At 41.7% G+C, this 134,754-nt stretch overlaps 10 protein-coding genes across 17 annotated transcripts; 9 read left to right on the forward strand and 1 right to left on the reverse strand.

The window, feature by feature from the left end:
* Positions 1–1,305: 1,305 nt before the first annotated feature.
* LOC306938043 (sodium-dependent neutral amino acid transporter B(0)AT1-like) lies at positions 1,306–12,053 on the forward strand (the record flags this gene model as incomplete). The annotated part of the gene is made up of 12 exons (XM_079522066.1): positions 1,306–1,504; positions 4,134–4,274; positions 4,781–4,918; positions 5,285–5,466; positions 5,993–6,103; positions 7,970–8,082; positions 8,783–8,911; positions 9,265–9,427; positions 10,195–10,399; positions 10,501–10,660; positions 11,268–11,430; positions 11,862–12,053. 12 exons carry the CDS (start codon positions 1,306–1,308, stop codon positions 12,051–12,053), a joined length of 1,896 nt encoding a protein of 631 aa, XP_079378192.1.
* Positions 12,054–14,030: 1,977 nt separating this feature from the next.
* Positions 14,031–26,541, forward strand: LOC306938044 (sodium-dependent neutral amino acid transporter B(0)AT1-like; the record flags this gene model as incomplete). Its single annotated transcript, XM_079522067.1, has 12 exons — positions 14,031–14,229; positions 16,747–16,887; positions 17,838–17,975; positions 20,002–20,183; positions 20,376–20,486; positions 21,766–21,878; positions 22,940–23,068; positions 23,557–23,719; positions 24,260–24,464; positions 24,674–24,833; positions 25,752–25,914; positions 26,350–26,541. 12 exons carry the CDS (start codon positions 14,031–14,033, stop codon positions 26,539–26,541), a joined length of 1,896 nt encoding a protein of 631 aa, XP_079378193.1.
* Positions 26,542–30,059: 3,518 nt separating this feature from the next.
* Positions 30,060–38,617, forward strand: LOC306938045 (sodium-dependent neutral amino acid transporter B(0)AT1-like; the record flags this gene model as incomplete). The annotated part of the gene is made up of 12 exons (XM_079522068.1): positions 30,060–30,258; positions 31,879–32,019; positions 32,385–32,522; positions 33,129–33,310; positions 33,920–34,030; positions 35,120–35,232; positions 36,223–36,351; positions 36,795–36,951; positions 37,276–37,480; positions 37,582–37,741; positions 37,874–38,036; positions 38,411–38,617. 12 exons carry the CDS (start codon positions 30,060–30,062, stop codon positions 38,615–38,617), a joined length of 1,905 nt encoding a protein of 634 aa, XP_079378194.1.
* Positions 38,618–40,922: 2,305 nt separating this feature from the next.
* Positions 40,923–54,564, forward strand: LOC306938046 (sodium-dependent neutral amino acid transporter B(0)AT1-like; the record flags this gene model as incomplete). The annotated part of the gene is made up of 12 exons (XM_079522069.1): positions 40,923–41,118; positions 41,777–41,917; positions 42,074–42,211; positions 42,319–42,500; positions 42,589–42,699; positions 42,815–42,927; positions 43,079–43,207; positions 43,440–43,596; positions 43,899–44,103; positions 44,656–44,815; positions 45,137–45,299; positions 54,418–54,564. The coding sequence occupies 12 exons, from the start codon at positions 40,923–40,925 to the stop codon at positions 54,562–54,564; spliced, it is 1,842 nt and encodes a 613-aa protein (XP_079378195.1).
* LOC306938634 (sodium-dependent neutral amino acid transporter B(0)AT1-like) lies at positions 48,114–53,581 on the forward strand (the record flags this gene model as incomplete). The annotated part of the gene is made up of 11 exons (XM_079522896.1): positions 48,114–48,309; positions 49,824–49,964; positions 50,160–50,297; positions 50,396–50,595; positions 50,721–50,831; positions 50,944–51,056; positions 51,218–51,346; positions 51,563–51,719; positions 52,139–52,285; positions 52,574–52,686; positions 53,410–53,581. 11 exons carry the CDS (start codon positions 48,114–48,116, stop codon positions 53,579–53,581), a joined length of 1,617 nt encoding a protein of 538 aa, XP_079379022.1.
* A 3,739-nt stretch (positions 54,565–58,303) lies between the features above and the next one.
* Positions 58,304–68,377, forward strand: LOC306938047 (sodium-dependent neutral amino acid transporter B(0)AT3-like; the record flags this gene model as incomplete). Its single annotated transcript, XM_079522070.1, has 12 exons — positions 58,304–58,448; positions 58,797–58,937; positions 59,640–59,777; positions 60,764–60,945; positions 61,684–61,794; positions 63,506–63,618; positions 63,804–63,932; positions 64,098–64,254; positions 64,543–64,747; positions 65,759–65,918; positions 67,395–67,557; positions 68,183–68,377. The coding sequence occupies 12 exons, from the start codon at positions 58,304–58,306 to the stop codon at positions 68,375–68,377; spliced, it is 1,839 nt and encodes a 612-aa protein (XP_079378196.1).
* Positions 68,378–69,931: 1,554 nt separating this feature from the next.
* Positions 69,932–79,380, forward strand: LOC306938048 (sodium-dependent neutral amino acid transporter B(0)AT3-like; the record flags this gene model as incomplete). Its single annotated transcript, XM_079522071.1, has 13 exons — positions 69,932–69,973; positions 70,994–71,181; positions 72,394–72,534; positions 73,610–73,747; positions 74,171–74,352; positions 75,268–75,378; positions 75,567–75,679; positions 75,844–75,972; positions 76,112–76,268; positions 76,493–76,697; positions 77,070–77,229; positions 78,071–78,233; positions 79,186–79,380. The coding sequence occupies exons 2-13, from the start codon at positions 71,037–71,039 to the stop codon at positions 79,378–79,380; spliced, it is 1,839 nt and encodes a 612-aa protein (XP_079378197.1). The 5' UTR covers positions 69,932–69,973; positions 70,994–71,036.
* Positions 79,381–89,930: 10,550 nt separating this feature from the next.
* Positions 89,931–96,310, forward strand: LOC306938050 (sodium-dependent neutral amino acid transporter B(0)AT3-like; the record flags this gene model as incomplete). Its single annotated transcript, XM_079522073.1, has 12 exons — positions 89,931–90,066; positions 90,778–90,918; positions 91,257–91,394; positions 91,782–91,963; positions 92,578–92,688; positions 92,940–93,052; positions 93,186–93,314; positions 93,440–93,596; positions 94,285–94,489; positions 94,860–95,019; positions 95,110–95,272; positions 96,116–96,310. 12 exons carry the CDS (start codon positions 89,931–89,933, stop codon positions 96,308–96,310), a joined length of 1,830 nt encoding a protein of 609 aa, XP_079378199.1.
* On the reverse strand, positions 93,881–107,885 carry tert (telomerase reverse transcriptase). Of its 8 annotated transcripts, none has more exons than XR_013791804.1 (20): positions 107,856–107,885; positions 107,497–107,713; positions 106,383–106,696; positions 104,691–105,643; positions 104,020–104,209; positions 103,727–103,880; positions 103,310–103,477; positions 102,717–102,881; positions 102,216–102,323; positions 101,937–102,022; positions 101,260–101,376; positions 100,597–100,668; positions 99,641–99,817; positions 99,308–99,434; positions 98,677–98,738; positions 98,199–98,323; positions 97,648–97,785; positions 97,094–97,230; positions 94,903–95,004; positions 93,881–94,452 (listed from the first exon to the last, which is right to left on the reverse strand). XR_013791804.1 is itself a non-coding variant. In XM_079523316.1 (19 exons), coding segments are annotated over exons 1-18 (3,282 nt in total). In that variant the 5' UTR covers positions 107,858–107,885; the 3' UTR covers positions 93,881–95,004; positions 97,094–97,123. The 8 variants fall into 8 exon arrangements, 5 of the variants coding, with proteins under 5 accessions (XP_079379442.1, XP_079379445.1, XP_079379444.1 ...); XR_013791805.1 differs by having other exon boundaries at positions 93,881–94,479; XR_013791806.1 differs by lacking the exon at positions 107,856–107,885 and having other exon boundaries at positions 93,881–94,479; positions 107,497–107,815.
* Positions 107,886–115,326: 7,441 nt separating this feature from the next.
* On the forward strand, positions 115,327–121,389 carry LOC306938356 (coagulation factor XI-like). Its single transcript, XM_079522487.1, has 7 exons — positions 115,327–115,406; positions 115,980–116,142; positions 116,481–116,596; positions 116,781–116,934; positions 118,106–118,206; positions 119,050–119,209; positions 121,067–121,389. Exons 2-7 carry the CDS (start codon positions 116,009–116,011, stop codon positions 121,176–121,178), a joined length of 777 nt encoding a protein of 258 aa, XP_079378613.1. The 5' UTR covers positions 115,327–115,406; positions 115,980–116,008; the 3' UTR covers positions 121,179–121,389.
* The last annotated feature ends 13,365 nt before the right edge of the window (positions 121,390–134,754 follow it).

Here is a 134,754-nt window from a genome sequence, read left to right on the forward strand (position 1 = left end):
TCTAGATTTCCTTTTGCTTTAAGTAGCATGTGACATATCAAACTAGGGGGTTTTCATCATTCTGAATCCATTCCAAGCATTAGTTTTACATAAAAAACACTCATTGGGCTAAAATTGGCCATATCCACTGCTGACCTCGTCACATTTGTACAGCCCATCTGGCCGACTACACACTCAACTACACACTCAACTCCCTCGGATCACTGGCGATGCGCATGCCGAGTTTGAGATGCCAGGTTGGTTACCTTTATTTTAGGGTAGGCTATATAATTTGCCTCTGTATTAGAAAATGAATGCACAAAAACTAAATAAATACAAAATATTCATAGGTTTTATAGTTCAGCTGTTGCAATGATAACATTTGGTTGTAACAAAACCTCAAGGAACCACTGATATAATATCTATTATGCTATATATACTGTACTATCTTATCATGCATGCACTTACGATGGCCACGATGGTTGGCTCGTCTGAGGACGACCTAGAGATATACTGATTTATTATACTGATAAATGCAATTATTACCAGTAAGACGCCTGGGGGAGAGAAGCGACGAGGTCACATGCACTGGCCATATATGGAGCGTGTCTTGAGTGTACAGGGTTTGATGTTGTCAGATCAACATATGGAATGTCAGAACAGGTCAGCTCCATATACAGTATGGAGATCTAAGGGTGGCAGCGGTGGCATGCAGTGTCTTGAGTGTACAGGGTTTGATGAGGGCATAGGTAGGGCCGGGCCTTAATTTTCGGGCCTGTTGAGAACTCTAGTTTTCACCGGCTGCCGGCACGGCTGCACAAATAATTTTGGCGCAGGTATCAGTCAAAAGGGAGACATTGAAGAGGATGGATGGATGGGGAAGGATCAACGTAATGGAATGTCAGAATATCTTCTGACATATACTAATATTGACATCAGGGATCTCCAATCCATATATGGGCTTAATTGCGACAGCAGGTCACATTTACTATGATATGATCCCTGATTTACTATGATCCCTGATGATGTCATAGTGATGTCACGAGACCTGGGCACAATATATGATTGTGATGTGACAAATTGAGTGAAAAAAGTAGTGACAAAAATGTATGGGGATTGTGAGTGACATGACATGATGTGACAAAAAACGCAAGGTTTCACAGATAAATTGCGACCTTCGGTCGCAGTTACTCACCCTCCCATTCCTACACACCCACAGGACTGGGGTCTTTACAACATGAGAGCAAAAACCAGACCTGCATTGCTGCTAAACGGAATAGTAAGCACTAAGCAGGAGTGAAGCTTCATTGTTTGCAGCCAGCCACCATGAGACTGGTCCTCCCAAACCCTGGACTTGAGGAAAGAATCCCTTCCCATGAGGAGCTAGAGGAGCTGGAGAAGACAGAGGCAGGGGACAGACCAAAATGGGACAGCAAGGCCCAGTATCTGCTCACCTGTGTGGGATTCTGTGTGGGACTGGGCAACGTCTGGAGATTCCCTTACCTGTGTCAAAGTCATGGAGGAGGTATGTGTCACATGGTTTATGGACAAACTAACAAATACATGGACATTATTATTGTTAGAAAACTATAAACTACAAACTTGCAATGATTGGACATTAAAATGTAAGAAATGAATCATTGGTTATGATCTTGGTTTGTTTAAAAGAAATGGCTCAGGGGTACAGCCGGATCGGAACCGCAACGTTCCCAGTTCGATTCCGGGCTCCTCCAGAGTTATAGTATCGAAGTGTCCTTGAGCAAGATGCCGAACCGGTGAGACAAGACAGGTAGCAACAATGAGAGCAGACAGGAAACACTATGAACATAACTACACAATAAAAGTACACGGTTCATGACAGAGAGATATATAGGGCTGAAGTTGTTTGCGTGTTTTGTAATAATAATCAAAGTTGTCATATAATTGTAGTGGAGTAAAAGTACAATATTTTCCTCTGAGATGTAGTATAATATAATAATATATAATATAATAATATAATAATAATGTACTTACTTAGTCACTTTACACTATTGGTAGTAAACAACGGCGTGTTATCACACTCCCCCTTGGCTTGCACATCATCAACATGCGCACGTCATATTTCAACGATCTTTCGACTATGAAAGGTAACCCAGAAAATTCCATGATCCGAACCTTCCCAGAACCAGTGAAGTTCTGTGATGTTTTTTTTTTGTTTTTTTTATGTTTCTATTATAATCAGAACCACCCTGCCCTGAGGGGGAAGGAAAATCTGTTTAAACAAGGGAAAATAACAGACTTTTTCGGTTTGGATGTGCATATGTCAAAATGTATATGTTGGCACAAAACAAGTCTATATTATTGGCACGTGTTTAAAGTGAAATATTAACAGTGACCACTGGCCAATTTCTGGTGTAACTTTAAGTGTCCTTTTCCGTTATATACAGCAATAATGAGCTGGTGACAACCATAATATAAATTACAATTACGTAGTCTGCCAAAGTCTATTAAGTAGTTAAGGAGTTATACCCATAGTAAAGAAGCAATAAAATGTGAGTTGCCCATAAAGTCAAAGGTAATAGAGCATGCACCTCCACTCTAGCCCAGGTGCTGGACAAATGGCAGTACAAGAGGAAGAAATAGAGTCCGCAACACTGGTATGAAAAACTCAGCTCCACTGGTTTATTGATTGTATAAACCAGTGGAGCTGAGTTTTTCATACCAGAACAAGGCAACACCGTTTGAGTTCACACTTTATCAACAGCTTTAAATCTGTGCTATCTTACAGTAACCTTTAACAGTTAACCTTCAACTGTATGCTGTCCCCCACCCACTAGTGTCATACAGAGAAATAAGCTCCTTAGTTACTAACACTAGAGAAGTGTAGTTTGAGCTTTATTCCATACAGCAGTGCCACTTAATTAGACTAGTATAGACCAAATCAGAATGTTTGAATGTCAGTAAACAAACAGGTATTTCCAGGTAGAATGTCTATGACTATGGATATCTACACAATATAAAATACAGTGTCCAGAACATTAACTATGTCTAGTTTGTCAACCTGTGGATATTTAGAACAAAATAATATAATTTCTAATAGTCAATGACTAATAGAAATTATTACAAGTATACTGCTCTTCCAGAAATAAGGTTAATGAATAACTCTTGTTCCAATGCGACGTACTTATCTTACCTTATCTACCCGGAAATATACACTTTTGGTCGTGGTGATGTCATTGTGATGTATGTGTATGTATTTACCACATCTGTTTCTGCAATGGAGTTTATGGCTCATAAGACTCTGATCAGAAGCATTGCATTATTTGTGCTGAACTACTGAATGTGTGTTATATAAATTAATACAAAGACAAAGTGTGTATAAGTAAAGTTGTACCCAGCTCATTATGTGAGCAACAGGCAGTGGTGGAAAAAGTACTCAAATGTTTTACTTAAGTAAAAGTATAAATACTGCAATGTAGAAATACTCTGTTACAAATAAAACTCTGGAATTCAAAATGTACTTGAGTAAAAGTGCAAAAGTATTGGCATCAACATGTACCAAAAGTAAAATTACTGCAGAATGTCAATGTATAAGAATCATTTCAAAAGCTCACAATGCGTCGCATAGATTGTCTATTTTCACATGGCTGAAAATTATATAGCGCTGAAGTAGTTACTGTATATTTTGTAATAATAATAATCAAAATCTACAAAGTAACTAATAACTAATGTTCTCAAACAATGTAGTGGAGTAAAAGTACAATATTTGGATCCGAGTATGGTGAAGCAATGCAGAGCCATGCAGTTGGAACTATATGGGAAGCATATATGAGTGGCAGGTTCAGGAGTCACATAATAAAAGACCCAGTAGAACCACAAGACAAATGAGCAATAATATCCTGAGAGATACTGTAGCACAGACTTTGTTTACTGTCAATGACGTGACGGATGCAATCTGTTAACCTGCAAAACTACAGTACGTCTATGTCTTATGTCATTGAGTTTGCAGTGCTACAACATATTCTAATTATTTGCCACGCATTAGCCTATTTCCTGTGTGTGTGTGTGTGTGTGTGTGTGTGTGTGTGTGTGTGTGTGTGTGTGTGTGTGTGTGTGCGTGCGTGCGTGCGTGCGTGCGTGCGTGTAACTTATCGTTACTACTCTTGTCATTGCAGGAGCGTTCATGATCCCCTTCCTAATCCTGCTGGTCCTAGAGGGCATCCCACTGCTCCACCTGGAGTTTGCTATCGGCCAGCGCCTGAGGAAGGGCAGTGTGGGAGTATGGGGGTCCATTAGCCCATACCTGACTGGTGTTGGTGTGTGCAAATCATATAAATTCCCATCATTTATATCAGTGGTTCTCAAACCTTTTCATGTCTAGGACCCCCAAACACAAATGTATTTGGCCGCGGACCTCCTCCGGAAAATACCTTGTGCCTGGGACCCCCCCCTGCCCCATAAGACTGGGAGCTTGAAACAGGGTTAACGTGGTTAAAACTGATGCTCATTTGGCTGGGGACCCGCTGGAAACCCCTCGAGGCCCCTGGGGTCGCCGGAATCCCACTTTGAGAACCACTGCTGTATATAACATATTTCTGATCATCAGTTTTGTTTATAAAAACGATGCAGAAGGAACTTTAGGAAAGTAATTTGTTCACTTTTACATTTGTTATACCTTGATTGGTTCCTTCATGGTTGGTAATTAATATTACACTCTTATATACTGATTAATTAAAGACCTGTAAGAACATGTGAACCGACCTGTTTCTGGTTCCTCAGACCAATGGTATTATGGTTAATTCATTGTCTCTGCACCCAACAGGAATTTCTGCTATGTCTGTGTCGTTTCTGATTGGCGTGTACTACAACAACATCATTGTCTGGGTGCTGTGGTATCTCTACAACTCCTTCCAGAGCCCACTGCCATGGAGTCAGTGCCCACTCAATGACAATCTCACAGGCAGGTGTTTATTTCACTGAGCTGGTTAAGTTTATTTTCCATTAGCAGCCATACAATGGATCTCTTTCCTATATTATTATGTCTCTGAAATTATGTCTGAAAATATTCCTTGACCACAGAATATATACGCATCAGGTTGATTTATTGGAGGCCGTAGACTGTAATAAACTGTATGGGGTGCCAAGCTGATGCTTGACCACAAAATGCATCATGGGAATTGTAGGACACTGTGAAAGGAGAATTTTCTCCGTTATGTGGATTGTGTCATAATTGTGATAATCTTGATTATTAAGAATTAGCTGAAAGCCACAGCAACTGTGTGAGATGAAGTGCCCCTGATAAATGTTTGTTTTGTACACCCTGCAGGTGCTGTGTCGGAATGCGAACGGAGCTCTCCAGTGGATTACTTCTGGTATAGAGAAACGTTAAACATCTCGGCAAGCATAGAGGACTCTGGGGGTCTACAGTGGTGGATGGTGCTTTGCTTAGCCTCTGCTTGGACCATACTCTATATTTGCTGCATAAGAGGGATTGAGACCACAGGCAAAGTAGGATTGCTGCTACACACCCTACAAAAAAAGTACATATTTTACATTAAGGCTGCTAAATACATTTGGCCAGTCCTGTATGTAATGTATGTAACTGATATGTGAAGCAGTATTTCCAAGCATGCATGCGTCGACACACTTACATACAGTTGGAGGCCATCGATATTGTCCTTTTCTTTTTGCTGAGGTTTGCGTGATCTGCGCAAAAGGACAGTTAACCCATTTTGGGCGGGAACCCCTTTTGGTGTTTTAAACATTATAATTTAGCTATTGAAAAATAGCAGATCTACAAGCTCATAGCGCGCCACCGAGTGGCGCGCTACGAGCTTTGTAGGTCTGCTATGTTTTTTAAATCGTGAAAATATTTATTTCAGAAAACTGGAGGATTTAGAAGGATTTTTTTTTAATTTTGAGGTCAGGCCTAAATGGGACAATATCGGTGGCACCCAACTGTACATACAGAGCATCTGATATGAACTATCTCTCTCTCTCTCTCTCTCTCTCTCTCTCTCTCTCTCTAATACAGGCTGTATACGTCACGTCCACTCTTCCATATCTGGTGCTCACCATCTTCTTCATCAGAGGTCTGACCCTCAAAGGCTCTTTGGAGGGCATCAAGTTCCTCTTCATTCCAGATGTTAGTACAGCAAGCTCTCTTGAAAGTATATGCACCACCTCATTGTAGGTTTGATTCCTGCTAGAGCCAGACGGATATATCGGACAGGTCGTCGATACTCAATATATCGGTCATTGTTTGACTTTTCTGATGACATAGGTATCGGGAAAATAAGTATAATTAAGCCTTATTAAAAAAAAAATCAGCCAATCTTGTAGATCGGCTATGAAACGGAAAGGTTTTGAACCTTTTAGACCGCGGTCGAGATCGTGGATTTCACAATGCCACGCCAGACTTTCCGGTCCTTCATTGCCATCCCCAGTTCCTGCTTACTGATGCATGTGTCCCTAGCGATGACATCAGGGAACGACAGTTTTCTACCTCTGGTCTGCTTTGAGGCAGGACTCCAGAGAAGAAGGGAATATATAACCTCATTGTCAGCTCTGTAGCAGTGGCCGGAAAACTGTGTTCTTCTGGATCGGACTAGTGAAGAAATACAGGGAAGGTTGCCGTATATTAGATTAGTCGATGGGTGGCTCTTCCAAGACAGACTTTGCGCTCTCATTAGAAGGCGGGTGTAAGTGCCATCCAACCGTTTCTCTCTCGTTTATTTGAAAGTGTCCATGTCTCGGCGCCATAGAGTAGTATCGGCTCAACGGTCGTCCTAAATATTTTTACTTTTAACAAAAAATATTTTTACTAAGCTGGGATGACCAGATCTTATGCAGGCTGACCAGGCCATACCCTTCCTAGTTTGAAAGTCCTTTTGGGAAGAAGATATATATGAACCCAAATACTTGTAGTCATCAACCTGTTTCAGAGGAGTGTTGTTAAGTGTTTTTATAATGTGGTTATTGTTGGATTTGCATATATTTACGTATTCAGATTCCGTCTCGTTGAGATAAAGACCAACACAGTTGGAGGCCTGCTCAAGAGACTGAAGGAGAGCCTGAGCGTATTCCAATGATTGACTGATAAGCGCGATGTCATCAGCGAAGTCAGTGTCGGTTAGGTATTTAGCAGGATGACCAGAGCTTCTCCTAGGGTTTAGTTGGTAGCCCTTATCATTGATAGTATCAACTGACATACGAAGAACATAATCAACAACAATAATAAATAGAAACGGGGAAGTGTGTCTCCTTGGAGAATGCCAGCAAGGATGGGGAATGATGGTGTTTCTCTGTAAGGAGTAAGGATGATCGCTGAGGTATTTGTATATAGAACTTTTATGGCATTGATAATTTTGTCGGGGATACCATATAATTTAAGAATTTAAAACATTTTGGCTCTGTCCACTGAATCAAAAGCCTTTGAGAAATCAACTAGAAAATTGTGAAGATTAGCAAATTGATTCGAAAATATTGAATTTTTTGACAAGACATCAGTCAAAACATCAGCAACCTAGCCCAGGTCTAGGGCTCTGCAAAATCTGGATCGGCAATGGACCCAAACATCTGGCATCAGTCGGAGTCTAATTCCTGCCTTAACTGTCTGGCAGGCCACACCTCCTGACTGCCTTTATGTGTGTCAATATAGCAGAAAACGGAGCCCCTGAGTGGCCGGACGAGATATTTTCTTATAGAGATAATATCTCGTCCAGACAAGAAATGATAATGATAATTTGTTTTTCTTACCATGGCCACACAGGGGCTACATAGTAAAGCAAAGTAACATCAGTCTGTTGATAATTATTATTGTTTTACCTCTAGCTAGATGAGTTGTGAAAGTATAACGCTGTTATGAGATAAGCTTCAAGAATTCAAGAAGAGAAGGCATGTAATCATGCTATGTCACACCAGTGTTAAAACAACTAAGTAACTATTTAAATATCTGTGAGTCTAACTCTGCATTGTCTTCTATGTGTGTTAATTGTCCTTTCTCTGTTAGGTAAATGAGTTGATGAACCCTACGACATGGTTGGATGCAGGTGCCCAGGTGTTTTATTCCTTTTCATTGGCCACTGGAGGCCTAATCTCCTTCTCTAGTTACAACCCTATTCAGTAAGTATACAATAGCTACTGTCCCGCCCTGCATATTGAGGCCATATTATTAGGAGAGATGAAACAAGAGGGTGTCTAATAACATCATGGTTTCATGTGGATCTCGGACTTAATGTGCCCAGTCTGTGACATCAGTTAGAGAGCTATGGTTACCAACCGCCTTTGACTTCCATTTGTAAAATGAAAGGAGACATTTTGCGCTGATCTGTGCAGCAGTTTGCAAGATTAGCCCTGGATCGACCGACTCAAACACAGACCCTCTTCCAGACTGCTCACGCCCCCTAGGAGCCATAGCACAAAATAAAATCTAGGTATTTATGTCATGGTTCCTATGGGCTGAGCCGTCAAGAAGAGGGTCTGTGAGTTTGTGAGGCAGATTCCTTGTGTATGCTCTGCTAGTAGGCCATGGAAGTAACTCCATGTTTGCACTTTTTCAAACATAATTTTGGAAGTCAGTGGAGGTCGGATTTGGATGAAATTCACGGTGACTGAAAACTACTGACATCATACAATACTTGATTTCATAGAATGGCCATAATATCTGAGATCCACATGGAAGCCACAGCGTTTTTAGATTCTGTCTTGTTTATATTCTGCTTGAAACATTTGCAATATATGTAATTTATGCGACAACTGTACAACTACACAATCTAAAAGTTATAAAGTTTGCAATTGTTGTTTTCTCACCTTTTTTGCACAGCAACAACTGTGAGCAGGATGCTGTCATCATCGCCGCCGTTAATGCTTTCACTTCGGTCTTTGCTGCCTCTGTTATCTACACTATTATTGGCTTCAGGGCCACTGCACAGTTTGATGACTGCCTTAATGAGTATGTGCCTTCAATCTGACATTCACACATTTTAAACATCTTTGAGTTCAGACAAGAGAGATGCTCAACACAAATGTTAAGCCTGATTTGAGGTCTGTAGTGATTTCATGTGATTAATTCACCCGAAGATATACTTTTCCAAAGTCGAAATGGTTTCGATCATGTGAAATGACCACAGTGTGTAGAAGCACTATATTGTCATGCTGTCACATACCGGATATAGATAATCTACATACAAGGACGAGGATAAACTAAGCATAAATGTAGCTAACGTAAGCAATTACTGTACATACCCAGGGCATTGTGGGTCACTGGACATTTCCCAGTTCATGATTTTGAATTGACCCTTTCAGAAACATTGTAATGCTGCTCAATGCATTTGAGCTACCAGACGGGACCATCACAGACAGCAACTATGATACCATGCTGGGAAACCTCAACAGCACTGCCTCAGGGTCAGAGGTCATACAGGGTCTGGACCTCAATATCTGCAACTTGCAAAGACTGCTCAGTGAGGTATGATCCTACTGTATGTAAACACACAAAATCCCATTGTAATTGTTCATTTTACATGACTTATAAATCAGTGGTTTCCAACCCTTTTCATATCAAGACCCATTATCTATTTGTCATTTGAGCCACAGACCACCATTTGATGCCTCTCAGACTCAAAACTAAAGTATATTTTGTTGCCGTTGGATAAGATTTTGTCCACAATTCCATGGCGTATTGATGTTGGTACCATAGGAGAGATAACAGGCAAACGTTGATGAAAATAACAATTCTTCTACATTCTATAATTGTTTAGAGTCTAAACAATGCTGATGTTAGATTTTTTTTATGGCTTGTTTCTGCCTTTATTTGATAGGATGAAAGTAGTCTGACTGGAAATGGGGAGAGAGATGCACGCGGGGAGGACACACGGCAAAGGCCGTCGGGATCGGGAGTCAAACCCATGGCACGCCGTCAGGCTGGCTCAGCAGCCTAGGTGCCCAGGCGGTTGAGCTAACTGTCTGGGCCGTAATGCTGATGTTTAACAGGTAAAATGAAATTAAATGGACCCTTCATTTGGTTTCATTTTACACTCTCAAGAGTTAAAGTTCTATAAGGGTCCATTTGGTTACCACCTCACCATCATTGAGCTGGGGACCACCAGCTCAAGGACCACTGGTGGTCCCCGGACCACTGGTTGAAAACCTACTGTTATAAATGTATGTATTAATCACAGTGAATGAGTCCATTACATGATTCTGCTGGTGTATGTTGTGTTCTGTGCTTTGCAGGGTGTGGAGGGAACAGGTCTGGCATTCATCGTGTTCACAGAGGCCATCACCAAGATGCCCTTCGCTCCTCTGTGGTCTGTGCTCTTCTTCTGCATGCTCTTCTGTCTGGGGCTGTCCAGCCTGTTTGGGGCTATAGAGGGAACAGTGGTTCCTTTGCAGGATCTCAAGGTCTTTCCTGAGAAGTGGCCCAAGGAAGTGCTGACAGGTACAGTAAATGACACATGTGACATATAGTATATTTGTTGACAATACACTACAGTTTGTCCACTAACTTAAAACACTAATTGTTGTTGTTTTGTGTTTCAGGCATTGTTTGCCTCATATCCTTCTCGATTGCACTCATCTTTTCCCAGCAGTCTGGTAACTACTGGTTAGCTCTGTTTGACAGATTTGCTGGATCCGTCCCTCTGCTATTAATCGGCTTGTGTGAGATGGTTGCTGTAGCCTACGTATATGGATCCGATAGGTAGGCTACATCAGTTAAACACTAACTTCTGTTGCATTGTTCCTTGAGGAAAGAATTCCTACATGTTTGGCACATTGACATTTCTGGGTAAATAATGGGCAAAGGCTCCATGTCCACCTGCAGGGGGCTCCTCAATGGCAGCTGAGCCAGTAGGGCACAACAGCAGTGACAAGAGACACAAAAATGTGTGTGTGTGTGTGTGTGTGTGTGTGTGTGTGTGTGTGTGTGTGTGTGTGTGTGTGTGTGTGTGTGTGTGTGTGTGTGTGTGTGTGTGTGTGTGTGTGTGTGTGTGTGTGTGTGTGTGTGTGTGTGTGTGTGTATGTATGTATGTATGTATGTATGTATGTATGTATGTATGTATGTATGTGTATGTATGTAACGTACGTACGTACAGTCCTCTGAGGGTAGGCTGTTGATTCTAATTTAAGCAGCTGTACATAGAAGATGTGAATCCTTTTTGAAGTTAGGGTCTTGAAACCCAACCGTTTTAGACCATAAACACAGTATAAAATGAAAATGACAACAATATATCGCCAAAGGCAATATTCCATAGCTGGATGGATATACTGAGAAACTCATGAGTGTGTCATGTGTTTTTTTCTCACAGGTTTAATGAAGACTTTGTATTCATGATTGGACACAAACCCAATTTATTCTGGCAGGTGACATGGAGATTCGTCAGCCCTCTGATTGTCTTGGTTATATTTATCTTTTACTTTGTGACCCAAGTCAGTGAGGTACTGACATACACCGTCTGGGACCCCAGCTCAGTAAGTTCAGCATAACAGCCACAGTTCAGCTATTTGGATAATCAAAACACACATAACATTCAAATGTATTTCAGATGTATCAAATTAAAGTTGTGTTTTATGCCACACCTTCACCACATAGGCTACATCACATGGTCAAAGAAGTGGCTTCGATTTTGAAATACAATAATTATACGCACACCAGGAAATATGAGCAAACATTAAATACATCCACCTCCAATCATCTTTTGTGCAACACCATAAACAGATGTAATACCATGACCCACCACTCTGGGTCGCCACATTATACAAAATTATAGTCCAAATGATTTATATTTTAGGAATATTTTATATGCTGTTGTTTTTTGCCACTTAACATTTTTTGTGTTTGCCAGTTACATATATTCCACACTATATTTAATTTTGTGATCTCTTCCATGTCATGTCTTCAGGCAAACTTCCCAGTGTTGGAGACATTGGCCTATCCAAGCTGGATCTACTTTATCGTCTTCCTCCTGGCTGGAGTCACCAGCCTTTTTATCCCAGCAGTTGCCATTTACGAATTACTCAAAAACTGTTTCTGTAGGAAGAAAAATGATGAACCTGAGGTCAGTACGGTGTCTGCCACGGTCAAAATGAACTGAATCCCCACAGTCACGGAATTACCACAATACTCAACTCAACTCAACTTAGTGTCACAACTGGTGTCACATAACATTTTACAGGTGTAAAAAAAAGTGTACAAAAGTATTTTTCGAACAAGGTGCATCATTGTAGTTGTAAGAGAGCAGTGTGAAGTGAGGGGCGCTCTTATCATCATACATCATCACATTACGGCCAATCACAATTGGCGTTCTCACTTATCTGTCGTCACTTTTTTGCTCAGCCAATCAAATCATCGCTATGGGGTACACACGCATACACAAAGCTGGGCATAGGAGGGAGGGGCTATCTATCGCCCATTAAAAAACAGGTCAGATATCAATGAGCAATGATGGTGCGTGGTTGAAATATTGTGTGGTTATATCAATATTTATTTTTCTGTATGCATGTCATGGAGCAATGTGCAATTGTGCATTATGTTGACAAGATGTATACATTCATACATTCATTCCCTGAAGAAGACCTTACAGGTCGAAACGTTGGCTTCTTTTTGAGGGGCATAAGCCCATCTTCAGCTATAGTGTCGATTTTTGTCCTAACACAAACATTAAATGCCATTGACAATGAATGGAGAATGTGGACGAGCAAATCGACATGTTACGTCATGATGATGATGTACGATGATAAGAGCGTCCCTCACTTCACACAGGTGTGATTTTTAATACATTTCCAGAGTCGTGGCTATGAGTGTGCAGCCTTTTTCTTCTTTTTCTATGTTTACCACCTTAGGCCTTTAGCACCTCACCAATAAGGCCTTTAGCACCTCACCAATACTTGTGTGCTCCCTTCTCCTGTTTGTCAAAAAGATGTATACAGCCTGGAGCTCTTCTATCAACATTGGCATTGTCTTTCATGTTTATTGTTGCTTGAAATTCTGTGCTATAAATTCCCACTTAAACAAGATGAGTGCATTCATTTGTTGATGCTGATTTGATCATGTCATTTCTCAGTAGCCTATAGTGCTGACTGCTGAGTGGGAAAATGTTTATTGAAAGCATCCGTAGAGTGCATGTTTCAAAGTTTCTGTACTGTGACACACTGTAGGTAGATTATGTACTGTACCTAGTGTACAGTACTGATATGACTGATATGTCCACATGAAAGCCAATCTGGTGGGCAAAGAGGGTGACAATGTCCTTGGCCATATACAGTAAGGAGATCCCAATGCAGCTACTACGCCCAACTATGGAGTCTGTTGTCTAACCTCATGTGTTGTCATGGCATCAACTGCAAACAAGGACATTTCAAGGACTGTACTGGTGCCTACTCGGGAACGATGCAAGTTATGAATGGATGCCCCACCTCATTTGGTGATAACCGTTGTACCCGTTGTCAGAGTACCTGTTGTACCCGGCTGTCTGTCTGTGTCCCTTTTATGCCCATAATTATATGGAGATCTCTGTATGTCCTTATGGCATATCAGATCAGCGGTTCTGGACAACTGGTCTCCACATATGCCTATATATGGGCATATCGTTCGGATCAGCAGTTCTAGACAACCGCCTATCTAACCGACTCTACGCCGTGCACTCAATCACTCGGGTTACTGGTGATGTGCATGCCGAGTTTGAGATGCAAGGTTGGTTACCTTTTTTTTAGGGTATATCAAAAATGATATATATAGTTATAATAGTTCCGCTGTTGCAATAACATTTGGTTGTAACAAAACCTCAAGGAACAGGAACCACTGATATAGCCTAATATAATTCTATACTATGCTATATATACTATCTTATCATGCATGTACTCTTACGATGGCCACGATGGGTGGCTCGTCTGACGTCCTAGAGAGATACTGATTTATTATACTGATAAAAAGTCCCATGACTACACACCCACGGGACAGGGGTCTTTCACAAGCAAAAACCAGACCTGCACCACTATTCCGTTTAGCAGCAACTAAACGGAATAGTAAGCACTAAGCAGGAGTGAAGCTTCATTGTTTGCAGCCAGCCACCATGAGACTGGTCCTCCCCAACCCTGGACTTGAGGAAAGAATCCCTTCCCATGAGGAGCTAGAGGAGCTGGAGAAGACAGAGGCAGGGGACAGACCAAAATGGGACAGCAAGGCCCAGTATCTGCTCACCTGTGTGGGATTCTGTGTGGGACTGGGCAACGTCTGGAGATTCCCTTACCTGTGTCAAAGTCATGGAGGAGGTATGTGTCACATGGTTTATGGACCAACTAACAAATATATGGAAATTATTATTGTTAGAAAACTATAAAGTACACACTTGCAATGATTGGGCATTAAAATGTAAGAAATGCATCATTGGTCATGATATTGGAGAGACAATGTGTTTAAAAAAAAATGATTACAGTAATATTTTCTGTATGTGTAACTGATATTACACATCACTGACATATGTGTGGCGGTGGTTAAACTCCCCCAGAGTTAGTATCAAGGTGTCCTTGAGCAAGATGTTGAACTCATTGCTCCTGATGTGCAGGTTGGTTCCTTGCATGCTTTCCTTTGCCATCGGTGTATGAATAGGTGAATGTAATGCATAATCTATTTAAATATATAAATGCACCATTTACCATATTCAAGACTGCAATTCTATTCATTCAGGTCAGTTGAAAAGTATGAAGAAATTTTAGATTTTCATTATCGTGAGAACGATGGCTTCCATTTTTGCATTGCAACTTTTCAGGACTAGTAAGCCTGTCGTTTCTATTAGCTTGTATTCCCCATCGATGATGTCACTGGAAGACGGTTTCTGAACTGCCCACAGCCCTCCTATGAGACTCAGACTGAGTAGAACAAAATTGCGCCATTTTTTCATGATTATTTGTGAGGACCTACTATATGAAGATAGGTTGAAAAGTGGTCCTTTAAGGTAATAATAATGGCACACTATGGTCTTTCAGATTTTTCAAACTAAGATGGGTTCCAAAGTTTGCAGGACTGCTCAGTTTTTAACAAAATGCCGCAAATCATGAACACATTGTGTGATTTCTGTGAAATTGTGCACACACATTCCCACTAGTTCAAAATGTACTTACTTGAGTAAAAGTAAAAACGTATCTGCATCAAAATACACTTAAAGTATCCTTGAGTTAGCCTAAGAGAAATACATCTATAAAGAGTTTAAATCTTAGGCTACCCTTGAGTAAAGGTACAAAGGTATCGGCTTCAAAATATACTTAAAGTACCACAAGTAAAAGTAGGTATATGTTTTTTATGTTTCTATAAACCAGAACCACCCTGCCCTGAACGAAAAATGTATGAAACAAGGACAAATCTTTTTGGATGTGCATAACTTCCCATGTCAAAATGTATATGTTGGCACAAAACGAGACTATATTATTAGCACGTGTTTAAAGTTAAATATTAACAGTGACCACTGGCACTGTGACCACTCTGGAAAAGGACTTGCCTGGTGTAACAACTTTAATGTAATTTCCCGTTACAGCAGTAATGAGCTGGTGACAACCATAATATAAATGACAATTGCATGCACATTTTTATAACAGCACAGTTGGAATAATTCTTGTTTAAATTGATATTGTAAGTCTGCCAAAGTCTATCAAGTAGTTAAGGAGTTATACCCATAGTAAAGAAGCAATAAAATGTGAGTTGCCCATAAAGTCAGACATGCAAGTTGTAATATTTACCTTTATAAAACCATTATTTACGGCTAGATCATAGCTGCTTCAAAATATATGAAGGCTAAAGTGCAGACAGTATGCTTTATTATGCCCTTGGGGAGATTTGCCCCTCTGTAGGGCATTAAGCAGCCACAGTACAGCACCAACTTACCAAGGGACCAACCGGTTTTATATTAGAGTACATTGTTCAAGGGCAAGGGAAGAGTACACAGAGGAAACCCACACATACATAAACTCGCGCAGCCCCCTGATGGTGTCCGATGCCTGGACAGTTACCAAGACACACAAAGACACTTTTGGTCACACTATGATGTCATTCCCATAATGTCCACACAGATCCATTAATCTTAGCTGCTTTATCATTGGTTCACCTGACAATAATTGTACAATGCCAATAACGCACTCCTACACTAGCACATTAGGTTCAGGAGTCACATAATAAAAGACCCAGTAGAACCACAAGACAAATGAGCAATATGATCCTGAGAGGTACTGTAGGATGCAATCTGTTTACCTGCAAAACTACAGTATGTCTTGGCCTGGGCCGAGGCTGAAATGAAATGATTACTATATTTACCCAGGGTATCTGGGCTAAGCTCAAGAACTTGTTTCCAGCCAGGCCCTGCTCATAGAACACATTTCATCGTAGTGGTTCAATGCCTTGTTCAAGGGCACTTCAGCGGTGGTCATTTTAACGTGTCGGACCGCTGATTCGAACTGGCGACCTTCCGGTATCAAGACCGCTCCGCAATCCGTTCGGCCACCGCGGCTCAGCGGTCCAGGCACCTTGGCTGGTAATCCAGTCTGGCAGTGTGCCGCAAGTTTGACTCCCGATCTCGACAGCCCTCCCCCATCTCTCTCCCCATTTCCTGTCAGCCTAAAATATAAAATAAAGGCAAAAAAAACCAGTATGTCTTAATAATGTCATTGAGTTTACAGTGCATTACAGTTTCCACGCATTACCCAATTTCCTGTGTGCGCGTGCATGTGGGTGTGCGTGCGTGTAACTTATTGTTACTACTCTTGTCTTTCTACCTGAAAAGAATGTTATTGTCATTGCAGGAGCGTTTATGATCCCCTTCCTAATCCTGCTGGTTCTAGAGGGCATCCCGATGCTCCACCTGGAGTTTGCTATCGGCCAGCGCCTGAGGAAGGGCAGTGTGGGAGTATGGGGGTCCATTAGCCCATACCTGACTGGTGTTGGTGTGTGCAAATCATATAAATTCCCATCATTTATATCAGTGGTTCTCAAACCTTTTCATGTCTAGGACCCCCAAACACATATGTATTTGGCTGCGGACCTCCTTCGGAAAATACCTTGTGCCTGGGACCCCCCCCCCCCCCCCCCCCATAAGACTGGGAACTTGAAACAGGGTTGGTTAAACTGATGCTCATTTGGCTGGGGACCCACTGGAAACCCCGGGCCTCGAGGCCCCTGGGGTCGCCGGAATCCCACTTTGAGAACCACTGCTGTATAAAATTACAACATGTTTGTTTCAATTCTGTTTATAAAAACGATGCAGAAGGAACTTTAGGAAAGTAATTTGTTTACTTTTACATTTGTTATACCTTGATTGGTTCCTTCATGGTTGGTTGTTAATATTACACTCCTGATTAAATAGAGCACCGAAGTCTGACGTCAATATCGGTAGAGGGCGCAAATCCATGGGTTCATGTACTTTTTATTTGCATTGTAATCTCCATAGGGGGATTTTAGATCGCCTCATATAAGAACTGTGTTTGAAAAATAAACAAATCATCCAGGCCGCTTCACTCATATGGATATGAAGAATGAACTGACTGAGAGAAAACGCTAATGTTACTGCTGCTGAATTAGTTACATTTTCGCTCATAATATATGAGTGTCGTGACTGTCGCAAACGATACAGAGACACCTCCCTGACAATAACGCAGAGACAGCTTGTTTATTTTTGGACCACAATGCTTATAGTAGACGATATTAAGATCACCCCATGTTATTCTCCATAGAGAAATTACTTCCGTGAACCAGGGGAATCGAGGGGATGAGCGATTGACGTCATCAGGACTTGGGCGCTCTATAAAGACCTGTAAGAACATGTGAACCAACCTGTTTCTGGTTCCTCAGACCAATGGTATTATGGTTCATTCATTATTGTCTCTGCACCCGACAGGAATTGCTTCTATGACTGTGTCGTTTCTGATTGGCGTGTACTACAACAACATCATTGTCTGGGTGCTGTGGTATCTCTACAACTCCTTCCAGAGCCCACTGCCATGGAGTCAGTGCCCACTCAATGACAATCTCACAGGTAGGTGTTCATACATGCATGTATACTCCATAGTGTTGTTGAATGATGTAGTAATATGTCCAGGGTCCACATTGTGGATTCCTGTACACTTACTTTGAATAGCATATGAGATTTTAATATGTTTCGCATTTGTGAAGGCAAAGGGACGCGATTTTCAACAATATATTTGTTGTACAGTATGTTCCATTAAGTAAGCCTTGCCGAGCCATGAGACCCATAGGGCAGGAGTCATTACGACGGCACCAAGAACCGCCAAAACACATTTCAGTCGACTAAATCAACTGTAGATTTAGTCGACTAAAATCCTAAACACTAAGACATTCCAGGTGACTAAAATGTGACTAAAATATGACTAAATGAAAACTAATCAAGATACTATGACTAAAACTAAAATCAAAAATTGATGCTGAGTGCCAAGCGGGGAGGCTATGGGCACCATTTTTCAGAGTCTTTGTCATGATTGATACAGGCAGGTATCAAACCCCAACCTCCCAGTCTCAGGGCAGGCAGTCTAACCACAAAGCCACTGAGCTGGTTAAGCTTATGTTCCATTAGCAGCCACAACATTGAGCTGTCTTTCCTGTGGCACTGAAACGATGTCTAAAACTAGAAAAAGTGCCCTTCTGGGCACAGGTCTCCACCAGGAGGATAGGATTGTGTGTGATGTTTGGCAAAATGTTTAGGAGTAATATAAAGTGTGTATGTGTGTGTGTGTGTGTGTGTGTGTGTGTGTGTGTGTGTGTGTGTGTGAGACGCGGCCTGTTGTAGCGCCACCATGAGGCTGATTTGAAAACTGTCAAGTGGCATTTCTTCCTCAACCTAGTAGTGTCTAGTAGTGGGAATAGGCATGCACAGTTTCACCGCAATCGGACGCTGCGTTGAGGAGTTGTGGCGATTTGTACCAAACGGGCTACTCCTGAAAACTTTAGAAACCAATCGTAGCCAATCAGGATGGATAATTATGAGAAATCAAACAAATCACATGATCACATAACTATGGAGAGCATGTGTACCGATTTGCGTGAAATTTGGATAAAATCTGAAGGAGTAATATTAGAAAATGTGTTTTACATATGTCGGCCTCCTGGTGGCGCTATAAAGAGCAGATGTGAAAAATTCCAGGCAAAGGTTTTTCCTTGGCCTCTAGGGAGTGTGCATACATGGTTTTACACAGATCGGTGCAGTTATAGGTAAAACACAAATCGACCAGTTATAGCGCCACCATGAGGCTGAGTTGAAAATATTCAAGTGGCATTTCTTCCTCGACCTAGTGGGAATGTGCGTGCCAAATTTCATGGAAATCACACCATGTGTTCATGATTTGCAGCATTTTGTTTGAAACGGAGTACTCCTGCGAACTTTGGAAGCCAATTTTAGCCAATCAGGATGGAGTGTGAAAAATCTGAAAGACCGGTTTCGTTGAATGGCTCTAGAGAGACTGTGTACCAATTTGCGTAATGTTTGGACAAAATCTGTAGGTGTACTGTCAAAACATTTGTTTTGCACAAAGCGGCCTCCTGGTGGCGCTATAACAGGCCAATGTGAAAACTTTGGGGCAGAGGTTCAGCTCTGGCATTCAGGGAGTGTGTGTGCAGAGTATGGCTGCGATCAAGCCAACGGTGCCAGAGATTAGCTGTTCACAGACGGACACACGGACGGACACACGGACGGACACACGGACGGACGGACGGACGGACGGACACACGGACGGACGGACGGAGTGCAAAACATACTCTCTCCCCATGCCTTCGGCCTGGTGGAGACAATTATACCTTGACCACAGAATATACACGCATCAGGTTGATGTATTGGCGGCTTGGCGCCCATAGACTATAATAAACTGTATGAGGTGCCTAGCTGATGCTTGACCACAAAATGCATCATGGGAATTGTAGGAGGAGAATCTTCTCCATCAATGTGGATTGTGTCATAATTATCATTGTGATAATCTTCAAGAATTAGCTGAAAGCCACAGCAACTGTGTGAGAAGTGCCCCTGATAAATGTTTGTTTTGTACCCCCTGCAGGTGTTGTGTCGGAATGTGAACGGAGCTCTCCAGTGGATTACTTCTGGTATAGAGAAACGTTAAACATCTCGGCAAGCATAGAGGACGCTGGGGGTCTACAGTGGTGGATGGTGCTTTGTTTAGTCTCTGCTTGGACCATACTCTATATTTGCTGCATAAGAGGGATTGAGACCACAGGCAAAGTAGGATTGCTGCTACACTCAACAAAAAAGTACATATTTTACATTAAGAAGTCTGCTAAATATACATCTGGCCAGTCCTGTATGTAACTGATACTTGTGAAGCAGTGAAACCAGTGAATCTCAATCTCTCTCTCTCTCTCTCTCTCTCTCTCTCTCTCTCTCTCTCTCTCTCTCTCTCTCTCTCTAATCCAGGCTGTATACGTCACGTCCACCCTTCCATATCTGGTGCTCACCATCTTCCTCATCAGAGGTCTGACTCTCAAAGGCTCTTTGGAGGGCATCAAGTTCCTCTTCATTCCAGATGTTAGTACAGCAAGCACATGTACTCTCTTGAAAGTATATACACCACCTCATTGTAGGTTTGATTCCTGCTAGAGCCAGACGGATATATCGGTCATTGTTTGACTTATCTGATGACATCGGTATCGGGAAAATAAGTATAGGCCTAATTATTTATTTTTTTAAGAAAAAAAAGATCAGCCAATCTTGTAGATCCGCTATTTCGGAAAGTTTTGAACATTTTCAAAACTCTTAATAGAAACTAGAAAATCGTGAAGTAGCACATTTTTTAGAAAATTTTGCACTTTTTGACAATACATCAGTCAAAACATCAGTAACCTACTGTATAGCCCAGGTCTAGGACTCAGCAAAATCTGTATCGGCAATGGACCTAAAAATCTGGCATCAGTCGGAGTCTAATTCCTGCCTTAAAGGACCACTTCACCACTTTTCAACATCTCTTCATATAATTGGTCCTCACTAATGTTCATAATAAAACACCACCATTTATTCCTACTCAGTCTGTGTGTCATAGGAGGGCTTTGGGCAGTCCGGACACCCGTCCACCAGTGACATCATCATTAGGCAGATTTTTTTTAAACAAGATTTGTTTTAAAATATATTTAGATTTTTATTATCGTGAGAACGATGGCTTCAACTTTTGCATTGCAACTTTTCAGGAAAAGAAAGCCTGCCGTTTCTATTAGCTTGGATTCACCATCGATGATGTCACTGGTGGACGGGTGTCCGAACTGCCCACAGCCCTCCTATGAGACACAGACTGAGTAGGAAAGAATGGTGGTATTTTATCATGAACATTAGTGAGGACCAATTATAGGAAGAGAAGTTGAAAAGTGGTGAAGTGGTCCTTTAACTGTCTGGCAGGCCACACCTCCTGACTGCCTTATGTCTGTCAATATAGCAGAAAACGGAGCCCCTGAGTGGCCGGACGAGATATTTTCTTGTCCGGACAAGATATTGTCCAGACAAGATAATATTTGGTCCAGACAAGAAATGATCTCGTCCGGATGAGATAATTTGTTATTCTTACCATGGCCACACAGGGGCTACGTAGTAAAGCAAAGTAACATCAGTCTGTTGATAATTATTATCTTTTACCTCTAGCTAGATGAGTTGTGAAAGTATAATGCTGTTATGAGATAAGTTTCAAGAATTCAAGAAGAGAAGGCATGTAATCATGCTATGTCACACCAGTGTTAAAACAACTAAGTAACTATTTAAATATCTGTGAGTCTAACTCTGCATTGTCTTCTATGTGTGTTAATTGTCCTTTCTCTGTTAGGTAAATGAGTTGATGAACCCTACAACATGGATGGATGCAGGTGCCCAGGTGTTTTATTCCTGTTCATTGGCCCAAGGAGGCCTCATCTCCTTCTCTAGTTACAACTCTATTCAGTAAGTATACAATAGCTACTGTTCCGCATATTGAGGCCATATTATCAGGAGAGATGAAACAAGAGGGTGTCTAATAACATCGTGGTTTCATGTGGATCTCGGACTTAAGTGTGGCCAGTCTGTAAGTGACATCAGTCATCTATGGTTACCAACCGCCTTTGACTTCCATTTGTAAAATTAAATTAAAGGAGACATTTTGCGCTGATCTGTGCAGCAGTTTACAAGATTAGCCCTGGGCTCAAACACAGACCCTCTTCCAGACTGCTCGCCCCCCTATAGAGTGTCGCAGTCCCGCCCCCTCGAGAGACCCGGAAAAGAATTCCCTGTTCATTTTCCTCATAGACTTTTCAAAAAGTATTTATTTAAAGACGTTACGCCGCGGACAAAGCCAACTCTTGTCGTGACAAATCAGGTTACAACACTTTTTGTGTTGTTTTTCTTCTTTGTAATTATTTGCTTGGTCTAAAATATTGTGTTTGTTGTCATGCTTTGTCACGACTCGAGTTGGCTTCCTACAACGCTTAAAAGGTCTTTAAATAAATACTTTGTGAAATGTCTATGGGGAAAATGCATTGGGAATTATTTCCTGGGCCTGGCGTCGTCATGAAAGGGGGCGGGACTGCGACGCTCTATAGCCATGGCACAAAAGAAAATCTATGTATTTATGGGCTGAGCTGTCAAGATGAGGGTCTGTGAGTTTGAGTCTGTGTTAAAACACAGCACCAGATTCCTTGTGCATGCTAGTAGGCCAAGGAACTAACTCCCTGCTTTTCCATGTTTGCACTTTTTCAAACTTAATTTTGGAAGTCAGTGGAGGTCGGATTGGGATGAAATTTACGGTGACTGAAAATACTGACATCATACAATACTTGATTTCATAGAATGGCCATAATATCTGAGATCAACATGGAAGCCACAGCGTTTTTAGATTCTGTCTTGTTTATATTCTGCCTGAAACATTTGCAATATGTAATTTATGCGACAACTGTACAACTACACAATCTAAAAGTTTGAAACTTAAAAATTGTTGCAATTGTTGTTTTCTCACCTTTTTTACACAGCAACAACTGTGAGCAGGATGCTGTCATCATCTCCGCCGTTAATGCTTTCACTTCGATCTTTGCTGCCTCTGTTATCTACACTATTATTGGCTTCAGGGCCACTGCACAGTTTGATGACTGCCTTAATGAGTATGTGCCTTCAATCTGACATTCACACATTTTAAACATTGAGTTCAGACAAGAGAGATGCTCAACACAAATTTTAAGCCTGATTTGAGGTCCGTACACACAGGGTTGATTTTCTTTTTAGATATACTGAAGATATACTTTCCCAATCTGTAGTTTGTGTCATCATGAATACCTTCACACAGAACGCAAATATTGAGCATCAACCTGTATGAATTAGGCACAGATATACGGTATAAATAGTTTTGATGTGAAATGCTCACTGGGGATTTTGTATCGTTTAATCGTCAAGCCCACAATGTGTAAGAAGTACTATACTTTGTCATATGATACCGGATATACTGTAGATAATCTACATACAACCTCACAGATATTTTTGCAGGATAAACTAAGCATAAGTGTAGCTAACGTAAGCAATTACTGTACATACCCAGGGCATTGTGGGTCACTGAGACATTTCTCAGTTCATGATTTTGAATTGACCCTTTCAGAAACATTGTAATGCTGCTCAATGCATTTGAGCTACCAGAGGGGACCATCACAGACAGCAACTATGATACCATGCTGGGAAACCTCAACAGCACTGCCTCAGGGTCAGAGGTCATACAGGGTCTGGACCTCAATATCTGCAACTTGCAAAGACTGCTCAGCGAGGTATGATCCTACATGTAAACACACAACATCCTATTGTAATTGTTAATTTTACATGGCATGCTGTTATAAATCATAAACCTTTTCATATCAAGAGTAAGACCCATTATTTATTTGACATTTGAGCCACAGACCACCATTTGATGCCTCTCAGACTCAAAACGAATGAATATGTTGTTGCCGTTGGATAAGATTTTGTCTACAATTCCATTGTGTATTGATATTGGTACCATAGGAGAGATAACAGGCAAACGTTGATGAAAATTCTTCTACATTTTATGATTATGTAGACTTATAAGTAATGCTAATGTTTAACAGGTAAAATGAAACCAAATGGACCCTCACAGGTCCATTTAGTTTAATTTTACACTCTCAAGAGTTAAAGATTTATAAGGGTCCATTTGGTTACCACCTCACCATCATTGAGCTGGGGACCACCTGCTCACTGGTTGAAAACCCACTGTTAAAATGCATGTATTATCACAGTGAATGAGTCCATTACATTCTGCTGGTGTATGTTCTGGTCTGTTCTGTGCTTTGCAGGGCGTGGAGGGAACAGGTCTGGCATTCATCGTGTTCACAGAGGCCATCACCAAGATGCCCTTCGCTCCTCTGTGGTCTGTGCTCTTCTTCTGCATGCTCTTCTGTCTGGGGCTGTCCAGCCTGTTTGGGTGTATAGAGGGAACAGTGGTTCCTTTGCAGGATCTCAAGGTCTTTCCTGAGAAGTGGCCCAAGGACGTGCTGACAGGTACAGTAAATGACACATGTGACATAATTCAGCCCTGATGAAGACCGTATAGGTCGAAACATGTCGGTTCAATAAAGTTTTCCTCCTTTTAACATTAAGTGTGCCCGGATCTCCTCTTTGCTCTATGACATAATTAGTATATTTGTTGACAATATACTACAGTTTGTCCACTAACTTAAAACACTAATTGTTGTTGTTTTGTGTTTCAGGCATTGTTTGCCTCATATCATTCTCGATTGCACTCATCTTTTCCCAGCAGTCTGGTAACTACTGGTTAGCTCTGTTTGACAGATTTGCTGGATCCGTCCCTCTGCTAGTAGTCGGCTTTTGTGAGATGATGGCTGTAGCCTACGTATATGGATCCGATAGGTAGGCTACATCAGTTAAACACTAACTTCTGTTGCATTGTTCCTTGAGGAAAGAATTCATGTTTGGCACAGTGACATTTCTGGGTAAAAAATATTCCTCTGGGTGCTCGGGTGGCATAGTACGTGGTAAAGTCCATGCCCACCATCACAGAGGTCATAGTATGTGGTAAAGTCCGATACCCTTTTCCCGAATCCGATCCCGATACCACAATTTCTTTGTTAGCCGATACCGATATACCGAATACCGATACCAGAGAATAATATTTATAATCCAAAGCAAACTATATATTTACCTGCCATAGTGTCAACCCCTTACTCCTGTGTCAGATCTGTGGTTAGACTGGCATATTCACCGACACCGATATGACCCGATATGAACAAAAAGGGCCGATACCGATACTTTTCCGATACCGCTACAGTATCGGGATATGTCCACCATGGTGCAACCAGCTTTTTCGGGCGTCTACACGAACACAATTGGCCCGTGTTCAGGGGAGGGAAGCTGGGCGGGGACGGTGATATTTGTCACTGCATGTATTCCTACGGGCTGGGGTGGCACCTGTCAGCGGGGAGCGTTGGGCAGGAGGAGTAGGGCTAAGGCTCCATGTCCTCCCGGTGGGAGCTCCTCAATGGCAGCTGAGTCAGTAGGGTACAACAGCTGTGACAACACAGAAATGTGTGTGGGGAGGCATTAAGATTGGAATAATGACAAAATTGGGCAGAAAACGGCATAGAAAATGATTGGCTACTCTAAATGATATCCTCTGATGCTAGGCTGTTGATTCTAATTAAAGCAGTTGTACCTTAAGTATAGCTAAATAGAAGATGTGAATCCTTTATATCGCCAAAGGCAATATTCCATAGCTGGATGGATATACTGAGAAACTCATGAGTGTGTCATGTGTTTTTTTTTTCACAGGTTTAATGAAGACTTTGTATTTATGATTGGACACAAACCCAATTTCTTCTGGCAGGTGACATGGAGATTCGTCAGCCCTCTGATTGTCTTTGTTATCTTTATCTTTTACTTTGTGACCCAAGTCAGTGAGGTACTGACATACAACGCCTGGGACCCCAGCTCAGTAAGTTCAGCATAACAGCAGCTATTTGGATAATCAAAACACACATAACATTCAAATGTATTTCAGATGTGTCAAATTAAAGTTGTGTTTTAGGCCAATCCTGCACCACATAGGCTACATCACATGGTCAAAGAGGTGGCTTCCATTTTGAAATACAATAATTATACGCACACCAGGAAATATGAGCAAACATTAAATACAAAATTCCACCTCCAATAATCCTTTGTGCAACAACAGCACCATAAAAGGATGTAATACCCTGACCCACCCCTCTGGGTCGCCACATTATACAAAATTATAGTCAAAATAATTTATATTTTAGGAATATTTTATGTTATGTTGTTTTTTGCCACTTAACATATTTTGTGTTTGCCAGTTACATATATTCTACACTTTATTTATTTTTATAAAATCTCTTCTATGTCATGTCTTCAGGCAAACTTCCCAGTGTTGGAGACATTGGCCTATCCCAGCTGGATCTACTTTATCATCTTCCTCCTGGCTGGAGTCACCAGCCTTTTTGTCCCAGCAGTTGCCATTTACGAATTACTCAAAAACTGTTTCTGTAGGAAGAACAATTATGAACCTGAGGTCAGTACGGTGTCTGCCACGGTCAAAATGAACTGAATCCCCACAGTCACGGAATTACCGCAATACTCAACTCATCTCAACTTAGTGTCACATAACATTTTACAGGTGTAAAAAAAAATCAGACCAGTCTGAAGCGAGTGCGAGTGCTACCAATAGGGGGTGCAACAGCACCCCCTATTGGTACTCTAAACATCGGGACATACAGTAGGGAGTCGGTTAGGACATAGGGACATTGCTGTTCCTTGGAGTGGTTGCACCACTCAAAAATAAAAATTAAAAAAGGTGTACGAAAGTATTTTTCGAACAAGGTCCATCATTGCAGTTGCAAGACAGGAGGAAAGAAATAGAAAAATCACACCCGTGTGAACTGTGAAGTGAGGGGCACTCTTATAATTTTATCAAAATTGTATATATGTATAATAATCATGAAGAACTTAATAGATTTAACATTTGTAAAACATATTCAAATATTGGTAAGGTATAGGGTACTACTGGACAATCTGGACTGGAGGGTTTGTGTCCAATCGGGTTGGCATTGCCCCCCAATGCCCCCCTGTAGAGCCGCCACTGGTCAGATATCAATGAGCAATGATGGTGCATGGTTGAAATATTGTGTGGTTTACTGGTTATATCAATATTTATTTTTCTGTATATGCATAGTCATGGAGCAATGTGCATTACTGTATGTTAACAAGATGTATACAGCCTGGAGCTGTTCTATCAACATTGGCACTGTCTTTCACATTTATTGTTGCTTCATTAAGTGAAATTCAGTGCTATATATTCCCACTTAAACAAGATGATTGCATGACTTGGATGGTCTGATTTGTTGATGCAGTTTTTATCATGTCATTTCTCAGCAGCCTATAGTGCTGAGTGGAAAAATGTTTATTGAAAGGATGTTTCAAAGTGTCTGTACTGTGACACACTGTACTAGGTAGATCATGTACTGTACACTAGTGACTCACATCATAAATTCTAATCATTACTAAACATTATTGGCTACGACTTCTTCAGTAAGAGCAATTGTGCTTGTGTGCACACACTTAACCTTGTGTGCACACAGTACTAAACACGCACAGAGTCCATTAGCCCCCACACACACACACACACACACACACGCGCGCGCGCGCACACACATGCACGCACATACACACACACACATGCACACACTCACGCACACACGCACACACAGACGCACAAACGCACGCACAAACACACACACACACACACACACACACACTCTCTGTCTTAAGTCTTAATAACCTTGAAAATACCTGGAAATTGTCTCTGTAAATTGCTAGTCAATAAAATAGTCCATATACTGTACAGCGGAGGCTTTCTTTGGTTAATTATTGTATTACAAAGGAACACTGATAGGCACTCTGGAAATGTTGACTTCACAGTGACATACCAGACTTTTTGCTACGCTTACTACCCAAATGTGAAAGTAGTACACTGACATCTTAATTGACATACTGATGAAATACACAGTTATGTTTGACAGTATGAATTGTTTTATTTCAGATCTAGAACTGTGTGCAGGTAACGACGCATCGCATGCTATTATGAAATCATTGAAGGTTCCAATGAGATAACATATATATTTATGACATATATGTCAATGAATGGGAAAGGCTTGGTCTAATATTCAAGATAGTGTCTTCCTGGTGGGAAACACATCTGTGAGTTTTTCTTTCTGTTTATGATAAACTGTATGTAGTTGTGGATGTACTATGCATTTCACATTCTGCTTGCTATTAGTCATCAACAAATTATGAGACAAGTAAAATGAGCAGGGAGTGCAGTATTTTAATATTGTTTTGATCCATTTCACAGGGTGTACAAGTGTAACCCTGCATTATATTATGGTGTTTATTAATTGTATTCAATCTCTAAACTAGAAAAGCAGTTCCTGCAGAAACTGCATGGGCTCGCTGAAATAATGTACAGTGCACAGATGTAGAGTAGAAAATGTATTAAAGTAGAAGAAAAAGTAAATAAAAAAAAATACAACATCAATGGAACATAAATATAAATTAATAAGCTTAACAGAAATTGTTGCTTGGTAGCATGCTGAGAACTGGAGTTATGGCCAGCCAATAGGAAGACAGTGGGGGCGGGGTTTAATATGTTACAGCCTGTCCTGTAAGACCACCCACCAAGTTTGAGACCTGTGTAGCATGCTAGAATGGCTGTTTAAAAGGCAGCCAATAGGAAGACAGCGGGGCTTAATATGTTATAGCCTATCCTGTAAGACCACCCACCAAGTTTGAGACCTGTAGCATAAAGGAAATTGGAGTTATGACTGTTAAAGGCCAGCCAATAGGAAGACAGTGGGGCAGGGCGTAATATCATATAGCCTATCCTGTAAGGCAACACACCAAGTTTGAGACCTGTAGCATAAAGGGAATTGGAGTTACTGTTTAAAGCCCAGCCAATAGGAAGACACCTTGGTAACCAGTGGGATGTCTGGCCAATGAAAGGAGAGATGGAATAGTCGATCTACAAGCTCACAAGGTTTCACAGAGCAACTCATTGTGAGCTTGTAGAACGGCCACTTGTTGATACAGGCCGGGAGGAGAAGAAGAGAGGAAGAGAAGTTTAAACAGAGCCTAATGGCACAAATTACTGATCTACAAGCTCACAAGGTTTCACAGAGAAACTCATTGTGAGCTTGTAACTCAAATGTCAGCACTGTAATTAATTTCTGAGGGAGAAATGTCCGTGTCTGCACTCTACTCAATGAGGCGACGGTCTATGAGGGGGCTCTAATTAGGCCAAATGGCCTGCGATCAAACTGCGATTTCGGAAAAAACGTGTAACCACGTCTTGTGAGCTTTTAAATCACGTTTCTACGACAAAGTATGCTAGAGTAATGAGGCTGCAAAGGTGAGGTGGGTTTGAAGATGAAATTCCCGTAGATTCTCTATGGGAGGAAAGAAATATAAATAAAATAAAATATTCAAAAATGTATAAACCTTATAAGAGCACAAAAAAGTGATCCGGGAAAAATGGGCTCATAAACTGTAGAGAAGTGTGTGCTGCTCGCTGGAGCGAGCCCACAATTAACACATTTGACCATAATATACTGCTACTGTTTATTTTCCAGCCATCTATACACATTACCATCACATGGGAGTCTCCTTTCATTTCTCAATCACGCCCACCCACCCACACCCATCTCTCAGTAAGATTTGGCTGTAGCGTCACATGATGTATTAACCATTATCAAGAAGGCCATAGCTTTTTCCACCTAACCATGCTGACAATACATAATGTTTCACAGGGTGTGACAGCGTAACAGATAACTACAGTTAAGGTGCTAAAGGTCACCATAAATACCTTTTCAGTCCCCCTTTAAACAACACACGCTCAGGGAGCAGCAGTAGCACACAGAGATAGGGAGATAAACTATCTCCCGGGGATTTAAGGTGAAGGACATTCACCATTTTTGCACATCTATTTTGGCCAGAGAGATAGAGATCTAACAGAAGAAAGTCTGGATTACTAAAACATCACAGAGTAGAGTGCATCTCACCATCAGCCACACAATGAAGCTGAAGATTCCTAACCCAGGACTGGATGATCGGATACCATCCCATCAGGAGCTGGAGAGGATGGAGAAAGAGGAAGCCGGGGACAGACCCAAATGGGACAACAAGGCCCAGTATCTGCTCACCTGTGTGGGATTTTGTGTGGGACTGGGCAATGTCTGGAGATTCCCTTACCTGTGTCAAAGTCATGGAGGAGGTAGGGTGGGATGACCTTCACCTGCATCTCAAAGATTCTGTATAGACTATAACTGTACAAATAAATGCAATATACATCCAAATAAATCTGAACTTTAAATGGAATTAAAGAACTGAAAAAACAAACAAAAAAAGAACGTATGGAGGTGAAGACTATTCTAAGTGCATGTGTGTGTGCAGATGTGTGTCTAGATCAGAGGTCCTCAAAGTGGGTTCTTGAGAGGGTTCCAGGGTCTCCCCATGAGCAAAATGAGTTAATTTAACATCCAATTCAATTAAACCACGTTTAACCTGTATTTATTTTACAGCTATTCTAAAATAGAGAAAAATCACAAACAGTTTAGAAAAATTTGGAACAATCCTGAAAAAACTTTAAGAACACAAAAAATAGGTCCCTGGCACTAAATATTTTGAAGGTCTGCAGCTGAATACAGTTCAATGTGGGGTCATTAACATGAAAATGTCTCAGAGCCACTGGCCTAGAGTCTAGACCACATACAGTCTACAATATTTGTTTCAATAGATAAATAGAAAATTGCGTTTGTCTCTTATACAAATGCCAGTTGAGGGTAATAAATATATGCTACGATGAAATATGATTGTACTTTATTGTCCATTTACATGGAAATGTGTTTTCAGCATCAGAATAATATACATTTCACATGAAATAAAAAGTTTAAAAAGGATAATAACATTACAAAACTATAACATGTTGTCCATCCAAATAATACAACATTAATCTTCCACAAAACATCTACTAGCCTTATAGTAAATGGGCCTGATTGTTCAGGATTCAGCAGTCATGAAATGAAATGAAATGAAATGAAATCTATATTTACCCAGGGTATCTGGGCTAAGCTCAAGAACTTGTTTCCAGCCAGGCCCTGCTCATAGAACACATTTCATCGTAGTGGTTCAATGCCTTGTTCAAGGGCATTTCAGCGGTGGTAATTTTAACGTGTCGGACGGCTGATTCGAACTGGGAACCTTCCGGTATCTAGACCGCGCCGCTATCCGTTCGGCCACCGCTGCGCTTACAGTATAGTAGGTATAAAAAAAAAGTACAAATGGAAAGATGCTATCACAGCTATATTCAAAAGGGCCTTTCTTGCCTTTAACCACTTATATTAAACTCTACTCTGTTGACCGGAGCCCCCCAGGGGTCTAAACTAGGCCCTTCGGCAAAAATAGCCGCCCTAATCTACAAACTCACGTTTCGCAAAGCTTGCAGATCTGCTATTGTCAGATGGATGTTTGTCTGTTTTTGCAGAATGTTGGCCTATTATGACATGCACAGAACAGGAACTAGTCAGTGGTTCTAGTGGTTAAGGCACGTTTTTGCCAGGTAGGGGAAAAGCGCCTGGACTACATGTTCACCTACCCCTACTAAGTAGACACCTTTTCATGATTAGCTACCTCTAGGCTGCCTCTAAGCCAATGTGAGACCTACCCATAAAACCCTGCATACTCTGAACTCCGCAACGTGAAGCCGTGAACTGAGGCAGAGGCTGCGGCACACGGGCACACAAACTGATTCAACTGTAGATGTTCAGAAACAAGAGCTTTCTGCACCTGTCCTGGCAGTTATGACTGAGTCATTCTTGTTTTTTGGTCATTGCAGGAGCGTTCATGATCCCCTTCCTAATCCTGCTGGTCCTAGAGGGCATCCCACTGCTCCACCTGGAGTTTGCCATCGGCCAGCGCATGAGGAAGGGCGCTGTGGGAGTATGGAGCTCAATTAACCCATACCTGGCTGGTGTGGGTATGTATAGACCAAACCGGCCTCATTACATTTCATGAGTTCTATTATTTTTCTTTTCCCCGGTTTTTACGGTTGGTGGTTTTGGTGGAAACATTTGAATTGTTTAAATTAATTTGCAATAATCGTAATGCTGTCCATGATGTAAAAGCAGGTGTAAAGTAACTTACATTTACAGTACATTTACTCAAGTATTACTTACTACTATAAGTACAATTTTGAGGTATTTGTACTTTACCGGAGTATTTCCAATTTTCTGTACTTCTACTACATCTCAGAGGCAAATATTGTACTTTTACTCCATTCTTTTTAATTTTTAATTTGTTTTACTTACTTTTTTTAAACTTTTTTCCACCACTGTGTACAAGGTATCGCATCCATGATAGTGTCGTTCCTGGTGGGGGTGTACTACAACACCATCATGGGCTGGATCATCTGGTATCTGTTCAACTCCTTCCAGGACCCGCTGCCTTGGAGTCACTGCCCTCTCAATGTCAACAAGACAGGTATACAGCAATGAGAGATTACAGCAAGAATCTACTGTGACAAAAGGTGCATGGAGGATAACCCACATCTCTAAATTCGAAAGAAAGAAAGAAAGAAAGAAAGAAAGAAAGAAAGAAAGAAAGAGGTCTCTTAATGAAAATCTATCGTGTTTGTTGCTGTTTTTATCAGACAATATTTTTAAGGAATGTCTGCTTTATTACATTATACGCTATAAAGCCTAATTTGTACACTAGTTGCAATGAAGTATAATAATAGGCTTGAGATGTGCTAAAAGAAGATTCTACAGGTTATGATCTGACTTCAAAACTGTGATATTGTGACTGAGTTTGTGCCAGTGTGTGGCATGCATATGAATGCCACCGCCTGCAGTGCACATAGAAAAAAAAGCAAGGCCCTTAAGAAGTAGGGAAAATAGCAGATCTACAAGATCGCAACACGGCTCAAAATGACTCTTTGTGACTGTGAGCTTGTATATCTGCTATATTTACTAGTTTGGGGAAACGTCAAATCTTTGAGCTGACTACGTTTGGGAACCATTGCTGTATAGATGGAGCACAGCTACAAGTCTTGACATTGTGTGTCTGACTCTGCGGCCGCCCTGACAGGTGTGGTAGCAGAATGTGCCCAGAGCAGCACCGTAGACTACTTCTGGTACAGAGAGACTCTGAACACCTCGACAGCCATCGATGAATCAGGAGGTCTGCAGTGGTGGATGGTGATGGTTCTGGTGGCTGCCTGGACTCTGCTCTACGTCTGCTGTATCAGAGGGATCGAAACCTCAGGAAAGGTCTGAGAGGGAGTCAAATTCCACTCTATTATCTAATAATCTGATAGGCTGGCAGCTTGCCTATCTCACTCTGCCTGTGTGTGTGTGTGTGTGTGTGTGTGTGTGTGTGTGTGTGTGTGTGTGCGTGCGTGCGTGCGTGCGTGCGTGCGTGCGTGCGTGCGTACGTCACGTGCATGCTTGCATGTGAGAGAGAGAGTGCACTTGCGTTCATGTGTGTAAGAAGTTCTCTGATCTTTAGTTCGGTAAAAGTTGCAATACCACAATATAATACCATACCAGATTGTGGAACACAGGCTTAACCTGTAATACACACAATAATTTGTTTTGTATTATATGCAATGTAAATAGTAACTAATGCTGTCAAATAATTGTAGTGGGTGCACTGCGTGCAGTGTGCCTCTGAGATGCAGCGCAGTAGAATTATTACGTTGACAAAAATGGAAATACTCAAGTAAAGCAATAGTTTCTCAAAATTGTACAGTATACTTAAGGAAATGTACTTAGTTACTTTCCACCACTGCCAGAGCATGCGATTTGATTCTCTCTCTCTCTCTCTCTCTCTCTCTCTCTCTCTCTCTCTCTCTCTCTCTCTCTCTCTCTTCTCTCTAGGCTGTATACGTCACGTCCACTCTTCCATATGTGGTGCTCACCATCTTCCTCGTAAGAGGTCTGACTCTCAAAGGCTCTTGGGCGGGCGTCCAGTTTCTCTTCACTCCAGATGTAAGAATGTTAGCCAGCCAATCAAATAACTATTGATTAACCCCTTTAAAAGACTCAAGAATCATGTCTTCTCTAGGTCGTCCTCAGACAAGCCTTCCATCGTCGCCTCCAGTCATCCCGGTTCTCCATACATCCGGCCAGCTCGTTGGTGCTTTGCGCTCCTGCATCTTTCTTGAGTACATCCACATGTGTTAGTATGGGACGTCCGCGTGACCGGTGCCTATGTGTTGGTTCCCACAGCACCAGTTTGCTGGCTGGGAGCTCTTGGTGTCTTTGGCAGTGTCCTGCGAGTCTCATTCTCCTGGCTGCTATTTTGTCGCTCACCCTGAATATTCGGGCATACAGATTCTCGTTGGTAACATGTGTACTCTTGCTGATGTTGAGCACTACACATAACATTCTGGTGTAGCACCCGTCTAGAGCCTTCTGCAGAGTTGGCTTCAGGGTCCAGCATTCACTGCCATAATAGAACAGATTCTACCGTCGCGTAGAAGAAACTGAGTTTGATTTGTCGGGGGAGGTTGGAGTTCCATACACTGGCCATGCCATTCAGGGCCCTCCATGCAAGTGCCTTCCTCACTTTTAGATCTTGCTCTGTTGAGTTGACCCATGAGCCCAAGTACTTGAAGTCATTGACTTCCTTCAGAGCAGTGCCTCCTGTTGTTGTGAGAGGTGGATGTTCCGTTTGGATGTTCAGCCGAAGGCCAACCTTGGCACACTCATACTCCACTCTGCTCAAGAGCTCCTGTGCTTGCTCCATGATGTTGGAGAGCAGGCTTATGTCATCCGCTTAGTCTAGGTCTGTCAGGACTACTACAGGGTGTCTTCTTGACCTCCTTGGCGTAAGAGTGAGGCCAACTTGGCCAAGATCCTCGTGTCTCTTTGCACACTTCTATTGAAACGTAAAGAAAAGTAAAAAAGAGCAATCTAATTGTGAAAGTATAATGCTGTTATGAGATAAGTTTCAAGAATTCAAGAAGAGAAGGCATGTAATCATGCTGTCACACCAGTGTTAAAACAACTACTTATAAAGAGTCTAACTCTGCATCAGTTGTCTTCTATGTGTGTTAATTGTCCTTTCTCTGTTAGGTAAATGAGTTGATGAACCCTGCAACATGGTTGGATGCAGGTGCCCAGGTGTTTTATTCCTTCTCATTGGCCTTTGGAGGCCTCATCTCCTTCTCTAGCTACAACTCTGTTCAGTAAGTACCATCAATGTAGACCGGGTCTATGCCCTTAGTAATCTTATCAAAAAAAGCGCTCATGAGAGCTCTACCTAGCAAGCCAAATGACGTCATGATGACGTTATGACGACGTCCTCCAGTGACTCCGGTGACGTTCAGGACTGCAGATGTGAGGACTAGGCCAGATCACAGCCATATGGGGATGATCTTTACGTCATTTCCAGGACGTCTTCACCAGTCAAAATAATATAGCTTATTCTGGGTTAGAGCGGACTAGTTATGATATGACTTAGGTTGATCTGGCCTCTATTGGACTCTCTGATTGATCCAGGGACGTCTGTCTTAGTTGGCAGAATTTATGTTTGTTGAAATCAGGTGATATTCTGGGCCAGATCTGACTAGTCTTGGTTTGACTTGATTTGGCCCCAATAGAGACGTCACTAATTTGTCCAGGTCCTGACTGTGCTTACTGGGTATAGTCGTTTCCCGCACTTTCTCACTCCCATTGCGTCAAACGGGCAACGAGTTGGGGCAGGGTTTGTCCATGCGACACCCATTTGATGTGAAGTGACTCATGTTGCTTCTGGGGACTGCGGAAGGTCCCGTGGGCAGCTGCTTTGCCTAATGGCACTTCTGCAGTCCCCAGTGGACGGGTGTACCGGAAACAATGAAAAGTGACATTACTGGGGAGTCACGTTGTGTCGAACAGGTATGCCCCAACTCGTCACTATGAGAGTGATATGTTGCTTTGTACATATACAAATACCGGTACATCGATCATGTACACACATATGCACGTGCACAAGCGCTCGCACACACACACACACACACACACACACACACACACACACACACACACACACACACACACACACACACACACACACACATACACGCACGCGCACGCATGGACGCTAGCATTCATGAACAACTCTCTGCTAACTAGGGTTAGCAGGATCAACCAGGAGCTTTGGATTATTGATTCCTCTCATGGTCACTGTTTTCCAGCAACAACTGTGAGCAGGATGCGGTTATCATCTCCATCATCAACGGCTGCACTTCTGTGTACTCTGCAACTGTCATCTATTCCATCATTGGCTTTAGGGCCACAGAGAAATTTGACGACTGCGTGGATCTGTGAGTCTTAGTATTTTTTTGTTAGACGATGTTAGACACCTTTTCTTTTTCAATTCCATTTAAAACTATTGATGAACACAGGTTCACTTGTCCCTTTTGTTGAAGTGCGTCGTATATTTGCTATAGAGGACCACATTTTCACCCACACAGAACACAGGCAACAGAATATAGACCAAATACGAGATACAGTACAGTATATAATTCCTTTAGAATTCAAACAAGCACCATACATTTCTGGTGCCATTAATGTTTCTTCTATGGATACACACAAACATAACACAATATGTTACATAGTACAATAGTGTGTGCGTGTCAGTAAAATATCATCATCAACATTTAAGCCCATCATCACTACAGAGACTTGATCACAAATGTAGCTGATGCCACGAGATTTATCTTTAAATCAGTGGCTGATCTAAATTCCATGTATTTCTTTTCCACAGCAACATTTTAAAGTTGACGAATGCTTTCAATTATCCCGAAAACAACATCACAGTGGACAACTACAGTGATACGTTGACCTACCTCAATCAGACAAATCCAGGCATCATTGAAGGGCTGGATCTCAGAGAGTGTAGTTTGAAGTTTTTCCTCAGTCAGGTCTGTCATATAAAACAATAACAAGAAAACTGTTTTATGGTTTACATCTGTTCAAATGTAGGCTATTAACTGTTTAAATCCTCAACATCTTATTCACTATCTGCTCAGAACAGGTGTAGGGTTTTGACAGAAACAAAAGTCATATATGTGTTTATGGAGATTTTCCAGTAATAGTAGTGATTATGTGTTTGCATTGATACGGTAACATACAGTACACACTATGTGACAGGAATATTTCATTGCAGAAACTCTGAAGTATACATGTATGCACAAATCACAATACTGTTTTTGCATCTGTTCTGCCTCTATTTTGTCTTTGGCCAGGGTGTGGAAGGGACAGGTCTGGCATTCATTGTATTCACAGAAGCTATCATAAAGATGCCTGTCTCTCCTATCTGGGCCATCCTCTTCTTCGTCATGCTCTTCTGTCTGGGGCTGTCCACCATGTTTGGCAATATTGAGGGATGCGTGGTCCCCTTACAAGACCTAAATATTTTACCTAAAAGATGGCCCAAAGAGATTTGTACCGGTAATTTACTTGAAGTCTTAACATGAATCATTGACTTTACTTCATTGACAGCTTTTGATGAGTAAAACTGCTAACCCAGAAATAATATGATTTAATCTCAGGTGTCACATGTGCAGTCTCCTTCGTTCTTGCCCTCATATTCGCCCAGCGATCTGGGAACTACTGGTTAGCTCTGTTCGATGGATTTGCCGGGTCTATACCTCTCCTGGTCATCGCTTTCTGTGAGATGTTTTCAGTCATCTATATCTACGGTGTGGACAGGTGAGCCAACATCCACCGGTGCAATCTTTAGTGCCGGTGCTTCAATCAAACAATAAAAGTACTCGGATGTTTTAGACAGTTATAAGCTATCGGTGGTGTGCTGCGTTCAGCTAATGCTTCTTCCTCAACTAGGTTTAACGAGGACATAGAGTTTATGATTGGCCACAAGCCCAACATCTTCTGGCAGGTGACGTGGAGGTTCGTCAGTCCAGTCATTATGGCAGTGATTTTGGTTTTCTACCTCGTAACCCAAGTCAGCAAGCCTCTCGACTACCTGGTCTGGGACCCAGATGCGGTAAGTGGTGCTGGATCTGATTTATTACTAGGCTATTTATTAGTAAAAGTAACAATACCACAAAGTAGAAATACTCTGTTACAGATAAAGTGGAGTATAAGTATAACGTTTTTTTTTTTCAAATAAATGAAAATACTTGAGTAAAGTAAAGGTTCCTCTGAATCGTACTTATGTACAGTATTAATAGTACAGTTAATTTCCATCACTGGTGGTAAGTATTCACAATAGTACATGTAAATTATATATAATTTACAGGAATTCAGTAAAGTGAGTGTAAGAAAATTAATTAATTCATTTATTTTATTGTTGAAATGTTAATGGTCTTACTGAAATTTTGCTTTTAATACTGATATCCCCCTTCATTCCGTCCACAGCCGGAGTTCCCCGCCCTGGTAGACCGTCCATTTCCTCCCTGGATCTATGTTATTATTTTCATCTTGGCTGGAATCCCCAGTCTGTCAATTCCAGGATACGCTATCTTCAAGTTGATAAGCAACAAATGCTGCAATAAGGAGAGCAGGGAAGACACCATCAGCACCGTTTCTGCCAAAATACAAATGAGTGAAAAACTTAAAGTGTAAATATCAGATACTAGTGAAACCTATAGTTAATTTAATCTAAATAAAAAGTTTCTGATACCGTACTTGATTTACTTTTCCGCACCGAAATTGCTGATCTAAAAAGCTCACGTTGCATAGCTTGTAGATCTGCTATTTTTGTCACGGGACACCGTTGCTCAACGGCATGAGAGTGTACTGTAATGTCAAAATAGATCCCATTTGGGACCATTATTCTCAGGGTTAAATTAACAGTGAGGATTTGTCAGTGTACTGTTTAAACGAATGTTTGTTCGAAACATGGGCGCACAAGTTCTTGGTGTTATTGCTACTGTATTTGTATTGCCATGGTTATGTTCTGGACTTTAAAACCATGTGGACATTGACCTGTGAGTGAAGTCACAGCAATTATCATTTAATTTTAGTAGTAAATGTCAACTTGACTCTTTATTAGCATCAATGTTTTTTTTAATAATTAATTCAAATGTAGATGCCAATGCTTTTCAATGGGTTTGTTGTGACTGCGCCCTTACACAATAAAACCTGACCTCTAGGAATGTAATGCTTCCTGTGTGATAGCCTTTCACATTTCAAGTACAATTGTACATCACTAAATGACATGGTTTATTTAATGTGCATGTGCTAAATACAACATAAAAGAAATGTATAGCAATTTAATCTCTGTTTGATAAAATTTATGAAAGTAAGGCTCTGGGAGTTGTTTTACAACAGAATATTATATTCCTAAGAAAACGGGTTTAAACCCGACTTTAAGAGTGGGGCATTTGTTTTTGTTGAAAGAACTGTTTAGTTTGTTTGTAGTCCTGTGTGTGTGTGTGTGTGTGTGTGTGTGTGTGTGTGTGTGTGTGTGCGTGCGTGCGTGCGTGCGTGCGTGCGTGCGTGCGTGCGTGCGTGCGTGCGTGCGTGCGTGTGTAAAGTTTGTAGATGTTGAATACACTTATTGTAAGTCGCTTTGGATAAAAGCGTCTGCTAAATGACTGTAATGTAATGTAATGTAATGTAATGTAGATGTTTGTAGATGTTTGTCATATAGGAATACTGTGTTGCGTACTGTATATTTCCTGTACAGTTCTATAGTGCCAAACACATTGCTGTTGCACTTAATAAGCAAGCAAGCACTGATGTCTTAATGATTGTTATGTCTCTCACAAGTTTAAAATGAAAGTAATAAAAAGATATGTTCAGAAATGATTGGCTAAATGTAAACACTTCTTGAGATTAGTACATGTTTTTCATCCATTAGTCTATGAATAGCATCCGCCTGTCCCTGGCCCAATGTGGCCCATGGCTCTGAATGTAACACAACCTTAATAACTTAGTGTATAGCCCTACTTTTTCCTGTCAATAATGGCTGCCGTGAAAAATATCTAATGCTGCATCTGCAGAACTAGTCATTGTTACATTCTAGAAATACAGTCATATTTACTCTATAGTCTATACTGTATGCTGTAGTAATTTGCATGACCACAGCCAGAAAGAAACATCTTTCAAAACCAAAATATTTTGTCCAGATAATCTAGTGATTGATCACTCACTGAAAAGTAAATGTTCATTTGGCACAATTTTATGCCCAGTTAGGTTGATCATGAAAAAAAGCTCATATACTGTATGTTCCCATTCTATAATCTTCATGGAATAACATTGCCAAAAGTAATGAAGAGCTTTAGCTATAGCTATAGTTTGTTAGCACCTCCTTGATGTTGCTGGAGGTTCCTCTATAATGGACACAGCTGGTAGATGCATGCGTGTTTATTGTGTCGAGCAACATGGTACAAAGTACAAACCAGAGCAGATGGAACTATGCTGTCATCATGAGGGTCTTTCTGTTGAGTGTGTGGGGGGATGGATGGCTGATTTACAGAATGAGTCCCTCGACTATACCATTCTTTCCTGTTTGCGTAAAGTTGCTCATATGAGCTCAAAAAGCTATTAAAAACTATTCTATAAAAGTAGCACCAATCTCTTTTTCACAATCATTAAGTAAGCTATATTAATTATTATCAAGTGTGTATCTGTTACACACTGGACTTAGAACCTGTAAAGAGCTGCTGAATGGCCAGTGAAGTAAGGAAATAGGGGGTTAAGGTGCAAAGTTGCAGGAAGAGAAAAGATATAACTTCTACTGTATGGGCCTGAATTGCTAACAAATCACACTCACACAGAAGCTAACTTTGCATAACTCTAATCTAGTCCTTCAGTCATGCAGTAAAAGTGTGAGAGAGACTCTGTTTCAGACACTGCACTACACAGTATAGGCTATCACAGTATCAACTGCATTGTCTCACTGACTGAGGTGGAACGCTGCACAATGAGACTGGTGTTTCCAAATCCGGGTCTAGATGACCGAATCCCCTCTCACCAGGAGCTGGAGGAGCTGGAAAAGGGAGAAACCGACAGGCTCAAATGGGACAACAAAGCACAGTACATCCTCACCTGCGTGGGCTTCTGCGTAGGGCTGGGCAACGTGTGGCGCTTCCCTTACCTGTGCCAATCCCATGGAGGAGGTAAGATGGCATGGGGGGAGGGGGGTGGGGGGTGGTCTGTTAAGCTGACAAAGCACTGTCAGTGTCATAAAAAAATCATTTAAATTGTGTAAGTTACTAGCAATGTAAATAATCATTCAGTCTTTACAGTTTTCAAACATGCAAAGCTAAAGCATCTTACAATGCCTCCAATGGTTATAAAAACAAATTATATATTTCCTTCTAAACACTCAATCATGTTTCCAAATCCAATGACGGATGTTGTAAACCTTTTTTAACAATCAACTTTCAAGTCAACACAATCTAGAAGACATATTACTCTTTTGTGCCAGGGGCAGGAGGATGAGTGACTTATTCAATGACACACAGGACTGTCCTACAGGTGGTATTAATGATTCATAGAGAGTTGAGGAACAGAGACCCTATGGGCTAACCATGTTGCAGCTGAAAGCTGCATGGACAAACATTTCCTTTTCCCTTTTATTTTTTTGTTCATTTTACATTTCAATATACTAGACTAATTTAAAGTTATAATAGGCTAAATGGGTGCTGAGGATTGGAGTGTACACGGCTTGATGAGGTCAGCATGAGTGTGCAGGGTTTGATGAGGGCCCAGGTAGGGCCTACTAAAAAGGCCTACTAAAATTGTAGGATAATCCAGGATGTCTCCACTTTTCAGGAGCTTTTATCATTCCCTACCTAATCCTGTTGGTTCTGGAGGGAACACCTCTCCTACTGTTAGAGTTTGCCATTGGACAGCGCCTCAGAAAGGGCAGTGTGGGAGTGTGGCGGGCCATCCATCCTTGCTTGACTGGTGTTGGTAAGTATAGCTAAACGTCAATCATATAATGCATTAATCATAAGAGCTAAGCAATGGCCTTACGACTTGCAACAACAATACAAAGACTTTGTAACTTATACTGTAAATCAGGCATTAGGTTATGATTTTGCAGTCAAAGGTACACCCATCACTCAGGTATAGCCTCGATGATGGTATCCTTCCTGGTTGCCCTATACTACAACACCATCATCGCCTGGACCATCTGGTATCTTTTCAACTCTTTTCAGGGCTCCCTTCCTTGGTCCCAGTGTCCATTCAATGACAACGGCACAGGTAATTGAATATACAGTACATATATACCTATTCTTAACAAAGATGGATATAGAGATGCTGTCTACTTTGTCCACTGCAGCCAGACAGTATTTTGTCACCACCTACAGGCCTTTTGCCAGAGTGTGAGCAGAGCTCCCCGACAGATTACTTTTGGTACAGATCGACTTTGAACAGTTCAGCGTCTATATCAGATTCTGGAGGCTTGCAGTGGTGGATAGTACTGTGTCTCGCGTGCGCCTGGATGGTCCTCTATGTCTGTTGCATCAGAGGGATTGCCTCAACAGGCAAGGTCAGTTAAGGTCTTAGTCATGTACATGAATGTTAAGTTGATATGTACACATATAACTGTTATATTTCTTCCCCCCTAATGACCTCAGGCCGTTTACATCACATCCACCCTGCCTTATGTCGTACTGACCATCTTCCTGATCCGAGGGCTAACTCTAAAAGGCGCCTTTAGTGGAATCACATTTCTCTTCACCCCAGATGTAGGTGGTTTGATTGTCACTCCAAAAAGCTATTGAAAGTATTGTCTGCCATACATCTTCAATCTCCGATTTCCAAGTTAATGCAGACTCAGAGCAACGTTTTGTATGCCTTCAGATAGATGAACTGATTAATCCAACGACTTGGCTGGACGCAGGCGCGCAGGTTTTCTATTCATTCGGTTTGGCATGGGGTGGTCTCATCTCCTTCTCCAGCTACAATCCTATTCAGTAAGAGATGTGCATCTTTGTACTGTTTTACAACCATAGCGGTTTGAAGTCTGAAGGATTAAAAATATATGATAGCCACACTTTATCATCATACCTAAAATGTATGTTGTTTTGCCATGTTCTTCTATCGTTACTTATATTCTTACTATAGCAACAACTGCAAGCAAGACGCCTTGATCCTGTCTGTGGTCACCGGATGCACCTCTATCTATGCCGCCACGGTCATCTACTCTGTCATTGGATTTAGAGCCACAGAGAATTATGATGCCTGTATGGAAGGGTGAGTTTAGAACAAAATCACATACAGCTTCCCACTGTCACGACATGTGCAGCTGAAAGTCTTTCAAATATTTCAAGGTTTTTAAGTATTCTTCTGCCCCAGGCTGGCAGAGGAAGCGTAGCGCCCAGGATTACATTAGATAATTGACACTGGGTGAAAAAATGGGTTGTAAATGGGATAAAAATGATAGAATAGACAATGTAATCCTTTGGTGTAATTTATTTCTCTCCAGGAACATAATAGCGCTGTTAAATGGATTTGATCTTGCTGAGAGCAGCATCACTTCAGACAATTACGAGACTGTTTTGAACCAACTGAACAGCTCCGATCCAGAAGTTGTTCACAGACTAAACATTAAAACCTGTGACTTGCAGAAGCTACTGAGTGAGGTAACCACTGTTATACTACATTATTACAACCTTGTAATTCTTCTTTTAAGAACCTACCTTTATTGCAAATTACCATAATACAAGGTAATTGAAATATAAAGACAGTTCCCTATGTACAGTAAGTACGGAAAAACTAGCCTACCTCCATCCATCACCTTAAAGCTATCCTGTCAGTGCCGGGAATCAAACCAGCAACCTTTGAGTCACTGGTCAACCAGCCATATGTATGTTCAAGGATAACCTGCAATGACATAATTTGTATTTTCTTATCCGGTTCGTAACCATGAAATGTGTTTCTCCAGGGTGTGGAGGGAACAGGTCTGGCATTCATTGTATTCACAGAGGCCATCACCAAGATGCCCATCTCGCCTCTCTGGTCCGTTCTGTTTTTCATCATGCTCTTCTGTCTGGGTCTGTCCAGCCTGTTTGGTAACATCGAGGGAGTCGTGGTTCCCTTACTGGACCTAAACATATTTCCCCGAAAGTGGCCCAGAGAAGTTTTAACTGGTGAGTGCTTTGAGCTCAGCCCATGCAGTATCTAAGATCAACTATCCATAAACAAGAATTGATCAATTATCAGCCTTATTATATCTGCAGAATTGTGCTATGAAATGTAAATCTGTGTCTATATGTATTTGTGTGTGTGTATGTGGAAACAAATTAAAGCACTGCACAAAGTCAAAGGTCCTACTAAAAGCATAGTAAACCTGACCAAAATTAATATAATCTGTCTCTGCCGTGGCGCGCTGTGATGTTTTGTGCTCACTCATCCATGTAGCCCTGTCCAGTTGAAACTATACATCTCTTTTGTAATCTTTACACACACACACACACACACACACACACACACACACACACACACACACACACACACACACACACACACACACACACACACACACACACACACACACACACACACACACACACACACACACACACACACACACACACACACACACACACACACACACACACACACACACACACACACACACTAAAATCCAGACTATGAATAGGCCTTAAATTGCCACTACCAATTGCCACTTTGTTTGTCAGGTCTAACATGCATTGTGGCCTTCATCATTGCCCTCCTGTTTGCTCAGCGGTCAGGGAATTACTGGCTTGCTCTCTTCGACAAATTTGCTGGCTCCATCCCCCTTCTGATCATCGCCTTCTTTGAGATGATAGCGGTTGTCTACATCTATGGCATAGACAGGTTAGTGGCATAGCATCTTCATTGTATGCAATCCACTTCAAAAATAAGAAAATATATTTTTGAACATTGTGTCCACACGTTTTTTTAAATGAACTGCATGGCAATTTATTGACATTGTTGTTTTTTACATGTAGGTCTTCAATAGCAATAGGCTACTACTATACTACTACTACTAGTAATAATAATAATAATAATAATAATAATAATAATAATAATAATAATAATAATAATAATAGATGTAATAATTACAATAATAATAATAATAATAGTAATAATAATAATAATAATAATAATAATTAATAAATATATATTGGTTCTCAGATTCAATAACGACATGGTGTTCATGATTGGCGAAAAGCCTGGCATCTACTGGCAGGCCACATGGAGAGTCATCAGTCCTCTCATAATCATTGTCATCTTCCTGTTCTACCTGGTAACCGAATTTCAAGAGGAGCTCACCTACCTGGTCTGGGACCCCAACTCTGTAAGCGAATGAAAATATTTTATAGTTTTCTTATCCTGTTTTTGTGTTTTTCCTCCTTTCCTTTTCAACCTTCTTGTCAGCTGCTTTGTTTTGCTCTTATAATTCTCTTCATGTTGCCACCCGAGGATGTTATTCCTCTACAATTCAATATCTTATCACATACCAGTTGCGCTTGGTGAGGGGAATGATACAAGAACAGTAAGGATGATAAGTCATATCAGCTGTGCGGGGCCGATTACTGTTACCGGCGGTGTGATATGATAGAATTCCCAGCTTAGCAGACAAATAGTGGAGTAAAAGTATATTTGGAGTAGTATTCAAAAATGTAAATACTCAAGTAAAGTAAAAGTACTGCAGAATTGCAGGCCCTTCCACCATGTAGCTACTGTATAATTAATCACAATATTTGTATACAATGTGATTTCATTTACAGTGATGTTTTGCATTCATACAATTCCTTTATTGTTGAAATGATATTGGTCTTCATAATTATTATTAATGTTATTACTGTAATTTACTTTTAATCCTGATATTCTCCACAGCCGGAGTTCCCCGCCCTGGCAGAGCGTCAATTTCCTGCCTGGATATATGTTATTATTTTCATCTTGGCTGGATTCCCCAGTCTGTCAATTCCAGGATACGCTATCTTCAAGTTGATAAGCAACAAATGCTGCAAAAAGGAGAGCAGGGAAGACTCCATCAGCACTATTTCTGCCAAAATACCAATGAAATGAGTGTAACGGTGAAAGTGTAGATAGGCCTATATATTTTCCCTTCAAAATCCTCAGTTAATTTCATTCTGAAGCCTCATTTATACTATAATACATGAATACTATAATATTAAATAAATATGCCTACTGTTTCGTTTCTGACTCAGAGAGTGTAGGCCTACTATATGAACGGTCCTTTCTGTTTGACGATAATAGCCCACATAATGTCCTAATTTCAAGTAAAACACAGACTTTGCTTATCCAATGCTAATGGGTCTCTTGCGAATATAGGGCTTTTGTCTGTGATGTACAGTAAAGATGACGGGGAGTAGGCCGTTTTTGGAGTGCACTGAGCATGCACTGAGCAAAACAAACACGGAAATGTTGCTGCATGTATCCCTTTTAAATTATACCAGAACCTGGAGTCAGAAAGGCAGAACCCCCTCTATGAGGATTTCCTGTTTTTGGCTATAGGCCTATAGAAGTGTATATTGGTACGTCTCTAAATGTTATGATGATGAATTGAAAACGGTGGACCCTCTTGTAAACAAGTGTAATGCTTTATTATGGTGTCGTCCACTCACAGTTAACAGTTTTGTATTGAGTTGTGCTTGAAATGTACTGTAATTCTGCAAACTGTTAATAAATACTTACGATCAATCAACAGATTAGGAACATTTACAGGCACCCATATCGTCTTATGGATATTTGATGAGGTCAGTGTCGTCATCTTCATATACTGTATGGAGATGGCCATGCCATATATGGTGGCGTGATGTGTCACGAGGCGTGACCATATATGGAGGTGTGATGTCACGAGGCGTGACCATATATGGAGGTGTGATGTCATGATGCGTGACTATATATGGAGGTGTGATGTCTTGAGGCATGACCATGTATGGAGGCGTGATGTCACGAGGCGTGACCATATATGGAGGTGTGATGTCACGAGGCGTGACCATATATGGAGGTGTGATGTCATGAGGCGTGACCATATGGAGGTGTGATGTCTACTTCCGGTTGACTGGAGATGTGGCTTTTCAAAATAAGAGCTCGACTGGAAAAAATGCTGGCGTGAATTAGATCCTAATTTTTCATTAAATGCTAGCGCTGTAAGGGTTAATAGCGGAGGGGTGGGGCTAACGCTCCGGTTCGGCCTCTATCCTTTTATTACTCTATAGTGCACTGCAGTGCTGACTGAGTGGAAAACAAGTTGGACCAATGGTTTGCGGCAGCGTGTACAATGCCCATACATCATCAACATGACGTCAGCAGTTTGCTGACGATATCAGGGATCCCCTTACCTCCACATTTAGTCACTTGGTTGTTAGTGGGTGGTACATTTCCCCAATATTACATAAAACTTAAATTGAGGGAGCAGAATTTGCAACTGAGGGTGCATGCCAGGCCACCTCTGGCACCCCATCGCCACACCTGGAACCCTGCATGGCACCGGGTGACCGGGTCTGGAACCCTGCATGGCACCGGGTGACCGGGTCTGGAACCCTGCATGGCACCGGGTGACCGGGTCTGAGTTTTAATAAATCCAGTTGGTCAAGTGAGCTCAAAAGGCCACTAAAAGTCTAAATTAAACTATGTGATGTAAGTACAGTTGGGTGCCACCGATATTGTCCCTTATCATTTGACCCATTTAGGCCTGACCTCAAAACTTTTAAAAATCCTTCTAAATCCTGAAAAAATCCTTCTAAATTTTCACGATTTTTCAAAAATAGCAGACCTACAAGCTCGTAGCGCGCCACTCGGTGGCGCGCTATGAGCTTGTAGATCTGCTATTTTTCAATAGCTAAATTATAACATAATGTTTAAAACACCAAAAGGGGTTCCCGCCCAAAATGGGTTAACTGTCCTTTTGCGCAGGTGTACTCATTATAATTAAGTGTGTATCTGTTTTTCACTCTGGACTTAGAAAGAACTGTTGAATGGCAAGTGGGGTAAGTGAAGGAAGGGGTTAATGTGTGAGGTTGCAGGAAGATAAAAGATAAAAAACGGTTTTATCTACTGTGAGAACTGGTTTTCAGATACTAGGTACTGTACCTACAGTATCAACTGCATTGTCTCACTGACTGAGGTGGAACGCTGCACAATGAGACTGGTGTTTCCAAATGCGGGTCTAGATGACCGAATCCCCTCTCACCAGGAGCTGGAGGAGCTGGAAAAGGGAGAAACTGACAGGCTCAAATGGGACAACAAAGCTCAGTACATCCTCACCTGCGTGGGCTTCTGCGTAGGGCTGGGCAACGTGTGGCGCTTCCCTTACCTGTGCCAATCCCATGGAGGAGGTAAGATGGCATTGGTAGGGTAGTGATGGGGGATACAGTATTTTAAGCTGTCAAAGCATAGTGTCGTACAAATAATTAAAATTGTAATATCTTAAGTTACCAGCTATTAAAATATTCAGCCTTTTCTGCTTTTCATCACATGCAAGGCTAGAGCAGATTTACATATTACTCTTTAGCCCAAGTGGGACATAACGGCTTCTAATTTAGCAATGTCGATTATGATGTGAAAAATGAATGTCCAAGAATTGGTTTACATGTCTGCAGAGATCTTGCAGAGCCTCCAATGGCTAATCATTGGAGGCTAACATTTCCCAATAATACTTTTTTGTTACATTCAACTTTCAACATAACCTAGAAGACATTATTTTATGCCAATGGCATTGTGAATCTTTGACATAAATGACACAGGATTAGAAATACCAAGTGGTCTGATTCAGAGTGTTAAGGAACATTTCCCTTTTCTTTTGTTTTTGCATGTTCACATTCCAATATAGGCTAATGTAAAATTATGATAAGTGGGTGCATGTACAGTAGACCCAAACATTCCAGTGTTAACAAGACAAACATTTTCAACGATAGCCTGTATTGGTGACTTCAGTTTATAGAGCTGTCAGGAAATAATGCTACTGCGTATTCCAGATCATGAGTACAAATAAAACAGTGATATTGGGTTCAAATATATGTGATATTGTAATTGGTAATTTCAATAAGTTATTCATGCATGGCTTCCATGTCTCCTCCCAAGTGACAAATGGGGAACTAGACAGGTACTGTATCACACCATGCACCTTATCAGCTAATGGTGGTAAAAGACCCTGAAGTTTATCTTCCATCTGAAATAGTTAAACCACGTGCAAAAACTCCACACTGTGTGTAGGGAATGTGAAGCATGTGGTCACAATGCATTGATAAAAAAGAAGGGGGGGGTCCAACACCATTGTTAAGTTTGCCAACGGCAAAGTGTTAATGGGCCTGATATCAAACAACGAGGAATAAGGGCCTAGGAGGTGGAACATCTGTCGTGGCAAGTAAACTGCACCTTCCTGAATTTAAAGGAAACTAAGGCAATAATTGTGGACTTCTAGAAGAAAAAGCAGAGGTCATACATGTACATGCCACTCTCGAGTGATGGGACACCAGTGGAGAGAGTAAGCAAGCCGCTTCACTTCAAGGAGCTGTCCTGGAGTATGCACACAGAGTATGTGGCAAAAAGGCGAAGCATCTCCGACAAGGAAATCCAAGGTGTCACAGAAAATCTTGAAGTCCTGACAAGAGCTTATAGTAATCAAATCCTTATGAAGGTGGTGCGTTGGGCTGAATGTAACACAGGGAGCCCCGGCCCCCTGACTCCATTGTTGGATTCATACAACGACAGATGCCTGAGGATAATACTATATACCTGTAAATAACTAATGATTTCAGATTAACAGAATTCAGCTATTAAAAGACACATTTAATGTCGGAATTTCGGCCTACTGCACTGTAAAATAATCCAGGATGTCTCCACTTTTCAGGGGCTTTCGTCATTCCCTACCTCATCTTGTTGGTTCTCCTGGGAACACCTCTCCTACTGTTAGAGTTTGCCATTGGACAGCGCCTCAGAAAGGGCAGTGTGGGAGTGTGGCGGGCCATCCATCCTTGCTTGACTGGTGTTGGTAAGTATAGTTAAACGTCAATCATATAATGCATTAATCATAAGAGCAAAACAATGGCCTTACTGTATGTTACAGACATACCATCTCAACATATTGTAATTTATGCTTATTCTCCAATCTCCACCATATGACAAAGTGGCTATAAATCAGGCTTTAGGTTATGATTTTAAAGTCAAAGGTACACCTATCACTCAGGTATAGCCTCGATGATGGCATCCTTCCTGGTTGGTATATACTACAACACCATCATGGCCTGGACCATCTGGTATCTTTTCAACTCTTTTCAGGACTCTGTTCCTTGGTCCCAGTGTCCATCGAATGACAACGGCACAGGTAATTGAATACACAGTATATACTGTAATTATAAACATCTATACCTTTCTTTCTCTGTTGTGTACGTAGAAATCAAACTATGCCACCATAGCAGACAGTATTTTGTCACCACGCAGGTCTTTTGCCAGAGTGTGAGCAGAGCTCCCCAACAGATTACTTTTGGTACAGAGTGACTTTGAACAGTTCAGCGTCTATATCAGATTCTGGAGGCTTGCAGTGGTGGATAGTACTGTGTCTCGTGTGCGCCTGGATGGTCCTCTATGTCTGTTGCATCAGAGGGATCAGCACAACAGGCAAGGTCAGTTAAGGTCTCAGTCATCTACATGAATGTTAAGTTGATATGTACACATATAACTGTTATATTATTATACCCCTCTGATGGTCCCCTTCCCCCCCCCCCCCCCCCCCCCCTAATGACCTCAGGCCGTTTACATCACATCCACCCTGCCTTATGTCGTACTGACCATCTTCCTGATCCGAGGGCTAACTCTAAAAGGCGCCTTTAGTGGAATCAAGTTTCTCTTCACCCCAGATGTATGGTTTGATTGTCACTCAAAAGCTGTTCAAAGTACAGTGCATTGCCTGCCATACATATTCAATCTCTAATTTCCACATTAATCCAGAGCAACGTTTTGTATGCCTTCAGATAGATGAACTGATTAATCCAATGACTTGGATGGACGCAGGCGCGCAGGTTTTCTATTCATTCAGTTTGGCATGGGGTGGTCTCATCTCCTTCTCCAGCTACAATCCTATTCAGTAAGAGATGTGCATCTTTGTACTGTTTTATTATGACCATAGTGATTTTGAAATCTGAAGGATTTCAAAAGACTGATGATGATGATAGTCACATTTTATCATCATACCTAAAATTAATGTTGTTTTGTTTTGTCTTATTCATTTATCCTTATTCTTACTAGCAACAACTGCAAGCAAGACGCTTTGATCCTGTCTGCCGTCACCGGATTCACCTCTATCTATGCCGCCACGGTCATCTACTCTGTCATTGGATTTAGAGCCACAGAGAATTATGATGCCTGTATGGAAGGGTGAGTTCAAATCTCATACAGCCTCACACTGCAGCTGCAGTCTTTTACATACTTACTGTAGATCATTCAAGAGGTCCCCAATAGCAGAAACCATGGGCTATGGTTCCCAGTGTTCTAGTCAGTGAACGCTAGAATAGAACCAAAGGCATCATGCACTACATCTTTGATGCAATGGCTACAAAACAATAGACAATACTCTTGTTGGTATCCCCCCAGGAACATAATGGCGCTGTTGAATACATTTGATCTTGCTGAGGGCAGCATCACCCCAGACAATTATGAGACTGTTTTGAACCAACTGAACAGCTCCGATCCAGAGGTTGTTCACAGACTGAACATTAAAACCTGTGACTTGCAGAAGCTACTCGGTGAGGTAACCACTGTTATCCTACATTATTCCAGTCTTGTAATTCTTATTTTAAGAAGAATCACTTTGTTGTAAAGCAGCCTATGGTAATTGAAATGTGTAATTTTTTGCATATCCTTTAGTTCCTAGCTACACATAAACACAATTCCCTACAAAGATATTTCACTAGTTCTCACCACAGGGTTAACTGCAGTGCAGCACCACTGGAGAACTTTGGTGTTGGTGTTTTTCTCAAGAGCACTTTTGCTTGAGTTGGTAGGCACTGTTTATACCGTATAACAAGCCCCTCTCCATTCACACCCTGTCAGTGCCAGGGAGTGAGCCATGCAGCAACCTGTGTCAATGAATATCAAGACCAAGCTGCAGCCTAGCTCCCTAATTCTTATTTTATTTTACTGTATGAATTGTAACTGTATTTTTTCCAGGGTGTGGAGGGAACAGGTCTGGCATTCATTGTATTCACAGAGGCCATCGCCAAGATGCCCATCTCTCCACTCTGGTCCGTTCTGTTTTTCACCATGCTCTTCTGTCTGGGGCTGTCCACCATGTTTGGTAACATCGAGGGAGTCGTGGTTCCCTTACGGGACCTAAACATATTTCCCCAAAAGTGGCCCAGAGAAGTTTTAACTGGTGAGTGTTTTGAGCTCGATCAGCCTAGTATCTAAGAACAAATATCCATCAAATACACTGGAGTCAAAGTGTGTGTGTGTGTGTGTGTGTGTGTGTGTGTGTGTGTGTGTGTGTGTGTGTGTGTGTGTGTGTGTGTGTGTGTGTGTGTGTGTGTGTGTGTGTGTGTGTGTGTGTGTGTGTCAGGTATAACATGCATCGTGAGCTTCATCATTGCCCTCCTGTTTGCTCAGCAGTCAGGGAATTACTGGCTTGCTTTCTTCGACAAATTTGCTGGCTCCATCCCCCTTCTGACCATCGCCTTCTTTGAGTTGATATCTGTTGTTTACGTATATGGAATAGACAGGTTAGTGGTTACAATTGGTCCTACTGTATGTCACAAATACTTCCTCTTATTGTCTTCATTTTGTGCTATCCCCTGCAAAAGGGTGAATTTATTTTGTAGTGTCAGGGTAGCTCAGTCGGTAGAGCACTCACCTTTCGACCGCAAGGTCATGGGTTCGATCCCGGGCACCACCAAGTTAAGGTGGCCTTACACTAGCCGATAATCGAGCATTTGAAATCTGACAGCACCACACACTACAGGATAATCGGAGCGGGGCCGAGCAAATATCAAACATGCTTGATGTTGATCGGGCCGATCGCGCGCGGGGGGTTCCCGATTGAGTCGGGCACCCCCCGAGCATCAAAATGCCCGATTATCGGCTAGTGTAAGGCCACCTTTAGCGTATGAGGAGCACGACTTGAAGATGAGCGGTAAGTACTGGGAGCTGATGGTAGGTGTTGCGCTCCACCTCAGCATTCCATCTCCCAGAGGTCTAGCACATTGAAACAGGGATAGACTCCCGCACCCTGGCTGCTACCGACAATAAGCCTCTCTGACTTATTTATTTGACTTACTTTTTTGTAGATTAACATCAAACAACTAGCTCCTACAGTACCATAGACTGTATTAGAGCAAAAGAGTGTTTAAGAACCTTAAATCATCTGCATGGCAATGATTCAGGTTTTTCATGCATTTGTTAATTATAATTACAATATCCATTAATACATAAATATTGGTTCTCAGATTCAATAGCGACATGGTGTTCATGATTGGACAAAAGCCCGGCATCTACTGGCAGGCCACATGGAGAGTCATCAGTCCTCTCATAATCCTTGTCATCTTCCTGTTCTACCTGGTAAACGAATTTCAGGCGGAGCTCACCTACCTGGTCTGGGACCCCAACTCTGTAAGCTAATTTCCTTTTCAACCTTGTCAGCTTTGTTTTGCTCTTATAATTTTCTTCAAGTTGCCTTCTGAGGATGTTATTCCTCTACAATTCAATATCTTATCACATACCCAGCCTTTAGTTGCCCTTGGTGAGGGGAATGATACATGAACAGAGAGGATATTAAAGGTCATATCAGCTCTGGTGCCGATAACTATTAACGGCGGTGGGATAGAGTTCACAGCTGAGGAGATAATGGACTTGATTTATGATGTGAAGGAACCTAAACAGAGCAGGGAACAGCTACTGTAGCGACCTTCGGCGGTTCAACAAAATGCCATTAGGATCTGTCACGTTCTCATCTGAGGTTAGTTAATTATAATGTATGTTATGTTATGTTATGTTATGTTATGTTATGTTATGTTATTACTGTATATGAAATGACAGTGTAGATCATAATCTATTTTATCATTATGGTCTTTGTAAACAAATACAGTAAGGCTATGGGTATGTGATAAGAAAATGTTCAACCCTGAATTAATTTTGCTATTTTCACACTAAGGATCTGTGGAACCGAGTCAAATGTAATGCTTTTGCAATTCCAAGTGCTTGTCCCCAGGGGACAGGGGACCCCAGTTCAAATATTATTATTTTGGGGGGTCTGAAAAGTTTGGGAACTCGTGATCATGACCAACTCGTGATCATGCCAACCACCTATTTTACATAATTCTTCAAAAAGCTTACAAAATTTCCCCCACAATTTTCTTCTTTCTTATGTGCCAAAAATTGGGATGCCAGGGTTAAACACCATTGTCAATAGTGCTGACATGCTCAATGCGCTCATTTTATTTCTGGATGGATTTTAGGAGGAATTCCCCTCTCTGGCGTCAGTACCGTACCCACCATGGATAGCTGTGATCATCTTTATTTTGGCGGGGATCCCAAGTCTTGCAGTCCCTGGATATGCCATATGTCACTTCCTCTATGTCTATTTTCACAACAGACAGAAATGATCATGTTTGATATTTAAACATTATTATTGAAGTTGTCAAGCATGCAAGCATCATTGTTAAATGTTGCTTCCCAAGACATACAAACTTGGTGAAGCACATAGCTGAACTGTGTGTGTGTGTGTGTGTGTGTGTGTGTGTGTGTGTGTGTGTGTGTGTGTGTGTGTGTGTGTGTGTGTGTGTGTGTGTGTGTGTGTGTGTGTGTGTGTGTGTGTGTGTGTGTGTGTGTGTGTGTGCACTCATATGTACTGTATTGTCAGTATAACTGCTAAAAAACATTCATTCTTTTGTGCCTCTGGCAAAAAAAAGGATGACTTCAAATATATCAGTCATTCATTGACACACTGGAGAGGAATGAAAGCACCTCCAAGTTGTATTAATGATTTACAGAGAAATGTGTATAATGTCTAAGCCACCGTATCGTATCATACAATATGTGTTAGAAACAGAGGCAACCTTCGTTTAATCTGACCTCATTATGGGTTGTTTGAAGCTGGGTGTCAAGGTTTTCTTTCAAACGGCATGTTTTGCATCAATACATTTCACCCAGGCTGTGCTGTGCTGGTATTGAGAAAAGAACATAATACTAAAATGAATCTTGAATTGTAATCTGAGCACCTAATCCATTTAAACCCATAGTTGAACGGAGTCCTGCAGGGGTCTATATTTCCCCCTCCCTTTTCCCTCTTACACCTCTTTGCCGATAATAACTGATCTGCAGGTGTTGGGATTTTATAGATTTTCACTGTTTGTAAATAATTCAGATGTAAGACATTTGTCTGTGCATAGCTCCCTGAGTCGGTTTTAAAGGTACATGGTGGTGCATGGTACAGAAAATAAGAAAGAAAGAGGACACTTCCTATACAATAGAAAAAATAAGTAAACTAAATATGAAGAAAGAAAGAAAGAAAGAAAGAAAATACATACATACATTACATTGCACATTTTGGCCAATGTTTAGCTATTATTATCATGGAGCCCATGGACACTTTGAAATACTGAAATATCTAAAAACACAAATTCCCCACATAAAAACCCCAGGAAAGTGTTTCTTGTCTCCCAAACATCATTAAAATAAGATCTGGTTGCAAAAGGGGTGAAGTGGCCCTTTAATGGTTACACCTTTTACTGACATACAGTATGATGTCATGAGCTGTGTTTTGAACTGGATTCCTGGATTCCTACAAACACAGAAGTCATTTAATAAAATGCAATGTTCTCACAGGTGTCTGAACTCTGAGGGCAGGTTCCACAATGTCTATTTTGCACTAAACATATGTGTACTTATTCAGGATAAGTACCTGCATAAATTACGTTTTGCGCTTCATGTTGGGTTGTCACATATAGCCTATGCCGACGCACATCTATATATTACCTGTACTTGAAAATAAATAAAGTGTTTTCCTATCTGATTGAATCTGACTGTTGTGTGTAATATTTGTAATATTGCAATTTGCAAACATTCACATGATTGTATAAAAGTAAACCTATACCAAACCAGACCATTGTGTATAGCATTTTGATAGACAACATAATGCTGCCCCCTGCGGGCCCTTTGGCAGAGAGCTGCACATTACTGAAAAAACAATGCATGCATCAAACACACATTTTTCACACTCAAAAGTTCTTTCAGAGATGGTTGTCTTCCAGGTTCAACAGATTGGAATAAGTTCACCTGGCCTCCACATACTGGCAGCTCACGAGGTCAATGGTCCCCTCATGCTATCTTTCTCTTCTATCTATTGAGCAAAGTCCAAGCGGAGCTCACCTGCAATACCTGGTCTAGGACCCCGACTCTGTAAGGCATAGTTATTATTAGTAATGTATTAAAATTATTGTTAAAAAAAAACATTAAAACATCCAAACTAAATTTTAAAGTAACAGCTTCAACAAGCTCACAACTCATTGTGATGCGTTGAAAGCTTGTAGATATTTTCACTATTGTTGAATTATATAGGGCTTACGTGATTCTTTTATAATGAAGTTTTGTACGTTTGGGTCCCGGAGAGACACCAAATTTCTCTTTTGCGTCTCAAGCTAAAACGCTTGGGAACCATTGCTGTCAGTCCTTGTCCATGTCCTTTGTTCTGACAGCTTGTTGAATAGATTCTGTGTAAGCACCTTCATTTTTTTGTCAGTCATGTGTGCCAAATTTGTACACAATAATAAGGTTTTGTATTACTAAAGATTCAATATTGGGGAGTTCATTATTTACCCCCTTTTTTCTTTTTCCCGTTATACCAATTGATTCCTCAATACACACATGTATGTGTTGTCACTGCTGTTGTATCCTACTGGCTCACCTGACAGTGAGGAGCTTCCACTTCCAACACTTCCACTTCCAACACTCCCCACTGACAAGTACCGCCCCAGCCCGTAGGAGTATGTGTAGTGACAATTATCACCCTCCCCTTCTGGTCCTCTGGATTCCCTCTCCCGAATACGCTGACAAAGCCGGATGCACATAAAAAAAATCCCTTTGCTGTGTTTATCAATGCTACTGTGTAGATTAATGTCGATGTGAATTCCAATTTTATTATCATTCTCAACTACACTGTACAACATCACAGCATGTTGGAAGGTTAATGATACACGGGCACGGTGGCACAGTCGGTAGTGCTGTCGCCTCACAGCTAGAAGGTCCTGGGTTAAATTCCCGCTGGGGACACTGTGGGTGCTGGGGGCGTGTTCCCTCTTCCGCGTCATCAGTGCCCATACCTGAGGTGGGGTTGGCGAAAGGGCCTTTCTGTGTGGAGTTTGCATGTTCTCCCCGTGTCCCCTAGGGTAGGTACCCTCACAGAAACATGCAGTAATCCTGTTCTCTAAAACTACCTCCCCCTGGCCAGCCGGGGCGCCTGATGGAGGAGAAAGGAACCACGCGCTACGTCCGGCCGGGGAAATTCCCCCCTGTCAGGTGAAAAGAAGCAGCTTGGACTCCTCATGCATAGAATGAGGCATGAGGTCAGTCCGCTGCCCCCCCAGGTTGGCAGAGGAAGTGTAGCGCTCAGGATTACATTAGATAATTGGCACTGTGTGAAAAAACTGGGTTGCAAAATCGTGGGATAAAAATTAAGAAGAGGAAGGTTAATGATACTTTATCTCATTCGTGAATATCTGCCAAAGTGAATATAGATATACAGTACATCTGGAGTTACAGAGGAATTCCTTCCTCTGGTTCCATGTATCACATGTGAGGATACCCCACTGCCCCAGTCTCACTTCCCCATGAATATGCCTTGTATTTGTTATCCACAGTTATACGAAAACGGACCACTATAAGTTTGTGAGGTACTGTATACTGTACACACTACTGTACACAGAGGACTACATGAACTAGTTCATTAGTTATCTACTGATGCTTGACTGACGTGTTCTACTGGCGTGTTCAGTATAGACAAATCCACAGAGCCTTGCCCTGTAGGCCAGCTGTGGGCAATCAAGGGGTAGCCGTAGGTGAGGTGTACCATTAAGCTTGTACACGTGACCTGAGCTGCACCCAGGGCACCCCTCCATGGATTTGCAATGAATTTTTCTAAATGTTATACGATAACACAGCACTTTACAATGTCTCTTATGCCAATGATGACAATTCATGACAACTCCCAGGCTTCTGTCCGGTTATCCATTAAACTTAGCTGATTCTCAGTAGATTTCCACTGTGTTGACACTGAGACAATCTCTCTTCTATACTTATCCGCTTCCAGACCCCAGGTCACACAATAACAGCAGTTCAGCAGAAGGCATGGAGGATCTGGCAGTCTCCAAGGAGGTAAAGGAGAGACCTAAGTGGGCCAACAAGACCCAGTACCTGTTGTCCTGCATTGGCTTTGCTGTGGGAGTGGGCAATGTGTGGCGTTTTCCTTACTTTTGCCAGATCCATGGAGGAGGTGAGATGCTTTCTATTGTTGACACACAGCTATTATTATACTGTATCATCTAGTAGCATCTTGGTGGCTGGCATTTGATGTGCTTTGAGAACTATTTAAATGCTTTGGAAATTTGGCAAACTGTCTTCTACAGTATACAGTAGTATAAAATAAAATACATTGGCTCTGGAAAAGGGCACATATTTAATTTGTTATCTCAGTGATTGCTGTATATTCTATTCTGTTATTCTGTGAAAAGACAATAAATAGTCAATTGTGTCATTACAGAATAGTGACAACAAATGTATTCATTAAGCCACAGACCCCATTCATGTTTATCTCAGACCCCAGTTCACTGTTCTGTCTCAGGTGCTTTCCTCATCCCCTATCTGCTAGCGTTGGTATTTGAGGGTCTTCCTCTGCTTTACCTGGAGCTGGCAATAGGACAGAAGCTGAGAAAGGGCAGCATCGGCGCCTGGCACACCATCTCACCATTTCTGGGTGGAGTCGGTACGTCAACATGTTTGCACAACTTTGTGTGTACAGTATGTGTCAAAGGATGCTGTGGAATGAACTTTCGTGAATGAAACTGTAGGTAGACAATTAGACAATTACAAGTGTAGATGTAACATTATGTTTGCCAATCAGAGTTAAATTAACACTCAAGATGTTTGCAGTATTTGTTGCTGACTGTATTAAACGGGGCGGCAGTGGCTCAGGAGGTAGAGCGGCTGTCTTGGAATCAGAAGGTTTCTGGTTTGATTTAAAGTGTCCTTGTGCAAGACACTGAACCCATAATTGCATAATTGCTTCGCATGCATGGTTCCCTCCAACGTTAATGTGTAAATGGTACACTATAGCACTTGGGAGAAAGGCACTATAGAAATGCTCCATTTACATGTGTAGCTGAGTGAGAGGTTCTCTCGGAATTAGAAGACCAGATAGACCCATGGCTCACAAGACAGTGTAGTCATCTAAAAATAGTAAAATAGAGTGGAAAAGGCGCTTTAATATCCCTGAGCAAGACAATTAACCACTAACTTTCCCTGGGCTCTATTTTAATGGTATCCATCCACTGCTCCTAATAGTTAGGATAATGTAAAATTGTAAAATGCAGAGGAAGAATACATACTTTATGTGCGAATGCACTTGACACAGGCTACCAACAACAATAGCTAACAACAAACAATAACAACAAGTTTCTTTGTTTAGGTGTTTCCTCCCTGGTGGTCTCCTTTCTGGTGTGTTTGTTCTATAATGCTATCGTGGGGTGGGTCCTCTGGTACTTCTTCAACTCCTTCCAGGACCCCTTGCCTTGGAGCCAGTGTCCCCTCAATGACAATCACACAGGTGGGCAGGAATATACTATATACCTACAGCATATCGATAGTGTATATTCAGCCATTTTTTTTTTTTTCTTTATGGTACTGTATGTCCACTTTTCAACATTCAAATTCCTCCCGATATTATCCTTTCCTGTTTCACATGGAAATATGTAAATACAGAAGTCAGATATTTTCAAAATGCTGTTTCATCTGGACTTTAATATTATGAAAATATTCATGAGTGGAAATGTTTGCTCAACTTATCACTTTTGTCATCTGAAGATTGGTGCATACAGATAGTTACCTACTCAGAATTATGAAAACCAAACCAATTGCATAGTTTAAAATGACAAAAAAGGGGTTTTTGGTACAAGCCTTCATGTAATGTTCCTGAAAGGTTTTTGTTGTATTATGACTGAGAGACAGGAACAATTGAACACAACACGTCTCCAGTCAGAATCGAACCAGGTTTGCATTGACATTATGTGGCCAATGACTGTCCGGTTACCTACTGGCACATGGCGTCTACTGTATGTTATGACTATGAGTAATTCAACAATAATAGGTAACGTGTTAGAATAACTATCTCTTAAACTGTTAATACGTTATTAATTACTTTTTAAATGTTTGTTAATAGTTAATAGACTTAAAACTATGCCTTACAAATAGATAGTGAAGCTATTGCTAAAATACCCGCCCCCCCCTGTCCACATGTCGAAGTGTCCTTGGGCAAGACACTGAACCCCACCTTGCCTCCAGTGGTTGCCACCATTGGTGTGTGAATGTGGGAAGTGAGGACGCTGGCGTTGACTGTTCGCCGCTTCACCTCCCAATGTATGAATGAATGGACCATTCTAAAGCGCTTTGAGTAAGCACGTAGTGCATAGAAAAGCGCTATAAAAATGCAATCCATTATTCATTAAAACACAAAAAGAAGTAAAAGACACACATAGACTCACGCATACACACAAACGACCATTGTTTATCTTATCTGTTCACTGTTACGATCAGCCTACGTAAAGGAATGTGTGGACAGCACGTCAGTGAACTACTTCTGGTACCGAGAGACCCTGAACATCACTCCTAACGTGGAGACCAGCGGCTCACTGCAGTGGTGGATGGTGGCGAGCCTGGGCTCCGCCTGGTGTCTGGTCTACATCTGCTTCATAAAGGGCATCGAGACCATTGGCAAGGTGTGTGTAATGAAATTAAATGAAATGATTACTATATTTACCCAGGGTATCTGGGCTAAGCTCAAGAACTTGTTTCCAGCCAGGCCCTGCTCATAGAACATTTCATTGTAGTGGTTCAATGCCTTGTTCAAGGGCACTTCAGCGGTGGTAATTTTAACGTGTCGGACCGCTGATTTGAACTGGCGACCTTCCGGTATCAAGACCGCTCTGCAATCCGTACGGCCACCGCTGCCACTAACAGATCAATGTCCCGGCTTAAATAATAACTTTATTTAATTTATCCATTTGCAACTCTAAGAGGGTACAAATTTGTTAAGTTATATCACTCAGGTTTTTACAGTGTATTTATTAAATGCCTTTATGCTACCTGCATGGCACTAACTGAATTGTTCTGTTGTTAAAATTAGGTCAACCAAGTGTGCAAAGTGGAGCTGCGTAGCTCTTCTTTGACCTTGACCTTGACCCTTGGCAACATAATACATTCTACAGTACTACAGTTTACTGTGTCTTTGTGGCTCAAATGGTAAACCCTAAGACTACTGTCTGACTTCTAGATGGATTCAACATAATGTTGAATTAGCTATGTACCATTCTCTCCCACCCTTACTCAAAATGAAAGCGGAAATGCTGAAGGAATAATCAACAAATAAACATAAGCAAACTGAAGCAATGTCTGAATTGATTTCACATAAACATACTGGAAACAGAGCCTTGGACTCATTCATAATATTTCTCCAGGCTGTATATGTGACAGTGACATTCCCATACCTGGTACTGACTATCTTCCTGGTGCGTGCCCTCACTCTGCCAGGAGCTACTGATGGACTCGCCTACCTCTTCACACCTGAGGCAAGTCCGTGCAATCAGCGCCGGGAAACCCTAGACTGATTTTGTAGTTCGTTTTCCAGTGCAGGTTAGATTAAGTGACCCTGTGACATCCAAAATAGGGGGGTAAATCTGGCTAATATTTTGATGATGTCACATTGGGAAATGGGAATGCAAATGTAAACCAAATGAGTACTTTTTCCACCACTGCACATAATAGCGTTCGCTTTGATATTTAGATTTTCGGGCGTGTCATAGGACCTATAGCCTGGAACTCACCTATGCTTTTTATGGCATAGGCAGCTCCCGGCAGGATCCGCCGGGAGAAACTATGCGCAGCTGCGCGACATGAGACTAATTACTGAGGGGCCATCCAGATGAGGACGATTTCGGTGTTTCTCGGGCAAGTAATTAGCCGATCTGCCCTTTTTGTCACACGGAGACGGCGTTTTGGGGGACTTTAACGGCTAATTTTGAAACTACCTTCCAGAGTGGGAAAGTTTGGAGACGCGACTTTCACGTCTCCGTGTGTACAGCGAATGCCGCCTAATTTGCTGAAACGGTGATGTCATAGTCCCCTCGCCCCCTCCAAACTAACCAGTGTTAATGGTTTATTTCACCATAACCACTTACATATAAGTATCACAGCTATTTTATATTTGCACATAATGTCTATAAATCTCTTCTCCAAAAATAGCCGATCTGCAGCCCGCACGCACGCAAACAATTGAGCAGGCATGCACGAGAGAGGAGTTGTGTGTGAGGAGCTGATCACAGATAGAGGGAAAGTGTTATATTTGGCCTATTATTTATGCTATATATTATTGACCGCGTCTGTGTCAGTCTCACAGTCACAAAGAGAGAGAGAGAGAGAGAGAGAGAGAGAGAGGTGCTGCGTGTTAAAAAATAGGCAATGATTAGCACTGTGCTGCCAGCAGGTGGAAGGAATCAAGCAATTATCTGACATTCAGAGGTGTTGCGCACCAGCGAATATATATATTTCAATCTCCAAAGTCAAACTCATAAATTCACAATGTACCATGCCGCTCCTCGTTGTGAGCTGTGTATGATGATCTGACCGAGAGAAGGGGCGCGCACGCTCTCTCTCTCTCTCTCTCTCTCTCTCTCTCTCTCACACACTCTCTCTCTCCCTCTCTCTCTCACACTTACTTTGTGCTTGCTGCTGTTTTCAGAAGAATTAATCCAAGGTTTGTCATATATTATGGTTTAGTAGGCATACACTTTAGCTGGTCAGTCAGTGTGTGCAGACTCAGAGAGAGAAGCAGCACTGCTCTGCTCATTAAATTGATATGACCTAGATATGTCATATGCGCATCTGATCAAGATAATTAGTTATTTGGCAACACCTGTGTGAAATACCAACGCTTTCATATAGCCTACTTTTAGAAGCTTTTTCTTTTTTTTGATGGCCATCTACAGGCCAGCCATGTGTACTGCATCTTTATCTTGAAAACGGAGCAGTTTACCGGTCTCGAGTGGACGTCGTACATAATTAACATAACCGCAATGTAGACGCAGTAAAGTTTTATATCGTTCACAAAACTTAGGCGGGGAACAGCCCGCGACGTCCTCGTGAAGGCAGCCCCTTAAGCAACAGAGAGAGAGAGGAGTGTGTGGCTTGGGGCTTTTAGTGTAAAGACTATTTACATTTACCTCTCCTCTGTTCATTGTTTCTCTCTCTCTCTCTCTCTCTCTCTCTCTCTCTCTCCTTTAGTGGGAGACTCTGAAGAACCCCCAAGTGTGGCTCGATGCTTTCACTCAGATCTTCTTCTCTCTCTCAATTGCCTATGGTGGTCTAATAGTGTTCTCCAGCTACAATCCTCCAGAGTAGGTATCCAATGGAGCTGGCAATAGGACAGAAGGGGAAGACCCCAAATTGTGCACTTAACAATGGGAATGGGATTGTACTCACTTCCTGTAGAAATACTGGCTGACACCTTTAGTTGGTGCACGAATTACACCCTATTCTGTTTTTGAATTAATTTTTGTTCTTTTCACATTTCCTCTGCCAGTAATAATTGTGAGAGGGATACAATTGTGGTTGGTCTGGTAAACAGTGGTACATCTCTCTATGCATCCATCTCTGTGTTCGCCATCCTGGGATTTAAAGCCAACAATAACTACAACTCCTGTATGAATGGGTATGTACTACATGTGCGTACGTGCCTTTGTGCAAGCATGCATGGGTGTGTGTGTGCATTTGACCAATTGCATTTAGACATACTTTTACGTTTTTCCTCAATCATCATTGAAAATGTGATAATTTAATTATATTAAGACAAATCTGAAGTCTTTCTCATCTGCAGGAACATATTGGCTCTAACCAATGAGTTTGATATTGAGGAGCAAACCATAAAATTCGACAACTATGTTGAATGGCATAAACATCTGAATGGCACATTTCATACCCGGGTGTCCAGTTTGAACTTGAAGCCCTGCAATCTGCAAACATTCCTTGACCAGGTATCGTTGCCACGGTGTACTTTGAAAGGTTGTAACGAGTTCATTTGAACTCTAACTTTTACTGTGTTGAAATGTTTTTTTTTCCACTCCATGATGTTTTAGAATGAATGTGGTGAGGATGGCACTGTATAAAAAAGGAAAACAGAATCAGACTAAGCCTTGATAAGAACCATACAGTATTAAATCAGTCAACAAGATCCTCGTACCTCGAAGTGCATCAAATACTGGTTCAAAATGTACCATTATGTTCAGTCTTCATGCTGCTCATCTCTTATTGTTCTCCCCTAGAGTGCATCAGGTACTGGCCTTGCATTCATTGTGTTCACTGAGGCTATGACGGCGATGCCAGGCTCTCAGGTCTGGGCTGTGCTGTTCTTCGTCATGCTCTTCAGTTTGGGTCTCTCCACCATGTTTGGCACCCTTGAGGGCGTCCTCAATCCCCTCGTTGAACTACACATGGTACCCAAGTGGATTCCTAAAGAGCTCTTCACAGGTGCCTATCAGAATTTGGCCTCATGATACACACTGTCCCACTGTGTACAATATAAAGATCCAGCATCCATATGTTTGGAATCAATTTCCAGTCCCCATGTCAGACTTTGCCCCGATACGTTCCCTCAGTCCCTACGCCATTCTGTAGCTCCGAGATGAGGTCAGGCGGAGATCCGTTTCAGAAACGGCGCATGGTTTCCACAAGTAACGCTGCTTTCCCTTTTCTGCACATCCTATCCAAAAAGTGAAGATCCGATAATTAGCTAAACTAATTTTCATTGGGGCACCCACTGGCCAAGTGGTCCAGGCGCATGCCACATAGCCTATAGGCTTCAGCCTGACAGCATGGTCGAGTCCCGTTCATGACGACCTTTGCTGCATGTCTCTCCCCTTATCTCTCTCCCTCGTTCATGTCAGTCTTCACTTGATACTATCAATTAAGGCAGAAAAGCCAAAAACAAATCTTTAAAAAAACAAAACAAATTTTCATTTAGAAGCGGCCAAAAAAATCCAAGTTACGGCTTGAAACGAGCTTGTTTAGTCAGCCGCTTCCATGTTTTTCAAGGACGTTGTGCATGTCAAAATCTCCACATTCGACCAGGGGAGGCGCCGGGGAGGCGCTAAAGCTTTTCAACTTCCTTGAAAAACATGGAAGCAGCTGACTAAACAAGCGATTTAAACGCTCGTTTCAACGTCAGACATCCTAACATCCTTAGCCAAATGGCTGTGGAATCACTGTGGAACTGCTGTGGAGGTGGAGGGCATAATTATGGCACAAATAATTTTAATTAATCGTTACCATCATGTTTTTAAAAAAAGTTTGTAAATGACTAAATAACTTTCTAACCAATAATAATGAATTAGCAATGAACAAACAAAAAAATCAATTAAATCCCCATTACCACATGAAGCTAAACCAAATCCCTGTAGATTATGTAGATGTAGATATAGATACAGTATCATGTAACTTGTGTATGTTGCAGTCACAATCCTTCTTCTCTCTGTGTTGCAGCATTAATATGTCTGCTGTGCTTCCTGCTGTCTCTGATCTTCACCACTGGTTCAGGGAACTACTGGCTGGAGATCTTTAATAACTATGTGGGCTCTGTTCCCTTCCTTGTCATTGCTTTCTGTGAAGTCACTGGAGTGGTCTACATCTATGGACTCAGCCGGTAACTCATTTTATATCTCAGTGGTTCCCAGTGGCGTGCACAGACATTTAGAGGGGCAGGTGCTCAAGTGGAAAAAAGGGCACTTTGTGCAGCGCGTGGAACCGGCCGGTTGCCTTAATAGTGTGAGATTTATAAATTGTGGGGCCTAAATAATATATTAGAAGCTTTTTATCAAGAATTGATCAATGTTACCATGGTCCACATACTGTACAGTGTAACTGTCAAGTTTTTCGAAAGGGCACATTGCCAAAAGGGCAGGGGGTGCTCTAGCACCCCCTAGTGTCTATCTGTGCACGCCACTGGTGGTTCCCAAATGCTGTTCCCAGGTGTGCATTGGCATGCTTGTGTGCATTTGTGACAACCGTTATTGCAACAGCTATTCCAAATGTTTTCCCCAAACTAAATTATTTAATTTATATATCAATGCTTTTGTGCATGCTCATTCCAAAATACAGAAGGAAATTCTATACCCTTTCACCATGTCTTTATAAGTGAAAATGTAAATTGTTATTTATTCTTTATTATTTCAAAGACATGTCGTAGGTTTGAAGATGAGCTATTTTCTATATGGAAAAACAGGTGTTCCTTGACATTTTGACATGCCTAGCATTGGTGTGCCGGCACAAAACGTTTGATTGATTGATGTATTGAAGTATTTATGAAGAGTTTGCAGAATGAGTACATTTCACATGAAAGCACAACTCAATACAAAGAGTATTACTGTGGACGACACACTGATAAAGCATTACACTTGTTTACAACAGGATCCACTTGCCCACTAGCCCACTGGTATTATAAACAATAAGGGCTATAGAGCGTCGCAGTCCCGCCCCTTACCATGGACCAGGAAATGATTCTCCGTTCATTTTCCTCATAGACATTTCAGAAAGTATTTATTTAAAGACGTTTACGCCGCGGACAAAGCCAACTCGAGTCGTGACCGTCTTTAAATAAATACTTTAAGAAATGTCTATGGGAATAATGCATTGGGATTCATTTCCTGGTCCATGGTAGGGGGCGGGACTGCGACGCTCTATATACACACAGAATAACTCTTTATCTGTAGCTACTTCCGGGCCGCTTCCCTACTTCCTTCACAGGTGTTACTGATCATACAAATTAAGGCTCTGTTGCATTTAGTGTGCAGTGGTTCTCAAACCTTTTAATTTCAAGGACCCCCATAACTCTCAGACCTGTACAGGGCCATTTGGAACACACTCAATTACACTTTGAGACCCACTGGTGTAGCAAAGTGTTTCCAGTGAAAGTACATGAACCCGCGGATTTGCGCCCTCTACCGATATTGACGCCAGACTTCGGTGCTCTATAGCAGCACCCTGACTCTGTTTGACCAGAATGGAACAGAGCCTTCATCATCGGTAACACCTGTGAAGGAGGTGCATACGCCATTCTTTCCAAAATGGCGTATGCATATAGCCCATTGACTGCTGCTGTGTGTTTGCTTGTGCTTTCTAGCTTCAGTGATGACCTCCAGGTCATGACAGGGAAGAGGCCCAGCATCTTCTGGAGGGTTTGCTGGGCGTTCATCAGTCCTGTGATGCTCCTAGTGGTATTTGTTGCCTATGTTGCTGTTCAATCACAGAAGCGTCCCACCTACTCTGCATGGGACCCTAGCAAGGTAAGTAGTCTATATCGTCACTGTCCAACACTGTCTCTGCTCCTGTGTTCCAACGCATCCAATGCACCACACAGTCATTATTTAGTCACAAGCTCTGGTTAATACTTTTCCTTGGTTAAATATTTATAAACCCACAGACATGATTAACCTCTTTCAACATGGTGTCCCTATTTTGGGCATGTCATTATGACACGGTCATATGACAAAGTATAAAATATGCGTACATATGTAGATTAATGTTTCAGTCTAATATATTTGACCTGTGTGCAATTTAGTCTGTTAATTTCTCTCTCTCTCTCTCTCTGTGCGCGCGCGTGCGTGTGTGTTTGTGTGTGTGTGTGTGTGTGTGTGTGTGTGTGTGTGTGTGTGTGTAATATTATAAGTTTCATTGTGCGGTCACATGATGGTCAAATTGGTCATACAGTATTTTGAGCATCGTGGAAAAAGCAACATAATACAGTACTACGTTAATTATAAGTCTGTGGCTCAAATGATAAACTAAGAAGAAATACTGATTATGGGTCATAATCATAATCATAAATAGTACAGTATCTTGTATGATTGGCAACGTGTCCCTCAAATACAGAAATATATGTCCCTCACGCTGACTTCTCTTTCCCCACAGGAGGATTTCCCCCATACAAATGTTACACTTTACCCAGACTGGGTGTTTGCCATTATTGTCCTCCTCTCTGCCGTTCCTGTGCTTCCCATACCCCTGGTAGCTCTCTATCATCTCATCAAGAGGAGGACGTCGTCAAATGGCCGCCACAACGGCGCCACACCTCATGCCAACGATGGCTACGTTTTGGACACATAGCTTAAGACCAAAAGACTTTCTTTGACTTTCCGTGGCAAGGATACATCCTGTCAGTATCTCTGCGACTGAGGAATCCTTCGCGAGGCGTCCACATTATATTACACTCTCAATCGCCCCTTGGAATTCTGGAAACAAAATATATACAGAGCTGATGGGCAGAAAAAGTAGATAAATGATCATCATCATAATCATCACCATTAAAAAAAACGTATATAACGTTTTTTATTTCAATAAGATTATTGGTGTCCCTATTTTGGGCATGTCATTATTGTCAACATTTTTCAAAAAATATATATTTAGAAGGAGAAAGTCTTATGCACACCTACGAGGGACAGGTGCGTCGGATAAATTAACTGGAAGAGTAGGAAAAAAGCTATCATGGCAGCATCTACAATGGTAGTGTAAGTTGTTACAGTAGATTTATGCTCTACGATGTATTTACATTGAATTAATTATATTATTCCAATTTAATTGTTATGTTTTTCACTAAGAAAGTGGCATGAAGTTATATTTTCTATCTTGTCACAATTGTTCAATTTGGAACTTAAATCTTGTTGACCTTGAGGCTTTTCCAGTCAATTAAATACCTGATGAGAAATAATTGGCACAGTCATTGAAGGAGGATCTGATTCCGAGATACAGTAAAGAGGCATAACCTGGAGACCTTCCAGAAACCGTCTTCAGGTACTGTACTCTCCCCAACATTATTGGGCTTTGGAAGGGATACGGATTCACAGAAACAGAAACCTCTAACACTGGCAAAGATGAGCAACTACAACTTATGTGTAGGCAACATGTTTTACACAAGTAAATATTCTTCCACAATTCTCTTGTTTATGATGATGAGATCAAAGATTTATAACTACATGTGTACTACAGTAATACTATTACCATTGGAGTACACAGTGGAGAGTTCTACAAGCCCCATAATAGGAATTTCCTATAGGAACGATTGAGCTCGTATAGGTACAGTTTGATCCAGTGATGAAAAAAGAAGAATTTCCCACAAGGAATTAAAGGACCAAAATACGAGCAAGAGTGGTCAAAATGAGGTGTAGTAGCTAGTTCGAAAGAACACTTGATGCAATCATTCATCTCGTTAGACACCTATACACCGCAGGTGAGTTCACTCTAGGCCATCAGAGTCCAAAGAGGATAGGGGAGGGGCTGGGCAGCTCAGGAGGAAGTATCCTGGCATGGTCAGACTAATATCACTGCTGCGTAGATTAATCTCTACCCAGCAGTGATATTATCTTCCACACAGGAACTTCGGCGTGTAAGAATTATTCCCAAGGGGACGTTACAAACAGATTCCAAAGTCACAGCAAAAAGGTCTCACTTTGAATAGTGGGCTCTAATTGGTCACCCGCAACTCTGGGGTGAGCGAAATATAATTCAAACTGAGGAGTGCCAGGGCTTTTTTATTTTTATTTTTTTCCTCAGATTCATTCGTCTGGTTTCCAGGCTAAGGAGGAAGACACACTGCAGTGGGCAAAGTCACCTCAGGGCAAGGGCACAGCACAGCTGCAGTCTGTCAGGGGCAGAGGCAGGTAGCACAGAGGAAGATTGTGACACCTCCGTTTTGCTATTCTTATGGTATTGTATGTTTCATATTTGCATGTTCGTTTCGTGTGTATTTTTAAAGCTAAAATACTTAAGTCCATGTACAGAAGTCAAAAGAATAAAGAGCCTTTTCTATTTATTTCCATGCCCCATTCTTGGTTAAAGGTAGAGTAAGTGATAAAAAAGTGTTAAATAGGCTAAATAAAATATATATTGTGATAGTAATCATTGCTGGAGTATAGAGTTTGGTCAGTAACGGGTGCCTTCCAGCACTTTAATAAATAGAAAATGCATTTTCAGGTCGGGATACCAGTTTTATCCAGTCAGGAGAGATAACTCTCACATACAGGATAAACAAGTGAAATCAGAAGTGATGACACAAAGAAATGAGAAGACAAAATTGGAACTGGAACAATATAAAACTGAAGATGATAAATGGGTACTCCTCTCTCCTGATTGGTTGAAAATGTGCAACTCACCTGAAAATGTATTTTCTGTTTATTAAAGAGCTGGAGAGAAGATGGGACCCTTAACACTCTATCGTCTATAGCAATGAATACTATCAGAATATAGTGTTTTAACATTTTAACAAAAAAACGTTTTGTCTTGACCAAAAAACATCACGTACCCTATCTTTTCACCCATTAAACCTGGGAAAGCATCTGTTGTCATTACTTTTCAGAATTCAAATACTTATTGATGCTTTTGTGTAATGCCGTAGTATATGATCAAGTAGCAGGGCATTACTTTACGAGAAGAAACAAAACGTTAATATGGAGATAAGCGGTTTATGCCCAACAGTAACGAGGCTTACAGCAATCGGCCTCAGGTCTTAATGGGTTAAATTGACCTGTGCATTGTTAGAGGAGCGTCCCTCTTTGATTTTACAATCAAAAGATAAGTGCTCTTACTATGCCAAGGATAACAATTCATGGGCGCTTCTGGGCGCATTGCAAAGCTTCTGTCTGGTTATCCATTAAGCTGATCGGTGGTATCGTTTTCTTAGTAGATTTCCACAAATCTCAAATCGCTCTTCTACTTATTCGCTTCCAGACACCACGTCACATAATAACAGCAGTTCAGCAGAAGGCATAAAATGGAGGATCTGGGAGTCTCCGAGGAGGTAAAGGAGAGACCTAAGTGGGCCAACAAGACCGAGTACCTGTTGTCCTGCATTGGCTTTGCTGTGGGAGTGGGCAATGTGTGGCGCTTTCCTTACTTTTGCCAGATCCATGGAGGAGGTGAGATGCTTTTTATTGTTGACACACAGCTATTAGTGACATCTCGTGACATCACGTGACATCATGGAGACCCTTAGATCTCCATATGCCAGCAACTCTACATCTGACCTCAAACCTCAAACCCTTAGATCTCCATAAGGAACTGACCTGTTCTGACGTGTGTAGTGTCAACTGTCAAGTTTGTCAACACACGCAGAGATGACAGATCAGAATCACACACACACATGACACACACACACACACACACACACACACACACACACACACACACTCACGCGCGTAATATAATAATTAGGCCTGCATCGCTTTGCCTAAAACACTAAATTGTGAAAAGGACCACAATTGGAAATAAATTATCGCTTTGGCTAAAACGCTGAATCCCTCTGATAAAGTAGGCTATGTATATAACTACAGGCATTCATAACTACAGACATTAATATAGCCTACCGCATAGGATTGTATAGTTCTACAATTATATAGCCTATATTTAACAAAGAAGCTTGATTGACATTTGTAAATAGGTCAATACAAAATCTGCTACGAGGATAAAACCAGAAAAAGCACTAAGACTTGTTTACATCAGGTATAAAGTAAAAGGAAAACGTGACAACCGTATGGAAAAAGGGGCAGAAGAACTGGGAGGCGGAGGCACGGGGGGTGTGCTGCCCGGAGCAGTGTGGTAACCAGGTCTTCGCTTCTGACATTCCATATGTTGATCCTTCCCCACCCGTCCTTCCTGTTCTGACATTCCATGTTGATTTGACCTCATCAAACCCTGTACACTCAAGACACACTCCATATATGGCCAGTACAGAATTCATTCCATGCATATGTTGATCTGACCACGGGCCCCCAAATGCCAAAGCGCCAGCGCTCGCCCAGCAGTCTGCCGTCTGCCGCCACCCAGGCGGATGTGTGCACGTGCACACGACCTCGCCCTTTAGGGTCATTACAGAATAGTGACAACAAATGTGTATCATTAGAAAACAGACCCCATTCTACATACATGGTAGTAAAATCCTTGCCCCAGTGTACAAATAGAACAAAATCGGTCCAATTGGTCATTTAGCTGGTCAACTCTCTGGAACCCCCTCAAGTGCCCCTGGTGGTCCTCAGACCCCAGAAGCAGTACAGTAGTCCAGATTATGTTGAAATATGTCCAACAACTTGCTGCAACATCTTGATCATCATCACTTCACTGTTCTGTCTCAGGTGCTTTCCTCATCCCCTATCTGCTAGCGCTGGTATTTGCGGGTCTTCCTCTCCTCTACATGGAGCTGGCAATGGGACAGAAGATGAGAAAAGGCAGCATCGGCGTCTGGCACACCATCTCACCATTTCTGGGTGGAGTCGGTATGTCAAAATGTTAGCCTTGCATGAATCGCATTGGCCAGATCCGAATCTGCCGGTGCAAAAATGATTTGCCTCCACGCAGTGTGACATTATTATGGCCAAGCCAGGCTACTGTGTAACGAACTTATGTGTGAATGAGACTGTAGACAAATAGACGTACAGCATTAATTTGTGTATGTAATCATTGTAATGTAACATTATGTCAATCAAGTCAAGATGTTTGCAGTATTTGTTGCTGAATATATTAAACACAATAAAACACGAAACATGATGGCAGTGGCTCAGGAGGTAGAGCGGCTGTCATGGACGTTTTCCGGTTTGCACAAGTGTTCTTGTGCAAGACACTGAACCCGATGAGCAGGTTGGTGCCTTGCTTGCGTGCATGGTTCCCTGCATTAGAAGAAAGGCACTATAGAAATGCACCATTTACATAATGTACAGTAGCTGAGTGAGAGGTCGTCTGTGAATCAAAAGGTTTATGGTTTGATTTAAAGTGTCCTTGTGCAAGACAATTTTTCAGTTCAATTCAAAGGGCTTCATTGGCATGAGAAAACATACGTTTATATTGCCAAAGTTAAAAAGTGGAACAATACGATCAAAACAAAATGTACAGTATGTACAATTGAAAGTCAGAATCTCCAATAAATCAATTTCTATGTACCGAGATCACTCGATGCAGATGGTGCATATACACTGTAGTCTTCAGGGTGGTTGTGTTCCATTTGAAGACACTGAACCTATAATTGCATTGCCTTGCATGCATGGTTCCCTCCAACAGTGATGTGTAAATGGTTGAATGTAGTGCACTATAGTGCTTGGGAGAAAGGCTACTATCTGTAGCTGAGTGAGAGGTCGTCTGACATCTGTGAATCAGAAGCATCTGTGAATCCCTGAGCAAGATAATTAACCACTAACTGTTCCCTGCATGGGCTCCATTTTGAATGGCATCCATCCAGTGCTCCTAATAGTTAGGCACATGCAGAGGAAGAATCTCACATACTGTACTGTATGTGCAAATGTAATTGACACATTGGCTACCCCAACAACAACAACAATAACAAGTTTCTTTGTTTAGGTGTTTCCTCCCTGGTGGTCTCCTTTCTGGTGTGTTTGTTCTATAATGCTATCGTGGGCTGGGTCCTCTGGTACTTCTTCAACTCCTTCCAGGACCCCTTGCCTTGGAGCCAGTGTCCCCTCAATGACAATCACACAGGTGGGCAGCCAGGGCAGGAATATACTACAGTATATATACAGTGTATTCAAACAAAACTCAAAATTTGTGTTATGACATGCCCACTTTTCAACATTCAAATAAAATTCCTCACAATATTATCCATTTCTGTTTCAATTGGCAATTATTGTATCTAACTATGTCAGAATCGAACCAGGATTGCATTGACTATACTGGCAGTCTGGCACACTGTCTATGTTCTGAGTAATTAAACAATAAATTAGGTAACGTGTTAGAATAACTATCCCTTAAATAGTTAATGAGTTATTAATTACTTTTTGTTTGTTTGTTAATTGTTAATAGACTTACTGTAAAACCATGCCTTACAAATAGATAGTGAAGCTATTGCTATTGTATAGCTACACACAAATGACCATTATCTTATCTGTTCACTGTTACGATCAGCCTATGTAAAGGAATGTGTGGACAGCACGTCAGTGAACTACTTCTGGTACCGAGAGACCCTGAACATCACTCCTAACGTGGAGACCAGCGGCTCACTGCAGTGGTGGATGGTGGCGAGCCTGGGCTCCGCCTGGTGTCTGGTCTACATCTGCTTCATAAAGGGCATCGAGACCATTGGCAAGGTGTGTGTAACAGATCAATGTCCAGGCTTAAATAATAACCAGTCGATTACCACTGAATCTGCCAATGTTTAATACATAATTTACCACTTCACCTAAAGGTCTACACAGCGTTAATTCATGAATTAACGCTGTGTAGACAGTAGACACACAGCGTTAATTCATCCATTTGCAACTCTGAGAGCCCTTTGAGGCTGGTTGAACTTGACACGTACAGTACTTGCCGATACTCTGCACCTTTTTTAATCTTCATGCACTGATACTCCTCTTGCACTAATGTCTAGGAACAGATACCAGCTGCTACGCTCATACGCTCATACCTTAAAATCTCATGTACATAAAATGTTTGGATACAGTGTATTTATTAAATGCCATCATGCTGTCTGGCAATACACCTGCATTGTTCTGTTGTTAAAATGAGGTCAACCAAGAAGTGTGCATATGTAGTTGTGTTGTGTAGCTCTTCTCTGACCTTAACTGTGACCCTTGACTGCCATCTTGTGTCATATGACAGATATTTCATTTCATTTCATTTTATTTCGCACATAGTGCGAAATAAAAGATAGATATTGAGTTAGAGATAGAATATGAAGTTTCATTGTGCTGTAACATGAGGATCAGTATTGAGTCATTGTGGAAAAAGCAACATAATACAGTAGCCTACTACATTAGGTTTACTGTCTTTTTGTGGCTCAAATGATAAACCCTATATAAGACATACGGTCTGACCTGAATAGATAGATTCAACATTATGTTCTTAAATTAGTTACCCCTTATTCTCTCCCACCCTGTCTCAAAATTAAAGCAGAAAAGCTGAAGGAGTAATCAACAAATAAACATAAGCAAACTGAAGCAATGTCTGAATTGATTTCACATCACTGGAAACATGCCTTGGACTCATTCATAATATTTCTCCAGGCTGTATATGTGACAGTGACATTCCCATACCTGGTACTGACTATCTTCCTGGTGCGTGCCCTCACTCTGCCAGGAGCTACTGATGGACTCGCCTACCTCTTCACACCTGAGGCAAGTCTCGTGCAATCAGCGCGGGGAAACCCTAGACTGATTTTGTTTTTCCGGTGCAGGTTAGGTTAAGTGGTCAAATTGGTTATGTTTACTGAGATTTTTTGGTTTAGGGTTTATAGGGTGAAGACAATTTACATTTACCTCTCCTTTGCTCATTGCTTTTTTCTCTCTCTCTTTCTCTCCTTTAGTGGGAGACTCTGAAGAACCCCCAAGTGTGGCTCGATGCTTGCACTCAGATCTTCTTCTCTCTCTCAATTGCCTTTGGTGGTCTAATAGTGTTCGCCAGCTACAATCCTCCAGAGTAGGTATCCAATGGGAACTATCTCCAAATTGTGCACTTACAGTAACAATGGGATTGTACTGATTTCCTGTAGAAATACCGGCTGACACCTTTAGTTAGGGCACGAATTACACCCTATTCTGTTTTTGAATCATTTTTTGTTCTTTTCACATTTCCTCTGCCAGTAATAATTGTGAGAGGGATACAATTGTGGTTGGTCTGGTAAACAGTGGTACATCTCTCTATGCATCCATCTCTGTGTTCGCCATCCTGGGATTTAAAGCCAACAATAACTACAACTCCTGTATGAATGGGTATGTACTGTGCGTGTGTGCGTGTGAATGTGCCCTTTGTGCGTGTGTGCATGGGTATGTGTGCATTATTGACAAAATACGTTTAGCCAATCTGTTCTGAACTCTTGGACAACTCTTCAGAAGTTTTTCTCATCTGCAGGAACATCTTGGCTCTAACCAATGAGTTTGATATTGAGGAGCAAAACATAACATTTGACAACTATGATGAATGGCATGAACATCTGGATGGGACATTTCATGACCGGGTGTCCAGTTTGAACTTGAAGCCCTGCAATCTGCGAACATTCCTTGACCAGGTATCGTAGAGAAGGAACGGCCTGCTTCTTGCAAGGAAGCATGAGCTCAGCTCAGGTTGGCAGAGTGAGAGTAGCGCCCAAGATTACAGTTTAGGCAATTGGCACCGGGTGAAAAAATGGGTTACAAAATCGTGGGATGAAAATGTATTGGGGGGGGGGGGGGGGGGGTGTTGAAAATGTACCTTGTGTTCAGTCTCTTCTCATCTCTTATTGTTCTCCCCTAGAGTGCATCAGGTACTGGCCTTGCATTCATTGTTTTCACTGAGGCTATGATGGCGATGCCAGGCTCTCAGGTCTGGGCTGTGCTGTTCTTCCTCATGCTCTTCAGTTTGGGTCTCTCCACCATGTTTGGCACCCTTGAGGGCGTCCTCAATCCCCTCGTTGAACTACACATGGTACCCAAGTGGATTCCTAAAGAGCTCTTCACAGGTGCCTATCAGAATTTGGCCTCTTGAACTGTCCCACTGTGGGAGGTGTACAATATAATGATCCACCATAGCACAGTGCCATGTTTGGAAGTTTAGTTTGCCAAGAATCTGGAAACTATCTCCAGTCCCCACACACTGAATTTAATCATATGTTATAAAAAATGCACAAGACTAATAACCACCAAATCCAAGTGTTTTTTTAACCAATAATTAGAAATGAACTAACAAAAATCAATTCAAATGTCACTTCTCCTCATCAAAATCCCCATTACCACATGAATCTAAACCAAACCTCTGTATAGATCATCTGATGTGTAGTTGTGTACCGTATGTTGCTGTCAGATTCACAATCCTTCTTCTCTCTGTGTTGCAGGATTAATATGTCTGCTGTGCTTCCTGCTGTCTCTGATCTTCACCACTGGTTCAGGGAACTACTGGCTGGAGATCTTTAATAACTATGTGGGATCTGTTCCCTTCCTTCTCATTGCTTTCTGTGAAGTCACTGGAGTGGTCTACATCTATGGACTCAGCCGGTAACTCATTTTATACAGTATCTCCGTGTTCCCTCAGCACACCATTGTGTGCCATGACATGAGACAAGACCAGGTGTGGTGCATGGCATGTGAAGTAAATAACTATAGAGAGATGTGTTCTCCCTATACAAGTACAACACCCCAACAGACTCAAAAGTACTTTGGCTAAAACTGAGAAGAAGTTCTGAAGCAGGCAGACGACGGATGAAGAGGCGCAGGCAGGCAGGCAATGTTGTTTCGGAGTTTGGTTTTATTTCAGAGTAGGCTACATAGTAGCATCATGGCATATAGCCATTCCTTCAGCCTGACGGCCTCAGAGTGGCAACACACACTACAGTAGGCCTACATTGCATTGGGTCTTTATAGAAACAGTACATAAGTTGGGGGTAGGCAGGAAGAGACACGACTATCTTGGGACCACCCCATATAATCTTAATCAAACTAGCCAGGCGGGGACTTGCTTTAAGGCATCTGTTCTCCTATCAATAGATCAACAGTTTATTTATGTGGAATGTCCCTGCAGTCAAGACTCCTGGGCTGCCAAAACTAGGCGTTAGTGGAGCTTGCACTTGATTTTAGACTGTCCCATGAATGTAAAATAGCAGCAAAGGTGGTTCATTTATGAAACACATGCTTGTGTGCATTTGTGACAACCAGACGTTATTATTGCAACAGCTATACAAAAGGTTTTCCCCATAGAAAATTCTACACCCTTAAAAAAATCAACCTGGCATCCCTATTTTCAACATGTCTTTATACGTGAACATTTTTAATGTAAATGTATTTGTTTTTGTATTCTTACAATTGACTGCTGCTGTGTGCTTGCTTGTGTGCTTTCTAGCTTCGGTGATGACCTCCAGGTCATGACAGGGAAGAGGCCCAACATCTTCTGGAGGGTTTGCTGGGCGTTCGTCTGTCCTGTGATGCTCCTAGTGGTATTTGTTGCCTATGTTGTTGTTCAATCACAGAAGCGTCCCACCTACTCTGCATGGGACCCTAGCAAGGTAAGTAGTCTATATCGTCACTGTCACAGGCAGAAACCTTATATACCTGCATGTCCAAAAGCTTCTCTGTTCTTGTGTTCCAATTAGGGCTGTCAATTAGCGATTAATTCATTATTTGATAAATGATAATTTTTCTGATACACAGAAAGAGTACAAAAGGCATATTATATTCCTTAATCAAATATTTATTTGACCATCTGAGATACAGGGCCAGGAAATGGCATCTTTGTATGATGAATAAAATTAAATGAAAAGTGCACTGTCTTGTCTGTGCAAAAGCAGAGACGTTGTGGATACCAAGGTGGGGGGGACTTTTTTTAACCGGACCACATGTGCGTTCCTCGGCCACGCGCGCAGACAGCATTATGTTCACAGAAAACCCAATGATAGAACCGCAGAATTTTCAATTAATTGAAACTATTAACATCCCTGTTCCTATGCATCCAATGCATCACACAAATTGTAACACTTCTTGTTAATACTTTTCCTTGGTTAAAAAAATATAAACCCACAGACAAACTTAACCTGTTTCAACATGGTGTCTCTATTTTGGCCATGTCATTATGACAAAGTATAAAATATAAATATATTTTTTGCCTGATGAAGACCTACAGTAAAATGTCAATGTTGTGCCATTAAAGAAAATACGTTTTGAGTTTAAACCAGTGTGCTGATGTTATAGCTTCTTCTCAAAGTATAAAATATGCCATTGATGTGTGATATATGCAGATGAATGTTTCAGTCTAATTTGTTTGACTCGTGTGCTACCTATTCTATTCATTTCTCACTATCGTGTGTGTGCGCGTGCGCGTGTAGTTTTTGAATCTCTTAAACATTAAAACAAAGGCGATTGAATTGGATCATAAATACAGTATCTTGTATGATTGGCACAGTGTTCCTCAAATACAGAAATACTGTAATGTCCCTCACGTTGACTTCTCTTTCCCCACAGGAGGATTTCCCCCATACAAATGTTACACTTTACCCAGACTGGGTGTTTGCCATTATTGTCCTCCTCTCTGCCGTTCCTGTGCTTCCCATACCCCTGGTAGCTCTCTATCATCTCATCAAGAGGAGGACGTCGTCAAATGGCCGCCACAACAGCGCCACACCTCACGCCAACGATGGCTACGTTTTGGACACATAGTTCAAAACCTAAACTAGTTTAAGTCACCTAAACTTTAGGTGACCAAAATACATTCTGTGGCAAAGATACTGTACATCCTCTCAGTATCTCTTCGACTGGAGAATCCTTTATGAGGCGTCCACAGTACATTCTCTGTCGCCCCTTGGAATGACAACAAAATATATATACTGTATATACAGCTAGGACTCATCTCATCTTTAATCTTGCCAATGATGTTGTGCATTTCACTAGATCATGTGAAGCTGGTAAACATCATTCCAGAACGAATTATGTTGTGGATAGTTTTTTTTCTGGGATTTTCATTATTATAATTTTTTTATGTATTTATTATTTTATTGATTTGTTGTTACTTTTTTGCTGGACATGTGGCTAATGCACTAGCCTATTCAACAGGTTGTCAAAGTCGGGATAAAAAAAAATTAAATTTGTTTTTTTCTGGGATTAAATATTACAATTTCTGGGATAAAACTTGTTGACCTTCCTATAGGAACGATTGAGCTCATGAGTCATATGGCACAGTTTGATCCATTGATGAGAAGAAAATAATTTGTGTCAATATGAGGTGTAGTAGCTAGTTGGAAATAACACTTCGCATCATTCAGAATGGGAAAGAGACCTGTAGGCTACACCACTAATACCAGTGCTCGTGAGCTCGGAGCTGTCTGTGGGGTGGGGCGCACCATTTGGTAGTCATGATGTGGCAGAAGCAGAGGTGGCAAAAAACAAGTGCTTGAGTTTACTAAAAAAGTAGTTTGTGTGTTCCCAGCAGCAGAGCCGGATTTACCTTGCTGAGGGCCCCCGGGCTGGAGCAAATTTGAGGGCCCCCCTTGGGGCGTGCGGCAGAGTCGCGCGTCCCGCGTTTTGGCCGAGCGGCGTAGCCGCGAGGCGAAAAAAAAATTGGGCTATTTTGTTTTCATTTTGGGGTACCCAGGCAGTGACGTAGAGTCTGTGGGGGCCGGGGGGCCAGGGCCCCCATGAGGAATTGGACCAGGGATCTCGGCCCCCATGAGGAATTGGACCTGAATATATATTCGCCTCGGTTCGTCCCGTTTGTGCCACATCAGGTCGCGCCCGTTCGCGCAATTCTCGCTTGCATTGACTTTGTATGTAATCGAGCTGCTCTAACCATCCAAGTCTGACACCTTAACACGTCTGTTTTCCTCACTGTCCGGGGCGGGAGGTGGTGGGGGGTGGACCGCGTTGCCTGTCCCCTTGTACACATGCAGAGCAGGCATTGAAATGCTAATCTGGGTGCTTAACCTGCCAGGTAGGTAAGAGTATGCATGCATATATGCTTCTTAGTAGATTAGTATATAGGCTATACAAGTTAGGCAGCACAGCCACCGTTCCTCTTTTTATACTTTTGTATAGCCTATGTGCAATGATTAGCGCTGTGCTGAAGCAGGTGGAATCAATCTAAACGAGCAATTATCTGACATTCAGAGGTGTTGCGCACCAGCGAATATATATTCAAGCTCCAAAGTCAAACTCATAAGTTCACAATGATCATGCCGCTCTTGTGAGCTTTAAGATGATGAGAGAGAGAGAGAGAGCTACACATAATAATATGCCCGCCTGAATGTGTGAATCACTTACCTTGTGCTGCTCGTTTTCAGAAGAATTAATCCAAGGTTTGTCATATTATGGTTTAAAGTAGGTATAAACAGCTGGTCAGGCAGTATGTGCACTGTGCAGAGAGAACCAGCCTCTGCTGATTAAATTGATATGACCTAGATATGTCATATGCGCATCTGACTGGCAAGATAATTAGTTATTTGGCAACACCTGTGTGAAATACCAATAGTATAATTTATAAAATGCTTTCATATATCGTACCACTGTGTTTATTACCAATCTGAAAGTACCGGCGAAAACAACAACTTATTGTTGTTTTCGGGCCCCCATGAGGATTATGAAAAGAATTCGTCCCTGTTAACACAGGCCCCTAAAAAGAGAGGCAGGCAGGCAGAAGCTCTCAATGGTTTAACCATAATACAACTAAATACAATAACAATACACAAATTTCACTTGAATTGGATTTCACTTTACAATTTTAAAGTGAAATCCCCCGGGCTTCAGCCCACCCTAGCCCAACGGTAAGTCCGGCTCTGCCCAGCAGCCACACCTTCAAACATTCAGCAATATTAGCAGATCTACAAGCTCACAACGTGGGAGCTTGAGATTTGGTGTAGAGGGAAATACTACAGGATCTAGTATAGAACCCGGACTGGGCCTGGTGGACACCGGTCAACTATCAGGTTTAAGTGGTTAAATCAAAGAGATTCTATAACTAGAGACGACAGTCCTTATATTTTTGGAATCACCACTAGATGGCGCATCACTCCAAGATGGCAACAGTGCACATATAGATATTCTAAGTTAATGTTAATGTAACATCTCAAACACACATAAACATGCACGGTCACGCACGTGCATGTGCATAGTTGCATACATGCATGCGCACACATGCACCCTGAAATTCTGAATGAATAAATAATTTGATCCATTCATAAATATGATAAATAAATTAGTAAATAATTATAGTAGTATGCATATTTATAATACTTTTTCACTGTTAAACAGACCAGTTCTGTAGAAGCGTTAAATATATGATGGTAGAAAATAATAAAAACATGTATTTGTTTGTACAGAACACTTTGCAATGTATTTTAAAGCAACCGGAAGTTGCGTCATCACTCTAATATGGCGAAGGCACTGGGCTCTGGTTGTTACCCAAGAGGAGAATTAGCAAGAGAGGCCAACTTTGCTTACTTCCTGTATCTGCGTGAGGTGGGCGGTAACATTATTAGGAGACAGGAAGAATGTTGGAGTCTATTCATTTCCAATGGGAGAGTGAACGTGAACACAGCTTCTGAACCATTCCTTAACTCCATGGTCACTGAACTAAATACTGGACCAAATCATCACAAGGCACACAATATTTACAAGATATTCATAGTAAAATGGCTTCTTTTAGCGAGACAAACCAGGAGAAAATCTACTTTGTTAATGACATTTCTTTATCCCAGCAACAAACTCTCGCGAGATTTGAGATGAGTCCGGAAGCCTCTCTCTGTCCATCTGCAATTTCACGGACAACACATAGGGGGCTCTGACCCCATATTTAAGATGATAATATGTGAATATTATAATGTGAAATGAATGGACATATTTAAAACGATTAGAAATGATCCTTATGTGCCCAAATTAGAGCTGGCATACTTGGTCTGCATATTGAGACAGGCAGATATGTAGGCACGGTTGAGGAGGATAGATTATGTAGTCTGTGTGATCTAAAGGAAATTGAAAATGAAAAGCATTTAGTTTTTTATTGTCCATTCTACAACTCTATTAGGGAGAGACTTTTTAATGAGATAGATCCAAATCATGAATTTATATTGTTGGAGGACTTCGAGAAACTAAAACGACTATTTCAAAAGTACACCTTGTCAGTTGTTTTCAATGTACTTTGTTAAATGACTTGTCAGTGTTGTTGTCTTCTTCTTCTATCAGGTTTCATGGCGGTTGGCAAACCTAAATGGTGCATTACCGCCACCTACTAGACTGAGTGTGGAAACAGTGTTGTTGTCAGGGGGGGAGGGTGGAGGTCGGGGAGAAGCAAACCACGCCTACTATATTTAGGAGACCATTTGTAGGCTTTGTGTACCATTTCGCCTCTATTGGCTCCAATGAAGTTGGCCCATCTTCATACATAAACCATCTTTGTTGTTACTATAGCCAAATTCCAATACCGCAACTTTCACACTCGCTCACTCCCCTCGCGTCCTCCACTCGCTCCTCGGCTCCGCCCCCAGCGAGGAGGAGTGGAGGAGGAGAGGATTCAATGCGAGGACAGAGTGGTGCCCCCTTTCTGAAACCAGCTCCTCGCCACTCGCTCTACACACTTGCTCTCGATATGCGCGTTCACGCGAGGCTGCGCCATATTAAGTGTCGTCCGAAACCAAGCAGCCTTGAGTGGAAGTGGCTTATAAAGCCCTCAAGAGCGAGTCTGTGCCGATCTAGACTCAATTGCCTTGTGCAGCCCTGCTCTGTGTCCGCATGGAAACCGCGACCTACAAATGTAAGAACCACCACAAATACATGCTAAATAAACTCCTCCTAAACAATCTTCATCTGATGCAGAATAGACAATGCTCCAACTGATGTTCACAAGGGCTCTTTATTTACCCCACCGTGAAAAAACTATAAATGAAACCACACAAACAAAACAACTTTTAACACAATGATTTATAAACACCATGGATGTATATGACATGTCATTTTTGACAGTCACGCTGTATTTCCTTTTTCCATATTAATGAAATCCACATGTCACACAAACATACACGATGCAATGCAATATAACTGTACAAACAAAATAACAGGTAACACAATTGCATGATGGTAACCATGGCAACGAATGGTGTCTGTTTCCTGTTTCTGCACAAGGAGGGCGAGTGTCTTTCCAAACAGTTTTTTTATACCCAGCACCCTAATCAAGGGAACTTGATTCAGCTGGAGGGGCACTTTCTGACGAGGGAACTTCCCGAGAGCACTTCAAGTCAAGGGACTGGTTTCAGAAAGGGCCGTGGAGTGGATTTGCCTCTAGAATCGGAATGTACTCCGCTGTCATTTCAAAGCGACGGCACATTCCGCGATCACTTATGACGTGAATCAATTCAATTCAATTCAAAGGGCTTTATTGGCATGAGAAAACATACGTTTACATTGCCAAAGCAGAAAGCACAATACAACAATACAGCAATACAATCAAAACAAAAAATATGTACATTTGAACGTCAGAATCTTCAATAGATCAATGTCTATATTGTACCAAGGTCACTGGATGCAGGTATAGTGCAGGAATATACACAACTAGAAAAAGTGCCCTTCTGGGCACAGGTCTCCACCAGGAGGATAGGAGTGTGTGTGTGTGTGTGTGATGTTTGGCAAAATGTTTAGGAGCAATATAAGTGTGTGTGTGTGTGTGTGTGTGTGTGTGTGTGTGTGTGTGCTTGGCCTGTTGTAGCGCCACCATGAGGCTGATTTGAAAACTGTGGCATTTCTTCCAAAGCCTAGTGGGAATATGCATGCACAGTTTCACCACAATCGCTGTGTTGAGTAGTTGTGGCGATTTGTACAAAACGGGTACAAAGCGGGCTACTCCTGAAAAGTTTAGAATTTTATTGTAGCCAATGAGGGTGGATTATGAGAAATCAAACAAACCCGTCTTGATCACATGAATATGGAGAGCATGCGTACCGATTTGCGTAAAATTTGGATATAATCTGAAGGAGTAATAATATAAAATGTGTTTTACATATGTCGGCCTCCTGGTGGCGCTATAAAGAGCAGATGTGAAAAATTCCAGGCAAAGGTTTTTCCTTGGCCTCTAGGGAGTTGGCATACAAAGTTATCCACAGATCCGTGCAGTTCGAGGTAAAAACCCTTTTCGGCCAGTTATAGCGCCACCATGAGGCTGAGTTGAAAATGTTCATGTGGCATTTCTTCCTCGGCCTAGTGGGAATGTGCGTGCACAATTTCACGGAAATCACATGATGTGTTCATGATTTGCAGCATTTTGTTTGAAACTCAAGCACTCCTGCGAACTTTGGAAGCCAATCTTAGCCAATCAGGATGGAGTCTGAGAAATCTGAAAGACCCGTTTTGTTGAATGGCTATAGTAAGACTGTGTATCAATTTGCGTGATGTTTGGACCAAATCTGTAGGTGTACTGTCCAAAAACCTGTTTTGCACAAAGCGGCCTCCTGGTGGCGCTATAACAGGCCATTCTGGAAATTTTGGGGCAGAGGTTCATCGTTGGCATCCAGGGAGTGTGTGTGCAAAATTTGGCATCGACCGGGTTAACGGTGCCGGAGATTAGCTGTTCACAGACGGAAGGACGGACACACACACACACGGACACACGGACGGACGGACGGACGGACGGACGGACGGAGTGCAAAACATACTCTCTCCCCATGCCTTCGGCCTGGTGGAGACAATGATTAGTCTTTAGGGTGGTTGTGTTCCGTTTGATATCCTTTTCCTATCACAGCAACTCACGAATCTTGCTGCTGTGTTTGCACATTGTTGTACTTCGCCCAGCAGATATGGGAGTTTTTTGTCATTGTCTCCACCAGGCCGAAGGCCTGGGGAGAGACTATGTTTTGCACTCCGTCCATCCGTCCGTGTGTCCGTCCGTCCGTCCGTGTGTCCGTCCGTCCGTCCGTGTGTCCGTCCGTCCGTCCGTGTGTCCTTCCGTAATTCCGTGTGTCCGTCCGTCCGTCTGTGAACAGCTAATCTCTGGCACCGTTGGCTTGATCGCAGCCATACTCTGCACACACACTCCCTGAATGCCAGAGCTGAACCTCTGCCCCAAAGTTTTCACATTGGCCTGTTATAGCGCCACCAGGAGGCCGCTTTGTGCAAAACAAATGTTTTGACAGTACACCTACAGATTTTGTCCAAACATTACGCAAATTGGTACACAGTCTCTCTAGAGCCATTCAACGAAACGGGTCTTTCAGATTTTTCAGACTCCATCCTGATTGGCTAAGATTGGCTTCCAAAGTTCGCAGGAGTGCTCCGTTTCAAACAAAATGCTGCAAATCATGAACACATGGTGTGATTTCCGTGACATTTTGCACGCACATTCCCACTAGGTCGAGGAAGAAATGCCACTAGAATATTTTCAACTCAGCCTCATGGTGGCGCTATAACTGGCCGATTTGTGTTTTACCTATAACTGCACCGATCTGTGTAAAACCATGTATGCACACTCCCTAGAGGCCAAGGAAAAACCTTTGCCTGGAATTTTTCACATCTGCTCTTTATAGCGCCACCAGGAGGCTGACATATGTAAAACACATTTTCTAATATTACTCCTTCAGATTTTATCCATTTCACGCAAATCGGTACACATGCTCTCCATAGTCATGTGATCATGTGATTTGTTTGATTTCTCATAATTATCCATCCTGATTGCCTACGATTGGCTTCTAAAGTTTTCAGGAGTAGCCCGTTTTGTACCCGTTTTGTACAAATTGCCACAACTCCGCAACGCAGCGTCCGATTGCGGTGAAACTGTGCATGCCTATTCCCACTACTAGGCTGAGGAAGAAATGCCACTTGACAGTTTTCAAATCAGCCTCATGGTGGCGCTACAACAGGCCAAGTCGCGTCACACACACACACACACACACAAACATGTTTATATTACTCCTAAACATTTTGCCAAAATCACACACAATCCTATCCTGGTGGAGACCTGTGCCCAGAAGGGCACTTTTTCTAGTTGGTCATGTTTTCAAAATCTCCGTATGTGGTTGTAATCTGTGGGAAGTATGTGTCTCTGATGTCTTGGTACAATGGACAGATGGTTAGGAAGTGTAGCTCGGTTTCCACTTCATTTTGTGTGCAGTGGGTGCATAGTCTGTCTTCTCTCGGGATACAGGTCTGCCTATGACGGCCTTTCTCGATCGCAAGACTGTGCTCACTGAGTCTGTACCTAGTTAGGATTTTTCTTTGTTTTGGGTCGGTCACGGTGCTCAGGTATTCTGCCACTGCGTATTCTCTGTTTAGGGCCAGATAGCATTCTAGTTTACTCTGCTTTTGTGTTGCTTCTTTCCAATGTGTCAGGTAGTTTTCCTTTTGCTGTTTTATAATTTGGTTTAGTCCAATGGGTTTTCTATCTCGTGGCTCTGTTTGTGTTTGTGCCCGGAGTTCCAGGGCCAGCTGGCTGAGGGGGCATCTCTCTAGAGTTTCGCTGTGTGTGAGTGTCTTGTTATGGAGTGCGTCTAGGTCGCTTTCTTTTAGGTGGTTGTAGAACTTAAGTGCTCTCTTTTTTATTTTGATTATGAGTGGGTATCGTCCTAATTCTGCCCTGCATGCATTATTTGGTGTTTTTCGCTGGGTACGGAGAATGGATTTGCAGAATTCTGTGTGTAGGGTCTCGGTTTGGTGTTTATCCCATTTTTCAAGGTCATGGTTTGCTAATGGTCCCCAGATCTCACAACCATAGAGGGAAATTGGTTCTATCACAGAGTCCAGTATTTTAAGCCAGGTTTTTATTGGGATGTCTATTTTGATGTTTCTTTTGATAGCATAGAATGCCCTTCTTGCCTTGTCTCTCAGGTCCTTTACAGCTTGGTTGTAGTTCCCTGTGCTGCTGATGTTTAGGCCAAGGTAGGTATAGTTTTTTGTTTGTTCTAGTGGGATTGTATTTAGGAAAAATTTATGGTTTTGGCGGCTGGATCTATTTTGAAATATCATGATTTTAGTCTTAGTTAGGTTCACTGTCAGGGCCCATGTCTGGGAGAATTTGTGTAGGAGATCAAGTTGCTGCTGTAGTCCTTCCTTGGTTGGAGACAGCAGCAGCAGGTCAGCAGCAGGTCTGCGAAAAGTAAGCATTTGATTTCTGTGTTTGCCAAGGGGATGCCTGGAGCTGTAGACTGTTCTAACGTTTTTGCTAATTCGTTGATATATGTTGAAGAGTGTTGGACTCAGGCTGCTTCCCTGTCTATCTCCTCGGCTTTGGGGGAAAAAGTCTGTGTGCTTTTCGCCTATTTTAAATGCGCATTTGTTGTTAGTGTACATTGATTTTATGATGTCATAGGTTTTCCCCCCAATGCCACTTTCCAACAGTTTGTACATCAGACCCTCATGCCAAATTGAATCGAATGCTTTTTTGAAGTCGACAAAGCATGAGAATAATTTGCTTTTGTTTTTGTTTATTTGGTTGTCAATTAGGGTGTTTAGAGTGTAAATGTGGTCTGTTGTGCGATATTTTGGTAGAAAGCCAATTTGTGATTTGCTCAGGACATTGCTTTCTGTGAGGAAGTTTAGAATTCTGTGGTTGAGGATCATGCAGAGGATCTTTCCGAGGTTGCTGTTTACACATAATCTCTTTGGTTAAATGCCTATCCACCTGTTTCCCAACGAGCTTACTGTGTGCTTCACTTCCTCCACCTTCCTATTCAGTTGTCACAGCCAGTGTCGCCATGTCTCTGGCTCTGGTGGCAAAGGTGGATCCACAACTTCGGACCCTGACGTCTAACCACACAACGCCCAGAGCCTTCAGGCTCTGACGGCAAGGTGGATTTGGTAAGGCGAACCCGCTCCACAAGTTCTCTGATGATCCCGTCTTGCGGCTGTCAAGCATTCACTGTCCATACTCTCCCGGCTGCCCTTCTCATGCTCCGGGGGCCGTTCGTACAAGCTTATTCCTTCCTTGGAGAGCTGTCCTACTACCATCCCTGGAAGATTTCGACATCCTGTTGCTGCAGTACGCCTGTATCCGTGCTCGAAGGGACAATATAAAATATACTACTCAATTAGGGCTGGTTGTCCGAGTTAGGGCCCGCCCTAGTGGTCTCCGGTGAGAACGTAACCGGGACGTCAAAATGAAAGACGAAAGCCTTCGTTACAAGTTACAACTAGGATCCCCTCTCCTAAAGTTCCCCCGCTACAAAGACCTATTGATAGGTTTGCTGATGTTGTTTTCCAGCATCATTGAACTTTGCCTCATTATTTCAGTAACTGACGCAACATTCACAATAAAACAAAACTTTTATTATTTAAAGAATAAAATATATATGGCAATGTGCCAATGGTACAAATGACCTTGACAATCTGACCTTTTTTATTGACTGGTCTTGCTTTGGAGCAGCATCTCTGAGTTATCCATTAATCTGTACCACAGTAAAGCCCCATTCCAAACAGGATGTATAACCACTAAACCATCATTCCCAGTGGTGGAAGGTAACTAAGTACATTTACTTAAGTACTGTACTCAAGTAGTATTTGTACTTTACTTGAGTATTTCCAATTTCCAATACTTTTACTTCTACTTCACTACATCTCAGAGGCAAATATTGTACTTTTACACCACTACAATTATTTGAAAACTTTAGTTACTAGTCACTTTGATTGTTATTACAAAACAGCCCTATATACATTCCGGCTATTTCAAAATATTTGTATATATTTGAAAACTTGAAATGGGACATTCCACATAGTGAGAATACTTTTATACTGTTGGTACTTTAAGTAGCTACATTTTACCAATACCAGTTTGTACTTTAATTTACTAAATTTTGCATTCCGGAACTTTTGCTTGTAACGGAGTAGTTCTACATTGCAGTATTGATACTTTAAGTAAAACAATTGATATATTTTTCCACCACTGCTGATTTCATGCCAAACCTATATAGCAAGCTGTATCCATGACGCTGGAGCTTAAGGCGGAGACTAAGAGGACAGCAGAGGATAAAAACCCACACATGATGAGGGTCAAAGAGAGGAGATAGAGGAAAGCAGGGCAAACTTGACATGGAGTAGATGCTAATCGGCTTTTATTGAATACAGAGGAGACTAAACTTGATGAAAAGCATCAGAACAAAGCAACTAAATTAGAGAAATATCAGACTATAATGTTGTCTACCCGTCATTTGGAGTGAGGGGTAGAATTTGAAATACTTGTATCTTTGGACGTCTGCTTCACTGAATGTGCTTGTGCTGCTATACCTACTAACTAGAGGATGGTGAAAATGGAGACATCCAGTTTGGACAAGGAGGGACCCAAGTGGGACAACAAAGTCCAATACCTGCTTACCTGTATTGGCTTTGCAGTAGGACTGGGAAATGTGTGGCGCTTTCCCTATCTTTGCCAAATCTATGGAGGAGGTGAGATCATGTACTTCCATTTGTGATATTGTAACTTGGTGTTGAAAACTTGTATATATTTAAGCTTTAGGATTGTCTTTAAGTTAGCATGGGTCTTGCTCATTTCTTAAATATCCTAAATTATAATTGTAAATCATTAATACAACTTGGAGGTGCTTTCATTCCTCTCCAGTGTGTCAATGAATGACTGATATATTTGAAGTCATCCTTTTTTTTGCCAGAGGCACAAAATAATGAACGGGTCAGCCTGACCGTTAGCCGTCATAGTAGTAGTGCATTTTTTTCAGACATCCTAGTGTTAAGCAGTAATACTGACAATACAGTACACATGAGTGCACAGTCACACCACACACACACACACACACACACACACACACACACACACACACACACACACACACACACACACACACACACACACACACACACACACACACACACACAATGACTGACATTTTCAGTCATTCACAATCATAAAGATTGACATTTTGATTTCTTATTCTAAGTTCTGAGGCAAAGTCTAGTAGGCTAATGAGCCCGAGGTAAAGAGGCTAATTGCCCCTTCTTATTCTATGTTCTGAGGCAAAGTCTAGTAGGCTAATGAGCCCTAGGTAAAGAGGCTAATTGCCCCAGGCAAAGAGGCTAATTGCCCCGGTAAAGAAATGTGACTCACACCTGCAGTGTAAACGTCTCACTGGGTTGTGTTCGCAGGTGCCTTCCTCATTCCCTACGTTATAGCACTGGTGTTCCAGGGCCTCCCGCTGCTTTATCTGGAACTCGCGATAGGACAGAGGCTTCGCATGGGCAGCACCGGTGTCTGGAACTCCATTTCACCACTCTTGGGTGGAGTTGGTGAGTAGGCCAGGACTCAGGAGAACTCTGTGATCAGATTTTTTGCTTCAACAAAATCCTGGACAACATACAATACAGTATGCATGGGGTTATCGTTAGTCAGCGACAGATAAATAAATAAATTCACCACCAGCGGAAAATATGACTTTGACATGATCCATCAAAATCACTTATTGTAACATTACAGTATATGTTGCTGGTCTCCCAAACATCTTTCTGTGCTTACAAATGCATACAGTCATCAAACCATGTTGCAGTGCATATGTACAATATAATGTATGTAGCCTTTGTGCAGTTGCTTGTATAATGTCCCTTTCTGTTTGAACTGTATACCCTAGGCATAGCATCCATGATGGTGTCCTTCATGGTATCAATGTTTTACAACACTATTCTGGCCTGGGTGCTGTGGTATTTCTTCCATTCTTTCCAAAACCCACTGCCTTGGAGCCAGTGTCCACTCGATGACAGTCTCACGAGTAAGTATTTTTAGAACTCCTGCACAATTTATAAAATAGTAAAAATCATATTTCATACTTTGGCTATTCAACAATAGCAGATATACAGCTGAAAAGTCATATAAACTCAAATCATTGCTTCTGGGGGTCCCTGGAACAAAATATTTTGAGATGGGGTCTGCGGCCAAATCCATATATACCGTAATTTTGGACGTTCCTTGACATGAAAACGTTTGAGAACCACTGATACAGCAACATAAGCTTTTCAGAAAACTGTTAGGATTTAGAAGTGTGTAGAATCGGCCTCAGGTCTTAATGGGATAAACAAAAGGAAGCCGTTGCATGAATGACGTATAGCTCTTCTGTCTCCATTGTTGACCTCCATCCATAATAACTCCTCATACACAGGCTATAATAAGGAGTGTGTGGACAGCACGCCAGTGAACTACTTCTGGTACCGTGAGACGTTGAACATCACACCAGACATTCAGGAGAGCGGCCCCCTGCAGTGGTGGCTGGTGGTCTGCCTGGCCACTGCGTGGTGTATTGTCTACATCTGTGTCATCAGGGGCATCGAGACAATGGGAAAGGTGATTGGAACCGGTTCACCAAAGTGATGCCATATTTAAAAAAAAAAAACGACATACAGTAGAGACATGGGGCAGTATTATGCGTGTCTTAAGTACCAGGTCTTATTACTTAACTTAAGACCTGGAGGCGTGATCAATGCCATTTGGCTATTCTGAGTGGCCAAACAGCATTGACCACGCCTCCAGGTCTTAAGTTAAGTAATAAGACCTGGTACTTAAGACACGCATAATACTGCCCCATATGGGGTTACAATTAAGGCGTACAATGCTAATGCCTAATACTGTAGAGCTATTTAACACGTATTACTGTACCTGAACAAAAACAATCTCACCTTTAATAAAAAATGAGTGAAACACATTTCATCTATGTTTAGGCTGTGTATGTGACTGCCACGTTCCCATACCTGGTGCTGACTATCTTCATCTATGTTTAGGCTGTGTATGTGACTGCCACATTCCCATACCTGGTGCTGACTATCTTCATCTATGTTTAGGCTGTGTATGTGACTGCCACATTCCCATACCTGGTGCTGACTATCTTCATCTATGTTTAGGCTGTGTATGTGACTGCCACATTCCCATACCTGGTGCTGACTATCTTCATCTATGTTTAGGCTGTGTATGTGACTGCCACGTTCCCATACCTGGTGCTGACCATCTTCCTGGTGCGTGGCCTCACTCTGCCAGGAGCTACTGATGGACTCATCTACCTCTTCACACCTAATGTGAGCTCTCACTATAGTCAAAGCCTGATGCATACTTTGTCAGTGACAAAGTATGTCACGTTGTGTTTTTTGAAAATCCGTTATTTTATATCCTTCTATAAATGTATGCGTGAAATCCCTGTCCGTCTGTCTGTGCTGTACGTCCATAATTCATGTATCTAGGAGAATGTCCAACCGACTGTCTTCAAACTGGGCATGCGCCATCAGATGGTCTGATGGACTTATCTCTTATAATCTTGTGCTTCAATCAGTGGGAGGTTCTGAAGAACCCCCAGGTGTGGCTGGATGCTGCAACGCAGATCTTCTTCTCTCTCTCAGTGGCCTTTGGAGGACTCATAGCCTTCTCCAGTTACAATCCAGAGAGGTGAGTTTGTTGTTCCAAATTCTTGTTCTTGTGTGCGTGTGTGTGTGTGTGTGAGAGAGCCAAGGAATGATGTGATATAGGGACTGGAGTGAAGTGGCAAAAGGCAAACTGTGTGTTCCGTTCTGTATCTCAGAAATAACTGTGAGCGAGATGCTGTCCTGGTGGGGGTGATAAACAGTGCTACGTCTCTCTATGCCTCCATCTCCGTCTTCTCTATCCTGGGATTTAAAGCCAGATCCAACTTCAATGCCTGTATACAGAGGTACGGTCACGGTTCTGTACTGTACTGTACTGTATGTGTTGTGTTCTGTGCTTATGCTATACAGATTAATTTCGCTATTCATACCAACTCGTTATGGGACGTTATCTTGTATTCCATCTACACAGCAACATCTTGCTTCTGACAAACAAGTTCAACATTGGGGACCAAAACATAACGCTCGTCAACTATGATGAATGGTTGGAAAACCTCAATGCGTCGTCTCCTGAATATGTCTCCAGTTTGGATCTGAAACACTGTGATATAAACACCTTTCTGGACCAGGTATTTTGCACAAAGAAAACACTGACCTTGAAAACACTTATCACCTCCCATTATGGCCTTTACATCTGTCTCTCATTGGCTATAACTTTTCAATTATTTAAGTTTATCACAATTAATAATTAATAATGTAAATAAACCTGCCATACTGCAAGTCTAATGTGAGCAGTTATAATTATTTTAGAGACAGTGTTGTGTTCTGTTTCATTGATGGAAATACTGTACACATGACCACTTCTTAATGTTAATAATCACTTTATTAAACAATTCTACTACAAGATCACACTAAAATAAAGCAACAATATGCAATGAAATTAAAGCAACCCAATCAATGAATGAAAGCATGGGTATTTAACGTTTTTCAGGCCAAGGACCCCTTGCCCTTTTCTTTTCCATGCAACTTGATGAGAGGCTTTCAAAGCTACATATTTAACTCCTCATCAATGTTGACCATTGAGAGATTTGAGAATAGCTTGGGAAGTAATCCAAACATTTTTTCCCAAGTGCCTCCATGTCAAATTGCAGCTTTGATGGCTTCAGATTAGTGACAGCATGATCATCAGTTGTGTGTGAATTAAATGTTTTGTTTTGTGTCATTTGTTAGCTCTGCTAATTATGTTGAATTTGTGTTAATGTTAATGAAAGGACCATATTGCCAATAATTACATAACATTGTCTCCTCCTCCCCTAGAGTGCATCAGGTACTGGCCTTGCATTTATTGTGTTCACTGAGGCTGTGATAGAGATGCCAGGCTCTCAGGTCTGGGCTGTGCTGTTCTTCGTCATGCTCTTCAGTTTGGGCCTTTCCTCCATGTTTGGCAACATTGAAGGCATTCTCAATCCAATCCGTGACCTGAAACTGGCGCCCAAGTGGATGCCAAATGAACTGATCACAGGTATCGGTCTGTCAATAATGATATATTCAAACAAGCTATTTAAATCTTATGCTAGATTTTTCTTTTTTATATCCTTTACATTATATATGTACTGTTGATACAACAGTATATTTTTGAGAACACTTACAGATGTACCATCTGTTGTTGTAATAGCTTACACAAACCAGCAAATTCCTTGTATGTTAAATTAAATATTCTGATTCTGAATAAAGAATTTGTGTTGTGTTAGTGGTGAGATTTTCTTTTATAGGCATAATCTGAGAGTATAATCTGCTAGGACACCAAACGACAACTGTACTTTAATGTATGTGAATTGTATGTGAATTCCATTCCTTTGGTTTTAAACTATTTTCTCCTCTCACTTCCCCAGCATTGGTGTGCCTGGTCAGTTTCTCTGTGGCTCTGATATTCACCATGGGTTCAGGGAACTACTGGTTGGAGATCTTCAACAGCTATGTGGCCTCTGTACCACTTCTCATCATTGGATTCTTTGAGATTGTCGGAGTGATTTATATCTATGGAATGAAAAAGTAAAGTGTGTTTCTTTATTCAGGTTCAGAATCAATCAGACTGGGTTGCAAACTTGTTTCACTGACAATTGTTGTGTTGCATCATGACAGTTTCAGTGAGGACATCTACTTCATGACAGGGAAGAGGCCCAACCTTTACTGGAAGGCTTGCTGGATGGTCATCAGCCCTGTAATGCTCTTTGTGGTGTTCATTGCCTATGTGGCCATCCAATCCCAGACACGCCCCACCTATCCTGCTTGGGACCCTGGTTATGTAAGTGTGCTTATCCATCTATTCATACTACAATCTACAGAATGTCTACCATGTGTCACACAGGAATTTGTCCCTGGGCTCATACAGTAATAGGCTATATGACCCAGTGCCGAATGGCAATTTGAATTCCCTAAAACAGATTTTGTAGTTTGAACTAACATCAATTCCTTGATGTCATACATTATATTGTCGCTGTCAAGCAGAAATCTACATTTTGTAACTTTACTTTATTTTTTTATAAATCAGTGCTATTGAACACCCTTTACTGTTTTGTTTGTTTGTTTGTTTGTTTGTTTGGGTAATTTTATTTGTTTTTCAAAGATACCCCTTTGGTATAATACACTGCGTTTTACAAATATTGAACCAAAGTATTACAAAGTTATAATATATAAGTACACATTCAAGTATCTGACAAGGTGTAAAAAAGACCAACTTTGATGAGACAGTAGTGTTCTATAATAACATTTCCTGAAAAGTTTATAGCTGGTTTCTGCCTGACAGCAGAAATATTTTGGTCTATGCCCTGTCCAAAACAGACCTGTACTCTGAAGTCAACAGGTTGTGAGTTGACGCACCCATTTGACACCTCTAGTATGACTACAGCCAATTATTACGTACCCCCCCCCCCCACACACACACACACACACACACACAAATAAACAAGATTGGAAACCACTTGCATCCGAAAAGTGGAACTTTTAGTAGTGCAACAGAAACGTAAATAAATAGAAGTGCATAAAGAGCATTTGACCAACATACAGTACAGATGATGGCCACATGGAACATGCACGTTATAGTCAGAAAAGCAAAGCGTTTCAGAGAATTGTCTGTCTCTCTCTTCAGGTGAATTTCCCCCAGACTGAGGCCAGGCCCTATCCAGACTGGGTGTTTGGCATCATCGTCCTCCTCTCTGTGGTGCCGGTGATCTCCATCCCACTGGTAGCCTTCTACAGAGGGCTGCCCGCCATGGTCATGAGTCGCAAGAATCGCAATAACCCAAATCCTCATGTCAACAACAGCTATGAGATTGATATATAAAACAACAGCAGCGAGCGTTCAGCACGCGTGGTAGAAACTTACATTGGAATCAAAAGTCAAAGTCCAAAAGACGGGTTTCACTTTGGGGATTTTTCATTTAACAATCCATTTTTATTGATGTTCTGGGATTTTATATGTAGTTCTTATCACCAAAGGGCGATGGTGACTGTAAATATTTAACCAAAAAAGCCACTGGGTTACATTTTTACATTAAAGGGGCATTCCACTCATTCCACTCAAAAAATCATTAACGTTAATGATTTTTCTCAGACCTCCAGTTCTAGGAAACACAGAATGGGAGGACTTTTTTATTATTTCCACACAACAGCTCTAAGCAACCACGGTTTTACGAAGATTGAAGACAGGACGCCCTCATTTGTTTTTAGAGTTATCAAGCGTTATGTAAATAAATATAATGATATGCCCAAAATAGGTAGCCATGTAAACCATTCGGGGTGTGTGGATTCATATAATGCAGACCGGACTGGTCCAAAGCGGTGGAGGGCGTTTTGCAGAAACCAAAAAGTGGATGAGCCAATCAGAATCTGTGCTCAGGGCCCTGTGATTGACAGACGCTTTTGTGCATAATTTAAAGTCACTCCTGGTGAGTAATGAGTCTAATGACCTATACATACAGTATAAACACATAATTCTGTATTACTGCGGTAAAAGATAAAAGATTGCAATAATGAGTTCCATTATGCATCACATTGGCACAATTTAGCAGTTAACTGTCCCAGCCCTACACATACTGTATTGTATGAAAACAATAGGGAGTCTTACCTTGTCTCTACGAGCCACTAGTTAAGGGTTTCACGAGGTCTGGATGGCCCCAAACTCCTCCGGGATTCTGGGGGTAGCAGCTTGTCTCACCCTGGCCAGCCTCAGGGCACCGAGCCGCCTCTCCAGAACACGCTTCCCTGTGAAGGGTAGTTAATTCAGACTGCTGCGATTTTCATGTGCAATGTCCTAACGCTTAAATGTTTGCACTGTCATACTACTATCGAAAATGGTAGGCCTACAAGCTTGCCACGTGTCTTGTTACAGTAGTATAGATCGGCTGGTTTCGGCACGCAACACGCAATTTGCCGTTTCCTCTCGTCATGAATCCTTACTGTGAACTATGCTTTAGTGGAGGGAGACCACCAGTGTTTTATTTTTTTTGTCTTTGTAGTTTTGAGCCTGTTGATAATAGACTCACTTAGCCTCCAGTAATGCAAGTTATTATTTTAATCAACTTTGTAATCAAGGTTTTTTTTGTGGTGGCGATTAGTGCTGGACATGAACTGGCGAGGGTGGTAAATGGTGTGTGTGTGTGTGTGTGTGTGTGTACATACGTCGGTGCAGATGAGGGAGTAAGGTCTTGTAGAGAGGCCTGTGGCGCGTCAGCACCAGCACAAATGCCAAACAGTAGATAAGCTCCACTGCCTCATACTGGAGAACTCCCGTTTGGTCCTTACTGCCCAGACGCATGCCTGGAGGGATGGAGGGAGTAAAGAGCCATGTTTATTTGTCTTTGTATTGTATTGGCTGTATGTTTTCATTTTATCTTTTATGGATAGTTTTATCATCACTTTAAAGAGCCTGCTCAGGGACTATAGATACAATTTTTCTGGCCAACTCTGGCTTGTTTACATGGATTTGAAAAATGACATGTTGATTAATGTGCATTGTACCTCTTAAATAAATAAATGATGGGCAGAGAGAGATAGAGGGGGTGGGGCAGCTCTATATATAATGCATTGCAGCTTGTAGATCTGTTATTTTGGCTTTTTTATTATTATTATTTTCAAATGATTTACAGGGGTGTTTGTAAAAAAAAAAAACAATACGGATGAGACTAATTCAGGCCAGAGAATTCTGAGATGCATAAATGTGAAAATAATGCCTTTATTGCTGAGCCTGATAAGCCGGTTGGTGTATTTAGCCATGTCCCAGATGATCTGCAGGAAGTAGAGAGGGTTCTTGGCAACATTCTGACCAAAGGGCAAACTCTGAGCACACACGTGGAACCTAAAAGGGAAAACAAATTAGAGGGACAGAAAAAAGATAATCACATCACAGGAAGTTGGTGCTGGTGTTATGTTTGCCAAAAGTGTTGAATAGCTGCATTACCACAAAAGGACCTTCATTGTTTGACCTTAATTGAAGCCAAAGCATCATAGTAGATGTAACAGAATACGCAGAATGGCCTTGGCTTATTGTGTTTATCATAATACAATATGTATATGTAGAATCATTGACAGTCACTCGCAAATAACTGACTGTTGATAGTGTATCTGTGAGTCCTATTTAACACTATGAAAAATGGCTTCAATTTGGAAAATAAATAAATAACCAGGGCTCTAGTAGTCTTCAGTGTTTACCTGTATGCATGAAGCAATACTAGCTTGTAGATGTTTTTGTAGACTGTCTCAATAGAGTTGCTCTGTGAAGAGAAATTATATATAATGATTGATATAAGTTGTACTGTATGTGTACATATATACTGGACTGTACTACGGCTGAACACTTTAGATCAGTCGTTTTCAAACTTTTTGTGTCCAAGGCTCGCCAAAGTAAAAGTCTACATCTTACGGCACACCTGCATTCATAGAGATAATAGGTAAATGGCTGATCTATAAGCTCTACAATATCTGCCAGTGTGAAAAATGAATATGTTTTAAAAGAGTTAACATTTCACCTAAAACATATCCCCCAAATAAGAATGTCAGATTGAAAGTGCAACAATACGGATATTCTTGGGTATAGAAAATGCCTGTGTAATCGGAAATTAGTGCCGATATTAAATAATACAAATAACTTTTTTGTATAGTTCATATTATTGCATTACATTATAATAATGTATTGTGCGATTGTCACAAAATCCTAGGTTACACCTGGACTCATGGCACACTGCCGTTTGGGAACCACTATAACCCTGATCAAACACTTCTCTCAGGGAACATTCTGTGTAGCGCGATAAGTCACAGCAGTTTGACAGGTCAATAACACCACCTTGAGGTCCAGGAAGAGGGTGTGGCATTTGAGTCGGAGGACACCCATCAGCTTGCTCCTCATTTGCTGTCCAGCAGAGTGGGTGAAGCCTAGGGTGAGGCTGTAGCGCAGTGACATGCCTGCGTAACTGAGGTGAGATTGGGTCAAACACCATAAAACAAGCATATACGGTCATGTTTTGTTTGCGTGCGAAAGGATCAAGGAAAATGATCTGAGAAAGACTGGGTGTGTCTGTGTGTTTTGTTTTTTCATGACTAGGTAATGTACAAAGTACAATGTTCTTTTATGCTACTTACAAGAAACCCATAAAATGTCAAAAGAAAAAAGAATCACCTGGTGTAATCATAGTAAACGTCCAGGGTGTGTGTATTCAACAGCAGCCCACACCATGGGAAGAGGCTGTGAGGAGGCAGCCTGCGTACGTCCGTGCTTCCACGCACTTCAAAGTTGACCAACACCTTTTGGGGGTTCGCCACCAAGCCATACTGTGGCACCCCCTCCAAACACGTCCTGCGTAGGGTGAACAGTGGGATAAAGCAGTGGTTCTTAATCATTTGCAGACCCCAATTTGAAAAGATTGTATGCCCGGGACCCCATTCGAAGATTTGTCTACATTTGCAGAGAAAAACACAGAAGCCAACCGGGTGCTCACAGGAGATCCAGTTCTTGCCCTGATGAACCGTGAGAGGTTGAAACATGTTGGCTTTTTTTTCTTTCACTTCCTTTCCTCCACATTTTTGGATCTCTTTTTCTTTTCTTTATTTGTCTACATTTATTTCGACAATCTTCCGATGTACAAGCTTGCAAGGCATTGCATTGCAAGCTTCTAGATCGGCCATTTCCAAAGAGCCCAAAAACAAAATAGGCCTCAAGTGTATGAAATTTTCCTCATTTTGCTGGGAAACCCTGGAATCCCAACAAGGACATGGACCAAAGTTTGAGATCCAATGGGATGTCACACGAATGACACCATTTTGTCTACCTGACGTTATAATATTAGATGTACTGTACAATGCTTTTTCTGATGAATTGCTATGTTCTCATACTTCCATGTAGGTGAGAACAAGATGTCGGTATGAGGATAGAAATAGGAGGAAAATCATTCCAAGTGAGGATATACAGTATTCGGGTTCCTGGTCCTCACATTTAAAGATGACCTTGTTATAGGGTTATCTGAGGTTAGGAATTTATGTAGTAATTGATGTAGTCAGTCAAGTATAGAAGTATGGTAAACAGTATATAGTACACGTGCGTGTGTGTGCGTGCGTGCTTGCGTGTGTCAGTCATACTGGAGGAATGTTTCTGCTTGGTGTAGGTGAGGGGTGATCAGCAGGAAATCATCCACCAGTCTCATCAGGCATCTACAGACACAGACACACACACACACACACACACACACACACACACACACACACACACACACACACACACACACACACACACACACACACACACACACACACACACACACACACACACACACACACACACACACACACACACACACACACACACACACACACACACACACACACACACACACACACACACACACTTCTGTTAGTTATGAGTTATTACATTCATGGATTTCAATGTCCATTTAAACAAAAGAAAAACATTAACATTACCGATGGTTATGTTCAGGCATAAGGTTCAGATGTTTAGTTTTACAGGTTTGGTGTGGTTAAAGACAAGGCAGGGAAAGGATCTGACAGTGGTTGAGGTGGTGGTCATTAAATGAATTGTTTTCTACACTCTTACATCACCCCTCAACCAATAAGAGGCTGATGCCTCTTATTAATGTCAGGCAATTCTTTTAAATAAGAATTTGTTCTTAAAAGAGACAAAATAAAAATGGTTCAGGTGCCGAGGCAATCAATAAATAAATAAATAGATGAATTGATTATTATAATTGAATGAATTGATTAATAACATCTTCCAGGGTAGCTTACCCCCCGTTGTCAGTGATGTTTTTGAACAGTAGTTTCTCCATGTGAGCGTAGCAGAGACAGCACAGCAGACATGACACGACCGATCCCTGGGGAATCCCTCTGCACTGACGGAAGGTTCTAGAATGCCACACAAACCTTCGTTACAAATGGACTGTAATGCAGTCATTAATGTTCCAGATGGCATATTTTATATTAAAAAAAGCAGTCCAATGGCATGCAGAATCTCCGGCCTAGAAATGTATTTTAACTTTTTTTCAAATGCTAACCCAATAGTATAGAGTGTCGCAGTCCCGCCCCCTCGAGGACCCAGGAAATAATTCCCCGTTCATTTTACCCAGACATTTTAAAAAGTATTCATTTAAAGACCTTTTAAGCCTCGTACAAAGCCAACTCGAGTTGTGACAAATCATAACAAACACAAATATTTGTGCCAAACAAATAATTAGAAAGAAGAAAAATTGTAATTATTTGTTCGGCCCAAAATATTGTGTTTGTTGTCATGATTTGTCACAACTCAAGTTGGCTTTGTCCGCAGCGCCGTAAACGTCTTTAAATAAATACTTTTTGAAAAGCCAATGGGGAAAATGAACGGGGAATTCACTTCTGGGTCTCTTGTTGTCATGAAAGGGGGCGGGACTGCGACGCTCTATTCCCCCTCCTTCCCTAGTTTGAGTTACCTCTTCATATATTGAATGACACTGCCTTTGAGCATGTGGTTGAAAGACTTCAGGGCATCTCTGCCATGAAGATCTGAGGAGAAACTCTGGAAGACGGAAACAGCAGAGACAAGTTAACCAAGAGAACAGCTAGTTAAAGCCCTATTTTATAATTCGTCATACAAGTGCCACGCAAAGAAATAGCTAAAATAGAGATCTAGGCTCATGATGTGCAAGCTTGTAGATAGGCCATTTCCACTATTTTCATTATAGTTTTAAAGTGGTTAATAAAACCCTCACCTGCTCCACCAGTATGGCATTTTTAACCTTGCCCTCTCTCTGGAGTGACATCGCAAAGCCCTTCATGTTACTGGATTCAATGTGATCCTCATCCTCACCGAAATCAGCCTATAATAACAACAAAAATCACAGATGTCATTGAAAAATCATAGTGTGTGAGTGTGTACTTACTTGTACTATACTTGTTAGAACAGATCCGTGGCATCATGGACAAGAAGTCAAACATCCGTAACATGTCTGTGATTGCCAATGCCCCCTCCCCTACCCCCTCCTTTTCTTTTTTTCTGGAGATGCAAGGAAGATGTAATGTATCCAATATAGCACCGTCCATGGCAGCTGTGGTAACTGCATTCTGTAACTGTACTCTGCTGTTCACTGAAACAAATTCCTAACATGTTTTACATGTAGTATGGCAATAAAGGCTTCTGATTCTGATCTACAAGCTCACAACGAGTTGATGTCCTCGCAAGTATAGTAATACAAACTTGTGTGTGCGCGCACCCAGTTAACAAAGCTCTTCTTAAAACCGCCATTGAAGGATTCCGCCCAAATCTTGGCATAGCGGCGTATGGTAAAAGCTTCATCCTGGACAGGTGACAGGACCTCTTGAATGACATCTAAGAGCTTGGCATGCGGCAGACTCTCATAGGCTCCACTCACATCCACCTGAAATACATGACACTCATACATGAGAAAAACTGCACATGACAGGAAACTGAATCCAGTTTCCATTGAGTGTACTAGCAAGCAAAATCAAGTGTGACCTTTACTAGCTTCAGTATGAACATGTTCCAATTTAACAGAGATTGCATCTAAATTTAACTCTGAGATCAGTAATGGTCTATCTTATATTTGACTTTGGTGTCTCAAGCCATTGGATGAATTAGTTTGTCATTAATCCAGAATAAAATATAGAATAGAGAAATCATCAATTAATATTGAGAGCAGACTTATCTCTGATGGTATATAATCACTAATCAGTACTGTTTAGTCATCAGCACACTGGTAGGTCTGTGCAGTCTGCACAGTAGACTCATACCGTGTTCATGCAGCTCATGCCATACTAGACAAATGAAGTACGGACGGATGCCAACCTTAACAAAGTATAGTAGTTGTGGCTTGTCTTTCTGACCAGGAGCCAGAGAGCGTAGAACCTTATGGATATCCGTGTTCCCATGCACTGTGGCGCCCAGGAGAGAGGGTGTTGAGCGCACACATGCACGCAGCATATCCAACAGGTTCCGGACTCGTGCTTGGTAGAGCTGAAAGGGACATTAATATTCATTTAGTCCAGACAAAAACACAACCAAAGCACACGTTTTCCATTTTTGCCACGGAAAATAACATCACCAGAAACACATAAAGAGCTAGTCCTGAATGACCATAACAGGTCTGTAACTCTGAGAGTGTACAAATGCAACCACCAAATGGACCTTATGGGCCCATTTGGTGGACGGACATGTTGATGACCCCTGACACAAAGTAATAACAAGTCTGTGTTGAGAGCGCACCCTGGTTTTAATGTCTGCTCCGATGATGCGTGTGATAGGTCTAATGCCCTCGGGCTTGGGAATGAAGCGAAGGCGGGAGGTGACAGTGTCTTTGGGGAGAGAGGCCACTTCGTTTGGAGTCAACTCCTCCATCTGACCCTTGTTGAGATGAACTCTAAACCAGGGCAACATTTTTGAAAGAAAATAAATGTACATGTTTTGAGGTCTGGACATTTTTTGATGATTTCATGTCATGAGCGCATGTTTTACCACTGTAAATAAATGTAACTAAACTAAACTGACTAAATCTCTACCTGAAGGCCAGATCCTGCAGCTTGGCCCAGACTTCCTGTCTGTAGAACCTCAGAGCGTGCTTCTGCCCCGCACTTTCTGTCACATAGAAAAAGGCCCGAACCAGACCCAGAACATAGCCATCCAGTAACCAAGCCAAGTACTGGCCCAGCACCTGTGTCCGATAGGCCAACTCACAGGGTGGGACGCGACCTGCAGATGACAGAATGTTTTGACACTTAATTGTGTTTATTTGGGGTATTATACTTTGTAGTTGTACATTGTAACCACCTGTACATAGCCTCAAAATCATTGACACTTGCACTTTTGAGCCCAAGCTCTGTGAATGTGATTATTATTTCGTTTCATTTCAACCTTTATTTAATTCTCAGAAAACACACTGAGGACTGGGACCCTCCATTACCAGTGGTGCCGAGATTACAACAACACAAAACACAAAAAGGGGGTTTATAAAAACGACATATTTTTTAAATAGAGAAGTTGTCTACTTCATTCAGTGATGATACTCACTCTATGACATATTTTCTGCACTGGTAGCTATATCAGCTGATTGTTCTATTAAGGATAAACAGAGATCCATGATCCATCTTATCTAACCCTTAAGTAATTGTAACTGGTGGGAAGACCTTCTTTGGTGTCACTTAAGTTGGCTTAAAACTTCTCCAAATCTCACCTGTCTTGCTGATCTTCAGCCAATCACAGTCGTTCACTTTCATCTTCCACATCAGCTCGGCCAATGAGAGCCTCTCGTTCTTGCCGTTGCGCAGGAAGCCCCGGACCCTGGTGAGGAAGATGGCTTTGTTGTGGGCGGACCCCCACAGTTCCTGGGGGACCACTTTGGAAAGGCACTCCCTGATGAACAGATAGACCTGGTGTGGTGCACAGTGCTGGGGCAGGAGAGAGCCCAAGTCCCCCGCCTGGACATCTTTCGCCAACGGACACATTCTCTGTAGAATTCTGTTATACGGACATCTCCTGTGTTGACGTAACAGCCGACTAAAACGGGGGACCACATTGAAAAAGCGCAGAGGGAGTTTCTTTGGTTTCCTCTCCAGCCCGTTAAAATAGGCCACTCCCTCAAAGAAGATTATCCTCACCAAGTCGCTCCCCTGTATGCGCCGGGGCCCCTCAGCCCCACCCCGCTTCTTCCTGTTGAGGTGGAAGCCACGCATGCCCCTCCCTCCATACAGCAATCCCAACATACGAATGAAGCACCGAGCTGCAGGCGGAGGTGGGAAACGACCCGATCTCCAGCTAGGACCTTCGTTCAAAGTCAGGGAGGAGGTGGGTGCCATTTGGACTGCTTGTTTAGAACTGTCACCCCTCGCCTCCGATGGCGTTACGGCTGCAGCCGACTCTGCGGTCCCAAATTGCACGTTATTGTTTGCCGTCTCAAGACAACCCTGTTGGGTTATCTGTGTGAGTCCGACGTCCCCTGTCCTTGGCCTTTTTGCAGGGCGAGTCAAACACTGCTCTTCCTCTGCACACTTTCCTCTTTTCCTTTTATTCCTCTTTTCTTTGCCACCATTCCTTCTTTCTGCTGTCTTTCTTTGGCTCAACTTACCACCGCCGTTTGTCCTGTTTTGGGGGTGGCGACAAAAACGGGAACCAGGAGCCATGGAAACCCTGTCATCAGCGATACAACAGTTAATCGAACTAATCAATTTTATCGATTATATAAAATGATCGATATTTTTGCAGTACACCACCCCACCGTTGTACGACAAAGTATAGACTAGATACTAGATCATAAGTGGTAAATCAGACTAATCAATTTAGTTTATTATGTCTGTACGTCTGTAATGTAACTCGAGAACCGTTCGCCCCGCCGACTTCAAATTCGACACACACGTTCCACACCCCCAGAGGGAGTGCAGTGCCACAAAAGGCCTCTGCCCAGGCTCCATGGACTCCATATTTGGGCATGCCATATATGGAGCTGGCCTGTTCTGACGTCACAACACTTCATACTTGGGCATGCCTGACACAGAACTCCATACAGTATAGAGGAATAAAGGGACACAGTGAGACAGATACAGAAATCTCCATATATGGGCATAAAAAAGGGACACAGATGGGTGGAACGGGTACTCTGACACGGGCACAACAGGTATTGCATAGCCGGGTGGGGTGGGGCATAGAATCTGGGATCTCCAACTTCCATCGTTACCGACTCGGACTCGGTGCTCTACAGCTGGGCACCGGCCCAGTAATAATAATAATAATAAACATTGATTTGTATTAGTATATACTAATTTTTTTTCCTATCCAAAACAAAAATAATAATAAAATGAAGCAATTCGTGATTGTTTGATTACTCGAAAAAGAAATTGACTAGAATGCTGGAGAAAGGTTGCAGCCCTACCTGTCATACACTGGAACGCCGCACACCTGGAACACACAGGAGGGGGGGACTGACACGAACAAGGCACAGCTCTCCAGCAGGTACCTCGTGATGTCCGTCCCGAGGCGCTTCAGCATTCTTTTCCACAGGGTACTGCCGTGGACGTAGGCAGCACTCTGAATGATGTTGCCTTGGAACTTGAACTGATCCAGATCCCGCGCCTGCTGAGCCAGAGGGGCGAAGGACGAGCTGTAGCCGTGGGACAGGACGTTTCTCCTCTTCCTCCGCTTCACGTTGTTCAGAACAAAGGCCAAAAGCTCAGGCAGAGTGCAGATCTGAAGACATTAACCCATTTAGGCCTGACGTCGAAAAAGTTTTCTAAATCATGACAATTTTCGGAAAGATTTGAGGCACATTTTAACGATTTTTCAAAAATAGCAGACCTACAAGTTCATAGCGCGCCACTCGGTGGCGCGCTATGAGCTTGTAGATCTGCTATTTTTCAATAGCTAAATTATAACAATGTTTAAAACACCAAAAGAGGTTCCCGCCCAAAATGGGTTAATGGTTAATGTGGTTAAACGCTAACGTGACATGGATGCGTTCCAGGTCTCAATGGATTAATGCAGGGATGTTACTGTAGTGTACAACAAGTTTAGTCTTAAACTTTGTTTTTAAAGTATAAAGCCGTACCTCTGTACAATCTGCAAACGGCAAACTGTTAATAAAGTAAAGTAGTCAATCAATCCCTCAATCAAAAACCTCCACCAGTTTGTACCGTATGCATTAATAATTAATAATTAGGCTACAGACTCCTAGTCATGCCCTTATTGTGGCTTAATACAATGTAATCACATCCTACCTGATGTTGGTGACAGACAGACAGACAGACAGACAGACCAGACCTGGTTGCAGCTTTAAATGTGTTATTAAAGCTGCAATAGCACATGTATTCTATTCCTACCTGGTTGCAGCTTTAAGGGTGTTATTATAAAGCTGCACATGTATTATATTCCTACCTGGTTGCAGCTTTAAAGATGTTATTATTATAAAGCTGCACATGTATTCTAGTCCTACCTGGTTGCAGCTTTAAAGATGTTATTATTATAAAGCTGCACATGTATTCTATTCCTACCTGGTTGCAGCTTGCCACTTGTTGCAGTTTCGTGTCAGTGCAGACAAACACTCCCCTGACGGAGGATTTAAAGCGGTCCGTGTCTCCTTCTTCGATGACAGTGACTTTCCGTCCCTCTCTGAACACGATGCCGTCTGTAAACTCCTCTAATGTTTGCACATGCGGATACAGGGAGCGCAACATGTCCAGGACCCGAGACATATCCGCACCAGACATCCTGACGGAATGACACAGACACACAACAAACTAACAGGTGTTGTACACAAATCAAAACAAAACCACTTGCTATTTTGATTTGTGCTTCAAGGACCCCGCTTTGGCCGCTTCAATTCAAACCAATGGGAGCGCAGTTTACTCACATGATGCCCAACCGGCAAAAACGTTCTAAAATGGTCATGTAGTACAAAGTGCAGATAGATCCGATAAAGAGCGGAAACGGAACAGGTTTGTGTTCTTTAAGTGCGTAAGTGCGAATGTACCAGATACAGTAGGCGGGCTCTAGACCAGATCCACGCAATAAGCAGCAAATAGAAACCAGACATTCCCTAGATGCCGCAGAAAGGACCAATGGTGAAGCAGTAAGGAAAATGCACGCTGCTTGCCTGCTTCATGATTATTATGCAAATTAGCAAATACAACCCCCATACTGTACATGAGACCAAAGAGACAATCCACAAAGCAGGATTACTGTACTTGTAATTGTGTGACACCTATATAGATTCAGCCTGCATTTTTTTTTACAAAGGTAACAGATATGGAATGGTAAAATGGGATTTATATTCTGCCACAATATTCAATTTAATGTATTTCCATTTCAATTTCAATCAGAATGTTGTATGCCTGAAACTGGGATTCTGGGAATGTTTAAATTGGCCTCTAGTCCTGTGACGAACAGTCAAAAAGTGCTTTAGTTTTTGAGATACCCCTACCGGGCTTAGGACCAAACACAACATAGTTTTTCCTCATCTCTAAGGCCTCCCATATACATGAAATGGATTCTTGTATAAAAATATTTTACTGCAAAAGTGGTGAAATTGATATTTAAAGTTATACACCCCAAAGTAAAAATACAGCCTGTCCGTCTGGGGATTAAGGCATATAAACTCATGTAGAGTCACAATGGAAGCTCTGAGAGGTTTACAACTTGGCATACTTGAAGCCAGGACACCCCTCTACATTCTACAAAAAGAATAATGTCAATATGTGAATGTAAATATGAGATATAGACATTTGAACACATACCTACAATAGGCGGAAATGTAAATCTATGTAGAGTATCTTCTTTACTTTGTAGTGACTCTGACATGGATTGTCATAGCAACACATATGAGGGCTTGTATGGAAGGTGTGGTTCTGCTGAATCCAGCAATACCAATTGTGTAACTGTAGCTTGAATATACATGGAGTTATGGCACTAAACGTATATGGTTTCCCAAATGGGAGGAAATAAAGCAGTCCTAAATGAAATCTACAGTATCAAACAGATTAGTTTTATTTTGACTTCACTTATGCAAGGGTGGGGAAATTATAACAAATTCACTTGAGTAGAAGTCCCTAAAATATATGAAATGTCACAAATGCGAAATTGTGAAAGTATGCAGCTTCAACAATAGTAGGCTACAGAGAGAAATGCAGCCATACAATAGAACTACCTAACTATTATTTAGCACACCTGGATGAGGGAAACCAAGCTCAATGCTCAATGTTATCCTCATACCAGCAAGTTCATTCATGTAGAGTTGATATAATCATTTAACATGTTTGCTTAAGGTAAAGTTGTATTTAGCTCCACCGCATCTGCATTGTATTGCCTAATATGCCTATGGCTTTCTTCATAAACGGACAGGTAAATCATTGCAAATATTTTGGAATATGAAAAGATTGGAATAATGGCAAATCAAGTAGCTATCTGACCTAGCTTTAAGTTCCATTTAGTGTAACAGAGCATGTCCAGTAGCCATTGACAATAGTAGAACCCTGACACTGTAGGGTGTCGTGTAGCACGCATCGGCCTGGGTGACAGCAGACTGCTGGGCATGGGGAGTCAGATCAACATATGGAATTAATTCTGTACTGGCCATATATGGAGCGTGTCTTGAGTATACAGGGATTAATGAGGTCAGATCAACATACAATATGGAATGTCAGAACAGGTCAGCTCCATTTATGGAGATCTAAGGGTTTGAGGTTTGAGGTCAGATGTAGAGTTGCTGGCCAATATTGATGACATCAGGGATCTCCATATATGGGCATTCCCATATATGGGCTTAATATTGATGAGGTATCTCCATCCCTGATTATGTCGCGTGATGTCACAAGGTGACTATAACTAACTGATTAACTGACTGACAGGACATTTATGTTTTCATAGTAAATGTGATGTGTGGTCTGTAACATGGTTAAAAATACAAATAGAAATAGAAATAGAAAAAGGAAAGTGACACGGTCCATAATGTCAAAACCTCCGCAGTAGAAGACCTTCAACACTAAATGTTGCTCAACAGAGAAATTACGATGATGTTCATAAAACCCTGGCTCCATATACCAACACTATGCTCTCGTAACCTGATCGTATGAAGATAAATATCATACAATATATAACCTCTGACTGGGAGTTATAATGACATACTGAAGACTCTGAGCTCTGAGGAAGATGTGATGTGATGTGATGGTCTAAATACAGATCCTGGAAACTGAAGGAAAATCTCATACATTACAATTTGAATTGTAGATTGAGCTGAAAGGTCTGATGTGGTATGCTCTGAAAGTGTGCCCATGGAATATGCACTGGAAGCTGCACGTCCAAGAAAAAACACACCCGTGTGAACTGAGTGGTGCAAGGTCTTATATAGCCTGATCAGCTGTGGTCTGACGTAATGTCAGTGACCGTAGTAACCATGCTCATTTTTTTGGGTCCCACGTACAGGTACACACACACGTACAGGTACACGGGTACATACACGGGTACAGACAAAGCTGGTTGTTGGAGTGGTTTGCACCACTCAAAAAACAGCTGTAGAGCTTCAGATTTATTGATGAAGAATATCATGGACCAGTGTCTTCAGTATGTCATCATAACACTTAGTTTAGTGTCATCACTTTCATTTAATTAATTAAAATAGGTGAACATTAAGGTCTGCTGTTCTGATTCTTTGTTTTGTCTGGCAGCTGCTTTAATTCCTTTAGAGGTTTAAGGTAGCTTTTATGATGTTTATATAATACAAGAGCAGCCGACGATACAACTTCATCAACCTTCCTCATACTACATGAAGGACCTTGTCTCTGTTACTATTATCAACCTTATTCAGTCTTCTTGATGAGACTGGTGCAGGCTACTCTCACTCTCAACATTTGCAACTTGTTCTGACTGGTGTAGTTTGCTCAGCAACATGATACATGATAAGATATCTTTAATTTGAAGGAAAGTATACTTTCTGTATTTGGAGCCAGGGTTTTCATCATCATCATCATCATCATCATCATCATCATCATCATCATCATCACTCTGTTGAGCACCATTTAGTATGTGTTGAAGGTCTTCTGCTTTAGGGTTTGTGACATTATGGATCTTGCTTTTTTACTTTTTCTAAATGTTTACCACAGATGATACAAATATGTGGATCCAATGCTTGTACATCACACTCCATTCTGGTAAAAAAAAAGAAAGAAAAATACTTCAGGTTCAGAATTCATCAATCAACTATGTTTTGTCCGACCGTACACTATGGTTAGGCACTATGCACAGTAACCATGCTGTTACAAGTGATACTAATTAACCATTCTGGTGAAACACAAAAAGGTGCCTGGACCACTGAGCCATGGCCCAGGCCATATCCCCTACTATTAAAGCTAGATCACTCTCCAGCTAGCTAAATAGCTACTAGACTTGACAAGGTTCTTCTCATCTTTTCACAGTCCAAAATATTTGCTGTGTCAGTTTATGAAGAAACCCAAATAGGCAACAAGATGCAGATAGAGCAGATGGAGCCAAATACTGTAAAAACTTGACTGTAACCAAATTATTATGTAAAATGATATCAACTCCTACAGAAATTAATGACTTTAATTGCATTGTTCCATAAGTATTGTCTTATTAATACTGGTAGAACTTAAGAGGGACACAGGACATGGGGAAAATATGAGAATTGATTGTGTTTGTTTTGTATAAGGGATGTGAAAAGTTACTGTACATTGCTTTTCTAAATAAAGTAAAGTTTATTGATCATTGAGCACCCTCATCCAGGTATGCTATATAATAGTAGTTCTATTGTAGGCCTGCATTTATCTGCAGTATTGTTGCAGCTGCATATATTCTTTTCACAATTTCTTGTTTGGGATTTGGGATTTCATACATTTTTGGAACTTCTTCTACTCAAGTCAAAGTGTAGTTGCACTGACGTGAGTCACAAAGAATATAAGGTCCTGGGAACTGTTACCGTTTGTATTCTATATTGTGATGACAACAGTGTGTGAAGCATATGACAAAAAGCTTCACTTTTCTGTTGTGCAAAAGTTAACAAAAATCACACCTGTGTGACTATGAAGTGAGGGGTGCTAATATATTAAAGTCTAACTCATGTTGATTAGGTGATGTAATGGTAATGTAAAACAAACGGTGCCAACACATTAAATGCCATTAACAATAAAGAGACAAGACGTAATGAGGGACAATATGACGCAAATGTTCCCTTCATTGGCAATGGCGTTTTTAAAACAAACATTGAACTAATAAAAACATTAAACCTCCCTCAAAAAGCACTTTTCTGGCAAAAAAATATCGGACAGAGAACAATAGTGTGTTGCCTAGAGCAACCACACCAACTAATGCTGTCGATTTCATTAGAACTGTTTTATTCCCCCCATTTGTGACACAATTTACGTTTAGTGCCATAACTCCACGAGTATGCTAGCTATGCTATGCTATGACACTCCATGTCAGAGTCACTGCAAAGTAAAGAAGACACTATATAGATTTACATTTCCGCCTATTGTAGGTATGTGTTCAAATGACTATATCTCATATTTACATTCACATATTGACATTATTCTTTTTCTAGAATGTAGAGGGATGTCCTGGCTTCCAATATGCCACATTTTAAACCTCTCAGAGCTTCCATTGTGACTCTACATGAGTTTATATTCATCAACCCCCAGACGGACAGGCTTCATTTTTAGTTTGAGGTGTATAAATTTAAATATCAATTTCACCACTTTTGCAGTAAAATATTTTTATACAAGAATCCATTTAATGTATGGGAGGCCTTATAGATGAGGAAAAACTATGTTGTGTTTGGTCCTAAGCCCGGTAGGGGTATCTCAAAAACTAAAGCACTTTTTGACTGTTCGTCATGACACTATGACACTCTGGACCAGTCAACCATGTATCTTACATAACAAGGTTGGGATGGTCCTCCCCGACAGAGAGACGAGAACTGCATTGGCACCTGTTCTTGTATAAAGCCATGCTTGGAGATTGTCCTAAATACATCTCATCATTTCTGAAATGGGACTCTGAACCCTACCACACCCGGTCAAGTAATTTCCCCAAAGGTACCAAAGGTTAACTCTGAACTTGGTAAATCTGCTTTTAGCTTCTGTGGCCCAAATACATGGAATGACCTGCAAACGACATTAAAATTGAACACATTGGTACCCTTGAGGCGTTTTAAAATGGTGAGCATACAGACTCCCACAATATGTAACTGTCTGTTTATATTAGATCGTTTTGAAATTCGTCTTAGCTTTTTATTTGTAAATCTATGTAATTCACATGTATACCTTTTGTGTTTTTCTCTTCCTGATCTTCTGATGTATTGTGATGTTTTTCTATATGATATTGTAATGAGACACTGAAAATGAGTTTAATTACTCAGTGTAATTTCGAGAATAAACAAAACTTGAATGAATGAATTGCTGAACTTACAGGCAAGTTCAACTCATTGCAACCATGTCCAGACCGCTGTAATTTCTTGCAAATGTGTGGACTGGCCTACAGCAAATTGTGAAAATATCTGTGTCGCATCGTGAGTTTGTTATTGTTGTTAGACCCTTATAAATATAGCTACTTTGAAATATGTAAACAATGTAAAATGTTTGATGAAAAATGTGTGAGAGAGAGAGAAAAAACCCTACAAAAACAATCAATACCATTAAAGTCCACGGACTCTGTCCCCTGAATAATCATTTGCTCTGAACCAACACACTGAGTACAGCTGAGCTTGAAGCGACTTGACTGGCTTCAGGTGAGCTTCAGAAAGAATCAGGATGGCGGCTTACTGGGTTCTAGTGGGTCTGCTCTGTTTGTGTGGACTCTCCCTCAGTCAAGGTAATAACTTTACCGTTTGTTCTCTATTCATGCAAATATACCCCTAAAAATCTAAGTGAGTGTGTGTGTGTGTGTGTGTGTGTGTGTGTGCGTGTGTGTGTGTGTGTGTGCGTGCGTGCGTGCGTGCGTGCGCTGTTTTCCCATTTGCCCAGCATGTGGTGAGCTAAACGACCTCCTTGAGAACACAGACTTCCCAGGAACAGATATAGCACAGGTGTATTCTCCCGATGTGGAACATTGCCAGGTGATGTGCACTCAGCACCCAAGCTGCCTCTTCTTCACCTTTGTACGACCTGACTGGACCAGAGACAACCGGTAAGTTACAGGAATGTAAAAACTTATTTTATTTGATTCTGTGTAGAATGATTTTAAATACAGCTGCATTTAATTTTCACTATTTTGTTGATTGAATACTTTATTACTAGTCAGAAATGTGAACAGCAGGTAACCCAAGTCCTGTGTTTATATTGCATCAGTGTACTGTAGATTGTAGATCTGCTATTTTTGGTGTGCGACACCCATCCGGATTCCGGCGTCCGACTAAGTGTAACTTAGGCCTAAAGTGAACGTGCAATCTCTGTCAGTCTTTATCTTCAGTTGGGTGAATCTGAATGAAGTCTACATTGTTATTATTATTAAGTACTGGTTTCATAGACCAGTACCGCTTGCTGAAAGGTATGGGAAAGGTGGACCAGCTCGCTTCTTGGTCCTGGAACAATGTGCCGGCCCTTGAGTGACCGCAGGTTGACCCTCTCGGCTGACCGAAGCAACAAACCAGATGGTGATTGGATGCAAACCACTATTGATAAGCAGAGCAACGCTGCTATGGAGTTTTAAAGGGCTGTCCTGAATCATCTACCACCCAGATTTAAAAAAATGTTTAGTTTTGTGATTTTCTGCTTTCAGTTGGATCCCAACCTGGTCCTTGGGAATACATACTGTAGTAAATGTTCTCTTTCTCTTCTTGTCTTATCAGCTGTTTTAAAGCATATTGCTGTTACTAAAATCAGTTTACAGTTGGGTGCCACCGATATTGTCCCTTATCATTTGACCCATTTAGGCCTGATCTCAAAACCTTTAAAAATCCTTCTAAATCCTGAAAAAACCCTTCTACATTTTCACGATTTTTCAAAAATAGCAGACCTACAAGCTCGTAGCGCGCCACTCGGTGGCGCGATATGAGCTTGTAGATCTGCTATTTTTAAATAGCTAAATTATAACATAATGTTTAAAACACCAAAAGGGGTTCCCGCCCAAAATGGGTTAACTGTCCTTTTGCGCAGATCACGCAAACCTCAGCAAAAAGAAAAGGACAATATCGATGGCCTCCAACTGTACATTAGTGTACTGTACAAGTTGTTGCACAATATTGTAGTTCATTACTGTTTGCGATGCAGTCTCTTCTATTTACTTACCGCCCGGGTCTTAGCCTCGGAGACTTTGACATTTGATTTGCCAATGTGTTCATGCTCCAGGCATTTCTTCTGCTACCTCAAGTACACTGCCACTGGACAGCCCAATACACAGAAGCCACTGCTTGGTGTGACCTCTGGTTACTCTCTCAAACCTTGCAGTCCTAAACCTGGTATGTGGTTAGCCCCTATCTTGGTTGTGATGTGTGATAGGAAAGTATATGCAAGAATGAAAGTGTACAAGACGGTGGTGAGACCAGCTATGTTGTATCAACGTGTGGCCAGTTAAACTCACCCGTGGCTTCCCTGTGAGGTTAGGGCACAGTTAGTACTGTACGTCGGAACAAACACATGCACCAGAGTAAAAGACAGGAAGCTGAACTGGAGGTAGCAGAGACTAAAATGTTGAGGTTCTCTCTGGGAGTAACAAGGATGGATAGTATCAGGAACGAGTACATCAGAGGGACAGCGCATGTCAGATGTTATGGAGATAAAGCCAGAGAGGCCAGATTGAGATGGTTTGGACACGTACAGAGGAGGGCAGGAGGCATAGCGAGAGTAGAAGGATGTTGAAGAGGGTAGAATTATGTTGAATTGGAACTGCCAGGCAGGAGGCCTAGAGGAAGAACACAGTTGAAGATTGATGTACTAAGTGTACTTCATCATGCATGCTGAAGTAAATTCCTTAAATGCCAATGTAGAATGTGTGAAACTCCCTTCTCTCTGGTTGGGTTACTGTCTGCCAGATGCCTGTCTGTCTCGGGCGTATGAGAATATGGACTTCCCTGGGGCAGACTACCGAGGGCTGTTCACAGCGGACTATGAGCAGTGCCAGAGAGCCTGCACCCAAGACCCAGGCTGTGAGTTCTTCACATTTGTCAGTGGGCTCTTCGAAAGAGAGTATATCAGGTAAATTATATTATTATAGTGTGTGTACTGTGTAGACACACATTGCACTTCTCAAATCTTGTAGACCTACAACTTGGAAAACCTTAGTATCACTTCATCATCCACTGAGAGGTCTCCAATTATAATAATTGATAATATGTGTTTGCTTCAATGGCTTTTAGCTCTGCTAGCAGCGGGGAATCTATCCATCAAGTGTCCTTTCCCATAACCCCCCCCCCCCCCCCCCCTTTAGTTCAACTCCCACTTGTCTTGCACACAAGATATGTTAAAATTGAAAAGCTGGTAATAAAGTATTAAAAAAATGTTCTCACTGAATATTGTGGACATTCTGTTTGTAGATACAAGTGTCATCTAAAGTTCACCTGGACAGTACCCAAGCTTCCAATGGTAAACGCAAAAGATGGTGTGGTCTCAGGATTCTCCCACAAATTGCACCAAGCCAACCACAATTTGCGTATGTTGACATGCACATACACTGCATAGTGCATACACAACTCACTCACTATTGTCAACAAGTATATTGTTTGTATGTTTGTATTGTTGTATCTCTTATGTGGACATAAATAAATTATTGTGTGTGTGCGTGCGTGCGTGCGTGCGTGCGTGCGTGCGTGCGTGTTTGTGGGCATGCACTGCAGCATGTCAGACCAAGATGTTTCCAAAGACTGACATTCCAGGTCATGACCTCGACATGGGCATGCTGCTTGCAGTCTCACCTGAACACTGCCTGAGCCTGTGTTCTAGTCATCCGCTCTGCACCTTCTTCACCTACTTGACTGACACTGACAAGAGGTGAGTACAGGACTTGCCAACTGTTCCTTGAAATGCAGAATCGTACCTTATTTGGAAACTGAAAGCCGTGTCCGTTATTGAACTGATAAGCAACACACTTTGTTGCTTATTTTTGGGAATCAATCAATGACACACATCTCATAACTAAGTTCAATCAGCTCATAGATATTACAGGTTGTAACTAGTCTCTAGACTTAGCATACTGGACCTGAGTTGTCTCTAGTCTGTACTTGGACCGCTTTTTTCTGATGCATCAAATTTCTAAAAAGACAGACAACTAGAAAAAGTGCCCTTCTGGGCACAGGTCTCCACCAGGAGGATATGACTGTGAGATGTTTGGCAAAATGTTTAGGATTAATATAAACATTGTTCAAAAAATGTGTAAAGGGAGGGATATATTCCTCAGCCTAGTAAGAAAATGTGTGAAAGATTTCACGTAAATTGCATGCTGCGTTCATGATTTGAGGCTTTTGTTCAAAACGGGGCAATCTTGCAAACTGTGAAAGCTAATTATAGCCAATTAGGATGGAATATGAAATATCGGACAGATCCGACTTGAGCACATGACCATAGAGATAGTGTGTAACGATTTGTGAGATTTTTGGACAGAATGTGGAGGAGTAATATCCAAAAATGTGTTTTACAAAAGTTGGCCTCCTGGTGGCGCTATAAAAGGCAGATGCGGAAAATGCAAGTCAAAGGTTTGTCCTTGGCCTCTAGGGAGTGTGCATGCAACGTTTCACGCAGATCGGTGCAGTTTTAGGTACAAAATGTGAAAAGCTGCCTCATGGTGGCGCTATAACAGGCCGTTCTGGAAAATGTGGGGCAGAGGTTCATCGTTGGCATCCAGGGAGTGTGTGTGCAAAGTTTGGCATCGACCGGGTTAACGGTGCCGGAGATTAGCTGGTAACGGACGGACGGAAGGACGGACACACACACGGACGGACGGACGGACACACACACGGACGGAGTGCAAAACATACTCTCTCCCCATGCCTTCGGCCTGGTGGAGACAAAAAGACACAACGTCAAGGTTTAATGATCCTTTTAATCCAGACAGTCTTGCTCTTGTATTGAGAATATCCACATCTTCTTATGTTTCAGCTTCCTCCTCCTCTTTTTTCTCCTTCCTCCTCAAATTGCCTGATCCTTCTTGTCATTATGATTCCAGGTTCCATTGCTACCTGAAGAGCAATGCAAATCAAATGGTGACCTCATCTAATGAGGCAGCCGTCTCTGGAATACCAACTCACGTCTGTCAGCCTGATAACAGTATGTACTTGTCATTTGTCAAACTGCGAAAAGAAAACAACTGCTGATAAGTATAAATACTTGGTGTATCCGCAAAAATGAAAGTGTCTATATGTCCGTCCGTCCAACCATATGTCCATCCATCTGTCTGTCGGTTGGTCTGTCCATACCTAAGTCCCTATGTCCATCCGTCTGTCTGTCGGTTGGTCTGTCCATACCTAAGTCCCTATGTCCAGCCGTCTGTCTGTCGGTTGGTCTGTCCATACCTACGTCCCTATGTCCATCCGTCTGTCTGTCGGTTGGTCTGTCCATACCTACGTCCCTATGTCCATCCGTCTGTCTGTCTGTTGGTCTGTCCATACCTACGTCCCTATGTCCATCCGTCTGTCTGTCGGTTGGTCTGTCCATACCTACGTCCCTATGTCCATCCGTCTGTCTGTCGGTTGGTCTGTCCATACCTACGTCCTTATGTCCATCCCGACGTTGTGAATGCAATATCTTACGAATGAATACGTCTTGAGGGACATTTGACATAAACATCCAGTTATCCACTTGGACTCACAGATTTACTGATTAGAAGTACAGTCGGTGGTCAAAGGTCAAAGCTCTAGATTCCTGTGACCTCACAATAACATGTTTATTAAATTCCTTCAAAGTCTTCATTCACTTATGCTGGGTAGAGACGTATAGTATTGGCAGAGGTCATTTATTTTTCTTCAACTGAAAAAGGAGAGAGGCCGCACAGCTCGTAGTCACGATGCCATCAAAATCTTTATTTTTCCAACGTTTCGGCAACAAGTTGCCTTCTTCAGGGAATCTTTCTTCAAGCAACATCATTTTTTCACTGTCATGTTCCTCTCCTAGGTTGGGTGAAGGCGATGTATGAAGGTGTAGACTTCCAGGGATCTGATATGCGTTATGTGTTACTGGACGATCCAGACTCCTGCCAGAGAAACTGTACTGAAGATCACAACTGTCAGTTCTACACCTACGTCAATGAGGCCTTCTTTGACTCAAGATATTGGTATGTTACAGTATATATGGGCACACACACACACACACACACACACACACACACACACACACACACACACACACACACACACACACACACACACACACACCCTTTGTGCACTTGTGGTGGTATGCTCAAGGATGGGCAAAAATACATACAGTAGTTAAAAATACATTTAATAATAATAATGTATTGCATTTTTATAGCGCTTTTCCAAGTGCTCAAAGCGCTTTACAATAATTCATTCATTCATACATTGGGAGGTGAAGCGGCAAACAGTCGACACCAGCGTCTTCACTTCCCGCATTCACACACCAATGGTGGCGAGCTCACACCGACCAACTCATTGGAGGCATTGTAGGGTTCAGTGTCTTGCCCAAGGACACTTCGACATGTGGACAGGAGGAGCCGGGATTCGAACCGCCGACCCAGGGATCATTGGACGACCTGCTCTACCTCCTGAGCCACAGGCTAAATTGTAAAATTGTATGTTGTTTTTATACAAGATACCGCATTATATTTATTGTGATTGACACTGCAATCATAAAAGTATCCCTCGTCAGTTCAGCTGTTAATCCGTTCAAATGGATCAACGGCTTACTGCTCCTTGGGACCTTGGGGTCTCGGCCCAGTGTTTGGGAAACACACTCCCCACAGAGCAGCAGTTAGAAACACACTCCCCACAGAGCAGCAGTTAGAAACACACTCCCCACAGAGCAGCAGTTAGAAGGCAGAGGAAACACACTCCCCACAGAGCAGCAGTTAGAAGGCAGAGGAAACACACTCCCCACAGAGCAGCAGTTAGAAGGCAGAAGAAACACACTCCCCACAGAGCAGCAGTTAGAAGGCAGAGGCAAGGAAACACACTCCCCACAGAGCAGCAGTTAGAAGGCAGAGGAAAAACACTCCCCACAGAGCAGCAGTTAGAAGGCAGAGGAAACACACTCCCCACAGAGCAGCAGTTAGAAGGCAGAGGCAAGGAAACACACTCCCCACAGAGCAGCAGTTAGAAGGCAGAGGCAAGGAAACACACTCCCCACAGAGCAGCAGTTAGAAGGCAGAGGCAAGGAAACACACTCCCCACAGAGCAGCGGTTAGAAGGCAGAGGCAAGGAAGGACCTTGGGGTCTCGGCCCAGTGTTTGGGAAACACACTCCCCACAGAGCAGCGGTTAGAAGGCAGAGGCAAGGAAGGACCTTGGGGTCTCGGCCCAGTGTTTGGGAAACACACTCCCCACAGAGCAGCAGTTAGAAGGCAGAGGAAACACACTCCCCACAGAGCAGCAGTTAGAAGGCAGAGGAAACACACTCCCCACAGAGCAGCAGTTAGAAGGCAGAGGAAACACACTCCCCACAGAGCAGCAGTTAGAAGGCAGAGGAAACACACTCCCCACAGAGCAGCAGTTAGAAGGCAGAGGCAAGGAAGGACCTTGCAGTATAATGCATTGTTCAAGAGGAATTGTCAGAATGACTAAATGGGGGAGAAGAAAAAACTAACTCATTCTGCCTCGGGCTGGACAATATAGACAAAATCAAATATCACAATATTATTTATCAAATTATACCTTTATCTATATTGCAATTCTAATATAATACTATGGCAATATACAAAAATATCTAATTAAATAGCTGCTCACAATCTGTCCCATTGCCTATGTTTTAAAGTATAAAATAGGGCTTAAGTGAATTTAACAGACACGTATGCCATATCACAATATTAGATATCCCAACTCCCCAGTCTCATATCATGATATCGATATCGCCCATCCCTCTGTATGCTAACATTACATGCCCATATGCACATGGATATCAAATGGATCAAATATTATTGTCATGTGCTTATGCATGTGTTTGATGTCGTATTTCAGGCGTCGCTGCTACCTGAAGCGGGTTATTACCATGCCTGCTCCTCCCAAAGTTACCAAACTGTATAATGTTATGTCCGGATTCTCCAAGAAGAATTGTCAGACGTCTACCTGAAGAAACATCAGTCCCATTTCTGAATCAAGATTCTTTTGCCGCCACTTCTACCTGGCAGTGTATTTCTGCAGTACACAAATTTGATTTAATGCACAATTTGTGTAGGCACCATGCAAGTTGAAGTTTCACACCTGTAATAATCACACCAGGCACGAATCCTGTGATAATAAAACCTGTTTTGTACCTCTAATAGCCTAGCCAGAGCATACTGAGACAAATGACCAACTTCCTTGGTTGGTGTGGCAATAAACTGAGAAAGTAATTATGCTGGTGTAACTTTATTTAACCATTATACAATAATGGTTTATAAGTAAAACGTTTTTTGAGTGGTGTAAACCACTCCTACAACTGGCTTTGTTGTTGAGTCCACTCCTACAACTGGCTTTGTTGTGCAGAAAAAATGAGCATGGTTGCTATGTTCACCCTGTTCACCCGGGTGTGATTTCATACAACTGGCTTTGTTTGTGTAGAAAAAATGAGCATGGTTGCTATGTTCACCCTGTTCACCCGGGTGTGATTTAATTACGTCAGACATGATTTCATTACGACAGACAGGCTAAGACCTTACACCACTCAGTTCACACAGGTGTGATTTTTTGTACTACATTTGTCAATTACAATCTTTTAAGCTTTGCCATGTTGCATAATAGCCCAGGCCTTGTCAATGTATTGTTACAACAGCAGACCCATAAGAAAGTTGACCATGGTAGTGTAATGAACTCTTTAGAACTACAATATAGACTCTTATGTTGAAACTTTGTGAGTTGTATTGTTCTCTATTCAAGATACTTTATGGGCCAACTAATATGCACTGAGTCCTTACGGGTCAATTTGAGAGAAGGAGCGAGTGCATAATTGGATCCCTGCAACCCTTTAGGCTCAAGAGTCAAGACCTACTGATAGTACTGTGACAATGGCCCCCAGAAATTGGCATACCCCTACCGGGCTTAGGACCAAACACAACATAGTTTTTCCTCATCTATAAGGCCTCCCATACATTAAATGGATTCTTGTATAAAAATATTTTACTGCAAAAGTGGTGAAATTGATATTTAAATTTATACACCTCAAACTAAAAATGAAGCCTGTCCGTCTGGGGGTTGATGAATATAAACTCATGTAGAGTCACAATGGAAGCTCTGAGAGGTTTAAAATGTGGCATATTGGAAGCCAGGACATCCCTCTACATTCTAGAAAAAGAATAATGTCAATATGTGAATGTAAATATGAGATATAGTCATTTGAACACATACCTACAATAGGCGGAAATGTAAATCTATATAGTGTCTTCTTTACTTTGCAGTGACTCTGACATGGAGTGTCATAGCATAGCATAGCTAGCATACTCGTGGAGTTATGGCACTAAACGTAAATTGTGTCCCAAATGGGGGGAATAAAACAGTTCTAATGAAATCGACAGCATTAGTTGGTGTGGTTGCTCTAGGCAACACACTATTGTTCTCTGTCCGATATTTTTTTGCCAGAAAAGTGCTTTTTGAGGGAGGTTTAATGTTTTTATTAGTTCAATGTTTGTTTTAAAAACGCCATTGCCAATGAAGGGAACATTTGCGTCATATTGTCCCTCATTACGTCTTGTCTCTTTATTGTTAATGGCATTTAATGTGTTGGCACCGTTTGTTTTACATTACCATTACATCACCTAATCAACATGAGTTAGACTTTAATATATTAGCGCCCCTCACTTCATAGTCACACAGGTGTGATTTTTGTTAACTTTTGCACAACAGAAAAGTGAAGCTTTTTGTCATATGCTTCACACACTGTTGTCATCACAATATAGAATACAAACGGTAACAGTTCCCAGGACCTTATATTCTTTGTGACTCACGTCAGTGCAACTACACTTTGACTTGAGTAGAAGAAGTTCCAAAAATGTATGAAATCCCAAATCCCAAACAAGAAATTGTTTGGGATTTGGGAAATTACATAGTTAACTATGTACATCCACATTAACATATGTGGATGTACTCAAGAACGACGCAGGAGCGCAAAGCACCAACGAGCTGGCCAGATGTATGGAGAACCGGGATGACATCAATAGTAATGTAACATGCTTGCCCTATATGATGTTATTTCAACAGCAGGAGTATTAAAAATGATCTCCAGCCCGCAAAGTGACGCTATAGGCGCCTTACAGGCACCAGCATGCGCGCGCAGGCCGGCCGCACAAGAACCCTGCCTCTCATAAAATGCAATGGAAAAGTTCCCACTGCACTCACGTGTAAAAAAATGCACCATCAAACTTTCAGATGCTGTTTTTCTCCCAGTGTGGAGGAAGAATGATTAGGATTTTTATTGTGATCTCTCGCCCTTGAAATATATAATCCTTGGTTTCTGTTGTGTTTGAACAATAATAGCAAAGTTGTCCTGAAAACCACACCTCCAGTCGCTGTCATAAGAACGCAGGGAGCGCTCATGATCACGGCAGCAGAGCCTGTTTGTGCACGACTGCACGCGCACCTGCAGCTCATCAAGTATAATCTATGCTTCGTCCCGCGATGGTGTCGCTCACACAGTCCTCTAAACTCACAACAGTCACGTACGCGATGCGATGTGATCTTGTATATCAGCTGTTCTCTGTGCACAATGCTGTTGCGCAATGAAGTATAAATGTCTCCTAGGGTGGACCTCACTAGCCAACACACAAGAGGAGGTTGAATGGACTGAAACCAGCGCTCCCCGAAACAACAGGTTTCTGTCTGGTCTGTCTGTCTGGTATCTGTTGGAATTGATTACATGAAACAGTCGCCCGTGCGCCCAGTCCCAATGTTTGTAAACAAATAATTGGTCTATAGCTAAAAGTAGGGCGAAGGTGGATTTGATTAAATGAACAGATTAGCCCACACTGGCCCTGGACTAGGAGGTAACCGAGGCCTAGACACATCATACATCCTCAGTCCATTGCCTGCAGTGCTTTCAATTTATCTGTTTGACTATTGTTGTTGCATTGTGATTTTGCTTTATCGTTTGCTTGCTTTGTTCTGTAAAGCACTTTGTAACTTTGTTTTAAGCAATACACATTATTACACACAAATACATTCATTTATGATTATATCATTCATTACACTCTGCTCCATTCTCTCTCTCAGGAATCCCCATGGAGGAACACCGGATTCATGACTTTGATTGATTGATTGAATACTTAATTAGTTGGACATTTAAACAGCACATGGAACAGTAAGTATAAAGGCTAAAAGGACAACAAGTCCTGGGTCTCCATTGTGGTCCTATGTATTAAATTCATCAACATAACAGCATAAAAACATTAAACAATACATGTCGTCAACAAATACAAACCACTATATGTACAAACAAAGGAGATGGGAAAATTACATTTATCACCAATTTCGAAAGAAACCGTTACACATGATCCTATAATGGATGGTGTCAAGACTGCCAGGGCATTCCACATTTTGATGGCCAGACTAGTAGAATGAGAATTTGCATGTCCATTGTTTGTTCTAAATGGGTGTAGTACAGTAGTACCAGATCATGGTTTCTCCCTGTAGTCACTCATTTGGAGAAGTAGTTTGACAGGTGCGAGGGCATAGAGGGCACTGTCCCTTTGACCATCTAAAATACCAATCCCATTGATATTTGCTTAACCCCGTCTTCTACCCTGAGCCATACCAAACTAGCAAAGAGTGCTGGAATTAGGTGGGTCATGGGCTTAAGGCCGAGCAGGTGCAATCCACCTTCATGGCCTCTTCCTATTCCTGTCTTGGACACACACACACACACACACACACACTACTTCCTAGGGTTTAATGCCGGGATCCCGGGATTTCGGGCCTCCCGGGCATAGGGCACGCAATTTCCCGCCCGGAAATTTCTTCGGGACCCGTCGTCCCGGAGTTTTTTTTTTCTTGTTAGAAATTACACTAATTACTAGAACGGTCTACTACAGCGCGGAGGCAATTACCAATTAGGCTGCTTGCCACATTATCCTCGCCATCCGTGCAAACATGGCGTCTGTTTCAGCAGTGTGGGCGGATTTCACGAAACTAAACGATAGTGAAGCTAAATGCAAGACCTGCAAAAAAATATATAAATGCACTGGAGGGTCAACTAGTGGTTTGGCTCGACACTTGGCCACCCACAAATCGAGCAGCGGAGCTGCTGCTGAGAGCGATGGGCCTTCCACTAGCAAGCAAACTAAGCTAATGTTCGCTGCAAAGAAACCACTTAATGCGATTCTGGCCCAGCTGGCCGCGGTAGATGGATTTTCATTCAATGCCATTGCAAAGAGCGCATATATCCGACATGCCCTGGAGAATGACGGCCACAAGTTGCCAAAAAACCCAGACGAGATAGCAAAGATGGTACAGGGCTATGCGGCGGAGCAACAGAGCAATCTAGTCATTGCCTTTAAAATGATGGTACGCAACGCGCCGAACGCGGGTGCTCGTTTCTCGCTTACAATGGATGAATACACCTTCCTCCAGAACAAGCGATTTATGAACATTAATCTGCACACTGAGGACGAGCATTGGAACCTGGGGGGTTTTCGGATCGAGGGAAGCATGACGTCAGAGCGAGTGGTTGAGCTTTTGGAAAAAAAACTTGAACTCTACTCTCTTAACCTGGACGACCACATCGTGTGTGCCACGACCGACGGCGCCTCTGTGATGGTGAAGTATGGAAAATTGGTTCTCCCTGAACACCAGCTGTGCTATTGCCACGCCATCCACCTGGCCGTGACAGATACACTCTCTACTCTACACAAAAAAAGTACGGACCCGATACGATACGAGTGATGATGATGAGGAGCTAGGCGACGAAGATGATGGCGAGGACGAGGAGCAGCGCGCACAACTATCCAGAGTCACTAGCTCCGTGGAAAAGGTGATTAGATTTAACTAACGTTATGCACACCACACAAGTTTTATTAATTTCTCACTCACTCAGCCTATATATTAGACCCATTTTATTGTAATTAATTATTATCCATTTTCACCTATTAATAATACAATAATCCCACCCAGGTTCGAAAGATTGCCAGACATTTCCGACGGTCTCCTCTTGCCAACGAGAAACTGCAGGCTTACGTCAAAGAAGAGTTGGGAAAAGAATTGAAGCTCAATCTAGACTGTCGCACAAGGTGGGACAGTATGAGTGACATGGTGGATCGGTACATTTCGCTGCATCGCCCCGTCTCTAAAGCACTGGTTGACATCCAGCCATCGCTGATTGTCAGAGATGATGAGCTGACCAGTCTTAAGGAACTTGCAAGTTGCCTGAAACCTGTGAAGATGGGAGTGAAAAGCCAATGCGAAAGAGGAGCAAATCTCCTGAAGGCAGATGGCGTTTTCAAGTTCATCCTATCCGAGCTGGAGAAGCAGGACACCACCATCTCTCGGGATATGACGGAGGCCATCAGGACCAGATTCGGGGACAGGAGACTGAACAACATTGTGTCTTTGTACAGGTAATGGCTAGTCTGAATATTATAGCCTACTTGTTGGAGATAATGTTATAGCTTCCCAATTAAAGCAGGTTCATATAATAATAATAATAATAATAATAATAATAATAATAATAGGATTATTATTATTATAGCCTATTACTTTACATTTTGATATTTAGGCTATATTTAACCTATACATTATTTGTTTAGGTACCTCCAAAACCCAGTGATCGTGACTACTGCAGATTTGCTGTTCGCTATGCCCTCCAAAAATACACTGATGAGGACAGCACTCGGTCTCTGCGAGCGCCTGTTTGTAACAAGTGACACGGAACCGCAACCACCAGATGAGGGAATGGAATCAGAAGAGGAGAGTCAGACTACTGTGGGCCTACAAGCCCAACTGCAGCAAGAAATCGATGCGTGCATGAGAAGCCCAGACCCCGAGGAAAAGACGGGGAATGGGTACCAGGTCGACCCCTTTTCCAACTCGCCCTCGCGAAAAGTGAAGACGGCTCGCCACAGAATTTCGAAAAGTGATGACGGCTCGCCCCGAGCCGTGGAGAGCCCGCCCCCATAGTGTGGACAGCTCGCCCCACAGCGTGGATATCTCGCCCCAACGCACGGATATCTCGCCCCGTGTTTATTTCATGTTTATTTTACCTTATTTCTCATATTAGAACATTGTTTGTCAAAGGAGAACATTTAGAACCAGTTAGAACCAGTTTGTTGTTGGTCAAATGAAAATTATGCATGGATAATGAATGGCTTACTCCCCTCCATTGTTCTGGAAATTACTTGAAATTCCAAGGTGTTCCTTTCCCTATTACTGAAATTAGTTGTTGTTGTACTACCATTATGTTAAACTTAAAGGGTGGAGGGGCTCGTTAGCACGCCCTACTCATACATATAGGCCTACTGTTATCATGTCTCACCTGCACCTGAACGACAGTCGTTGAGGTTACCTTTTTGCTGGACTTTGAAACTAACCCTATGGGTCACTAGTTTTTGCTGCTAGTATTGAAGTAGCATTGTATATATATTTTTGTTCTACTTTTTTTCTTCTAGTATTGAAGAAGCGTTGTATATATTTGTTTTGTTCAACTATTTTTTAAAGTGGCATCTGTATATATTATTTCTCTCAAATAAATGGTTACATTGCTACAGTTGATCTGTTGTTGTTCTTGTTGTAGTAACGACCCAGCACACTCAAACAAAAGAGGATGATGACCCCCCTTGGGCCCCCTCCACTCTCACTATAACTAGACACATACCCCCCCCCCCCCTCTCTCTCTCGGTTTAAAAGTACAGGAAAAATCTCAAAGTACATGTACAAATATAGTACAGGTAAAAATCTCTCTCTCTCTCTCAGTTTAAAAGTAGGCTACTATTGTGAATCAGTGGACCATGACAGCTTAAACACAACTCTTCTTTACTTTCAAAACTCAGAGTCAATAATAAGGCAAAGCAACATCATCACACATCATGTTGTATGTCAAGACTGAAGTAGTCGATCCCAGATAACCCCCCCAATCATCACAAACAACACAGGAATATGCAAGAGCGCAGCACAATCAAACAGCTGTCAGTGAGACATAACAGCTACATGTAAAAATCTCTCTCTCTCTTTGTTGGGGCGACTTCTCCAGACTTTTGGGGGCGAATTCTCCGGACTTTTGGGCGCGAATTCTCCGCGCGTTGGGGCGACCGCTCTTCCCGTTGGGGCGACCGCTCTTCCCGTTGAGGCGACCGATCTTCGCCGCTTTGGGCGAGTTGGAAAAGGGGCGAGCCGTCTCGTATTCGGGGAATGACCTGTAGAAAATCATTTCAAAGGAATTTGCGCTCTTCGAAGCAACCAAAGTGCGTCCCAAAAATCTCCAATGCCTCTACTTGGCTCTTGGAACCATTCCGCCAACTTCAGTGGAATCTGAGCGGGCCTTTTCAGTGTGCGGAACGTTCGTTACCAAACTGAGAAACAGACTGAGCGACAAATCAATAAATGCACTTTGCTTCCTTAAATCCCACTTCCTCAAATCCCAAATGGAAGAGAAATAAGGTAATCAAGTCATTCAAGTGAGCAAAGTAGCCTGTTTAATTGCCTCGTTTATTTTCAGTTGCATACAGTATAGGAGGCTAAAATGTTACCGCGACGGCCACGCGTTGTGAGCTTGTAAATCGGCTAATTGCATTGTTAATTCATGTTTTTCGTTCTAGAAAAAGCTCAAAGAACATTTGATGTTCAAAAAATGAAAGAAAATGCTTAATAAAGTATTCAGTGTTGGGAAGTGTATTGTGTCACTTTTTCTGATTAGCCTAGGCCTATATACATTATTAATACTTTAATGTAATAATTTAATTGCACATGTTCATATTTCGTTCAAATAAAACGTTTTAAACAATGAAATCACTATTCTATTGAAAATATTAAGTATATGTATTGAAATGGGCCAAATCCGGGAAAATATTAAACCCTACTACTTCCTACTTCCTTCACAGGTGTTACCGATGATACTAATTAAGGCTCTGTTCCATAAGTGTTTCTCAATTTTTTTAATTGCAAGGACCCCCATAACTCTGAGAGCTTACAAAATACAGGTCCATTTGGTTCCATTTGTTGTACTCTCTCAGAGTTACAGAGCCATTTGGAACACACTCAAGGGCACTTTTGAGACCCACTGGTGTAGCATAGTGTTACCAGCTGATGTTGTTTTGACAAAAATGGAACTGAGCCTTCGTTAGTATCATTGGGAACACCTGTGAAGTTCTTTCCAAAATGTCATGTGTGCGCATAGAGCCCATTCCCTTATTACGTAGAACATTACACCTAGCAACATCATGAGTGTAGAAAGTGTTTTTTATTAGCTTGAATGCTACAGTATATTATGAAGACTAGGCTACTGTATATGTGAAGACTAGACTGGTAGGCTACTGAAGGCTCACTGTGGCATTATACTGACCTCCCAGTAGTACTCAGTACTGATGTAATATTGATATCCACATATACAGTTATTTGCCTCTGCGCCACTTCCAAGTCCAACATCAAAGTTTTGAAAAGATAAATATTTAAAAAATTGTAAATCATTTCAAAGACTCCACGATTCCCAAAAGAAGTCGAACATTTTAAAGATTTATTGGAGCTTCTTGCCTTGGTGAAAGTAAGTTTGGGGGAGAATGAATAAATAACGAAGAAATGAACAAAAAGTCTGAGACTGTAAGTCCTATCCATTTTTCTCCAGTTGTTGTGGACTGACCTGACCACTCCATCCGACATTGCACATGGGCATTGGCATAATGCAGAGAGCCGCAGCGAGGAAGCCGATTCCTCACTTTTTCCTGAATGCAAAAAATCTGCCATCACTGTCGGGGCCCCTGCAGGCTATGGGATCTGTAGTCGCAGTCTTGGCCCCATAGCCCAGACAGACATAGGTTGAAATGCAGGTATGGAGTCTATGGACTAGTCTATCCGCACTTCCACATGCATCATTTTAGGAGGTCATATTAAAACATCATATTTGGGAGGTACTTGGACGAGGAGGGGCGGTACAGCCCTGTCAAAGTCCTAGCATCCGGCCCGTCGTGGGCTTGTGGGTGTTTTTTAGTTAAAGTACCAGTTTTATTGATTTTTATTTTCGTTATTGCTGAGATTGTTTTTATTGTTCTATTTTCATGTTTTTCTTTACGAAATAAGTACATATGCTTGGGTTGTTGTAAATACATTCTCGCAAAGTGATGTTGCATTTGGCAAGAGGGGGGTAGGAGTTTAATACGTTTTATACTTCATCCTACTCCTTTTCAGACATTGTCGTTTTGTTTTTGTTTTTCAGTTTTGTTTTAATGTATTTGTATTCAAATAATGTTCGAAATAAAACTAACATTCATTCATTTATTCTGTGCATAATACATAGTGGAAGCAACGAGCAGGCGCTCTAGTGAACTTACTAATAAAAAGGACCACAAGGGTGATAAGCATGTGCTGATTTAGCAAAAAAGAAATACTAAACAAACAGTCGACAAGAGGCAAATATGCTTTTTGGATATTATTTGTATTATTATCTAAAATTATTATAAAACAAAGAGCGAGTGCTATTTCTGGACAGTGGACAGTTGCTGCATATTCAGGATATAGGAGCAGAGAGCAGAAAGAATGGGGAAAGTCATTGTACATACGTATTATGAGGCGTTTATTGCTGTGCTACCGGCACAGTACTACAGTACTGTGGTGTGCTGTACAACCAATCATAGTAAGTGAGAATACAATCAGAGAATACGCTAGTACAGTCGTCACTCAGAGAAATGTGTGAACGCCATATGATGCTACTTTGTAAGCAGAATGCACTGCCGGGTCCTGCGATCATCACTGACTGCATCACTGTATGTAACTGAATGCAACATACTGTATTTAAGCAAGCAACTGCTGAGGTGTCGTGTTCACTTCATTGTTATGAGAACAGCAGAGTCTTGCATATTGTCCCCAACTTCCTCAAACAATGGTTTACAGTAAAATTCAGGGTGATTATTCAAATCCAGAATCAACTCCCAGAGTTGAATTAACACTTAGGAGTTTACACTAGCGCTAGTCGTCGGCACTAAAGCCAAGTAGTACAATGAGATGAGAGTACAGAGAAGTATTGTTACAATGTGATCCATAACTCAGGTTCAATGATAACATTTAGCCACCCTGTCACAACTCACAACCTTCAACAGCAGCCCAGACTCACTAGTAGATCCACGTCAGTGTTCAATTCCAGGTGAACATTTGGAATCGATGGCTGTTATGTCAAAGCCCAAAACCTATAGCTTGAACTTGAAACATAACAGCAAACTCACAGGATAATTGAAGGGACCAAGAGACCCACATACACATATAATAATACAGTTCCGTGTTACAACTCACTCAATCTGTGAAACCAAATAAAGGAGAAACAGCGCCCTCTTTTCAACAGTCTGTCTCGAGAGACTACAACTCATTACATACAACAACACAACATGCAACATCACAGCATGCAAACTGTGTAGATGCTCATCAGCATTCAATTCCAGAGCCAGAAACAGTCACTGCGGGTCCAAACATTACAGCACAGCAATAGTACAACAGTAACCTCGCATCACCAGGCTCTCCACCCCGGAGGAAAGCCTGCTCTGTGTTCCAAAATCGCTGTGTGAACCGGTCTGGAGCGGAGGGTAATTTACGTCATGTTGTAGTCTTGTTTTGTAGTCATCAGGAAGGAAACCACAAAGCGGAATAAGAATTCCCGCCATTCATAGTACTGATTCCGTCTTGTGGTTTCCTGCCAGTTGACTACAAATCATTGACTACAACATGACGAAAGTTACCATCCGCTCCCGACCGGATCATAAACCCGAAATGGAATGCAGCCCAGGCTAGTACAACAGCTTGCATCGCACACACAAGCAGCAAAGCAAAAAAGGAAAGTAACGCTCCTACCTTGAGCCATCTTCTAACTTGACTTAATTTCCATCTCTCTCTCTCTCTCTGGTTCATCCCCTGGTGAGCCCTCCAGCCGCAGCGATGTCTCCAGACATCAGAATCAGAGTCGTCTTTATTGTCACATCACAGGTTTACAGCTGTAAAACAGGGGCTGATATTTATTGTGCTCCATCGTTTTTGATTGTTTCCAGGAGAGAAAGAAAAGAAAAAGGGGGGGGGGGTATAGAAATCAAAGAAAGACATATATTATATATTTACACACACGTCATACTGTAACATATCCATCCGAACCTTATGCAGGCTACTTAGTCCAGTAATTAAAGTTAAAAAAAAAAGTCCTCTCAGGTTGGACAAAATGTGATTATTTTGTTTCTCAACTGATTCTGACAGGACATTAGGTCTACTAGCCAGGATAAAAAAATCTACCTTAATCTGCTCACTGCTAATACCCTAAATTTGCCCTAATCCAATATGCCTCCATTGACAACCTATTATAAGGCAATATTTTTCTAAATTTCATTATGCTTTAAGTAGCATGTGACATGTCAAACTAGGGGGGTTTCATGATTCTGTATCCATTTCAAGCATTAGTTTTGCATGAAAAACACTCCTTGGACTAAATTTGGCCATAGCCACCCAAATGTCCCCAAAATGTGCTGAACTCATCGCATTTGTGATGACGGCTATGGCCGTTTTTTGTGCAAAACTAATGCTTGGAATGGATTCAGAATCATGAAAACCCCTATAGGATCCAGCCCAAAGACCCCACCCACTCTCTGAGTGGACTGAGTCTCTTGCTTCAAGAAAGCTACAGTCTGATAATCAGGCTAGAAAACCCCCTAGTTTGTCACATGCTACTTAAAGCATAAGGAAATTTAGAAAATATTACCTTATAATAGGTTGTCCATGGTAGCATATTGGATTAAGGTAGATTTTTTTTTATCCTGGCTAGTAGACCTAATATCCTGTCAGAATCAGGTGAGAAACTAAATAATCCAATTTTGTCCAACCTCTGCCATTTAATTATTGGACTATACTGTGCATAGCAGCTGGCAGTGTTGCATCTGGCTAGCTCACTGGTGCTTTCCTCCCCTCCTGTCTGGGAACTCCCGGTGTCAAGTGGACCTGGCAGCCCCCTGCGTGTTGGTAAACTGATGAATGATATTTAGTATTGGCAGATTTGGCACATAGCATTCCAGTGTAGCACAATGGCCATGGATAGTAGGGCAGGCTTCAGCATTCACAGGAGAACTGGCACTACAGGACTGAGATATAATATACGACTCATATGAGCTTCATATGGAAGAGAAGACATGATTTTAAACATCTGTTCGCTCGGACTACACTAAAACAAATGTGCACTTCTGTTACAGGTATAAAGTTATGGAATTCACAAAACCAGGAGTTGAAGAGTTGTACAACGTTTCAGAAAGAAACACACTAAGAAAGTGTTTAAAAAAGAAAAAATGATAAAATATGAATTAGAAGGTTAGATATAAGTGTTATTTTGTTTCCTCAGCGTTGTCTTTGTTGGTTCTCTTGTTGAGCTCTATGTCCTTTGTCTTTGTTGTTTTTTTCTCTTTTTTTTTATGTAATCATGTATGGTTGGTGGCAGCATCAATTGTTTTTTTTCTTTTTCTTTTTGATGTAATCATGTATGGTTGGTGGCAGCATCAATTAGATGTTTTTTTTGAGTGGTGTAAACCACTCCTACAACTGGCTTTTGTGTGCAGAAAAAAATGAGCATGGTTGCTATGTTCAAAATAATTTCTGACGTAATTAAATCACACCCGGGTGAACTGGATGACCGTAGCAACCATGCTCATTTTTTCTGCACAAAAAAGGCCAGTTGTGAAATCACATCCGGGTGTGATTTCATTACGTCAGATCAGAGCTGATCAGGCTATATAATACCTTACCTTATATAATAATAATGATTTCATTACGTCAGACATTACGTCAGACCACAGCTGATCATGCTATATAAAACCTTACACCACTCAGTTCACACGGGTGTGATTTTTAATGATAGGGGCAGGTATAAATAAGATTTATCTTCTTCCTGCTCCTTTTCTTTTCTGTATGGAATATGTAAAAAAAAAAATAAGTACAAAGTAAAAATTAATATGATCATGTAAAACCATAACTGAAATGAAATAAATAAATATGAAATGAAATGAAATATGGTGGTGTGGTGAGGTTGGACGTCCACACTGGCCATGCCATTCAGAACCTACCATGCAAGCGAGAGTGTTTCCCATAAACATCCCTGGCAGGCAGTGTTGATTTCGTCGACTAAAACTAAGGCGAAAAATGTTCGTCGATTACCTTTTTTTCACCGACGAAACCTAAATGGAAACTAAATGAAAACTAAGCTATGGCGACTAAAAACTAAGACTAAATATACTGACAATTTCGTCAACAGATAAAAACTAGACTAAACTGTTAGGAAGGGCTTAGTGGACAAGAGATCCACTATAAGTGATTTCACAATTGGTTGCATGCTGAAAATAGCCGATCTACAAGCTCATGTGAGCTATTTTCAGCATGCAACCAATTGTGAAAACAGTCATTGCGATGGCATCAACACCCACCAAAATACATTTTAGTCGACTAAATTAACTGTAGATTTAGTCGACTAAAATCTTATATTTAGTCGACTAAAACTAGACTAAACACTAAAACATTCCAGGTGACTA

Source organism: Electrona antarctica (assembly GCF_951216825.1).
Source record: "Electrona antarctica genome assembly, chromosome: 15".
NCBI classification, from domain to species: Eukaryota; Metazoa; Chordata; class Actinopteri; order Myctophiformes; family Myctophidae; genus Electrona; species Electrona antarctica.

What these genes read in the sequence shown, in the direction of transcription:
- tert (XM_079523316.1), bottom strand. An exon ending in GCTGAAGATCAGCAAGACAG is followed by an intron (nt 104,210 to 104,690) that starts GTGAGATTTGGA and finishes TGTCATCTGCAG; the next exon opens with GTCGCGTCCCACCCTGTGAG. An exon ending in TATCAGGCTCAGCAATAAAG is followed by an intron (nt 97,786 to 98,198) that starts GCATTATTTTCA and finishes CCATCCCTCCAG; the next exon opens with GCATGCGTCTGGGCAGTAAG.
- LOC306938356 (XM_079522487.1), top strand. Translation starts at nt 116,009, where the DNA reads ATGGACTTCCCTGGGGCAGACTACCGAGGGCTGTTCACAGCGGACTAT. An exon ending in TTGACTGACACTGACAAGAG is followed by an intron (nt 116,935 to 118,105) that starts GTGAGTACAGGA and finishes TTATGATTCCAG; the next exon opens with GTTCCATTGCTACCTGAAGA. An exon ending in CGTCTGTCAGCCTGATAACA is followed by an intron (nt 118,207 to 119,049) that starts GTATGTACTTGT and finishes TTCCTCTCCTAG; the next exon opens with GTTGGGTGAAGGCGATGTAT.